Consider the following 144179-nt stretch of genomic DNA (forward strand, 5'->3'; position numbering starts at 1 on the left):
AGGAAAGTTTAAAAAATAATATTTGACAAGGTAAGGAAACTGTTTCTGTACTTGTTTCATTTAAGATGGTTAAAAGCAGCATTTTTCTTCTGCATAGTAAAGTTTGCAATGTTCAGTTACAAACTTTTGAAAAAATAACCATAATGGTTTGTTCAGAGTTACGAACATTTCAGAGTTACAAATAACCTCCATTTCCAAAGTGTTTGTATCTGAGATTCTACTGTATTATGATGCAGCAAGAAGTGTAGTTTATCAATTCAGGCAAAATCCCTGTTCACTGGTATAAATCCAAAGTGACTCTGCTTAAGTTAGGGGACCATGGACCACAAATAGAAACATAAAAAGACTATCCACAATGTAGGTAACATAAATTAGCTTTTATTTACTAATGTTTACAAAAGATGTGTGGTACATACCACTGCTAAAGTTCATCTGGTGCTAAAATATCTTGTCTGTTGGGAGATATTGTCTTGAAATGTATTATAAAGGAAAGTATGAAGAAAAACTATATATTTTTTCACATCTTTGTCTCTTCCAGTGGTCGGTTCATGAAGTCTTGAATGGCCTGGTGTAGGGTTACCCATTTATTAACTGAGGTTTTCAAAGCAGTAATCCATCTGAAAGAGAGGAAAGACCAACAACTGCCACTGAATGGGTGTCATATGTGCACTTGGAAGATAAAATTCTCTTGAAATTGTTTTTTATAAATCTGTTGTACTGTCTTGTCACTAAAAATGCTAATAAGTGGACTGGAGACAGTGGGAAGGGAAGAACTGGCTGTAAGAGCAACATATCTGGGCACAAGTTTCCAAATTATTTAATAGCTTCTCATTATAAGTCAAATCCTACAACTTTTAGTCTTAGGGATATCAGTGGGAGTTTTTTCTGCACTAAGACTACAGAATGTAGCTTTTAGAAAATGACTTCATAGGCAATTTTTTTAATTATGATGATCAGTGTTGGAAGTAATTCGTCTGTGAGAACTAGAAGTACCTACTTTTCACTTAGTCTGACCTATCATGAAAGGCACTTAGGTGCTTCCATTTAGTATGACTACTCACACATCCTTATGAGAGCTACCATCACAAGGTTCCCCCTTGAACTGCCGCAATTCAGCCTTGCTATAACTCCAGTGATGACAATAACAGAACTCATGACTCACATGTGCCAGCATATTTTGCTGCAGTGTGACTAAAACTAATGTTACGGAGAGATGAAAGCAAGCAGGTGAAAACAAAAGGGAAAGATTTTAGCAAACATTCTTGAACCACAGTGCTCTTACTTGCTCTAAGAGTTTGGCAAAGAGAAGTGAAACAAAGATCTCCATTTACCGTTTGTTTTCATTTACATTCTCTGCACATAAGTAGAAGGTTTGAAACTCTTCAGATGGGGGTTTCATTTCAATTACAGATCTCCTGGAGCCAAGTGTCTGTTCGCTTACAGTGTAACCTTGCAGGTAAATCCCACCTAGAGAAAGGGAAACAGCACAAATAGAGAGTGGTATGAACCACTTGTTGGTGTAAACTGCATATGTGCCAAGTTCTTTCCTTCTACTTAGCAACGGAAAGGTTTTTACATTCTCTTTTCAGAGACCTAGGCAGTGATGCTTCCAAAAATAATGTAACAGAGAATTAAAATACATATACATAAAAATATTTAGTGAAAAAACATTAATGTCCATTTTTACTTTGAAAAGTGACTGGAGAAATGGCAGTTCCTCAGTTACAATGATTTCCAGATCAAATGTATTCAGTTTACAAGTAAAACAAATATTTGTTTTTCTTACCTGCCAGCCCTGCAATTCTACCTGAGATATAAAAGTCAAACTGAGTTCTTTTAATTTTGCACATCATCACCATCAATGAAGGTTCTACAAATCTTTGGATGAAAAACACTATACAACTGCTAAATATTTTTATTACTACAGTCCAAATTTTGCCCTTGGTTACACCTGTGCTCTCCATGGTGTTGCAAAGATGAAACTGATCTGTCCCTTACTGGAACTTAGTAAATAAATTTGTTGCTACATGAAAAGTATTGAAATCCAGCTCAGTCCCTTTTGGCTGCATTGACTCTACAGGGATAATGGAAATAGAAAGCATTAGAAAGGTACTTATGTCACTTATGTCAGCAGATATGAATATGAATACACAGATAGCAGTTCCTTTGAGTAAGAAAATGCCATTTTTACATAGCACTTTTCAAAACGAAACAGGGCACTAGGGCTCTGACTTGAAGTGTCAATAGCAGAGATATAAAATTAAGACTTAAAATGATTATGGGTCCAAATACTCACAATAGCCTTAACCCATGTTCTACATTCATACACAGAAAATCATGCAGCCAGCTTTTTGAACACACAGTTTTGGGGGCAAACCTCAAAATGTGGGTGTGTAATTTTGGTCATGAGAATTTAGAAGTTGCTTTTGCAAATGTGGCTCATTTTGTCAAGTATTTTAGACACATCGTTTTACCCGCTTTCAAATAATTATTACCTGGTGATGGATCCTGCTTCCACTGAAATCAATGAAAGCGTTACCAGCAGCTTTGATGGGAACAAGATCAGCTGTAAGTAAGGAGTGGATTCCATATAGTTTCTTTCAGTGTGTTTACTACTGAGCTGTTAATGTGTGCAATTCCAACACAGTGCCAGTAATTTTCTCTGAAATTCCAATTCCAATTCCAACACAGTGCCAGTTGGGTTTTCTCTGAAATATATGGACTGTGTCTAACTCAAAGTTGGGGCCAGGGCGAGAAAAGACCCAAACAGAGCATGCAGTGAAGTTGTAGCCAAGTTGCTCCCAGGATATTAGAAAGACAATGTGGGAGAGGTAATATCTTCTATTGGACCAACTTCTATTGGTGAAAGAGAGAAGCTCAAAATACCATTTTGAGGCATTTTGACTGAGTTCAACTTTTCATTTGTAGTTGTTCATGCTGGCTGGCACACAGGTTGGCAGTACCGATGTAAGGATTTCTTAGAAAGAATTTAGCTTGTTATTAAATATGAATGGACAAAAATATATAATTTTGATAGCTTTTGATTTTTATTGTCCCTTTAAATTCAGAAGGAGAGGCAAATTTCAAAATTCCAAGCTCCTGCTGGTGGTAGTAGTTCCCTTTCTTTGAAGTGTTGCCAAAAGCAGCCAAGGCAGTTAACTCTGAAGAGTGGGCGTTACATACATAACAGCTACGTACTTTTCATGACCTATTCATCTATGCCTCAGTGTCAGTGACTACACTTCCCTAAGAAATCATAACTGTTCAGTTTATGGTTACATGGTGGATAATGGGCTTGAAAGTAATTCTGGGTGACATTTTTCAGACTTTTTAAAATGAAAAATGCAGGCTTGAGTTGTCTGAAACATTTTGCAAATTCATGTTGAATTCACCAAATTGTTTCTCCAACTGAAATACTAAACCCAAACATTCCTTCCCAAAACCTTTCCTTTTCATTTTTTAAAACTAACAATTTCAATTTGTTGATTTAAAAGGACTTTTCCTTTCAAATTTTACTTTAATTTTATTTTAAAAGATTTTTAAAAATCCTCAAAAATGAAATGTTTTGTTCAACCCAAAAGGAAATTTTGAGATTTTCAATTTGCTGGAAAATTTGAAAAGTTTTTGTTTCAGGTCAACCTGAACTGTTCAGCCACTGAACTGAAACATAAGTTATTTACACAACTCTACTTAAATGTCCCAGGAAGCTGATTCGAAGTTTATCAAAGTTTGTCTTCCAAATTGTGAGTCCTACATTAATAGTCCTACTGACATCATATCAGGTACCAAGGAGATACCAGTTAACACAGTGTCAGTGGAAACTGTGTTTGTAAGGTACAATCTGCAATAAGATTGGAACAGTTCAGAAAAGGAGTTAGGGTAGCAAGAGAAGATCCACTACAATGTCAAAGAAAGCTGGTTTGGTTTATTTTAAACAATAGTGTATTTAAAGACCAGAAGGGCATGAGGCTGAGAAGTTAGAGCACAAAACTAACCTCCCAAAATACCTGATCACTAATTCTAGTTCTGCTACTGATTCACTGTATGACTTTGGGCAAGTTTCTGTCTCAGTTTTCAACCCCAGAGAGATATTGTAAGCACTAGTTATTTCATTGTTGTACAACCCTTTGAAGCTAAAGAGTGCTATATTATTATTATTTATTATTAAAGAGTGCTAAAGATTATTATTAAATTATAATACAAAACCTCTTTGTTGACTGAATTGTAACAAATAGTAAAATACTGTCCAATACAACAGCTAAATGTATTTCCCCAGTAGGCAGAGGAATGAGAAAAGAGTAGCCAATCAGGCAGGAACATACAAGGTGAGAGAAATCTGAAGTGTATAAGAAAATCACACAGAGTTAACAAGTTTTCTAATGTGTGCAGCTAATGACAGTATATATGCTATCATGTTGGGGGCTTGGCCTCATCCCCTAGCAAGCTTACCATTAGGACCATACATCCAGTTAGTGTTGCTACATATGCTGAAGGGCAGCCTGGTCCCTCAACATGTGTAACAGGCAGAGCTCCACCCTCCTCCTCTCTGCAGTGTACCTGAAGCCCTAGTGAAGTGGTCTGTCCTTTGATCTGAGAGCAACCCTCTTTAGTACCTCCTACCTCCAACTCCTCAGGACTGGGAGCAGCAAATTTCCTGGCCCTGAGCCTCATCCCCCTTTCTAGGTGACTGCTGCCCCCCTCCCTGCTGCTCCATCTTCTTGAAACACCCCTTCTCCCCAGTGCTGTGCTGGTCCCAAGTGCCAGTACTAGTTCCTGGGACCCAGCTTCCACCTTACCTTGGAAGTCTTCTGTAGGGGACCCCTGATGGCCTTGCTGTCTTGCTGTCTTCAAACGGTGGCTGAGTGCCCCCCACTCCCCCAATCTTGGAGGAGCTGCCAAGGGGAGTCACTACCTTCCCAACTTACAGAGCACCACGAGTAGGGTCTGGCCCCACCAGCAGACTGAGCTCAGCTGGCTCTGGCCCTGTTGGCCCAGTGGAAGTTCCACTCCCCCAGTGGATAGAGGAGTTTACCTGCCTACATAATGGAGAAATACCATAATCACATGGAAACCTGCTCCAAGCAATAACTCAGGGCAGTTTGCAGCAGAGTGTGCTGTCAGTGGGATGAAGCTAAGGAGCTTGAGCAATTTTTGACCCGCTCTGGCAGGGTGGCTCTTGTCACTAACATTCAGCCAATACTTCACTCTCTAACCTGCCAACCCCAATATGATTTCTGCCAGGAAGGGCACTATTTCACCTGTAGAATAATAAAACACTTGCATTAAAATAGTGTACACTCTTTCATGTTAATATGAATCATTTAAAAACAAAGAGTATCACCTACCTAGGGCATGTGTGGAGCGAATGCCAGCATAAAAATACAAACAGCCATCCTTCAGAATGCAGTAGTGCTGAATCCACACATCCCTGGTTTTGTCCAGTTGGTGGAGGAGACCCAGACACTCTGGGTTTTTGATAGCGAGGGGTGGAAGGCTGGTGTTGTGCAGGGTGACATCTACCCATACGTGATTCTGTAGAGTTAATACAAAATAGTTTCATGAGGAGCATGCTTTTATTCTGCAAAGGCATTAGCCCCAAATCCCCTGTTCTAAAAATAGCTTTTATTGCTACTGTGATTTGGAACATCAAGGGTTCTGGAAACGCAATTAACAGGCATATATTTTATAGCAACTACTCATCGTCTTCTCATTCCTTCTTAAAGGAATTCTTTGTCTTTTTCTGCACATATTCTACACTTCAATTTTTGTTAGTACCAAAACTGTACTAAGAGGACTATCATGCTAGCTGTTTTGGAAGTTGCCTGACTTCATTTCTCCTTATTTATTACTTCAGTACTCACTGTTGCCAAAGATAGAACTAACGATCATGTTCTGGCCTCAGATACTTTCACATCAACAGGAGTTGCGCAGAAGTATCTGAGAACAGAATATGGCAATGAGACTTGGATGAATGCATGACCATGTGCTAGATGTCTGTGGTTGGCCTTCCAATTCCATTCTAGAAGGTGGAATCTTTTTGGCTAGTCAGGGATTTCTTTAGAGCCATTTCTAGAAGATGTAAATGTCCAGGTGCTAATATTATAGATGTAAATGTCCAGGTGCTAATATATATAGTGTACACAGAAAGATAGCAGAGCTAGTAAAAATCAGGAGGAAATACACAAAAGGTCATTTAATACAGCTGACCTGCCTACAATGAGTTTAAACAGGAACCATGTAATTTCCCTCCCTCTTTTTTTACTTCTAAAGGACATCTGGATCCAAACTTCTACATCTAAACCTAACATGCTTTGTTTATCTGCAATTTTTAATGTTGCGTCAACCTATGTCATTGTCATCTGAAGTCCTTGGGGAGAGTGTCTGTAATATTGGTAGCATCCTGCTCTGTTTCTGTAGGGGTTTTCTTTTTCATTCAATTATTTCTTCCTCATCCTTGACAAGGCAGAGAGAGAGAGAAAAGAGTTGATCCTATATAGCTAGCTATATTCTTTACTGTGAAATGGAAACCTCCTGGGGCTTACTGCAGCAGAGTGCAATAGATAAATGTAGTGTTACACCGTGCATTAGTGGAATAGATATCCCCATCTAGGTTCATTAGGAGGACATAGTGTCAGTGTATTAGTGTGCTGAGCCACTGCATTTGAGATGAAGTATTACAGGCCTGTAATATGTTTTTGCTGGTGGTTCTAAAAATTCAGTTACAGCACCTTGAGTAGCATTTCAGACAATACAACAAAAAGCTTCTCTGCTAAACTGAAAAATGAATGCAAAGTTCATTTAAAAAAATGGGAGAAAGCAATTAGCTGAAAACAATACTTACTAATGAAACAAGTTGTGCAATGAAATCAGTATATAACCCTCTTACCCCAAAAGGGCTATTGTCTGCTCAGAGACAAAGCTAAAAAGTCAAATCAATCAAAATAAGCACCCAGTAACTTAGAAAACAGGTCCAATAAATGGCTAATTATGCTGTTAGTGGCTGAATCAAAGTAAGATCTTTCTATTGCAAGAGATAAGATGGACATTGATAGCTTAAAGCCTTTTTTTATTATGATGTTTCCTATCAAACTAAAGTAAGATTATTACTTTTTTTGCTTTTAAGTACTTTTTGGCTTGTTTTCTAAGCTATGTTTATTTTTTATTTCTTTGGTTTTGGGTGCATAATTATAATTTTTTGTATTTATTTCATTTACTTTGTTTTCAGGCCCAGTAGATTAATTTGCATTCACACTCTAAGGTCAGATTTATTTGGCCCCAAATGTAGGTTTTGTAATAATAAGCTCCTATAAAATCTGAAACCAATAGAAATGTTTCTATTATTGATTTTATTCTAATGGAAATAATTTAAAAAGAAACAACTAAACATTTCCCTTGAATGTTTGCAAAGCCATCCCTGTAGCACACTGATTGGAGAAATGACTCTTACGGAGAAATGGACTATAATCTAAAGCCTAACTAACTAATTTAAACTGCAAAAAATAAACAGCATGAATATTGAAAAGTAAATTAGATTTTTATAAATTCTTCCCTTTTTACTGATCTAGGATGTAGTTTTTAATCTAAATAAGAAAATTGTTTTAAAATTTTGATTTATTTTCTTGACAGTGTCCTTTTAAAGACATTTAGATTTTTACCCCAGGCTTGACCCCCAACTTTGAATGATCTCAGCTAAGGCTCAAGACCAGAGAACAAACAGGCTCAAAATCTACCCTTATTTAAAGGGATACTATCAAGATAAATATAATTTTTTTAAAAGCTTGAATGTCCTGTAGTGGAAGAAGGTGGGAATTGGCAAAGGTGGCTTCAAGAAGTCTTTGCAGCTCCTGGATCTTGGGGGTGGTCAGGAACTGTTTGCTGTAAATTGTGTCAAGAATACATAGCTATATAAACAGATAGAAAAAGGAGTTGAGGCGTATCATATAATTTACCCTTCTTCATCTTTTTACACTTCTGAAAATAACAAACAAACAAAAAAACAACCAACCAAGCGCATGCGCACACACAACACCAACCAAGCAAACTTTGTTGTCAATGCATTTTGTCTGCTCTGACAGTGGATGCTAGAATGGCCTAAAATGAGTCAGATGGCTTATAGTTACATCAGATTTCTTTAATCAGTTTAAACCATTGGTGGCAGCAGATGGAACATTGAAATGACATCAACCACGCATCCTTTTCCTTGTCCAAGATCCTGACGCAGACACTTAGAGAGGTGGCAACGGTTTCTAATATGGCTCCATACCACGTAATGATTCCCACTACACTGAGGAAATCCTCAGGAAGCTGATGTGCTGAGACCACAGGCAATGGTGTTTCAATTGTTCTCCCCTGTCTATCTATATTGTACCATCTGTTGTCCTTTGCCTCATACTACATTGTAAATTCTCTGGGGCAGGGACTTTTTTTGTTCTGTGTTTGTACAGCACGTAACACAGTGGGGTCCTGGTCACATGACTGGGGCTCCTAGGTGCCACGGTAATACACATAACAAGAACAATATTTAATTAATTATATACCAGACATATGACCCTTTTGCAATTATTGACAGGTGGTATGATTCAAAGAGAGTAATGCGAGGGCAATTTTCACAATGAAAACCTGAGGATGACATTGCCAGTCTCACAATACATCTCCTGGCCCAACTTTGGGATAAATCAAAGCAAGCAGCAAGGAAGGTTATATGGCGAACATTTACAACCCCCTTCTCTGTTTCGCAAAAAAAGCCTGCTACATCTAAAGATTCTGCCCTTAATTATGTACCCACCGCTCCCATGGAAGTCAATGAGAGCTTTGTGCATAACTGAGGGCAGACTTTGGTCCTTAGCGTGTGTGGTGCTGTATATTTTAAGAGTTTTGTGCAAATGGCATAGAATCATAGAACTGGAAGGGACCTCGAGAAGTCATCTAGTCCAGTCCCCTGCACTCAAGGCAGCACTAAGTATTATCTAGACCAGTGCTTCTCAAGCTATCTGATGTGGGGGACCGGCAATTTTTTTTTCCGATGTGCACGCAGACCGGCAGCCCATGGCTCGCAGACTGGCACCGGTCCATGGACCACCACTTTGAGTAGCACTGATCTAGACCATCCCTGACAGGTGTTTGTCTAACCTGTTCTGAAAAATCTCCAATGATGGAGATTCCATAACTTCTGTAGGCAATTTATTCCAGTGCTTAACCACCCTGACAGTTAGGAAGTTTTTCCTAATATCCAACTGAAATCTCCCTTGCTGCAATCTAAGTCCATTGCTTCTTATCCTATCCTCAGAGTTTAAGAAAAACAATTTTTCTTCCTTCTCCTTGTAACAACCTTTTACATACTTGAAAACTGTTATCATGTCTCCTCTCAGTCTTCTCTTTTCCAGAATGAACAAACCCAATTTTTTCAATCTTCCTTCATAGGTCATGTTTTCTAGACCCTTAATCATCTTTGTTGCTCTTCTCTGGACTCTCTCCAATTTGTCCACATCCTTCCTGAAATGTGGTGCCCAGAACTGGACACAATACTCCAGTTGAGGCCTAATCAGCATGAAGTAGAACGGAAGAATTTCTCCTAGTGTCTTGCTTACAACACACCCGCGAATACATCCCAGAATGATGTTCGCTTCTTTCTGCAACAGTGTTACACTGTTGACTCATATTTAGCTTGTGGTCCACTGTGACCCCCAGATCCCTTTCCGCAGTACTCCTTCCTAGGCAGTCATTTCACATTTTGTATGTGTGTAACTGATTGTTCCTTCCTAAATGGAGTACTTTACATTTGTCCTTATTGAATTTCATCCTATTTACTTCAGACCATTTGTCCAGTTTGTCCAGATCATTTTGAATTTTAATCCTATCTTCCAAAGCACTTGCAACCCCTCCCAGCTTGGTATCATCTGAAAACTTTATAAGTGTACTCTGTATGCCATTATCTAAATTATTGATGAAGTGAACAGAATTAGACCCAGAACTGATCCCTGCGGGACCCCACTCATTATGCCCTTCCAGCATGACTCTGAACCACTGATAACTACTCTCTGGGAATGGTTTTCCAAGGACCATGCTAAGGACCAAAGTCTGCCCTCAGTTTTGCACCCACCTTATAGTAGCTCCGTCTAGGTTGCATTTCCCTAGTTTATTTATGAGAAGGTCATGCAGGACAGTATCAAAAGCTTTACCAAAAATCAAGATGTACCACGTCTACCGCTTCCCCCCTAACCACAAGGTTTGTTACCCTGTCAAAGAAATGTATCAGGTTGGTTTGACATGATTTGTTTTTGACAAATCCATGCTAATAGCTCAGAAATGTCCTCAGTCAGCTCCTTGAGTATTCTAGGATGCATTTCATCAGGCCCTGGTGACCTGAAAACATCTAATTTGTCCAAGTAATTTTTAACTTGTTCTTTCCCTATTTTAGCCTCTTCTGATCCTACCTCATTTTCACTGGCATTCACTACACCCAATTTTATACAACTCTGAGGCAAAGAAGTGTAACAGACACCATTCCACAGATGGGGAACCTGACACCCAGAGAGATTGAGTTGCTTGCAGCCCCCATTGTGTCAGAGAGAGGAGTATCACTCAGGAGGTCCTGTTTCCTAATCTTGTGCTCAATTCACTAGAGTAGTTTGCCACCCAAATAATAAAGCATTACCTGATGGACAGGATGCACAGCTTTATCCATAGCCTCCAGCCACCTACAAAATGCCAAAAGAAAAAAGAAAAAAAAGAATAACTTGGCTTGGTACAATGGAACAAATATCCTTCACAGAGTCTTTTCGTTTGCTGATATGGACATCTTTCAAAGACACGTGCAACATTGAGGACCATCCTAAGGCTTGAAAATATATAACTATATATACAAACACACACATAGGCTTAGAGCGTTATTCACAAGATGACACTTCTAACTAGCAGCAGAAATAATTTGCCAGCAACAGACTAGGCTTATTATAAGTGCAGCAATGTTACAGAAAATGGATTCTTTTTAATACAGTTTATCTGTAGACAAATTAACAATTCTTTCTGTTTCTTTTGTTACTAGGCTGAGTAAGAGTTGAAGGTAAACTTAAAATACTACAACAAACTGGGTATTTTAAAACAAAGGAGACTGATTTCCTGACCAGGTTGTGCAACTGTTTGGTATGACCACTCCACCACAACTACACTATGCACACCGCATGTTGTTGTTATTTCTAGATTTAATTACTTGGGAGGTGCTCAGATACTATGATAATAGCAGCTGTGTAAGTACAGAGCTATAGATGGATGGATAGATGAGGTTGGGTGTATCAAATAATTCATCCTTCATCTCTTTACATTTCTGGAAATACAGAAGAAAGCAAAAAGCAAGGAAAATTGGTTTCAAACACATCCTAACTGCTCTGACAATGGATGCTAGATTGTCCTAAAATGCGTCAGGCTGTCTGAAAGTGTTGCTTAAAAGAAACATTACCTACATGCAGTTTTTTTTTAAAACAGTTTAAAACCCTGGGTGGCAGCTGAAAGAAAGCAGTAGATTTCAAAAGCTCCCTAAGATTATTTCTATGCTGCAGCTGGGAGTGTGCTTCCAAGCTCCAGCAGACAGACACATGCTAGCTCTGTTTGAGCTAGTGCACTGAAAACAGCAATGTGGCCGGGGCAGCATGGACCGTACATCCCCAGGGGAGACTGGGTGGGCTAGCCTGAGCCGCTGTTCTTGCTACCCCCAGCCACACTGCTCCTTGAAGCGGGAAGCACTCTCCCAGTTACCGTGTAGATAATATTCCCTAATTGCGACACAAAACCAATGCTAAGGGCAGTGAGACCAACAGACTCTTGTAAGTGGGTTAAAAGTTTTAAAATGGGGTAAAAAAACAAATGTGACAGGGCAAGCAGAGGGGAGGGTAAGGAAGGGACTGTGCTCTTTTTCAGTGCTCTGCTGGCCAAAACATTGAGTGACATTATACTTGGGTGTGACATTATGTATAAACAAGTAAAAATCCATGAGAGGATTTACTATTCCATTTAAGTAGTGGGATGAGGATATGGAGGTAAGAGTGTGTGTGGGGGGTGGGGGGCAGTGGGGTGGGGGTGGTGATTCTCTCTTAAGGTCACAAAAATCAGGCATGTTTTCACCCAGGGAAATCCTGAGTGGCATGAGGACATTATTTGTTCTGAAAACCTGTAGAAAGCTGAAAAATAATTTTTGGGACCTTTCAAAATCAAACCCTCACTCCTATAGGTGAGTGACAGGTGTCTTTTAGAGAAATTTTTGCACAAAACACCCCCACAAGCTCTAGAAAAAACAGTAATATAAATAATGGTTTACCTTTTCATCTCTTGGTTTGAAGTTGCACAATAGTAGAAAATCTTGTTTCCAGTCTGAGGCATGCATTTAAACACAAATGGTTTACCCAGGCTGCTGTCAACACCAATTTCCGCACCTTCTAACTTTGTTACATCTAGAGGTTTGCACTTTCCTTCATCCTGTAATTGATGAGATAAAGGTGAAGGAAGCTTTGCCATGTCTTCAGAGCACAATCATGGGGAATTTAACTGTTTCCTGAAATATGAAAACTATCACTTTCCCAAGGCCTGGGATAAACTAACGAAGACATTTCCAAAGGCACAAATAGGAGTTTGGTGCCAAACTGACATTTGTGCCTCTGAAAATACTCCCCTAATTTTCATTTATTGTGGCAGCTGGAGGCTCCAGAAAACCTCCCCTCCCTGTAGATTCACTCAAGACAAAATTTTCAAACATGGCCTCTAAATTTGCCCCTGCAATTTTGCTCTCGCAACCATTTTTGCTTCAGCAAAATGTGTTCACACATCTTCCAACTTTTGGGGGCACAACAGCAATTTTCAAAAGCATCTTCATGGGTGATTTAGAAGCACAAGCCTCTTTGAAAGCCAGTGTGGCTTGTCCCTTACCTTATTTCTGCATCTTTGAAACTCTAACTGTGCAGATCTGAGGTACCAAATTCTTGCACTCTCAAAATTGTGTGCATAAATTAAAAGGCTAGATTGCAGTGCTTTTGAAAATATGGCCGTTAATGTCAATCTCTAAGTCAGTTGTTTTCCCCATTAGCATCAGACAACTTTCAAGAGAGCCCATTTCAAAGTCTTTTGGAAAGTGTTTTAAACTGCTTTGCTTTTTAACTATTACTGGAGCACTGGCAATCGCATCAGATTTGCCAGCGGCAAAATGGAAGCTGACAGTTACTTTTGGGAAACAGGGGCAGCATTAGTGCTATTAGCATAATGCTCAAATAATGGGATTTTATAAACTAAAAATGCATGAATTATTATGAAATTGCATGACCTTTATCAATAAGGGACAATTTTTCAAAAACCACAGGAAGTGCTTATGTTGCATCTGAAAAATATACACTCAAACAAATTCTGGCATGCACAAAGTATCCAGCTGTGTGTGTAAAATGAATATTTGCGCATGTAATAACCTCTGGGCATATGTGATTACTCATTTGCACCTGTGCATGCCTTTTTCTGCAGAAGTAAAATAACCACCTAATTTTGAAAAGTAGAATCTAAAAGCACACCCGTAAGCACATTTCCTAAATCCTTGTGCTTTTTTCCCTCTCTTTCATAGCATCCAAAGTCAAAGCCAGTACAATATCTGAAAGGCATTCCCAACAGTCAGTGCTGTGTGACCTACTTTATAAATAATACTTTCAATCACAAAAACCACAATGAAATATCAGCATAACTGAATGATATGTTCAGGCTCCAAACCTTGCCCCTGAATAAGCAGTCTTTGAACAAGGAGTTCTGCAGGACTCAAGGTGATGGCATTCTAACTTCAGCTCATGGTTTGTGTCCCCTGCTCCAGCCCACAGGCTAATGGCCTGGACAACTGCTGTGGTAGTGAGGGATAGGCCATAGAACCCATACAATGGCAGATTCATACCATCCCTCCTCCAACTCCTTTTCTGTGCTCTCATAGTGAGCCCATGCAGAACTCCTTCTGCTTTCAGGTGTATGTCCCCTTTTATGGACCCTCGATGGCTGACTCCCAAGCAATCATTTTCACTCCCTTTCAACCTTATGTGCCCATAAAATGGGTGGGTCAGATCTGGGGTTTACATTTCAAAGTAAGATCAAATGTCCTTTATTTGTTACCTCCTAGTTCTGTTTTTGATTAGCCTGAGTTTCGAGGGAACTGTTTCTCCAAAAAAAGGAAAGCATTTAGCAAAGTGTATCAGTCAGTAAAAGCAAAAGCTTATTTGAGTCTTAGAAAGAGACCAGTGAAAAAGATGGACGTGTGTATCTAACACTTCATTGAATTAATTGGTCAGTAATGTAGAGTGCACAGCTACTTGTTCTCGAACCAGCCCTATTTTATTTGGTGTAAACACATCCAGTGAGTAAATGACATGCAGAGCATTTTCAACGTGATTTCCTATGATCAAAGGATTTTGTTTGAATAGAGTCAAATTGACTATTCTAGTTAAGCTGCTTTGTGTAAGAAGAGGAAAGAACTGGAGAGCTATATGAGCACATTTCATTCCATCTGCAGCAAGTGAGCTCAAAATCAAGAAAAGGGATAAAAAATAAAAGATTAAAAATAAGCTATTCAAGAGAAGGCAAATCCTGAGGAGATGGTGCAAAAATAACTTTACCAAGAAAGAAATTGAGTCCTAGAAAAGAAATTATGAAAGGGAATCTGAAATGCAGCCAAAAAATTAAACAGCATTAGAAAAAGTGAAAGTGAGGGATTGGGTGGCTCAGGAGACTAGCAATGGGAAACGTAGGCAGCCATCTCCAGATCACTGGATCAGCTTTGGCTTAGTGGCAATTGGAAAGTACCTTTGCCTGTTATCTCCTCCTATGTGTCCTCCCATTTTCTGAAACGCAACACATCAGAAACTGAACTCTTCTTTCCTCCTAAACCATCACCCTTCCCCTCTTTCCCATTGTAGCTGACAACTCCCTGTCACTCAAGTTCTCCACCTTGGGGTCAGCTTTGACTTCTCCCTATTTTTCTCTAACTTTCGGAGTCTCTCGCTGACTCCTGTTGCTGCTCCCTGTATAAGATCTCTAAAAGCAGCCCCTTCTTCTTTGCCTTTGCTGCCTAAAATTCGGATTTGAATCTCAATAATTTCTTGGCTGTAGCCTTCTCCTTTCTAGCCTCCTTTTATCTCTCCTCTATAGGGTGGGGCACACTTACTGGCAGAGCATGAGACTTACTTTTCCTGTCAGTAAATAGAAGACTTTAGTCTCCAGAGCTGTATGCATGGCACCTTTCACAGATATTAATTTAATGTAAAAATACTTAATCTTTGAAAACAGTAGACATCTAAAAAGAGGAATAAATCTTAGTGAGAGGAAAAATACCTGAGACAGGCCAAGAAAAAAGAAAAGAGTGTGACTAGGTCTTTGGGTAACAGCATGCAACCTACTGGTCTGCCAAATGCAACTTATGCATCACATCAGTGAACAGTATTTTTTTATTTATCAATGAGAGAAATTCAGAGGAAATGGAGGAGACTCAGGAGTCAGTAGCTTTTTAAATGTAAATTGAGAAATATGTCCTGTAGCAGTGGGAGGCATGAAAGGTGCACAGAAGAAATCAGATTTTATGCTGTCTGTAAATAATGTGGCAGCTCCCTGACTGTGATGATAAAGCTCTGAGCAAGAATGAAGAACAAACACAAGTGGTATCTCTACAAGCAATGGCTCAGTCCTAAATCTATTTATAGCTAAGCCTTTTATATGAAGAGCTTAGGCTTAGCAATGAATACCCAGGCCTGTATAAGAGAACAAAGGATTGGATCTTTGTCAGACTGAAAGGCTGTGAAAGGTCCACACACAGTAGGCAGATGATTTCTTTCTTGTTACAGTAATTGGAATCTGAATATACCAAAAGAAATTAGGATAATTTAAAAGGACTCTCTCTCTCATTGTGATGCTGTATTGAGCGTGTGTGCAATCAACAGAGAGCATGTACCATATTGTCTGATTTTCAGATTTCTACAATTGTACTAAGCTGTCATCTCTGTAGTGCACAGTCCCAAAATGTAGAGGTGAAGTGGAGGCTGATTTGGCATTTTGGAAAGTAGAGGGCTACCTACGTTAAATTGCTCTGTCCAATTAGGAAGTGTTTTCACTTTATTATTCCTAATTTTCCCCTGTTCTCTACAGCATGGGAGTGAAGTGATGTGTCAGATATGAACAAAGAAGAAAGGAGACCTGCATCCATCTGGTCAGAGGCATGTGTCTGTCTGTGTGTAAATGTTGCTAATATTAAGCATTGTTTGGTCCAAAAAGAAACAGAAATTTGATGCTTTCATGGTATTCTGAACAAGAAAGATGTTGGGCAAATCTACTAACACAGGCATCTCCTAATAAAGGCAGTTGCACACTGGCTAGCAACAACCATCCAAGAAACAAAGCAAAACCATTCCACTGAAGAAACCACCATGAATGAGGGAGAGACCTAGATTAGGGTCCTCTCGTTTGGAAGTGGTGCTCCATAACTATCTATATGGCATCTAGCTACCACAGAGTTCAATGCATTAAATATATCTTATGTAGAGAAGAGAAGATCGATTGAACTATTCAGATGGATTGGCACAGGCTTTGTAATAGAGACAGACATGATACAACATCTCTCATTCAGGCGAGATGATGTAATACTTGTTTATTAGACTGGGCTCTAATCATCTTTATTGGCTGGGAGGAGATTCTGTTGTTGTGAAATGCACAATCCACTCTTTCCTCACTCCCCTCAGTACTCAAGCTGTCATGCAGTCACCCTGTGCCTCAGGGCTTCCTACAGGCACTGAACCTGGGAGCCTACAAAATGCAATTTTTTTTAAACTGTGCTATATATAACCACGGTGACTGATACAAAGTGTATTGTCTTCTCCTTCACTGAGATACTGGGAGTACAGAGAGACTCCTTAGTGAAGGCAGCAGTGTACCTACTGCAGGTTTCTCTGTGGCATGTTTCAGAGCATTATAACTGTGAAAGAAATATATGGAAGGCCAGAATTGTGAGACTTGGGCTGCATGTGCCGGAGGATCTAAATGGAAGAGTGGTATCAGTTTTTATTCCTCTGTTTCCATCTTCACTCATGTCCAGGCCCTTTCCCTAGATCACAGAATTATAGAAATGTAGGGCTCAAGAAGTCATCTAGTCCAACCCTCCACGCCGAGGCAGGATTAAATATACTTAGATCATCCCTATCAGCCTGGGTGCTGGGGGTGCTGCAGCATCCCCTGGCTTGAAGTGGTTTCCATCAGATACAGGGTTTACAATTTGGTTCAGTGGCTCTCAGCACCTCCAATATAAAAACTGTTCCAGCACCCCGGTCTAACAGGTGTCTGTCCAACCTGTTCTTAAATATCTCCAGCCACAGAAATTCCACAACCTCTGTAGGTAACCTGTTCCACAGCTGAACTATCCTTATAGTTACATTTTTTCCAAATATCAAATCTAAATCTCCCTTGCTGCAAACTAAGCCAATTACCTCTTTTCCTACCCATGCCACTTCTGTCTTTACATCATCTCCAAAATTTGTTCCATTCCCAACCAAGTCATTAATCCATATTTTGGTAATTTCCTAGCCTAATTACAGAAGCCTCCTTCTCTCTACCATCTATTCTGTCAATTTTCCCACCTCCAGGCCATCCAAAATGTTGCCATCAAGATCATCTTCCTTATTTTAAAAAGTATGATTACAGAGTTCCACACCATTCTGAACTGGTGGAACTGAGAAAGCAGATGGAATAAATGAAAAGGTAATAAAGTCTGAGCAACTGAAGGGCACTAACTCAATCTAGACTATAATTCAAGTGGTCTGTAATGTCTGGAAATGCCAGTTAGTTTCTTCTGGAGATATACATAAATGCCATACTTTCACATTTGAGGATGGTCACCTTTGTAGCTCCCCATATACTACAGTCTGAATTACTTTTAGTTCAGTCTCCATTTCAACTACCTGCCTGTGTCTCTCTTGCTCTCCTCTTGTCCTATATGTGCTGATGCTAAAACTCTAGGCAGTAAGTATTAAGGACATATCAAGACAGTAGAAATTAGTGTTTTAAGGTTTCCTTTTTTTTAAATACGCGTTTTCCGTTGGTTTCTCAAAACCCTATGAAGTCTGCGCTTTTTCTTTCTAGCGTCATGGCGCCACATGCTGTATTTTCTTTTAATCTTTTTTATTGGGTGACAAATTGATTATAAACCCAAATGGCTGAAGTCTTGAATTTGGAAGTTATGATCCTCCAGCACCATTTTGTTTGTATTTAACTCCAGTGTGTTGAGCTTCTTGTATAATAAATAACTGGAATGACTTCTTCAAATCTGTGAGATCTGTACTCTATTGTTGGTAGAAACCAAATACATTTCCATGATGGGGAAGAAGAATTGTGTCCCATCACTTCCCCAGTGAATCAAAAATACTGTGTACGTAGTTCATTAACAAAAACATACCAGCTATAAATAGAGGAATACAGATTCCACAGACTTAACAGTCTTTGGGATATCTGTGGGTTAATTTGTGTCTAGTACAGTGGGGGATTCAAAGGTGGGGGAAGAGAGAGTTTAAGGGCCAGATTTGTAAAGGTATTTAGGTGTCTAAAGATACCGATAGGAGACCAGAGAGATTTTAAAAAGCACCCAGGTGCCTAACTTCCCAGGGGAAGGACCTGGAAGCAATGGATCAGATTCTCAGCATAAATAATCGTAGCTCCATTGAAGCCAATGGACCTGCAGCAATTTATGCTGAGCATCTGGCTCAGTGTTCCCACTCTGACCCTGATACTGCAGACATGCCCATGAGTAGTCCCTGCTGAATCCAATGAGATGATCACTTGTATAAAGCTACTCATATACATAATTGCTTGCAGAATGTAGGCCGGTGACATCATTTCTCTGAAGGGAAGACAAAATGGCCTTGCAGACAATGTGACTAAAATCTATTGCAATAGATATCATTTCACAAATGTGTGAAGGGCGAGAATAAGTCTTCAACAACCACCATATGGGCAAATTATTATATAAACAACTGCAAGAACATCAGGGCAATTAGTTTAACTTTTTTTAAAAATAATTTTTCTGTGGTACGGAAAAGCAAATTTCAGGTTGGATAACTTCAGTTTTTGACCCACATGTCTGGAAAATAGAGCTGAAGGAGGACATCCCTTCACCTCTCAGTGTTTGCTGATATGAACTAAAACAAGAGCTGAGCTCAAAATCTCAATCTGTACCCTATCTGTTGTAAACAGAGGATCCAATTCTCTTCTCACTTACCCTGCTGTAAATCTGGAGTAAATTAGTTGAGGTCAGAGGAATTACACCAATGTAAAACTTATATTTTTGTGATCAGAATCTGGCCCTGGCTATACTTAGAAATTGGTAAATCCAACTAATTTGTTGGAAGGAGATATGCAAATGGGCCCCCAGAAAGTACTTTTGTCCTCTGTGTATTGTTTTAAAGAATGTCTTACATCCACTAAGTGGAAGAATCTGTCTTCATCAGTGAGCTGAGGCTGGGGACATAATGTTTCACGCTTTATCTTATAGTTGACATGGACGTATAACTCTTGAGTAAAAATAAGAGCATAATTTGTAATTCTCTTGGAAAAGAGAGAGGGATGTGCCAGATCTATCTACTGTTCTTCTCTTCTACTGGCAGAAATTATACCCAGAAGAAATGACAGTGCCAAAAGGCCTTATTCAGATCCCATTGACTTCATTTAGAAACTGGATCTATCAAAAAGTGAAGAAGTACATTATTAGGAAGACCAGACTGAAAAGGTACCTATGTAAAGAGCTCTTCAAAAGACCATCAGACCGCAAGAAGCAGTTGAGAGGGCTTCATGTTTTTTAGGTGTTTAAAAATAGTTTAAATAAATAAGTATTGCAACATTGTACTTTAACGTATTCTTTGGAGTAAAGAAAAAGAGGGAGAGCTGATGGTTGACAAGAACTGTCTGAACTGATGCAGCATGTGTCCCTATTGTACAAAGACTGCTAAGGCAAGAAGATGAATAATAATTATTAGTACAAAACATTTATGCCGTGCTCTAGATTTACATACCCTTTACTAGCACAGATAAAAGCATATTTCCTGTCCCAAAGAGCCTACAATCTAAACATAGGCAGGGAGGGTTGTGAAAAAAACAACATTCTTTAAAATAAATCAGGTGGTTAGAGGAAAAATATGGCGTCTTTATGAGGTCAAATACAAATCCCAGTAACAATGAGGAACACTTTCTTGTCACTAGCTCATGTTAGTTAGAACTCTACCTGATGGAGCTCCCAAGGAGTACTGGGTAGCTGGTTGAGTGAGAAAAGAAGATTGTGCAGAAGGCATGACTACAGTTTCTTTAGTTCCAAAGGGTAGAGATGGGTGAACTGGTTTGGATGAAATAAGAAACGCTCCACATACAAAAACCCTGTAACCCAATAATAGTACTTAACCCAGTTCAACCCTTTTGAGAGTTTTGATATGGTTTGATACTTTGTTTGAGGCCAAAAGAAATGATTGGAGGAAGGCTGAGATATTTCTGGATTCCTCTCAACTGGACTAAAGTGGAGTCAGTCTACAAGCCCATCCCAGAAGAGGCAAAAGGGGCCTACTAGCCACTCCTGAAAGGTGGGGGGAGGTTCTATACTGGGAATCAGTGACTCTGAAAAAGATTTGGTAGGTGTCATAATGGATATTAGCTGAACATGAACTCCCAATGTAATTCTGTGGCCAAAAGAACTAATGCGATCCTGGGATGCATAAACAGGGGAATCTCAGGTAGGAGTAGAGAGGTTATTTTACTGCTGTATTTGGCACTGCTGTGACCACTGATGGAATATTATTCAAGAGTTCAAGAGACACAGTTCAAAAAGGATGTTGATAAATTGGAGAGGGTTCAGAGAAGAGCCTCTAGAATGATTAAAGGATTAGAAAACCTGCCTTATACTGATAGACTCAAGGAACTCAATTGATTTATTTTAACAAAGAGCAGGTTAAGGGATGACTTGATTACAGTCTCTAAATAGTTACATGGGAAGCAAATATTTAATAATGAACTCTTCAGTCTAGCATAGTATAACATGAGCTAATGGTTGTAAATTGAAGCTAGACAAATTCAGACTGAAAATAAGGCATCAATTTTTGACTGTGAGGGTAATTAACCATTCGAACAATTTACCAAGGGTTGTGGTGGATTCTCCATCACTGACAATTTTTAAATCAAGATTGGATGTTTTCCTAAAAAATATGCTCTAGAGATTATTTTTGGGGAGTTCTATGGGTTGTGTTAAACAGGGGGTCTGATTAGATGATCACAATTGTCCCTTCTGGCCTATAGGTCATTGACTGACGGGGCAAGGGGGAGGGAAGACATCCTCCCTCCCCCAAGAGGTAGAGAGGGCCTGCTATGCTTCTGCCCTCCTCTGCTAGATTATTATTATTATTTGTATTGTGGTGGCTTCTGGAGACCCCAGTCAGGAGAGAGGCCCCATTGTGCTAGTAGTTGCACAAACACATAGCTTGACACTGTTCCCCCAAGCGGTACGAATCTATTATGCAACAAGCAAGGATAACAAAAGAACAGGGGCTCATGAGAGGATTAACGAAATAAGATCATGTAGTTACATAGGTGACTATGTGCACAGTTTGATGGGTCTGAATCATTTAGAAGTTTTTTGTTTTATTAATAATTAAATAAAGTCTGCTAGCTCCTATTGCCCTCTATTGTAACCATTACTAGTTGGCTAGTGTTTGATAGGAATCTCAGTGGAGGTGGAGAGAAAGGCCTATCAGGTTGCCTACTGACAATGCTAGATGGAGAAAAAAGGTAGAGCAGGCTCTCCTGGCAATTGTCAGAGGGGGTAGCAGGCTGCTATAGCTCACCAAGAAAGCAGGATCACATAGGAGGAGCCACTGCCTCTTGGGGAAAGGAGTTTTGTGGGGTGGAGGGCTGCAGGACCTTCCAAGGCTGGGATTGTTCAAATGATTATCTGAGCTACAAAAATAAATCTGGTCTCAGAACTTTTTTGAAGTTTTCCCCCTCACTGTCTGTGAGGGTTGTTCAACTTTCTACACTGAGAATCCTACTTTATATGCAAACGCCATAAGGATGGTGACTGAAGGTTGTTGCTCCCTTAGTGTAACTACCGAAAGCTAATCAGTCCTGAATGGAGAAATGAGTCCTTTCTAGAGTGGTTGCAGCAAAGAGTGGGTGGTTGACTCTGAATCTGATCAGCTTCATATATGAATTTTCAGTGAAAATAAAAATAAACTCTGTCCCAAGATATTTCAGGAAGCCCATCCTTTCCCCTTAGAATCATAGAAGAGTATGGTTGGAAGAGACCTCAGGAGGTCATCTAGTCCAATCCCCGGCTCAAAGCAGGACCAACCCCAGGTAAATCATCCCATCATCTTATACTTGTGTTTTGAATGTGAGCTCTTGTATCTGTGGTGAGCTTCTAAGGATCACTTAGAATCCCTGAAAAGAATAAATTAAAAGTTTTTCACAGTGAAGTCTTTCTGAAGTGCACTCACCACTCTTCTTCATACTTCAGGAATATTTAATATAAAGTAACAAATATGGTGCAGTTTAGTGCCTACAAATTTACATTATATCATTTTTTTGAATTTGTGAATTACCGCTATATATTAGTTGGGGCTGGTAGAACATTCTTGGTTCAAACTGTTTTTTGGCAGAAAACTGAGTTTTCAACTAAATGAATTTTTTTTTTTTTGCAAAAAGTGCCTGCTTTCCATGGACATTTTTTATTTTTTGTCCAAAAAAAGAGTACCTGAATGCCAAAATATTTCAGTTTGAATATGCTACCATGGTACCTCATGGGAGTTGTAGTATGGTTTCCTCATGTCTCCATTCTCCTCTATGGGCTGTGCTCCTCAGCTAAACTATATATTCCATTATGCACCATAGCCAGGGACTCAGATTATATATTGCCTCCGCTCAACAAGAGGAGAGACTGTGGTGCATTATGGGAGATGTAGTCCAACCCTGAAGCCTAACCTATACAAATGGAAGCAGGAGGTACCACAGTAGCATTTCTGAATCAAAATATTTTGATTTCCCGCCCCCCCAAAAGGAGAAATTTCCACAGAAATCACTTCCATTTTCTGTCTAGCCCTAATATTAATGTAAAAAATGGCTAAACAGTATAGTAGACATGCAACATCTCCTGCCCCTAGAGAGTCAACACTGTGAAGACAGGTATCAAGTTACTATCGTAGCTAGGGTGACCAGGTGTCTGGTTTTTGACCAGAACACCCGGTCAGAAAGGGATCTTTGTGGCTCTGGTCAGTACTGCTGACTGGGCTGAGGACTGTCCAGTTGGCAGTGTTGTGCAGCAGGGCTAGCAGGCTCCCTGCTACCATCCACACTGTGCGGCTCCCAAGAAGCAGCCGGCATGTCCCCACTCTGGCTCCTAGGCGTAGGGTCAGCCAGGGGGCTCTGCCTACTGCCCACACCCCAAGTGCTGCCCCCAGAGCTCACATTGGCTGGGAACCACAGCCAATGGGAGCTGCACCTGTGGATGGGGCAATGCGCAGAGCCACCTGGCCCTGCCTCCATGTAGGAGCCAGGGGGTGACATGTCGCTGCTTCCAGGAGCTGCTTGAGGAAAGTGCCACCCAGAGCCTACACCCCTGAGTCCCCCCACACCCCAACCCCCTGCCTCAGCCCTGATCCTCCTCCTGCCCTCTGAACCCCTGGGTCCCAGCCCAGAATACCCTTCTTTACCCCAAACCCCTCATCCCCAGCCGGAGTCCTCCCCTCCCCTCCCACACCCCAATGCCCTGCCCCATCCCAGAGCCACCTTCTGCATCCTGAACCACTCATTTCTGGCCCCACCCCAGAACCCGCACCCCCAGCCCACAGACCATACCTCCTCCCACACCCCAACCTCCTGCCTCAACCTGGAGCCCCCTCCCATACTCCGAACCCCTTGGCTCCACCCCAGAGCCCCCTCCTGCACCCCAAATCCCTCATCCCTGGCCCCATCCCAGAGCCCGCACCTCCAGCCGGAGCCCTCACCCCCTCTTGCATCCCAACCCACTGCCTCAGCCTGGAGCGCACTCCTGCACTCTGAACTCCTCATTTTCTGGCCCCACCCCACAGCCCGCACCCCCACCCAGAGCCCTCACCCCCTCCTGCAATCCCAACCCTGTGAGCCAGCCCAGTGAAAATGAGCGGCTGAGTGAGGGTGGGGGGAGAGAGCAATGGAGGGAGGGGGGATGGAGTGAGCGGGGCCTCAGAGGAGGGGGTGGGGCAGGGGGCAGGGCAAGGATGATCAGTTTTGTTTGAGTAGAAAGTTGGCAACCCTAATTGTAGCTGTGGCTATGCAAATAAGATAACAGAGTTAATATGCTAATGCTTGTATTAAGCATGCCCAACAGAGGCCTGAGCAGAGTCAAGCTAAGCTGATAGCTCATGTAATTAATAGAAGTGATGTGCCCTTCTCTGACCAATCCGCCTCTTGAGTGCTAACTAAATGTTACAACTACTGTAAAGGGTCATTTTAGTCCAGTGCACAAACTTCGTTATAAGCCTAGATATACAGTACCAAAATCTGTTCTGAGTCACACCAGTTTACACTGGAGTAATTCAAGTTCTTTATGTAAAAGCATAATATCTGCTGCCAGATGTCACCACATGAAGGTGCAAACTGCACTGGGACCAGTGCCTACCAGGAGGATTCAATGTAGGTGGTATTTCTTCCACTAGGGGCTCTGTAGGCTAGTGGAGGCAGCTGAGGAGATGTGCTGATTCACAGCATCTCTCCATTCCCCATTGGTTTGGCAATACGCCTTCCCTGGCCTGCAATGTACATTTTTTGGCCGGTGGCTGAGTGGTTCTGGTGCTATGTGCTGCTGCATCCGTACTCCCATGGATTGACTTTCCATTACAGGGGCCTATGCCAGGACTATGCTGATGGAAGCTGGCACAAGCCTTAGCATAAGTTCCCAGAGAAGGCTGATGAAGCCTAAAGCATGAATTAGTACAAAATGGAGCTAGATTTGTTTCCATTGAAAAAGGGGATTAAGGGTTGCAATTATGCAAGAGAAAAAAACCACCTACACAAGAAGGTACAATTACGATAGACCAATTAAAAACATATATGTGTTTGGAGCAGTAGGCTTTTTCCTGTTCCTAAAAGTTCTATGCCATGGGCACACAGTTAGACTGCTGCAAAAGGGGCCTCAGTTTCTGGGCGATTGCTTATCTGTCTGAAGTTGACATGTTAGTCCTATGTAAAGGAGAACATTAGGAACAACCGAAAACATGAAGAGTTGAATTCATCCCTGCTTCATTCCAGTTTTATGTCAGTAGTACTCCAGTGATTTATCATTCAGGAGGTATGTAGCATACCTCTGAGAGAGGGTGCACTGGATGGGGGAGAAATGGTAATAATAGGAAAAGCAACTGAAAGGAGGATGTATGTTAGAGAGTGGGGCCTGCTGTATATTACATCTTCCTATTATTTTCTGCCTGCTATGCCTCTCATTGCACCCCTTACTGTATACATTACACTTACGTTGCACATCCATTGACTGCCAAGTCACTGCGAGTTACTCTAATTTATCCCTTGCATCTACTTACAAATATTTTCTGGCCAGCTGACACCACCATTTATGTTATTTGGCCTGGAGACCTCCCTGGAAGATGGGTTTACTCCAGAGTGAGGGATAGATAGATCCTCAGCTGGTGTAACTCAGCATAGCGCCACAGACCTAAGGCTCTAGCCTGAATTTGACCCTCATATCTTCCTGCATTTAATTTTGCTTTAAAACGGGGGGAACTAATGCTTGAGCTGGTTGATGTGGATCTTTTTATAAGCTATGAAGTGTTTTACTACAAAAGACCAAAAATAGACACACTGAGAAATCAGTATATTTAATTTTGGAGACATAACTTTCTGCTTGAGTAACTTTGTTGCAAAGTTACATAAGGGAAGGGACTGGCAACTTGTCATTATATCCAACACCTACTAAAGTGCCTTGCAAATTGTGCTATAATAGGATTGTGTAACAGATTAATTCAGCAGCTCTTCTGGCATAGCAGCTCTGAAAAATATCCATTATCAAAATGCTCCACCTGCTGGACACAGGTGGAAATGCAACCAATGGAACCTTTAGGAACTGTCCAGCAGTATTTAAAATATGAACTTCTATTACAGTGGTGCTCAGGGTAAGCAGATTTAAAGGAAAACTGTAATTTATGTTAAAGATTTTTGAATCTCTTCATATAATTACAAAGAAGAAGAAACTTAGAAGCACTCATATATTTATATTTGACACAAACAGTAATCCACCATCTTGCCAGTCTGCTGATTTAAACCTAGTTCGTGCCATTGTAAAGGTGCATACAGAGGTCCACACTACAGTGGAAGTCTTGGGAGAAATTTTGGTCAGTTCAGACATTATCCCTTATGGGGCACCAGCTGGCTTTCTTTTCGGGGAGCCTAGTGCTAGCTGTGGCATAAATCTTGTGCAGTACCTGTACATCCCAGCCTTGCTGTGGCTGGCCCCTCCACAAGTTTGCATATACATGCAGGAGTCCCATGCTTATGGCTAATTTTAAAAATATTTATCTCAGGAGGTGGGTCTAGAGCTTCTGCACTTCCAAAGTTACCACCTCACTTAATGTCTCTCTGAGCCTGTGTTCTGTCTTTGTTCATAACACACTGTAGAACCCTAACCACGGGATAGAATTAGAATTCACCAAAGCCTAACATTGCTATTCTTGAATTAATGTCTTCAAAGGAGTTGAATGGGCGTAAACGAAGGTAGAATTTGGCCATCAGCTTGAAGTGAGGGAGCCTCCTTTTAGCATCTATGCAGAAAATACCCATCCAGGTGATAGCAGTTCTAGGAGTTACATATCAATATATCTGAGCACACTTCCATTGCATGTCTGAGTACACTGCTGCACCTCTCCGTTGTAAACTATAGCACAGTTTGCTTTCTTACCATACCCTCTTCTCTTTACCTTCTTGTGTTTGTAGTAATGAAGGCAGCCATCATGTTTCAGCACAAACCATCTCTTCCTCCAGCCCTTCAGTATCCCTGAGTGAGTTCGCTTGTGCAAATATCCTCGACATGTTGGCCTGGGAGTGCTGGGACAGCGGCTGATGTCTGATCCAACCAAGAGGGTCAAGATATCAGGGCCTGGAATTTTTCATTACAAATATTTGAGAGTGAAGCAGAACTGGAAATAACAATTAAACTAAACTAAAAAGTGTATCCTCTTTCCTTGTAGAAATATAAAACAAGGAATGAACAGAAAAAAAATCTGAACTCATTTTGTACTGGAGACAGCACTGTACCTTCAGGACCCAGTTTCCAAAGAAGCCTCTGAAGTTAGGCCTGCACATTTTTCATGTGTACCTGTATGTGATTGCAAAGCTTACATTTGAGGGAAAAAGCTGGTAACTGCATATATACCTGAAGGGGACACTTGTAAGTCCAAATCCAGATTTGTGTGCAGAAATGTGAGTTCACACAGAAATGTTGTGGGTGCAGCTTAGGAGGCTCCTGTGAAACTTTAGCCCTTAATCTCTTAAATATGTTCCTTGGGAATTCTTTCTTTGCATGTAGGAGTCCTCCTGGATTGCCACAACTTCTGTATCAACCACCCTCCAGGCTATGGAGTACTGGATATGCGCCCCATGTGCACTGTCCCTGCCCTCCCCCCTGCTCCTTAGTTGGCTGATGGGAATTGCTCAAAAGTGATGTTAGACTGCTAGGCTAGCTGAAAATGTGTTTTCATGATCAGATTCTCCTATGAATGCTATGATACTATTTTACAATAATCATACAATACCTTGATGCTATCAGCACATGCATGTATTTATCCCCAAAGACCTGAAATCCTTATTACACAGATGGAACTTCTAAGCAGCACTGGGACAGACAGCAATCCCTAAAAAACCTTGAAAGCTATGACTATGACACATTTTTATTTGCAAAATGTTTGCTGTTAAGGCTGCATGTCTTTATGGTGACAGTTGATGTTGGGAATACTGCTGTTAAGCCAAGATTTAGACCATGGAGAGTTTCCTGCGTGAGTTAAATAGCCCCCACCCCAAGAACAGGAATTTCTCCAGGAAATGGCTGGCACACTCTTAAATTTAACAGTATGAATGGGCCCTCAATATTTAAAAAACTTGCTATGAGTCAAGATAATTTTGACACTGTTTTGTAAAAACATTTTAATTTACTGAATTTCCCTCGAGCCCCTATCAAAATCATATGTGGGAGAATTAAAAGGACTATAGCAGATTGACTCTCAACATGCAAACATGAATGTATTTTGGTTTTAGTCACTACTGCTACTGGAAAAATATGAATGATTATCATCACTGACAATTTGTTTCTGCAAAACGCTGTGCCCTGAAGTAACCTTTCTGCTGTCCATACTAGACCTGGGTCCCCAGTAACAAAGATATTGCTAATGGGCGCATAGAGCCAGACTGTGAATTTTCCCTTTGAGGAAACATCAGACATAAATAGCATATTGGTGTCTCAGAGGCCCCTGTCAGCAGACATCTCTCTTTGAGGCATGAGCCCCAAAAGCAGCATCACAGAATGTGCTCTCTATCACATGACATTTTAGCTCAGGTTTTAATGATAGTAGAAGTAGGTAATATTAGCACCTAGAGCAAGGAGAAAATTGGGGTCTTATCTAACCCAGACCTTTATCTTGTCATCTCACTGTGCCATCAGTTTTCAACTGCACTCATATCACACCCCTGATGTCAAACCATAGACAGACACCCATAGACAGTAGAGCTAGAATACAAAGTTCGTTTCGCTTTCTAAATATTAGGAGAATCAAGCTGTGTTTTCAAACGCCACAGGAGTGGAAATTTTAACACTTGTCTGGGCTCCTTTCTGTGATTTGCTGCCTCTCTCTCTCCTTTTAATTACAGAAAGCACTCACTAACAATGAGACATTTGCAAAACATTCTTCTGAAGGGCATAAACAAGGCAGACAAAGAACATAAGAATGACCATATTGGGTCAGACTAATGATCTATCTAGCCCAGTATCCTGTTTTATCCTGCCAGAGGCAACAAACAGAACTAAGGCAGTTACTGAGTGATCCATCCCCTGTCATCCATCCTCAGCTTCTGGCAGTCAGCTATTTACGAACCCCCAGAGCATAGGGTTGTGTCCCTGACCCTAACAGCCATTGATGGACCTAACCTTCATGAATTTATCTAATTCTTTTTTGAACCCAGTTATACTTTTGGCCTTCACAACATTCCCTGGCAACAAGTTCCACAGGTTGAGTGTGTGTTATGTGAAGAAATACTTCCTTTTGTTTGTTCTAAACCTGCTGCCTATTAATTTCATTGGGTGACACTTGGTTCTTGTATCATGGTGAAGGAGTAAATAACACTTCCTGATTCACTTTCTCCACACCAGTCACGATTTTATAGACCTCTTTCATATCTCCGCTCAGTCGTCTCTTTTCCAAGCTGAACAGCCCCAGTCTTTTTAATCTTTCCTTGTATGGAAGCTGTTCTATACCACCAATAATTTTTGTTGCCCTTCTTTGTACTTTTTCTAATACTAATATATCCTTTTTGAGATGGGGTGATCAGAACTGCACACAGTATTGAAGGTGTGGGTATACCATGGATTTATATAGTGACATTGCGATATTTTCTGTCTTATTATCTATCCCTTTCCTAATGGTTCCTAACATTCGGTTAGCTTTTTTGATTGCTGCTTCAAATTGAGTAGGTGTTTTTGGAGAACTATCCACAATCACTCCAAGTTCTCTTTCTTCAATGGTAACAGCTAATATAGACCCCATCATTTTGTGTATATAGCAGGGATTATGTTTTCCAATGTGCATTACTTTGCATTTATTAACTCTAAATTTCATCTGCCATTTTGTTGCTCAGTCACCCAGTTTTGTGAGATCCCTTTGCAGCATCCTACCTCCTCGGACAGACCCTTAACTTGTGCCATTTATCTTTTATCCCAAGATTTTGTTTGTTTAAGATATTAAACAAAATTATCTGTTTTCAAACAAATATTATAGTCTACTCCAGAAAAGTCCAAAATATGTCATAGCAGCAATATTTTGAAGCATATTTAAAAAATATTTTTTTTAAATCAGTTTCCCATTTCTCTCATTCTTTAACTGTGAAGAATTTGTTTGGTAAACTGAGTAAATGAGAATAATGTTGCCTGTTTGTCCATTTCCCCATATGTTTTGGCAAGGTCTAGATAAACAAGTGACTCTACATTCAATTTAGAGGGCTGACAGCTAAAATTGCTAATTAAGTTTTCTATGGTGTCTATTCACCATCATGTCCAATTGTTCTCTGCACTGTACAATGATCCTGTCTCATGGAATTAATGATGAGGTCAAGCTTACCCTTTCTTGCCAGATTTGCAGCTTGTGAATGTGGCATGCTGGTGACGTCAGTTCCATTGACAGCCAACACAATATCGCCCACCTGAAGCCCTGCTTCCTCAGCCGAACTGTCTAGAACCAAATAGGAACGAAGGATTTTATTTAGGGAAGGTACCACAATGTATATAATTCTGTTACATTAGAAATATTGTTTGTATTTTGAATTATAAACTTCTCTAATATTTAACAGAAATCTTGTTTCTCTTAAATATGAGGGGACTTGACAGTCACTCTTCAACACAATTCTTTTGTCATGTGTTCCCTGAGTTCATGAACATATAGAGTCAGATTTTTTAACTGAACTATACCTCGTCTGTAAGGTTTTTATTATGCAAAGGACTCTGTGAAGATGCAGGGATCTATCTGTGCTGTGTTCCGTGGAGAGCCTAACTTTGTACCCCTAAAGCCTGTCTCCCTGATATGTATGTATGAAAGCTATCTGCATATGCTAATCTGTATTTTTACATGTGGAAAACCTTGGGCATACAATATTGGGCACACAAATTTTAAGGCCCTTTTGACAACACGAGCGCGCGCGCGCGCGCACACACACACACACAGAGTAGATTTTACAGCATCTCTCCCTTTACAGGACAGTTTATAGGACAGTTTAGCAAACATTCAATAAAAAATAAACCTCAGAGCAAGCCCATGCTTAGCCTAAGACAATGCTGTCAGACATAGTGCATCTTCTCACAAAGAATTTTTCCTCCACCTTTTTAAAAATTTTAATTATTGTATCTTGTCCTGTGGGCATGAAACTATATGAAACACTTTGGAATCAAGAAGTGAAAGGGGGAATTTTTAATTCACTTTCAGATGAAAAATATCATGCTGCGCAAACACGTCCACTTGAGCAAGCCAAAAATGGTTTTAAAAATATTATTTTTAATACAGTAGAACTTCTTTTAGATAAAATCTTCATTGTCCAAAATAGGGTTATATCCCTTGCCATGAAACATTTACATAAACATTTGCACTCTTACCTGAAATCCAAATAATCAGAATAAAGTTCATCTCCCCTATTAGATTGGGATAAATAAGGTTCTGGGGTACTACGGATCTAACGAAGGGCTAAAGCAGAGGTGCTGGAACAATTTTTATAGTGGGGGTGTTGACAGCCATTGAACCAAACTATAAACCCTCTATGTAATGGAAACCACTTCAAGCCAGGCAGAGCAGCATCCCCAGCACCCCTATTTCCAGCACCAATGGGCTGAGTGTAGTCAGAGGACAGGCTCCCATTGACTGCAACGGGCATTGGATTAGTCTTCAAAATTGTACTCTCTGTGCCAACGGCTAAATCCTGCTTGCCTTATTTCTGTCATCACCCCATTGTTTGGGGACTACTGGTGTGAGGAAGGCTAACAGGATTTTGCTCTAAATATTTTTAACCTTTCTCCTTTAAGAGAAAAAGCAACGAACATAGGGACAGGAAAATTGTGCCTGCTTCAGAACTGCTCCGAGATCACTTTTTTGTTTATGCATTAGTTCCTGAAAACCACCCATACAAAAGACTCATGCAAATGCCAGCTAGGAATGTAGGGTAAGTTATATAAGCAGAAAATATGCTCCATTTAGGTACACTAATGCATGATCACTTAAATTCTACCTACTTGTGTCTCAGACTCATTTTTTCTTCTTTTCAGCACATAATTAAGCATTCCCAAAAGTACTATGCAAAAAGGTTCTTCAGAAAAATCACTCCGTGCCCTTATTGTTTAAAATCCATATAATTTTAAATTACCCAAGCACCATCATTTAGTAAATGTGAGCCTACAATATATTTCAGAGGCTGTGTATAAGCAGTGGGGAGCAAATTAGAAGGTTAATGGTAAGTAGTAGACACAGCAGTAGCATGAGTCTTTACCAATTTCAGAAAAATAAACTCAGATTATAGATCAGCTGTGTATAAAATGGAAACTCAAGCCATTTTGAGTTGTATCAGGCTAGAAGATGCCATACAGGGTTTTACCAGTTGAAAGGTAATTTAAGGTTCCCCGTCTCCATCAGTCTTCTATTTCAAAATGTTAAAAAAAAATTCATAAGGGTTTCACATGCTGTTCCTTAATACAATTAGCCACATTTTGAAGAACCAGAATTATAAAGCAATCTGGCCGTAAAGACTAGTCACTTTTTAATTTTTTTTCAAACAACAAAAGTGTTTAAAAAAAACCACTTAATAGCAGAGATAGATAATATACAGTAGCTACTTAATTTTTCAATTTCTTTTGTTATACACAGTATTAGTGTTACTTCTCTGTGTATTATCTATGACATATGTATTCTTCAGGCCAAAACTGTCCCCTCATCCTAGTCCCAGATACCTTACATAAACTCTTATTATGGGTTACATTCACTGACGGAAGAGGCCAGGAGGAATGTTTCTGCAGAGCAGAAGCAGGCTGAGCTATTTGGTACCAGCGAGAAGAAGCATCTCCTCTTTTTCTCCCCCTGCAAGGTAAGAGCAGAGGTGACTAACTTTGCATGGGTGGCGATGTTAATTCTTTGTTTCCCAGCCTAGTATCACAGCTGGTTTGTGGGTGGTCAGACCTAGCCATTAGAGCCAGAGTCTGCAGTCACAAAACAGGAGTCAGGAGGGTCAGGATGCCAGGGAAGCGGGAGCAGGAAGCACAGGGCACGCAGCCCAGAACAGGGTGGAGCACAGCTTCCTGTTCCTTCCTGCTGCTGTCTTAAATAGGGCCAGCAGACCAATCAGCTGCTCTGGGACTCCACCAATAGATCTGCAGGGGCAGAGCCTCATAGTGGGGCTGGGTTCATGGGGCCCAGGTAAGCAAGTACCTACAGGATGCCAGATGTAGTGTGGGACCATGGCTGCTCTTTTAAACCCTGCAGACCCAAGTTTGAGACCCACAGATCATGACACCTTGCAACCCTTTATGGCAACTAGCTGTTCCTAGATATGTCACCACATATTCACTACTTCTAGTAATGATAGGCGCACGTGGTAACTTGATATTTCTGCTAAAATTATCAGTAGTGAAATTATTAGCAATGCTGACATTTAGTTTTGTCATCATTCTGGTACAGAGTTAACACCCCATTGATAGAAGTGTAAGCAGCTTACAGTTCTCTCAAAATGACCGTTTCAAAATGACATCAGTGTCATTTTATACCTGATTCATACTGTAAAGGTAATCTTCACAACAATCACATCTAGAGATTTCCTTCTTAAAAAGAATGGAAGCTTAGCTCTGGAGCAAAATAACATGGCAATTTCTGGAAATAGGGCAATTATGGGGCCATTTGAACCACTGCATAATCATATTATAGATGGGGTCCTGTGTGTATGTGATTCAAAAGTCAAGTTTTCCTAGGCGTGCAATGTTGTCTAGCATTTGACCTCTTATAGGACATATTAATGGTACACATAACATATAGATAAACAAAGCTATAATTTTCTAGGAGGTGTACCAAAAAAGTCATGCTTATTTACTTGCATACTACATGTTAGGAGATCATGGGATAAATCCTAGATAATATAGCAAAGGAAATGTAATATAAATTATCCATTTCTAACGTATTACTTTTTTTTTCACTGGCTAATCCTGTCCATTGCATGGGAAGCTCTTCTACTCTGAAGGTTTTATTTTTAACATTTAATAAGCAGAACATTTGCTCTGAGGCAACAGGTTAGAATGACATTTAGAATGACTTTTAGAACTGAGCAGATGCTTCATGCACAAAGCCTGACTGATATACAAATCTAACCATGTTCAGACCTTAAGGCTTTGTCTGGGTTTCTGTTTGAACTCTTAAAGCTGGTAAGATTTTTGACTTTTTCTGCTATGTTTCTGTGCATCTCTATACTCCATTTCTTTCTATCAATCCTGATTTTTTCTCCAGTGGAGTTTTAGTATGATATTGTTTGGTAGCGCTACACAGATTGACCTGAAATTTACTTTTTAAGGGTTCTGGATGGTTGACAGATTTGCAGCCGTCTGAGGTTCAAACTCTAAAGCTCATATAAACTGGCTGCACGCTGGGCCATCATACATACTTACATGTTACAGTGCTCTAACTTGCTGGCTGAGGAGTGTGAAAAATCACCCCCCTGAGCGCAGCAAGTTTGAGCGCTTTAAAGCACTCGTGTGGACAGGCTCCGAGTGCTGGGAGTAGAGCTATTCCCCTCGTGGAGGTGGATTACCAGGAGCGCTGGGAGACCCCTCTCCCAGCGCTCGCACGTGACCACGCTCACACATCAAAGCGCTGCCGCAAGAGCGCTCCCATGGCACTGCTTTGAAGTTTCTAGTGTAGACGTAGGCTATGGCTACACTTGCAGATGTAGCGCGCTGGGAGTTAAACCAGCCCTCGGAGACAGCAGCAGGGAAAGCGCTGCCATGTGTTCACCACATTAGCAGCTCTTGCAACGCCACAGAAAGCAGTGCATTGTGGTAGCTATCCCAGTGTGCAAGTGGCTGCAGTGTGCAGCTAGAGGCTGCAGCATGCTTTTCATATGGGGGCTGTGGAGTGTGACAGGGAGTGTGTTTGTGTGTATGTGGGGGGAGAAACAGTGTGTTTTGGGGAGCAGAGAGTGTGTCAGCATGCTGTCTTTTAAGTTCAGACAGCAGCAGGGGGAAACCTTGACATCAGCCCCCACCCCCCGCCTCTCTCTCTCTCTCACACATACACCTGCCTCTGCAGCAGGAGCATTCCACAGTAATGATTTGCTTTGTGTCCCAGAGCAGATAAGCATGTCAGCTGTCAGAAACAGAGCTTTGAAAGGGGATATCTACATGCCTGGACCCGAGTTCAAAACAATGATGAGAGTGGCCACTTGACTTCAAGGGATTATGGAATGTTTCCAGAGGCCAATCACAGCGCAGTAAGGCAACACGTCATCCACACTATTAGGCCTTTTGAGGCTAGCCATCACCATTCCTTGTTTTTTTGTGCATCTCCTCTTCGGGATTCTTGCCTGAATGGAAGGCAATTGGGGAAGATCTGTCCCATGCTATAAATTGGGGGAATGTTCTTATTATGATCAGTGCATCTTCTATGTTATTCCCAAGGGCTTAGTTGCCATTTATGGCAGTCAGACTAGCAGAGTTTCAGACCCCATCTTTGGGAAGAGGGTTGATTCAGGCAGTTACATACAGCAGAAATAGGTTTTATGTGGCCACTTCTGAAGGGTAAGAATTCCTTCCAAATAAGGAATGTGATAGCATCTGTGGTTTCAGAGTAGCAGCTGTGTTAGTCTGTATCCGCAAAAAGAAAAGGAGTACTTGTGGCACCTTAGAGACTAACAAATGAGGCTTGTTGAGCTCCCAGCTGACTAGATCCCTTAGATAACTTGCCACAATCAATTCAGGGATATTGTTAGCTTGTTTTATTGAGTATTATGTAAGTCACTTTGGTATATTTTCAAAATAGAAATTAACCTGTACAGGCACCACTTACTAGTATCCACTTCAGTCACAAGGATGGGCTTTGAGAACTGGATTCGGAATCCCCAGGGGTAATCACCAGTTCCTTTTGTGATCCTCACTGTTCGTTCACGAACTGTAAAGAAAGGAAAGGATTGACCTCAAAGACTCCCTTTATCTTTGCAAATCAAACTCAGTTGAACAAATAGACACACACCTTTAAAGCTTGCCATCTAAGTTGCATCTGCAAAATATGGGCTGAATTCTTGAACAAGTATAACTCCATCTCTTCCCAGGGCTATCATTCTTTTTTCATGCTGAAAATCTATTTATCTTTACCTTCTTCCTCTTCATGGCCATCTTTTTTCATCCCTTCTCTTCCATAACCCCCAGCCTGACTCTCCACGACCTTGATCCTACGTTGGGAGCTGCCTGCGCAGACCCCTAAGCCCATATGGACTGTCTTTAAAGTCAGTGGAATTCAGCATTGATACAGGGATCAGCCTCAATGCGAGATCAGGGTCTAAGCTTCTATTCAAATCCAAACCCCAATAGTAATTGAAAAGGGATAGAGTTAAGTGGAACTTACACACCTCAGAAAGTCTGATTCATTAGGAAATGTTATACTGATGAGTGAGTTAAAAATATCCTAGAATGCACTCCTCAGAACTTCAGCTTTTCTCAGTTTGATTCTTCACCAGGTATTTGGTTAATGGGAACCCATATTAAATTATTTATCATAGCTGTGTTGTCTCTAAATTGTGTAACATTTGGAAGACAGAAAATGCTTCAAAGGTTACATTCAGGCAAATTGACTCTCTCTCTCTGTGTCTAAAAGAGGGTAGGCACTGAAATAAATATTTTAAGTGGTGTGCTGTGGGAGAAATTCCTTTGGGAGAAAAGGCAATCAAAATGCACAACATGCTCCTGATACATTTTAAAAGAGATTTTTACAGAGCTCGAGATTTATAGAGCACATTTCATTTGCTACAATCTTGGGAATAATCTATGAGCTCCAACACGGGACCAACTCCTGGAACGCTACAAAGGTATTGCACCTTCTTAGTTGTTTCAAGAAATTTAACACTGAAAAAATGGGTTCTTGATATTATGTTTGCATGACTGGGGTTACACATTGAAAACTGAGCAATGAGAACATTTTCATGCTCCCAGCAAACTGGCACTTTTCCCATTCATTCTACTTGGGGGAGAAAGTGTTCACATAATTTGGCTGCAGTGGAAAGCAGATACTGTGGCTGTTATGTGCTTTTTTCTGATTGTGAATAGTCCCTCCTAAGGTTGCCATACCTGCAAAATTAACCTTGCAACTCAAGGTTGCAATTAACCTTGCAACTCAACTTACAGACTTTGCCCATGCCAGTATCCCCACTGTTCAGCAAATGACTAGATTTTAGTTCTGACCTCTTACAAATAAGAATTTTGTCAAGAAATTAGAACATTCTATCAGAAGTTAGTTAAATAAAGAACTACTTTCTAAACGTTTATGCCTTTTTGAACTTATTGGATTCCTCCATTTTCTGCCCTCAGCATCAGTGTTTGGGGCCCTGCCCATAGCTGGAGTTCTCTCAGCATGACCATACATCCACAGAATACCTAGACACACTGTGAGGACACTTTGTAGTTGTAAGATTAGAATGCTTACCTGCTACTGGCCTAGGCCTTTTGCTGAGACATCTAGGGCTATTATCTGGACTGCTGTCATCCCCTCTGAAAACCCACGAAGCTGAATGAAAGTTCTCTGTGTAGAAACCTCTCTCCTCATTTTCACTACGGAGACTCAGATCCACTGAACGGGCTTCCTCTGAGTTTACTAGGAAGATACAAATGAGAATAATTTAGTTTCACTGCCAAAATAAAAAAATGCCATATGTGTAAAAGGAGTGACAGCAAAGGATGGAGAATAATTGACACACTTTATTATGAGAGAATGAGGCTGGAAAAGGGAAAATGATTTTAAAAAATAAGGTTGTGTTCTTTTTTGATTCTTTGTTTATGTATAAAGACAATCTGAAAGGGTTTACATTTTTCTTGTGTCAGGCAGGATGGGATTAGTTCATAGAAAAGAAAGTAAGGGACAGGGGACATTGAGGTGTGGGGGGGAGAATATATGAGAAAGAGGGTGAAGCTGACTATGAGTGGAAGGGTGTGGGAGAGGACAGCAAAGGAGAAAGAATGTCCAAATGTACTATAGCAGGGGTCGGCAACCTTCGGCATGCGGCCCATAAGGGTAATCTGCTGGCGGGCCGCAAGACATTTTGTTTATGTTGATTGTCCGCAGGCACAGCCGCCAACAGCTCTCAGTGGCTGTGGTTTGCCGTTCCCGGCCAATGGGAGCTGCGGGAAGCAGAGGCCAGCACATCTCTGCGGCCTGCTGCTTCCCGCAGCTCCCATTGGCCAGGAACGGTGAACCACTGCCTCTAGGAGCTGCAAGGGGGCTGTGCCTGCAGATGGTCAATGTAAACAAAATGTCTCACGGCCCACCAGCAGTACCCTGATGGGCTGCGTGCCGAAGGTTGCTGACCCTTATACTACAGTATTCCATATAGTTCCTAATAAAAGGTTCATAACCTCTTTAAATAGTTCTGTAACTTTGCTGCTGCTCAAAATGCATGCTCTAAAAGCCAAAAGATACAAGATAACACTACCTGAATGCAAAGGTGTAATGCAGTCTAACTCTTCTTCTAAAAGTGGAAATATTTCTTAAACGTGAACATGTCTTTCCTCCCCATTCTTGGCCAAGTTCAGTCTGGTGTAAATGGGCCCAACTCTATTGGCTTGTTTCAGTTTTCACCAAAAGGTTGACAGTGATTGGATGTCTAACATAGTGAATGCCAGTGAAAATGAGGTAGGATCAGAGGCTAAAATAGGGAAAGAACAAGTAAAAATGTTTTTTTAAGACAAGTTAGATGATTGAAGTCACCAGGGCCTGATGAAATGCATCCTAGAATACCAAGGGGATGACTGAGGAGATATCTGAGCCATTAGCGATTATCTTTGAAAAGTCATGGAAAACAGAAGAGATTCCAGAAGACTGGAAAAGGACAAATATGGTGCCAATCTATAAAAAGGGAAATAAGGACAACCTGGGGAATTACAGACCAGTCAGCTTAACTTCTGTACCCGGAAAGATAATGGAGCAAATAATTAAGCAATCAATTTGCAAACATCTAGAAGACAGTAAGGTTATAAGTAACAGTCAGCATGGATTTGTCAAGAACAAATCTTGTCAAGCCAACCTGATATCTTTCTTTGACAGGGTAACAGACCTTGTGGATGGGGGGAAGCAGTAGACGTGGTATATCTTGACTTTAGTAAATCTTTTGATACTGTCTTGCATGACCTTCTCATAAACAAACTAGGGAAATGCAACCTAGATGGAGCTACAATAAGGTGGGTGCATAACTGGTTGGAAAACCGTTCCCAGAGGGTAGTTATCAGTGATTCACAGTCATGCTTTAGAAGGGCATAATGAGTGGGGTCCCGCAGGGATCAGTTCTTTGTCTGGTTCTGTTCAATATCTTCATCTATGATATAGATAACGGCATAGAGAATACACTTATAAAGTTTGAGGACGATACCAAGCTCGGAGGGGTTGCAAGTACTTTGGAAGATAGGCTTATAATTCAAAATTATCTGGACAAACTGAAGAAATGGTCTGAAACTGAAGTAAATAGGATGAAATTCAATAAGGATAAATGCAAAGTACTCCACTTAGGAAGGAACGATCAATTGCATACATGCAAAATAGGAAATGACTGCCTAGGAAGGAGTACTGTGGAAAGAGATCTGGGGGTCATAGTGTACCACAAGCTATATATGAGTCAACAGTGTAACACTGTTGCAAAAAGAAGCGAACATCATTCTGGGATGTATTAGCAGGGCTGTTGTAAGCAAGACACGAGGAATAATTCTTCCTTTCTACTCCACGCTGATTAGGCCTCAACTGAAGTATTGTGTCCAGTTCTGGGTGCCACATTTCAGGAAAGTTGTAGACAAATTGGAGAAAGTCCAGAGAAGAGCAACAAAAATGATTAAAGGTCTAGAGAACATGACCTGTGAGAGAAGATTGAAAAAATTGGGTTTGTTTAGTCTGGAAAAGAGAAGATTGAGAGGGGACATGGTAACAGTTTTCAAGTACATAAAAGGTTGTTACAAGGAGGAGGGGAAAAATTGTTCTTCTTAACCTCTGAGGATAGGACAAGAAGCAGTAGGCTTAAATTGCAGCAAGGCAGGTTTAGGTTGGAGATTAGGAAAAACTTCCTATCAGGGTGGTTAAGCACTGGAATAAATTGCCTAGGGAGGATGTAGAATCTCCACCATTGGAGATTTTTCAGAGCAGGTTAGACAAACACCTGTCAGGGATGGTCTATATTATACTTGTGGTCCCTTCCAGTTCTATGATTCTAGGGTTCATTGCAATTGTGCTGGTTTACGGAACAGGTCTGAATTTGGCCTATTAAGTGTACATCTTTCTCTTAAATCTTATTAGTTAGCAAACTGAGTACAGTTTCCAGAAATTTGGAGTTATGATTCAGTACTGGAGGTGCTTGGAATCTGCCATACTGCAGAAACTGAAAAACAGCAGGAGTGCGTGGGAAGGAAAAATCAGGAGCTAAAATAAATGTCATCACTCAAACAATGATTGAAAGCTTTGACTGCCTGTTATATTTTTAGTGCTGTTGTAGCCATGTTGGTCCCAGAATATTAGAGAAACAAGGTGGGTGATGTAATATATTTTATTGAACCAACTTCTGATGGTGAGAGAGACAAGCTTTTTCCCTTACACAAACCTCTTCTTCGGGTCTGGAAAATGAGTGCACCCTGAGTACATTTCCCAGACCTGAACAAGAGAGGTCAGGAAATGTACTCAGGGTGCACTCATTTTCCAGACCTGAAGAAGAGGTTTGTGCAAGGCAAAAGCTTGTCTCTCTCACCATCAGAAGTTGGACCAGAAAAAGATATTTTAAAAAGATATCACCCACCTTGTCTCGCTATTATAATCTGGCTCTTTTACACAGATAAATTATATTTACTTGAAAAGTCCCACACATATAGGTTTATAATCTGCATATTTACTGACTGTTACACTTAAGTCCAAATTTGAATAAGTTTTGAATTGGACTCAGTGTTACATTTGTACTCATGCAGGTTTCATAAAAGTATAATTAAAGACACACACACATGGTATATCCCACTCCAAATCAATACGTTTCTATGATGACTTCTGCTGATCTTTCTTTATTAAAAACACAGATTTATAAATACGTATTGTAAGTGATGTATTACAGTATGCAGTATTTTTTATGTGACTGTCTTCTTGTGTCAGGTTTTTGTTGCCTTCTTTTAAGTAATACATAACAACATTACTTTGATTGTGGACTGCCAAAAGTAACAATACACATTGACTCACAAGCACACACCAACTTACCTTTGTGTTCTCCTCTTGACCACTGAGTGCCCATGTGTAATCAGTACATTATTTCTGTGAAAATCTTGAGATTCTGAGCCTTTAAAGCATAGTGATAATTGTTTATGTTCCACTGGATAATGTGTTAAAATAGGGAGTTTCTTAGGAACAGATCTGATTATGTGGATGAGTAATTCACTGTTCATTCAGTTACAAAGACAGCACTAATCAGCATATTGTTACATAAGCTGCAACATAAAATCTGTGTTGACGTCTTATGAACCAGCAAGACATTATTTATATACATGGCATAGCTGCATAAACAGGACTGTGCTTAACTTCTTCACCGCAGTAGAATATGAACTATTGATTGTGGTGTATTGAAAACAATGTTAAAATAATAAACTATCCCTTTAAATTCTCAGGGGGTTTCCTGGTCCTGCTTGTAGGCTAGGGGACTCTGTAGGGAAGTGTATGAGCCAGGGCTTCAGCAGTCAGTCTGCAAAGAGCCAGCCTAGAGCAAGGTGGGGTGAATTGTGCCTCTCTGCTTTACAGAATAGATTTGAGTATTGTGTGTTAGGGATCAGGATTCAAAAACGAATTCAGTTCTTGTGAAAGATGCTAGAAGGGGACAGCTCTGAAAACTGTAGTTTTTGTCCTGTAATTTCCCACAAAACAGGGAGAATGTGGGCAGCAGAGAGCAATCTTTACCAAACTGCTACATCAACATGGAGGAATCTTGAGTAGGGAAGTTATATTACCTGTGCATCTGGCTTGAGAATACTATGTCCAGTACTTATGTCCACACTTCCAGAAGGATGTTGAAAAATTGTAGAGGGTTCAGAGAAGAGCCACAAGAATGATTAAAGGATTTGAAAACATATCTTATTGTGAAGGAACTAAGGAGCTCAATCTGTTTAGTTCAACAAAAAGAAGGTTGAGGGGTGACTTGATCAAATCCTAGAAGTACCTACAAGGGGATCAGAAATTTGATAATAGAGGACTCTTCAATGTCTGGAAATTGAGGCTAGACAAATTAACCCTAGAAATAAGGTGCAATTTTTAACAGTGATGTTGATTAAACACTGGAACAATTTATCAAGGATTGGGATGGATTATGCATCACAGGAAATTTTAAAATCAATATTGGATGTTTTTCTAAAAGCCATGCTCTAGTTTACTGCAACTATTGGACTTGAAGCAGGCATTAATTCAGGGAAGTCTGATGGCCTGTGTTATATAGGAGGTTAGACTAAACAATCCCAATGGTCCCTTCTAGCCTTATAGTCTATACATCTGTGAAAATGCTAGCTATGACCTGGGTAGGGTATCCCCACAGGATGGAAGGATAATCTGCATGCTAATTCTATCTTTGGCTTCTCTGCTGACCATGCAAAGAAGTTTCCAATTAGTGTAAACTGTGATAGTGATTTTTGTAAAGTGGACATCTATCTACTAGGTAATGAGATCACTAACTCAGATCTCAGAGACAACCACTCAGCCATCAGATGAGATAGTAGAAATGTTGTACAAACTGACTATCCCCCAAATGTTCAATTGTCTATGGACTTCATTGGGAGGTTTTCACATAGGAGAGTCATGTGCAGAACACTCAACCTTTACTCTTTCAAATACCAGGCAGTTTGTCCACTGAACCCTTTTAACAAGTGGCAATATCCCATATCTTCACTAATATCACTGACATGCTAATATCCAATGCTTCTGTATGGAGAATTGTTTCATATTTCTTCAGTAAGATAACAAAGTGCCACAAAACTATTTACTTTCTAACTAACAGTATACAATGTTGGGCTGTATATTTAAAGATGTTATTATGGAATTGTCCCATCCAGCAGAAAACAGCTGAAGTAATTCAGGCAGATTTAAAGGATAAGGGCAGGCTTTGCCCTGTTTAGCATGTATTTGGGTGCAGAGTCACATGCACCTGTCATTTCGGAATTGAAAATACAAAAATTAGATTTTTCTTCCTCAGTTTGCGTTCAGCAAGTTATTTCCGGATGTATGTTACTCAGCATTTTCTTTAGCTCTGACAGATTAACTGTGTTTACAGATGTAAAAGCATCACATCTACCATCTTGTTATGCAGAAAATTTGAGATGAGTAAGACTAGCAGTTTGAAGAGCACCAAATGTAACTCTGCACTGTAAAGTTATCATTTTAAAGCACATATTAGGTTGATAGCATTTCCTGAGTCTAAAAATGAAGGATAACTTAGGCCACATACTAAACAACTGCCCTACCTGCTGGACTGGATATTTTAAGTGTTATGACCTTTGGCAATAGTTCATATTTCATCATTAAGACTGTAGTAGCATTCAAAGTGCATTAGAAACTTCCCAAACACAAGGCCATATTCTGTGTTCCATTCCTGCCCCCCTCACATTACCCTGATGGTGGTAAATGGGCTATATAGCTGAGGGGACCAGCCCTGGGAGAATACATAAAGAAATTCCACAAGTGGTGCAGAGCTGCAGAAATGGCTCTACACCCCTCTCCATCACAGCACTTAGCACAGGGGACATACCAAGATTGGGTTAAGGAAGGAGGAGGCTGATCCAAGAGCATGCTGCACTTTGGCTCTTAACTACTGGAACAGCCACTGGGGTACACCCCAGACAAGTACAAGTTAGAATTGTTCTGAGTGAGTGCATACACCAGAGAATAGGCTAAGAATACAGTGAAGTGCAATGATGGCTTAATGACACATTTCCCTCACCAAATCATTTCCCTCACCTGAACCAAGTAGAGCTTGGGATTAATAGACTCTAGTCCACAACAGACAGTCTAAAAATATGGAATACTATAATTCTTAATTAAGTGGGTCAGAGTCACTCATGGGTTCCACAGGCAACAGTCAGGGAGAACCAGGTTCAGGACACCTGATGGCAAAAAATTAGCCTGGAGGGAAGCATCAGTAAGTGCAAGGCCCCCTGATACCCCAGCTCCAGCAAGTTGCAGTTTTGGATTTTTGTTCCTCTTGAAATTGGAGTGTATTTGATCAATGGAACATTACAGTATACACATGATCAATTCCCACTGAAATCAATGAAAGTTCTGCAGGCAAATTTTGCCCTGCTATGTCTGCTTGTAGAATGTTGTGGTTCTTCTAACTCAGGAGATTTGTAATAGTTGCTTTCCATGTCTTCAAAGCTGGTTTGGATCTAGCCTAGGTTGGTAACAGCTTGCAGTTGCTACTATCTGTTAGGATATAGATATTCAGGCCTGTCTGTAAAGGCCTATAACTCTAAGAATTTAGGTGTATTCTTATCACTTAGCTAGTTCTAGAGGTATAAAAGAAAGAATCAAAATCACCATCTGCAAGTGTAAGGTCCTTCTCTTACTGTGACAGCCTGAGGCCCTGTTCTTAGGCTAAGGCCTTTGGCTAAGCAACAGAGGCAGCCATAAGCTGGGAAGTAGCCAGTTACATCCTCACATTCCAAACTAGTCACACTGAAATAAGGTGCTATTGGGCTGTTAGGAATACAATCCTGTCCTGATAATGCCTATCGCCTCCAGAGAAAGGGAAGTGCCTAGAAGATGTAAAAGGAAACTTAGTTTGATAGCATCCTGTCTGGCAAGAACTCACTTATCAATAACTCGGATGTGAAATCCTCATTTCTGTGTTTGTTCTATCACTGTAGTCCCCATTTCCCCATTGTTTGTCTGTATAATCTCTGTCTGGTTCTGTGATTGTTTCTGTCTGCTGTATAATTAATTTTTCTGGGTGTAAACTAATTAAGGTGGTGGGATATAATTGGTTAAATGATCATGTTACAATATGTTAGGATTGGTTAGTTAAATTTCAGTAAAATGATTGGTTAAGGTATAGCTAAGCAGAACTCAAGTTTTACTATATAGTCTGCAGTCAATCAGGAAGTGTGTGTGTGTGTGTGTGTGTGTGTGTGTGTGTGTGTGAAATGGGAACAGGGAATGGGGGTGGGGAAATTGGAATCATGTTTGGCTAAGGGCAGGAATGGGAACAGGGACACAGGTGTAAGGCTCTGTGGTGTCAGAGCTGGGAAGGGGGACACTAAGGAAGGAAACTGGAATCATGCTTGCTGGAAGTTCACCCCAATAAACATTGAATTGTTTGCACCTTTGGACTTCGGGTATTGTTGCTCTCTGTTCATGCGAGAAGGACCAGGGAAGTAAGTGGGTGAAGGTACAAGCCCCCTAACACTATCTAACAGCTTTTAGTGGTCTATGTAAAATGAGTTAGTCACCTCAGTCCAGTTCTTAGTAGATATCTAAGACTCACTGACTTTTCACATCCAGCAATTATCCCTCCAGTACAGGATTTCTAGATACAACATAAACAGTGGCAGAGTGAATTGTAATCATTCTGTGAATAAACTGAAGACATCAGTCCAAGGGCTATCAATCTTTTATGAGTACTTCAGTAAGTTCATTTTAGTAAGCAAGCAACCAAAACAGCCTCAATGACAAGTATTTTTGCTGGAAGTGGAGCAGTATGTTCTGCATGTGGATACAATTTTCAGTTATTTAAAAGGATAAAAAGTTCATTTACCTGTTAAGACAGTTTGTTTAAATTAGCTAATATGACAAACAGAGGCAAAGCCAGTGTTGTGTGAGAAGTACAACATATGTTGTTTCCTAGTTGGGGAATCCATCTGCAAGAAGCATAAATTCATTAAACAGCTCAACTTGAAAATTCTGCCCAAAGAAAATTCTGAGACAAAGAGCCAGTGAGTTTGATATACTCTGAAACATGTGAAAAGGTGACAGATTTCTTAATGAGACAGTGTGATGGGAGACTGTCTTCCTAGACCGTGTCTCCTAATGGTCAGAGCACTGGCTAGTCATACCACTTTGTGGGTTCAAGTCCAGGATTGGCGGTAGGAGAACCCAGGCCTTCCTGTTCCTCCAGGTTCCTTCCCAGGGCCCTGTGGCACGCAATTCAGGTGTATGACCTGGACCAGGGTATCACCCAGCCTAATCTCTGGGTTACAGCCCACAACTTGTCCTCTGAGGAGGGGGTCAGGAGGTTCTCTTCCCACTCATCAGCAGATACTCTGCTGTCTCTTTTGCCATGCTTGTGGTTCTGAGTTGAGGTCTGCTTCTGGAGGTGTGGGTCTCCCACTGGATTCCTGCAGGAGCTACCAATGCAGGTCTGCTCCCTTGGACTGACTGCCCTGTGCTGCGCCCTTTTAAGCTCCACCTTCATTGGAAGCATGCCCTGGAGGCATGGGTGGGCGGAGTCTCCTGTGACCAGAACAACAGTGTAGGGTTGGTACACCCCACAGTTACAGGTATAGCTGTTCCAATAGCAGAGGGACAGTGAAGGGCAATTCAGGTAGCAGGTTTTAGGAAAAAGGGCTTGATGAATGAATATAAGGAATATAGTGATGGGAAGAGGACACAGAGGACAGCAAGAATTCTACATTATACATTTAGGACCAGACTCTGCCACCATGCCCCTTGCTGAGTAGTGTCTTATTCCCTGACAAGCTCCATTGACTTTTCAATAAGACTACTTACAGTTCAACTTAATGTGAGAAAGGGTGGAAAATCTGGCCCTTAAATAGGTTCTTTGTTCCTCTGTCATTCCTCTGAATGACAGAGGAACCTAGCTTATATGAGTGGGAAGAAGGAAACATAGCTCAGTTGAATCAGATATAATCACAAGAAGTTTGGGAAGGCATACTTGTATCTATGAATATGATTTAGGTTTGTAACCTCTGTCATAATCCTGGAGAAAACAGAACTAGAGAAAAGCCTCAGGATCAGGAAGTTATTTCTGGTTTACAGTGTGTACCCAATTAAGGACTAGATAGACATCCAAAATGAATGAAAAGAGGACAGTGTCAATACACTCAGCAGTGTATTCTTCAGCAGTGAACAACAGAATCTCTCATGGGATATGTGGGCTGTGCAACCTGAAGATGAAATCTCCTTGGCTGATAGTTCTGATGGCATTGTCAGTCACATAAGAGAAGAGGTACAATTGAAAGACCACTATGTACTCACTTGATATCTCAGTGATAGTGCTGTTTATGGAGCTCCCTCCAGTTGAACTGCACTTTTTACTGTCTTTGAATTGCTTCCGTTGCCTGGCCCATCGGTCTAGGGCTTCTTCCTGGGAGCTATCACTGGCTCTTGTATCTTTTAACACTGGTTCACCGGGTAGCTTTATGGTCTTATTCACTTCTGACTTCAAATCTAAATTAAGATCAGATTTTATCTGAGAGCTAGATATGTGAGATATAACAGTTCTTTCACAAAATGTTCCGTCAATTATACCTTTTTAAAATTGAGCTTTTCCTCATTATAAATGATGAAATAATATGTATAACAATAGTCTGTCTGCAAATATATGAGGGACAGAAAATCAAAATAGCAAATAGCATTTTAAATAGTCATGGGCCACATTTAAAAAAGATATCCAAGGCTTATATGAAAAAATGTGGGTGTGTGTAATTGCCATGCTTGTACACATAAAGCAGATTGTGCATGCAGATAGCTAGTTAAGCACCTACATAACCATCTGCCTGCATAATCCCTCCATCTGCAAACACAAGCATGTTAATTGCATGTGCAAAGGAATCTGTGCATTTATGTGTATGTGTAAAGCATGAGTCTCAGGTGCCCTTATTTAAAAATGTGGCCTTAAAAATATAACAAGGAGAAAAGGCAGTTAAGAAGATAGTACAGAACTCAAAGTAGAATACTTCCAATTTAATATATTTCTAAGCAAATTATAAATGTAGTAGTACTACTTTATTGCTATTTCAGACATTAAAAACAAATCTAGAAATAAAGACCCTGGGTAAATTCATTTCCATAAGTGCAAGCGGTGCTAGCTGCATCTATTTACACCTGGGAGGACAAAGATGTCTGAGCAGAGAGGGCAGGTAGGATGACAAGAGAGGGTAGCACTAGGGAGACCTAATCTATCTGGAATTCCATTGGGGATGAGCTGAATGAGTGCCTCTTCCAAGCACCATTGTCCCAACAGCCTCTTTACATGGTTCTCAATCCCTGGATGATCAAGGTTTATGCCACTGTGCCTCTATTCCAGACAGACAGACCTTCTGCTGAGTGGCAGGAAAGTAAATTCTATAAGGGTAACTTGTTTGGTGGCAAATGATGGGAATATTTTTGATATAATTTAATGTTTGAAAAAAAACTTTCCCCCCATATATTTTATATCCTTAAAATGATAATTTAGTTTCAATAACGTTTTGAAAACAATATTCAAATTAAGGAAGCTTTTTTCTGGGTGGCATACTTTAAAGATAACATGTTATCTGGAACGCTGACACTCAATATATTTATTAGAGCTATCATTTCATTTCAACATTTTAAATTGAAATGGGATGATTTGACATTCCTGAACTGAACGGGTTTGGTTTCATTTGTTCAACCAAATCAAAATGTTTAGTGTTGGATCGGTTCAATATTACACTACATCTGCCTGAGCCACCGTGGTACATCATGTCAGCTGTACTTCATGTGCTTCACATCCCCATTCTCTTCTGTGGGTTGGTCTCCCTCGCCAGACTATATGTTCCATGATGAATTGAAATCACTGATATCCCATGATGCATTGTTGCAGCTCAGTCAGAGGGAAGACTACATTGCATCATATGATCTCCAACCAGAGATCCCACCCCAGAAGGAGAATAGGGGCATGAGGTACCATGGCAATTGAGGCAGGCAGACAAAGATTAACGTTGAATTCACCCAAAATGAAATGTGTTGATATGGTTTCACAAAACAAAATGTTTCTATTTGAATCAATCTGATTTGAAACTAAATATTCTCTTTCAATTTTTCCAACAGAATTTTTTTTTGGAGGGGAAGGGCGAGAGGCACAAAATGTCATTTTCCTACAGAAAATTTTGATTTTGCAAAAACCATGATTTCCATTGAAAAAAATTTTTGATGGAAAATTCACAAGCAGCTTTAATATTTATGTTATAAAAATTGATACATCTTGCTTTTCATGTAGAGTATTGGATGCTGAATGATTAAATATTAATATTAAAGAAACATAAACAAGGATATTTCCCTATAACCGGACCTTGTTGAACCTAGCCATTGTTGCACATGCTACTCTTCATTAGTGCTTATTACAACACTGGATGGTGGTATCTTTTCTATGTCATGGTGGTACAACAACACTAGATTAAGGTGGTGGTGGGTTGTTTCCTTTCTTTTTTTAAACTCTGGAAGGCCACCATGGGCTTAAGAACAAATATAGTAATTCACTTATTCAAAGTTTTTCCAGGAAACATGGGAACTGCTACTTTGTTTCAATGATGATCTATAAATAAAATCCTGCTGCTACCAGGAAAAGTAAATAAAACTAGAGGGAACATATTACTGGAATTTTATTGGCCTGGACTTTTTTTTTTCCTCCTCCTTCTTTTCTCCCTTTTCTTTTTTCATTGAAACTGCTATATATGTCCCTTTCAAGTACATTCCATTGTTGGGTATGGCAAGCCACACACTGCCTCTCTATCTGCAGACTGTTCTATGAAACGGCTGCACTTGACCAGTTGCCTGATGGAGCAGGATGTTGCCATATCCTAAAATGATTAAAAGCCTGCTTCTGTGACCTTTACTTACGCTATATAGTATCTTATTCAAACAGCAAAATCAATGGATACCATTCCTCGCAAATGTATGTGGTAGAATCAGGATCTTAAGAATTATTTTGGATTCAAAGAAAGAAAAGATCATGCTTTTCAGGCCATTGGAAAGGACTTCTAAAGACTGAATGTGTGGCCCAGAGGCGCACTTGTCTGTGTGTTTCTGGTGCATTATTTCAAACAAATTCTGGGGAGGGCAAAGTTGTGTCAGACTATAGAACATTACATTGTATCCTGCAAAGTTGGGAGACTGGGTAGGAGCGTGGTGGAAGACATACTGGAACACATAAGCCTATGAAAAGTCAAGAGAGGGGCAACTGCCCTCTTCCCCATAGCAACTGATACTCATGATATGTTTACACAATACAAATGCAGTGTAATTCACTATCAAAAATCTTTGTTAAAAAAATTGTGGTTGAATGTATATTTCACTGGAGTCCCCCTCCCCTTGTTATACTTGCTTTACAAAAATCTAAACCTTAAAAATACCTCCCTAAACGTTAATAATGTCTGGAAATGAATGGTTAAGGGATCCAGTCAGTTGCCTCTTCTCATATAATACTTCACTACTATCAATTCCCTGATTTACCCTTCCCACCCAACCATCGCTTTGGCCCTCTCCCCTGTTTTGGTCTGTAATGGAACGTTAATTTTATATAGGGCACTATTTTCAACAGTGCATTGCACTGGCCTCACTCCGCTCCCATTGAAGTTAATGGTAAAACTCTCATTGGCCTTCCTCTGGTCCCATTAACATCAATGAGAGTTTTACCATTAACTTCAATAGGCGCAGAGTTAGGCCAATGCTGAGCATTTTGAAAATCTCATTTTAAGTGTGTAAAGTTATATATCTAAAAATTTTAAGAAAGATTTAAGGAGGGATCATGGTTACTACATTGGGAGATATAAAATTAAACAAAAAAAAAATGTCAGCTGAATTTCCGAAGGATGATCTATATACAGTTGGTAACAACTCAAAACTGTTAAGGAAAGGGTCTAGATAACTCAGTCTTTTACATTGCTATGATACAATTTTTTTAAATTGTTACCCAGGTATTCTGATGGGATGTATGGATGGTAGAAAGGAAGATAAATAGGAAATTTCAGAACTGATGCAGCATCTTACTTAAAAAAAAAAACCTCTCTGTACCCCATTTTCTCAGATAGGTAGAGAGAGGCAGAAGGAAAGTCAAATGATTTGATTAAGGTCATCTAATGTGCTGAAGGCTCAGCCAAGATTAGAAGCAGGATGTGCCTGGCTTTCAGTCTTTTGCTGAGGTCACTAGACCATATGCATCCTTAACCATACTTACATGGTTTCTAAATATAGTACAGAGCTCTGAGAACATGTCTCATGACACCTATATTAATCCTGATCTGGTATTTGCTTTACTCACTAGGAGGATACTTGGTAGTGCTTTGTTAGAATATGTCAAACTCTGTGTAGCAAAGCTGTTTTAAAGTGTTCTTTTGTTAATAAACTACTGGCCTGCCTGATTCTACAGAGAAGGGAGTGGTGAGCAGAGTACAATCAAATAGCTAAACGTATCACCAGGGAGATGACGGAATGGGATTAGGAAGCAGTATGACCCTTGTATATTAATAATTCACCTGTTTTTTCCAAGCTATAAGTCGCCAAAGCACGAAGGGCTAAGCCACTCCCCAAATGTGCAGCATATGCAAAAGGATTAATCATGCAGAGAATTCTGGAATGCCTACCTTTTTGACTAATCTGCTTTCTTGGTGACATTGGTGTGTCTGTGTTCTGGCAACAATCCTGTGTCTCACATTTTTTCTCAGTTTCTTCAGAGCTGGATTTAACTAACTGCTCTATCTGACATACTACAGGCTCTGTTCTTAAATGATCAGATATTTGGCTTGTTATCTCTTGTTCACTGCAAAGGTTCTCTTTTGTTTCTTTGGTAAATGTACCCTCAGTGCAAACTTGCTTATCTTCAGGAGGCATTGAGGAGCTGGACACTGAAGTAATATGTGTGGAATCATCATGGAAATTGGCTTCATCAGCAATATTCCTAGATGTGTCCTGGACCTCAGAAAAGCTCTGTAATTCATTATCTCTATCTGACTTCTCAGCATCCAACAAAAGGGACATAAATGATTTTTCTCGTATGCTGCAGGGTAGCTTAGGCTCATTTTTTATCCCAGAGCCAAAGGAATCAGCTATCCCCTTCTTGTCGCCTTGAATGATGAGCCTTTGCTCTCGCTCTCCAGTTTTTACAGTCATCACTGATCCTTTCCGTTTCTTTATCATTACCTCAGGCTCTGGGGTAGCTGGATGAACACACTTACTTGGTTGTAATGCTGAATGTTGGCTTTGGACGCAGTCTATGGCTACTGTATTAGCTATGCTTTTGTCACTAACATGGCCATTTGAAGGGCTTCTGGAAGGGGAAGGGACTTGAAATATCAGGGCTTTATTCTGTACTTCAGCATGGCCTTGTACATCAAAGTGATGATCACTCTCTAGTGTCTCCTCATCAAAACCACTTTCTGTAAACTCAATGTGTTCATCACATACAGCAAGGTTCTGGAGAGGCTCTGAGTATTTATGCTCTAGTTTCTGTTCTACATTTGAACTGATGCTGGAATGAGATATTTCCACTAATGTCGCTTCCATTTCTTTACAGTCCCCCATATAGTCTTCATAGTGAGTGAAGAAGAAAGCATCATCTATACTTCCTTCTGGCTCAGAATGGTAAATGGTCATGTCATGATTGTAGGAGGTGAAGGCATACTGATAAGACTTGAGAGCTCTTGGACTGCTGACTGATGTGAAGCTGAAACACTTACAAAGTTCTGTACAGCTGGTATGAGTCTGAGTATTCTTGCTGTAAACATCTACTTCTTTGGCCTGCTTGGGCAGTACTTTTAAGGATAAAGATGGCAATGAATAAAAGCCAGAATCCCTTCTGTGGTGAACTGGTGACAATACATCAATGGTGACACCTGGAAAAGACTTTCTTCTAGCTGCTTTTGGCTCTGGGTGTGAAGCTAATATAGTGTTCCTTATGTCAATGAGACTGTTTCTTATTTGTCCTGCTTCATGGGCCCCATCAGTAGGTTCTTTACCAAAGATTTTTTCACTTGAACCATTAGTAGCTAAAGGACAACCCCCATTATAACTAAATTCTGAGAAAATTATCTTGTCTTTACAGAAATCTTCCTTTTCACTGGCAAAGTCTTCAGTCCCAGGTTCTTTCTGTTTACAGATATGATTTCCTTCCTCCCAAGCTGATAAGACTGCAGGTAAGGTGTCAGGTTCTTTTTGATCACTGATTGGGAGTAAGGATGCAACCTCTGTAGTGGTATCTAAACATATTTCTTTGCTGTCAGCAAACTCTTCAGGTGGAGGAAGAAGTAGATACCAGTCTGGACATGTATAGTTTGTAAAAGACTCTTCCTTTTCATGAAGGCTAAAATCTGATTCATAATCAGTGCTGCAAGATACCTCTGTTACAGAATATTCTGTATCACTGGAATAAGTGTTTCCATATTTCCTGCTGCAAGTTTTGCCACTTGTCTGTGTGCATTCACCTGGTTCTATATGAATTATTGGATTCTGCTTTCTATTGTTGTATTTCACTTTAATTTCCTTTCCTACAATGCTAACTTTCAGTGAGGTGTTCTTGTTGCTGGCAATTTGTATTTTGTGTTTAGAGGATGCCTTGTAATTTTCATTGTCATCTATAGAATGGGCAGTTGATGGATCCTGACACTTATGGCACTTGGAATAGTGGCTTTTCTGATATTGCTTGTCACGATAGCACTTTCTGTTCTTTGGACATTTCTTTTTCTCAATTACAAGGCTTGTTCCAGAATCAAATAATAGGCCCTTCTTAATTTCTACTTTCATATTAAAACCACCACATTTTAATTCTGCAGTAAGTACTTCACTAGCCAAATCAAGGGGTTCTGCAGAGCTTGGGTTGTGCTTCAGTGTAATTTTTCCTGTTGATAAGGCTTCTGATTCATCAAAGGTTATCACTGCAAGGACCTCTTCCTGATGATGAGAGAATGCTGGTGGAGGGCAATCTTTTTCCTTCCCTCCTTCTTTTTCACTGTCATCTGTATTTTCTTGTTCTTTATCTTCACATGCACTTGAGTTATTCTGTTGCCCAATCATTGGTGTACAAGAGTGATCTTTCCTGTTTTCTTCAGATCTCTCCATGTCCACTGGCTCAGGGAAATTAGCTTCCACTGGGTCCTCATCTGCTTTATTTTTAAGGCCTTTTACATTTTGCTGGCATTTACAGATGGCTGGCAAATGTTCATCTAAATTGGAAAAAAGGAAGAAAGGCTTTTGCAGTGGTCTATGTAAGCAGCATCTTGAAATGTATTATAAGGCCTTACAGTGTTTTTCATATTCAGTGCTTATGTCACTGAGGAGCTATACTTTAGAAATACTGTGTATACCATAAGAACTGACCTATTTTTCTTCTTTTTAGTATCACTCGACTACACATTTTATTTAAATGCAATTTATTTGTTTTACAATATAAAGCCAAGTAAACAGTGTCTCTCACACTAAAAATCAGCCTACTCATATGAAATTAGTAAGAACCATACAATTTTGTCTTTAAAATGCTCACACATGAGATTTTACACAGTACAAATGTACTATGCTATAATGTGTTCATTTAGAAAGATCTACTTTTCTTTCTCTCTCCCATGGGATTTTTGTTCCTCTCCTCAGCACACAGTGGAACAATCAATATCCTATTGCGTGGTTGCAATTTTGGGTACATTACATGGGACTTGTACTTATTATAATCCTTTTACAGATGAGCAAACAAGGGAATTAATTAATTTAGCCAAGGTAACACAGCAAGTCAGTAGCAAAGTACCCAGGCATTATAATGTTCTAACTATTAGACAATACTGTTTCCCAATGGGAGTTGTTCTGTGCAAGATTTCTTCTGTAAATTACATGAAAATCTGTCTTGTTTGAGACCTTTTTGAATAGATTTTAAATAGCAAGGACAATAGATTATAGTAGCATCTACTTAACCAGGATTAGTTCTGCTATTATACTTTATTAATTTTCAGAAATATATTGTTCTCATTTTTGTCCGTACTATAATTTCTGCACACAAGAAGTCTGAAATAAATTTGGGACATTTAAACAATACTACCTCTGCCTGCACATGCCCAGAAAGAGACAGGAGAGCAACCCAACAATAAACCAAGTCTCAGGAAGAAACCACCTCTGTTTATAATTATTTAATATGGATGCCTTGGCATAAGCAGAAAACTGATAGCCCAAGCAGGAAATAACTTTAGGGAACTAAGATGCACTGATATCTGTCTTTAATCTTGCTTTAATTATGTTACTATAACTCAAGTATTTCTAGAAAATGTCTGGAAAATGACTAGAGATTGTGCTATACATTCAAACTAACCATTTCATGAACTTACATTCTCTGGGATCTGAGCTTTTTCTGCCCTTGCAGCTTTTTCTTCTCTTTCTGCTCATTTCTGAGACCTGAGGACATCCAGATTTTACTCTCCTGGGTGGGGAAAAAAAACCATTGAATCATAAAAATTATTCCCTATTCAACTGCAAGGTTGCTTTCTTTTCTCTAACTTGGCTTCTCTTTCTGAGTCCATAAGCCCACTGATCGGAATTCTGAATTGGAAATAGGAGCTTGAGCATCTAGTTGTTTCACTTGGTCAATCAGGGCCAGATTTTCAAATCTATTTAGACGCTAAGGATGCAGGTAGGGCCTAGTGAGATTTTCAGAGGCAAGGTCACAATCCAAAACCTGGTTCCTCCCTTGCTTTAGGATGTATGGTAGAAATAACTCTCACCAGCATCATACTTGGTGCAGCTTACTTCCTCATCTGTGCTGGGGGTACAGTGGAGATGTGAGACCTGAGCCAAAGCTCCATCCACTCCTTGTCCTTTTGTATTGGAGTGGGTGTAGCAACCCCAAGGAGGCTGCTACCCACAATGTGGGTAGTCCACGCAAGGGAACAAGAGAACAACTTACATCACCTTGTGCATACGTAGTGTAGTTGTAGCCCTTTTGGACTCACACAGGAAAATGATAAAAGACAAAAACACCCTATCACCTGCGGGTGAATACTTTTCACAATGCAATCATTCCATATCTGACCTATTAGTACTCATCCTTAAAGAAAAACTGCACAACGCTTTCAAAAGACGAGCCTGTGAGCTCTGCTAGTCACTAAAAAATCATAGACTGAACAGACACACTGGGATTTATGGCTTATTACAACAATCTGTAACCCCCCTAACCCCCTCTTTTTGTCCTATGACTACAGAGGTGTTAACGGGCCACTCTACCTTGAATGACCCTTTAGAATATGTTCTAACTACACCTTGCATTGTGCTGTGAAGCAATACCTTTCCCAGACCTGAAGAAGAGCTTTGTGTGGCTCCAAAGCTTGTCTCTCTTTCTCACTAACAGAAGTTAGTCCAATAAAAGCTATTACCTCACCCACCTTGTCTCTCTGACCACCTTGTATAGTCACATAAGACAGCAAACAACTGAGCCACCAACAAATTAAAAACCTCTGTGAGAAGCAGTGCCCATCTTCCCGTAGATACTTCTCCTGTATCCCTCAAAACATACTTTGTGTTTTGTAAAGTGTTGTGTACATCAACAGTGCCCTATAACATATAATAAATGCATTTATCAACAATTAAAATCCTATATAATTTAAGTATAGCCTTGTAAATTGCCAATGTGGCTGTTGGTGCTTATTGTCAGGACAAATATTGACGTTAGCACTGGAATACAATATTTTATGATGCAAGCTGAGTTTGAGAAAGCGGCTGTGTAGTGAATATATTGCTTTCTGATGGCGCATTTCAGCCACATCACTTGTTTGATGTGCTACTTAACGAGTGCTCTTTTTTTTAAATGAACATTTTACCAGGCAAGGAAATGATGCTCTGTAGTTCAAACAAACAAAAAGGTTGAATATAAGCTGTGCGCACACATATAGAGGCACCTCCTCTCCAGATATAAAACTTGCTAAACGGAAGAGTAGATTTCAAGTTAAGGCTAGTCTGGTGTGTCAAACCAAAAAGAGTGCTGCTCACAATTCATCAGGGTGCAGCTCCATGACAAAGTAGAAGTTTCATTTGCGAGGTCCTTTCAGGGTTGGTGGGTTTTTTTTGGAAGAATTTTCCAAATCTTTCCCTACAGGAAGTGTCACTGTCTGGGTGTATTCAAGCTTAATTCAACAAATATCAGTTCTGGGGAGGAAGTGTGGCCAAGTGGATAGTGCACTAGACAGGCACTCTGGTGACTGGGTTCTATTAAGAGTTATTTTTCAAGCTTCATCATGACTAGTGGTATCAACCAGCAGAGACTGCCAGGGTTTGGCCTAATGGCAACTCTAATTTCTTCTTGATGAAGCTAGAGATTTTGGCTTGTAGTCTAAGGCTAGGGTCCTGGTCTGGGTGGCTCAGGTGGTTAAAACTGGTTGGTGGCTTCTTTCCCTCACAAGGAAAGCTGGATCATGTGTGATTCAGTCAGGGTGATTGGCTACAGTTACCCCTTTGTGATAAAGACTATGCTTGTTTATCAATTTACATTTGTGCGTTGTTATTATTAAAGTTGTGGACTCTGTGAGGTGTCTCTGTTCGATCCCCAGGGTCAGAAAACAATTGGCAAGTAAATCCTAAAAAGCACATAAATGAGCAACAATAATGTTGCTATTTCTACTACTTCTCCTGATATTATTTATGCTTCTTTTTTTCTCCTGTCAGGTTCATTGATTCAGGTAAGAGAATATGGAAAAGTCTTATGGCTGAGGTGACTGCTGGGTGTCTTTTTCTTCACAGCTTTTTTCACTGTGCTTCTTCTCACATGTTATTTTTTCCTTTCACTGTACCAGTGTACCTACTTGTTTTTGGTTGGTTCCACACCTTAGATTTGTAAATTTTGATGAAAATTAGGAATCTTATCACCTGTAATCCTTAGTCACATGAGCAGTCCCATTGATTGCAGTAAAGATTACTTGAAGGGATAAGGATTGCAAGATCCTTAACTAGGACTCAGTTCTGTGCATTGCTGTGATCTTCTTGTGAGAAGCTGAGCATTGACAACTCTCATCAACTCAAATGGGAGTTAAGGGTGCTCAGCAGTTTGCAGGATTGAGCCCGAGATGTACTGGCATAGAGCTCTACGTGCTAAGGTTAGTCCTGATATAAGCAGCAGCATTCTGGCTGGCTCAGAATAAGTGACTCAAATTTATATCTCCTTAACTAACAGACATGCATGAAAGATTATCCACAACCATAAAGCTAATTAAAGCTTCTGTCCATATCTTTGTTGTGAACACCATTCTAGTTCCTGTTTATAATAAGGGGCAATGCATTTCATTACTTTTTACAAGCCTTGGTATTAACTCTCTTAGACCAAAGAAACAGTCTTAACAACATATATACTTGAGATCCTACTGTTCTCTGGTAGGTGTGAATTGCTGTAAGAGTTTTTTTTTTTTTGTTTAACTGGTAGTATGAATTAAAATTTTAGGCTGTGGAACACAGTTAAATCTATTTTATTATGTTTTAAAAACTTGACCTTCTTCAAGATAGCAATAAATATTAAAAACATGCAGGGAAGTGACATTACAATAATGGTCATTGGCTTGAAAGGGCAAAAAGATAGCAAATTAAAGAAAAATATGGAGGAACAAAGTATAGTGTAATAATATGTAACTAAAGAAGAAACAATAAATCAGTATTAATTTTTTTATAGCAGTGAAGAAAAATACCTTTGTAAAATGTTTTAAAATTCTTTCAGGATAAAAATTAGCTTCAAAGTAGTGTACATTTTTTTTTGTAATTAATTATAGTATGTTTTAGATGGCCTAGCTGTAGCCATAATACACACAGCAATGTTACATTGAACAGTCCTATTCAATCCTTTAGCTAAAATGTTTCACATTCCAGAAACATATAGTGCTGGTGATTGCACAATAGTTAGTTCTCCTAGCTAACCAAAATGTCATTGCTAAAATAACCTGCCTCTCGTCCTTCCTTCCCCTCCCATATGAATCTCTTACCAGGCCCTAAATCATTTCCTGTCTTCAAATTCAACATCCTTGCCTCCACATTCAATGCCCTACATAAACTTATCCCTACCTACTGTTCTGTTCTCATTGCCTTGCATTACCTCTCTCACTCCTTAAGCTCCTCAATATCCTCTCTCTCCTTACTGTTGTGTTCATCTCCTTCTCCAACTTGTCTTTGCTCCTTGTATCATGTTGCCAACTACGTTTGGAACAGTCTGTCACTGCTTGTTTCCCAAGTATCCTCTCTCCCTCCTTCTTCAAAGACATTCTTAAATCACACATTGTTCCTGAATACTTCCTGTGTTGCTCTCCCCACCCAAAAATCAGTTGATCTCTACACCCAGTTTTGTTTTGTTGAATCTTGTCTGTATTCAAATTTAAACTCTTTCTGTTAGAGAGCAGATCTTGTTCTTCATCTTGTAAAATGCCAAGTACATTGATTGTACTCTACTACTAAGAATAATAACCTTACAGTTAACTCTAATTAGGGTCCAATCATTCCATCAAGTTATGTAGGCAGAGAGATTCATATTCTTGATACCCTTCATATGTTCTCATATGCCTTGTTCCACACTGCCTCTTATTCTAGGAATGCCCTTCCAACATCAGGTTTCAGAGTAACAGCTGTGTTAGTCTGTATTCGCAAAAAGAAAAGGAGTACTTGTGGCACCTTAGAGACTAACCAATTTATTTGAGCATAAGCTTTCGTGAGCTACAGCTCACTTCATTGGATGCATCCGATGAAGTGAGCTGTAGCTCATGAAAGCTTATGTTCAAATAAATTGGTTAGTCTCTAAGGTGCCACAAGTACTCCTTTTCTTTCTTCCAACATCAGTTCACCAAACCAGCATTGTCATCTCATTTAAATCACTCCTAAATACCCATTTCTGCAGGATGGCCTGCAAAAAGAATTTTTTTTATGTTAAACGCACAAATTCACACACACAAGAAAAAACACATGCGCTGCCAAAGACATGTAGACCTCAATTAAGTAATTTTTTTCTTATCTCTTGCCTCTACTACTCTACACCTTATTCCCACTTGTCTAAGTTTTCATTTATACTGTATGCTCTCAAGAGAAGAGAAGAGACATGGCTTTCTTTAAAATATCTTCAGTGGAGTGCCTAGCACACTCACTGGTACTATAAACATCACCACAAAAGAAATGGGAGGTAAGGCAAATGGGTGAGTCCTCTGTTCAACAAGATTCTGAAACATTTCACAAAACATGAAAATAATTTGCCCACAGAAATGCAGCCTCCACTTAGGCAGAACTCTTCAACAATTTGAAGCATCCAACAACATTATGTGCTGGTTCAGAACAGGCAATAAACAAGAATAGCATATCCAAATGAAAGTGTAGGTATGGGAATTAGTCTCAAACTGAGGTCAGGCCAACACACCATGATTAACACTTCTATCCATATGAAATATGCCAGGGGATTTTTAATAGCCAAAGATATTGGGTCTTGGTTTTCCATCTCATCCAAAACAAGGTGCCTCCCAACACCAAACTGAATCGCAGGAAAGAATACTACTCACAGAATTAATAACATCACTTATGCAGCACATAGGGTTTGTCAAGAGGTTCCCCAAACAAATTACTAGAACTTAGCATGGCTAATGCTGTAACAAAATGAAAATGGAACAATCTAACATCAGACTGACAGTGTGAAACAGCTTTAGATTGGCAGCTTGGAAGCTGGTCGTGCCAAATTGACGGTAGCTTTCATGTAGTCCTTCACCCAGAGCCAAACCCCTTCATTGTATTAAGAGCTAAAAGCAGAAGTTATTTAAATGTGACAAAGAGGACTTTATTTTAACTGAGAACTAGAAGTAGTTTAAATACAGGCAAAATTATATTTAAAATTATACTTGGGCTGTCACTGAAGGGCGGTGAAAGGAAAGGGAAGACTTTTTTTCCCTTTCAAGAAAGGAAAAAAACTTACTTTCAGCTTTCATTTGTTCATCATGTGACCAAGTCACTTCTAACTGTCATTTGCTGTTGTGAAAGCTATATATACGCTCCTGAGTCCCCTTTACTACTAGGCCAAGCTGACTTGTAAATATACATCTCCCTGCATCGTACAAAAGAATGAAATCAATAAAGACCCTCCCCACTCACCCTTCAAACGTTCCATAAACAGGGCTCCTGTTGACTTAACGGGGAGGGGGCTTCTAATATTTTCCAATGACCAACATTAGTTCAGAAGAATGACACATGTTCATAGTACCATTACTATTTATATGCCTTGTAACCGACTTAAAGGGCTTCTGCACTCAGCTTAATTAAAAAAAAAAAAGGTTAAGTTCCTTGCCTTACACCCTCCAGTATATTGAATCAATTTTTTTTTTGTAAAAGTTCTGTCAGTTTAATAAATTCTTCGCTGCATTTCTTTTTTCCGTCTTTTGCCTTTTTTGTCTCAGAACTCTTGGCACTTTCCTGCTCCCAATGAAGTCAATAGAAAGACTCCTAATGGCTTAAATGGGAGCAGAATTAGCTCCTTTTGATGCAAATGACTTTGTCAAAGCTCATAGGATATTTGTGGTACTGCACATGTGTTTTATAGTAATTTTTATATTCATTTTTGCTTGACAGATAGTCCTTGATGATAAAGCATGATTCCAGAGAGCTGCCAGGTCAGGTGATCCTGCCTCAGCTACACATTTGGCAGGGCAGAAGGATGTGAAATTATTAGTAGTTGCAGGCTAAATCTTCATCAACTTCAATAAGGAGAATATGATTGCTGTAACACTGGCCTGGTCAGCCAGTCACAAATAGGGCACCCATAGCGTCAGCCAGCTCTGGCTTTGCACACCCCAAATGCTTCAACGACAGTGAGGCTGTTCTGCAAAATGGGCCACAGATCCAAAACACATTGTGGCCTCCTGAGTGTAGTTACTAATATTATGGGTAAAGGATTGTCGGGTTTGTTTTACATCTGGTTTATTTGGTTCAGTTGGTTACTCACTAAAAGCTGCTCTCTATTTGACTTCCAAACCATCGGAGTCTATTGTAACCTGGCACTTAGCAAGTGTCCATTTTATTTTTCCTTCAACCATAACATGCATATTGTTAATCTTAAATCTTTCCTGATTACACTTACACTTCACAAGTCCCACAGAAAAGACTGTGCAATGTTTGCACACTGTCAGTTACAATTTTCTTTGGATGAGAGTCAGGTTGTCATTTAGCAGAGATTACTGTGACAATTGAACACATAAAAATAACATTATGATGCTAAGTAAAAAAGAAAAAAAAGACCAAACAATTTTAGATGAAATACAACAGTTAAAACTCCATCCTGGTAGCTTGTGGCACCATAGCGCCCGCAACATCCTCCAGGCTCTCATTCCGTAAACCAGAGCAGCTCAGTTACATTGTACAGCACCTTCTGCCCATGGAGCAGCACTGAGGTAAACTTCTGGGGTCACTCTCTGTAGTGTGTCTGTATGTGACAGGATTCAAAGGTGAGTGAGGGGGGTGACGATGGTGATAGAATGGAGTGGTGTTTAATATTTAATAGGCCTGCCTGAATTGACTTTTAGTTCTGTCCAGATATGTTGAGAAAACACCTGTTTCTTGGCAAAATTGTTTTTATTAGGATTGATGGTAAAGTGCTTGTCTTCTTATACAGGAGTAGGGAAACACTTCCTCTGAAAAAAGAACAGGCACCTTAGAGACTAACAAATTTATTTGAGCATAAGCTTTCATGGGCTAAAACCCACTTCACTGGATGCATGCAGTGGAAAATACAGTAGGACGATACATATATAAACACACACAGAGAGCATGAAAAAATGAGTGTTGCCATACCCACTATAACGAGAGTGATCAGTTAAGGTGAGCTATTATCAGCAGGAGAAAAAAAAACTTTTGTAGAGAGAAGAGTTGACAAGAAAATATATAACCAGTTTTAGTTAACTTACTGTCCTATATTGCTGAGTTGGTAAACTAGTAATCAACTCTGCAGTGCAAGAGGCACTGCTGGTTAAGCATCACACCTCTTCATTCTCCCTGTATCAGTCCACACAGTCACTACCCCTTGCTCCTTGAATTCTATCCTCTACAGATATACTTCCTTCACAAAAATGCTCAGATAGTATTACAGGTGAGGGCAATATAAATAACTGGGCAGACAGACTTTAGCTTGTTATGCCTTCTGCTATGTAAAATATTTGTATATTAGTATATTGTATATAAGTCTCATATATAAAATATCAGATTTAACACGAGAAAAAAAATCTACTCAAAATATCTGATGCTATTTAGCAAACCTTCATTCACATTTAAATCACAATATTAAATTACACACTCAAATATAATTCAGATTCCCTAAATTGAACTTTTTTTCTTATTGTGTAGAATTACTATAGAATTTCTATATTCTATAAAAATACAGAAGATGTGACTATGAGTTACAATAATTATATAACTACAAAGTTCATTTCAGACATTTAGGCCAGTTATTTTAAAACAAAAAGATGTTTATAGAAGCATTTACTGTCATATGAGCCATTTTTCTTAGCTGTTCACATTCCCCATGTGTTAACACAGACGCTTCATGAGTAATTTTCTTTTCTAAGATAAAGGACATGCTGGGTATCTTGTTGGAGCTAAACAGGCTAACAAATTAAAACAATTTTTCCCTTTGCACTTATCCCTTTCTGTACTCTCAGTGCAGGTCAGCAATAATAGCATAACTATAGACATGTATCTTTCCAATTACTGAAGGAAAAGGACACCATAGGTGGCTAAAATAAAATAGGAAAAACAACAAACAACTCACCTGGGTAAATACTTTATCAACTGTCCATCTTTTCTGGAAAGTCTGGGTCAATACAATTAGTTACATTAAAAGTAAAGATAAGAGAAGAGACAGAATTGTTCAGTGTGTTGGCCTGCTCCACTTCTTTTGATTTCTATTTCTGTCCCTTAAGCACAGAATCTGATTAGTATATTTAATTCCATGCAGCATCAGGAATGGTCTACCTTTAATCAGCCTATTGGAATCCACCTTCTTTTTCCTTCACATATTTTACAGATTGAAAGATAAGAATTTGAGATGTTTTTGTCACTATTCAAACTTCTAAGATACTTATGAAATTTATCATACAAAATTCAATTTTTGATAGTTATTTACCATGTTAAAATGTGCAGCTCACCAAAATTTGCAAATTGAAACTACTGACATTTTATTTTTCACAAGTTTACATCTTCATTATAATATATTTTAGTTACAAGAAATATGCTTAAGGTAAGGGTTCTGGTACACATCAAATATTTAGTTTTTGTATACAAATGTCACTTCTGAAGCCTTAGATCATATATGCTATATTTTTAATGTGAGTTTATCCTGATTGCTCAGTGTTTCCTCATATATTTATATTCTGTTGTTTTGTCTCTTTTTGACTTTCATACATCAAGTACATACGTATTGCATGCATTATATTTTTATGTTTATAATTACAAGGTATTTTATATAGGATAAACATTAATAGTAATCAATGTAAAAGTGAATAGGAAAGAAAAAGTATTTATGTCCTCAGAAACAGCCCTTCTGCTCTCACATTTCCATACAATCACAAATGCTTTTCAGTTTGCTTTGGTATCAAAATGAAAGTGTTTTAAACAAGCACCACGGAATTTTCTTTCGTTTCATACATTGGGTCATGGAGATGCATCCTTATTGGGATTGAAGCAAAACCACTAAACAAACAGTATTAGTAGTTCAATAGACAGTATTTTTCTCTTTCCAACAGTACTGGTCCAATGCACTGTCATGGTTCTCAGGAATACTCTGCTGGTGTAAGTGCACTCTACTGAGTGAGACACAAAACATTAAAATTGGTCTAACCTTGGTCAAATTCCAATCTGAGTAATTATATTCTGTCTACTTTAATTCCCCATGCTAAATTTCAGTTGCATACATTCCTAATGTGCTGCAGTGCAGCATTTCATGCAAGAGGTGGCAACATTTCAGCTGATCCATGTATATAATATTTGCAAATAACTATCCTTAAGAAAATTACTATATATGTAGAGCAGATATTTTTCAAACTAAAATTCAAAATGAAGATTCCAACAACGACAAATTTCATTTTAACTAAGTGGCAGCAGAGTATAAAGAAAGCCGTGGCAAACAGCTAGCTAAAATATCCTTTATTTCCCATAACAACATATAAGTATTAATGTTTCATTACAACCATGTTTGATGTAATAGATAGAGGGGATGTAGGCTTTTTAACACATAAGCACCTTCTTGAAATGTACAACTTTTGGGAAAAGATGGGATGGTCATTTACATGCAGCAGAGAAGAGGGTTAAAAAGGCCTGTCAGTTTAACATGTATATAATGTAATATTAAAAAAAAAATTTCCTTATATGTTACAAATAAAACCAGAGAGGATTAAAACTGAAAGATTATTAAATCAATACTTTGTGTTTTTACCTTTCATTGTCTTTGGGGGAAGAAATACAAACATAGTATAAGTGACTAGAAAATAATGGGTCCTTTTACAGTAGTAGTACATGGGTTCTCAAATTTTTCATAGCGTGGTCTGCATCTTAAGAAAGAGATTGTCTTGTGGATGCCCGCCTATGAACTTCACTATTCATTCTATCCCTATGGCAACTAACATGAAAAAATATTATTAGGAAAGGGCTGTACATCCATATTTTTAGCTGCTTAATGTGATAAGTGATTTGTCTTTACAATGTCTACATTTGCTCTTCACTTCTTCTCCCCCTCCCATCTGGTCCAGTCTCTCCCCTTGCTTATCTTTCTCCACTCTTAGTCATCATCATCCCCCTGCCCATGCTTACCTACATCACTTAGTCCTCCTCCCTTCTTCACATGCTGCCTATTACTCTTCTGCTTCCCTGAACATGCTGCCACCTGATTCCCTTCTCTCCACCCTCCTCTGTCAATAGGAGCAGCAGTTCCATTGGTGACACCTGGTTCCAATCCTACTGGTGGCTCTGGCCCCTGAAAGCGTTTCCTATATCCTCTCCACCTGTGTAGCAGAAGCTCCTAGTGGAGGCAGATAGGCTAGCTCACCCTCCTCTCTTCCAGATGATTTAACAGACATCCAGGTTCTCCAACAGTAGATGCAGCTGGAACAAAGGGAAGGGGTCAGCAACTTATGACTTGTCAGCTCTCTGTGGGCTGCCTGGACCACAGTTTGAGAACCACTCTTAATAGTAAAATACTGCAGTGTTTGCACTGCAAACAATGCACAGGAAAACTTATTTCTACTGGGATTTGAAAAAGGCCATACAAATATTCCTGTTGGACTCAGACTCTGTAATCAATGAAAGAGTCACTTACGTCAAGTTTGGTCTCACATTTTCTACAAAGACATCTAATTTACTCTGACTAAGTGAATCCCATAAAGCAATACACTATTTCTGTTTGAGTCTTATATAATTACAATTTCTTCAGGTCATTTGCATTTCTCTTCAGGCCACTACATTCTCTGTGTAACCACAGTTTATTAAATAAAAAGCTTTCAGTATGATGCTCGCTAGTAGCCCTTTTGCTATGTTGCTCCTAAGTGGCTGTTGCTGTTACTGGGAGTGTCGTCTGACCAAAGGTGTATGAAATGTTAAGGATGTTTCAGAAGGGGTGGGGCAGCCATACTGTGTGTGTAGGGAGTTTGGGGGTGGGGGAACCCCAAGAATGGGGGAATGAAGTAGCTGAAGAGAGGATTACTCACCCTGTGCAGTAGCGGAGGTTCTTCAAGATGTGCATCCCTAGGAGTACACCACTGTAGGTGCGGCAGTGCCCCCTGCACTTGGGATGGGACATCTTTGGTAGCAGTGCCCATTGGCCCATAGATGCACTCCTCCCTGTCTTGCGCCGTGAGAGACAGGCATATATGGCGCTGTGTGGTCCAAAGCCCCCCTTCCCTGCATTACTTCTCTACTGCAGAGCTTATCTTTCAGTTCCGAAGCAGAGGGGAGGGCAGGCAGTGGAGCCCCAACAGGGACACACAGCTCGAAGAACCTCAGTTATGGCACAGGGTGAGTAACTCTCTCTTCTTCTTTGAGTGATTTCTCTATGGGTGCTCCACTGTAGGTGACTATATAGCAGTGCCCTTAGTTGGAAGACTGAGGCTTTGGAACAGCATTTAATGCAGATGATAGGACAGTGTATCCTAGTAGGGCATCTGATGTTGCGCCATGGGTATTTATAGAGTGTTGGCTAAAAGTATCTGTGGAGGCCCAGGAGGTCACTTTGCAAATGTTAGTAATTGGAAGATTGTTGAGAAAGGCAATCGAGGTGGATAGAGAGTGTGTTGAATGTGCTCAAGTTCCAGGAGGAGGTTGTCGATTGTGTAGTTGGTAGAAAAAGTGTATACATTGTGAGATCCACTTGGAAAGGTGTTGTTTGGAAATGATTGTGCCTTTTGATCTTTTGGCTGTTGAGAAGAATAAGTGTGGCAATTTCATAAAGATTTACAATTTCTGTCCAGGTAAAAGGCTAATGCTTGCCTGACGTCCAATATGTGTAACCGCTTTCTGCTGGTTGCTATGTGGTTTTTGGGAAGCAGCAGGGAAGGCAGATAGGTGCCTTCCCTGCTGGAAAGAAGACAGTACTTTGGCTAAGAATTTTGGATGTGGACATAATGTGACCTTGTCTTTATGAAAAACTGGGGAGGCGGGGGGTGGTGGTGGTGGTATGCCACGAGAGCACCAATTTCTCCTACCTATCAGGCAGAGGTGATGGTGAAAAGAAATGCTGTTTTCAGGGACAGATGAATATAAGAGTATGTTGCCATGGGCTCGAACAGTGATCTGGTGAGACAGCGCAAGGTGAGGCCAGGGTTCCAAGCTGGGGTGGGATCTCGTATGTGAGGGTGAAGGTTTTGGAGACTTTTTAGGAATCTCTTCATGAGTGGGTGGGTGAAAATGGAGTGGCAGGCTATATTGGAGTGGAATGTTGTGATGGTGGCCAAGTGTACACAGATGGAACTGGTGGATAACCCTGATCTTTTACGATGTAAAATATAGTCTAGGATGAGCGGTAAAGGAGCATTCATTACTGTGATGTGATTGGTGGTGCACCAGGATCGGAACCAGGTCCATTTTGGAGAGAAATGCAGCAAGTTGTATCACATCTGCTATTCAGGAGGATGTCTTTTACTGCCTCTGAACAGGTCACCTCTGAATCCCAAAAACATGGAAGATTCATGCTTTCAGATGGAGGAGCTGTGGATTGGGATGGAGGATTTGACCTGCACCTGTGAGAGGAGGACACACTGTCATGTGAAGGAGGTAAGTATGCCAAATCTGTTGTGGCCATGCTGGAGCTATGACGACGACTCAGGCTCAGTCCTCTTGCATCTTATGAAGCACTCTGAACAAGAGAGAAAAGGGTGGGGGAGGGGAGGCGTACAGTAGCAGAGCATCCCATGTGAGGAGAAACACATCTTCCAGGGATCTGAGACCTAGGCCTGCTCTTGAGCAGAACTGAAGACATTTGGCATTCTCTGGTGTGGCATAGATTTGTAGATAGCAATCCCCAGCAGCTGAATATGTGGTGTAGGGTTTGCGTATCTAGCTACCACTTGTGGTCTTGGGAGAATCTCCTGCTCGATAAATCTGCTGCAGTGTTCTGGTGTCCAGGTAGGTATGTGGCTGAAATGCTGATGTTGTGCTGGATACACCCGTTCCATAATTTCAGTGCTTCTGAGCATAGAAAGTGAATTCTCACTCCGTCTTGCCTATTGATGTAGAACATACTGGTGATATTATCTGTCATAACTCTTATAGTGCAATGTCTGATCAATGGTAGAAAATGCCAGCAGCCATTGCACACAGCTCATAACTCTAGTAGGCTGACGTGTAGGGTGGATTCTACTAAGGACTACCTGTCCTGCACGGTATGGATCTGAAGGTGTGCTCCCGAATCAGTTAGGGAGGTGTTGGTTGTTAGTATCAGAGACAATACTGGTTGAAGGAAAGGGTCCCCGGCACAGATATTTTTGGGTTGTGGCCATCAGAGTAGCGAGTCCTTTATTTTGATAGGCAAGGATAGGAGTTTGTGAAGGGTGTCTCTGTGAGATACATAGACTATGCCCTCAAATGGTAGGTCTTCAACAGTAGTTTGTGCTTCCTTAGGGAGTCTGAATAGGTGTAGCCATGATGCTCATCTCATCACTATGGCTGTCATGATGGAATGGGCAGGTATAGCAGCAGAGCCCAAGAATGCTTGTAAAGCCATACAAGCCAACAGCTGTCTTTGCTCTGGTCTACACTAGGACTTTAGGTCGAATTTAGCAGCATTAAATCGATGTAAACCTGCACCCGTCCACACGATGAAGCCCTTTATTTCGACTTAAAGGGCTCTTAAAATCGATTTCCTTACTCCACCCCTGACAAGTGGATTAGTGCTTAAATCGGCCTTGCCGGCTCGAATTTGGGGTACTGTGGACACAATTCGACGGTATTGGCCTCCGGGAGCTATCCCAGAGTGCTCATTTTGACCGCTCTGGACAGCACTCTCAACTCAGATGCACTGGCCAGGTAGACAGGAAAAGAACCGCGAACTTTTGAATCTCATTTCCTGTTTGGCCAGCGTGGCAAGTTGCAGGTGACCATGCAGAGCTCATCAGCAGAGGTGACCATGATGGAGTCCCAGAATCGCAAAAGAGCTCCAGCATGGACCGAACGGGAGGTACGGGATCTGATCGCTGTATGGGGAGAGGAATCCGTGCTATCAGAACTCCGTTCCAGTTTTCGAAATGCCAAAACCTTTGTCAAAATCTCCCAGGGCATGAAGGACAGAGGCCATAACAGGGACCCGAAGCAGTGCCGCGTGAAACTGAAGGAGCTGAGGCAAGCCTACCAGAAAACCAGAGAGGCGAACGGCCGCTCCGGGTCAGAGCCGCAAACATGCCGCTTCTATGATGAGCTGCATGCCATTTTAGGGGGTTCAGCCACCACTACCCCAGCCGTGTTGTTTGACTCCTTCAATGGAGATGGAGGCAATACGGAAGCAGGTTTTGGGGACGAAGAAGATGATGATGATGATGAGGTTGTAGATAGCTCACAGCAAGCAAGCGGAGAAACCGGTTTTCCCGACAGCCAGGAACTGTTTCTCACCCTGGACCTGGAGCCAGTACCCCCCAAACCCACCCAAGGCTGCCTCCTGGACCCAGCAGGCAGAGAAGGGACTTCCGGTGAGTGTACCTTTTAAAATACTATACATGGTTTAAAAGCAAGCAAGTGAAAGGATTACTTTGCCCTGGCATTCGCGGCTCTCCTGGATATACTCCCAAAGCCTTTGCAAAAGGTTTCTGGGGAGGGCAGCCTTATTGCGTCCTTCATGGTAGGACACTTTACCACTCCAGGCCAGTAACACGTACTCAGGAATCATTGTACAACAAAGCATTGCAGTGTATGTTTGCTGGCGTTCAAACAACATCCGTTCTTTATCTCTCTGTGTTATCCTCAGGAGAGTGAGATATAATTCATGGTCACCTGGTTGAAATAGAGTGCTTTTCTTCAGGGGACACTCAGAGGAGCCCATTCCTGCTGGGCTGTTTGCCTGTGGCTAAACAGAAATGTTCCCCGCTGTTAGCCACAGGGAGGGGGGAGGGTTGAGGGGGTAGCCACGCGGTGGGGGGAGGCAAAATGCGACCTCGTAACGAAAGCACATGTGCTATGTATGTAATGTTAACAGCAAGGTTTACCCTGAAAGAGTGTAGCCACTGTTTTATAAAATGTGTCTTTTTAAATACCGCTGTCCCTTTTTTTTTCTCCACCAGCTGCATGTGTTTCAATGATCACAGGATCTTCTCCTTCCCAGAGGCTAGTGAAGATTAGAAAGAAAAAAAAACGCACTCGAGATGAAATGTTCTCCGAGCTCATGCTGTCCTCCCACACTGACAGAGCACAGACGAATGCGTGGAGGCAAATAATGTCAGAGTGCAGGAAAGCACAAAATGACCGGGAGGAGAGGTGGCGGGCTGAAGAGAGTAAGTGGCAGGCTGAAGAGAGTAAGTGGCGGGCTGAAGACAGGGCTGAAGCTCAAATGTGGCGGCAGCGTGATGAGAGAAGGCAGGATTCAGTGCTGAGGCTGCTGGAGGATCAAACCAATATGCTCCAGTGTATGGTTGAGCTGCAGCAAAGGCAGCTGGAGCACAGACTGCCACTACAGCCCCTGTGTAACCAACCGCCCTCCTCCCCAAGTTCCATAGCCTCCACACCCAGACGCCCAAGAACGCGGTGAGGGGGCCACCGGCCAACCAGCCACTCCGCCACAGAGGATTGCCCCAAAAAAAGAAGGCTGGCATTCAATAAATTTTAAAGTTGTAAACTTTTAAAGTGCTGTGTGGCATTTTCCTTCCCTCCTCCACCACCCCTCCTGGGCTACCTTGGCAGTCATCCCCCTATTTGTGTGATGAATGAATAAAGAATGCATGAATGTGAAGCAACAATGACTTTATTGCCTCTGCAAGCGGTGATCGAAGGGAGGAGGAGAGGGTGGTTAGCTTACAGGGAAGTAGAGTGAACCAAGGGGCGGGGGGTTTCATCAAGGAGAAACAAACAGAACTTTCACACCGTAGCCTAGCCAGTCATAAAACTGGTTTTCTAAGCTTCTCTGATGCGTACCGCGCCCTCCTGTGCTCTTCTAACCACCCTGGTGTCTGGCTGCGCGTAACCAGCAGCCAGGTGATTTGCCTCAACCTCCCACCCCGCCATAAACGTCTCCCCCTTACTCTCACAGATATTGTGGAGCACACAGCAAGCAGTAATAACAGTGGGAATATTGGTTTCGCTGAGGTCTAAGCGAGTCAGTAAACTGCGCCAGCGTGCCTTTAAACGTCCAAATGCACATTCTACCACCATTCTGCACTTGCTCAGCCTGTAGTTGAACAGCTCCTGACTACTGTCCAGGCTGCCTGTGTACGGCTTCATGAGCCATGGCATTAAGGGGTAGGCTGGGTCCCCAAGGATACATATAGGCATTTCAACATCCCCAACAGTTATTTTCTGGTCTGGGAATAAAGTCCCTTCCTGCAGCTTTTGAAACAGACCAGAGTTCCTGAAGATGCGAGCGTCATGTACCTTTCCTGGCCATCCCACGTTGATGTTGGTGAAACGTCCCTTGTGATCCACCAGAGCTTGCAGCACTATTGAAAAGTACCCCTTGCGGTTTATGTACACGGCGGCTTGGTGCTCCGGTGCCAAGATAGGGATATGGGTTCCGTCTATGGCCCCACCACAGTTAGGGAATCCCATTGCAGCAAAGCCATCCACTATGACCTGCACATTTCCCAGGGTCACTACCCTTGATATCAGCAGATCTTTGATTGCGTGGGCTACTTGCATCACAGCAGCCCCAACAGTAGATTTGCCCACTCCAAATTGATTCCCAACTGACCGGTAGCTGTCTGGCATTGCAAGCTTCCACAGGGCTATCGCCACTCGCTTCTCAACTGTGAGGACTGCTCTCATCTTGGTATTCATGCGCTTCAGGGCAGGGGAAAGCAAGTCACAAAGTTCCATGAAAGTGCCCTTACGCATGTGAAAGTTTCGCAGCCACTGGGAATCGTCCCAGACCTGCAACACTATGCGGTCCCACCAGTCTGTGCTTGTTTCCCGAGCCCAGAATTGGCGTTCCACAACATGAACCTGCCCCATTAGCACCATGATGCATGCATTGGCAGGGCCCATGCTTTCAGAGAAATCTGTGTCCATGTCCTGATCACTCACGTGACCGCGCTGACGTCGCCTCCTTGCCCGGTATCGCTTTGCCAGGTTCTGGTGCTGCATATACTGCTGGATAACGCGTGTGGTGTTTAATGTGCTCCTAATTGCCAAAGTGAGCTGAGCGGCCTCCATGCTTGCCTTGGTATGGCGTCCGCACAGAAAAAAGGCGCGGAACGATTGTCTGCCGTTGCTCTGACGGAGGGAGGGGCGACTGACGACACGGCTTACAGGGTTGGCTTCAGGGAGCTAAAATCAACAAAGGGGGTGGCTTTACATCAAGGAGTATTTCAGTACTTCACGGAGGGTTCCAATAAGAAATGGTGCACCTAAGTTATTGTTCTTATTGGAACAAGGAGGTTAGCCTGGCCTCTGATTGATACATGGCTAGATTTACCTCGCTGCACCTTCTCTGTGAGTGACTGCAGTGTGACCTAGAGGAATGAGTCCCCTAGACGGGGGAGGAGGCAAATGAGTACAAAACAAATCTGGTCTATTTCTTGTTTTGATCCACTCCATCTATCTTTTACATCTTTGGCTGGCAGCAGACGGTGCAGAAGGACTGCATGCCATCCTCATCTCTTGCCTGCCCGGCAGAAGATGGTACAATACGACTGCTAGCCATCCTCATCTCTTGCCTGCCCGGCAGAAGATGGTACAGTACGACTGCTAGCAATCTGTATCGCCTGCCTGCTCACCATAAGACGGTTCAATAGGACTGACTGCAGGACTAAAGAGAATGACCTGGTCAAGTCACTCCAAATTTAGTCCCTGCGCTCATGTCTGCCCAGGCGCTCCCAGCCGACGTGGCCAGGAGCACCTCGGACACGACGAGGACAGCTACCAGTCGTATTGTACCATCTGCTGCCAGAAGGCAATGGGTTGCTGCTACTGTGTAGCAATGCCGTACCGCGTCTGCCAGCACCCAGGAGACATACGGTGATGGTTACCTGAGCGGGCTCCATGCTTGCCGTGGTATGGCTTCTGCACAGGTAACTCAGGAATAAAAACGCGAAACGATTGTCTGCCCTTGCTTTCACGGAGGGAGGGAGGGAAGGGGGGCCTGACGATATGTACCCAGAACCACCTGCGACAATGTTTTAGCCCCATCAGGCATTGGGATCTCAACCCAGAATTCCAATGGGCAGCGGAGACTGCGGGAACTGTGGGATAGCTATCCACAGTGCAACGCTCCAGAAGTCGACTCTAGCCTCGGTACTGTGGAAGCACTCCGCCGAGTTAATGCACTTAATGCACTTAGAGCATTTTCTGTGGGGACACACACACTCGAATATATAAAACCGATTTCTAAAAAACCGACTTCTATAAATTCGACCTTATTCCGTAGTGTAGACATACCCTTTCAGATATGAGTGCCTGGAGTTGCTCTTCCTTGTCGGGAAGATCCTGGCAGAATTCCGGTATCTTAGTATACATAGTTGTATTTGACCACGAGAGCCTCATAACTGGAGATTTGGAACTGAAGTGTGGCACAGGAATAAGCCTTGCAACTAAATAGGGCCAGTCACTTCCAGTCCCTGTCATAAGGGGTTGACCTTGAGTGCTATTGGTGTCCCTTCTCATGAACAGCATGGCAATCAGAGAGTTTGGAGTCGGGTGGGAAAAGAGAAATTCCATGTCCTCAGCAAGGATGTAATATTTCTTGTCCACCTGCTTGCAAGTTGACAGGATGGATCCTGGGGTCTACTGGAGAACCTTGGCCGGGTCCAGGAGGGCCTCATTGATAGGGAGGGCTACCTTTGTCAGTGTTGAGGCATGCAGGATATTGAGCAGCTTGTGCTGTTGCGCTCTCACTTCCTCCAGAGGGATCTGGAGGGAGTCTGAGATCCTGCCAAACAGCTTCTGGAAATGTTTGAAATTGTCTGCTGACATAGGGGGTGGAGGCATGCTAGTCTCACTGAGGGAAGAGGAAGAAAAAATGGAGTGGTGGTGTAATCTCCTACTCCTATTCTTCTTCATGGTCCTCTATTGGGAGTGGTTTGGCCTCTGGTGGTGAAGAGACTGATGAAGATGGCAAGCGTGGGTGTCTCCAGCTCTGTTCTATGGGAGGCTTTGGGAACTGTGCTCCGTACATGGCCCATGGACCCCAGTATGGCCAATGTGGAGGGATTGGCACATATGGTTGCATCCATGGAGGTCCATAACAGGGCCCTGGTTCGGTTCTGGTTTGTGAATAATGAGGATGCGTAGAGGATGCGTAGAGGATGCCCTGAATATGAGCGTGGGATGGAGTATTCCCCCTCCTCTTCCTCACTGGGGAAAGGTGGTGCTGTCCTCGGAGCGGAAAGGGAGCAGTGCTGTGACTCTGGAGAAAAGGCATGAGTGGAGGGAGCTTGTGTCTGAGTAGCGGTGAATCAGGCATATCAGATACCATCACATCTTTAGGGTATCTGAACTCCTGTGAAGGAGGGAGGAGCATCATCAATACTGATGGTTGTGTCGATGCTGAGGGAGGTATGCATTCTTTGAAATGGCCAGCAGATGGAGTAGAGGGCTTACCCAGTGCCAAGGGTCTTGTCAGTGCAGGAAGTCGTGTTGGTGCAGAGGGTTTACTCGGTACCACAGGTTTGGTTGGGGCCGATTGGGTCGGTGCTAATAAAGATGGTGGTGGTGATGGTTTTGTTGGTGCTGCAGTGCTCAAAGTTGATTTGGTGGGGCAGTCGATATCATTTTTTTAACGTCTCTCACTGCCTTGTGGTCACCTTGTCTCTACCTGTTTAGGGTCCTTAGACTCTCTTTAGCTCTGGTACCAGAGGTACTCAGATGGTCACGGGAGCTACATCTCACCCCTGAAGATATAGAGACTACTGACCTTGCAGAAGATGGTGTTCTGTCAGGCAGTTCCTCAGAGGGCGATGTGGTAGCCCGTTTCTTCCCGTAGGTGCGGGAAAGAGAGGATTTCCTCTTAGAAGGATACAGTAAGTGACAGTCACGCCAGGGGAAGTGCCTGGACTGAATGGATTCTGAGGCTGATCACGAGGCTCTCTCCATGAAAAGTCTCAGCCAGATGTCTCGGTCTTTTCGGGCCAGGGCAGCCAAGTTGTGTCAATGAGCGCACTTCTGTGCGATGTGTCCTTCCCCAAGGCAGCAGATACACTATGGGTGGCTGTTGCTCACAGGAAAGACTGCATGGCATGAAAGGCACCTCTTAAACCCAGGTGATCTGAGCATAAGTATGAGGGAAAGAGCTTCCTGATAGGGAAGGGCAGGAAAATGCAATCTAAAAAAATTTTTTTTTGCCGGAAGAGGACGGTTAAAGGAAATGATTAACTACTAACCTAACAAATAAGGGTGCTATCTAATGACTCAGAGGATAGAAGGGCTCTGCTCCGGATTCCGTCCCAGACCAAAGGCGGTTGAGAAGGTTGGACCGCACAGCACTATATAGAGATGCCGCTCACAGTGCGAGAAGGGGAGGAGCACAGGTTCAGTCCAATGGCCACTGCTACTGAAGATCTCCAATCTCAGGTGTAAGGGGTGCTGCCGCACCTACAGTGGAACACCCATAGGGACATCATTTGAAGAACCCTGGGTTTGGCAGGGACCCTTCAGTCAGCAACATGGCTGAGCGAGCCTGGCTGCTGGGGACAAGCTGAGGATGCTCCCGCTGGCTCCACCTTCGTGAGGGATGGATGGCTGGGGAGGGCACTGTGCACAGCCTGCAAAGGAGGGTGGTGGGCTCCTAGCATGAACAGCGGAGATGGGAAGGGGGCAGGTCAGTGTCCTGTAGTGTGGGGGGTCTCCCAACCTCTCAGTGCAAAACAGCACATCAACACCCCACTGTTGGCAACAGAGATGGTGGGGACAACTCAGTGTACAAGGGGAGTCCCCAATACTCCCCACCACAAAATAGCAACACTCCTCCCCACACCACCTGCAAGCCAGACACTGAGGGAGGAAACCTTCCAGCTGTGCCTCTACTGCTGCCCTGACCCCAGCTTCCCCCCCCAAAAAATCCCTCTTCCAGACCCTTCCTCCAAACTGCCCTCTACACACGCTCTCCATGCAGGCTCTGTCAGGCATGCAAGTGGATGGGGCTATGTGCCCTGGAGCTACGCTGAAGGGCCAGGATTGGGAAGAGAGGAAAGATGCACCCTATGAGTACTGGCCCCTGCTGACTCCAGTCCTTGAGTGCAACCCCATCTGCTTTTCCTGTGCATGCTTGATCAGACAGGTCGAGTGGATGGGGATGTGTACTCTGGAGCTGCAGTGAAAGGCCAGGGTTGGGAGTGGAAAGATGCAGTGCGGGGGAGGGGGAGGGGAGCAATGCTCATACATGCTCCCCTCACCCCCCAATCTCCCCTCATACATGCTCCCCTCACTCCTGGATGTGATGTCACAAATGTTGCTCTTATGCAGCAGCTATGTTGCTGTTACCGAGTGGAAAAATCGCAGTAAGGAAAGTGTTCCCAGGGGAAATGTTGCTCTTACAAGGTGTTGCTGCAAACAAGTGTATACTTTATAGCCTTCCGTTTTGAAAGAAAGTAATTTGAATTCTCGTCACTAATTTACAATTAAGGCACAAAATCTGAAAAAGTACTGTAAATTGCTAACTTTAACCATACATCAATAAATTAATATTTTATTTTTCAAAAATGTGTCTTCTCTTCATTACATTTAGATTTGGTATATTTAAGTTACCTAACATTTTTGATGATACATTACTTATATATGCAGCATTCCTTAATGCCTCCAATTTTAGAAAACACTATTTTGTATTTAGATGAAATGTCACTAATTCTTGTGTCTTTTTTGTTTAGTTTAATCTACTTGTCTTCTGAAGTCTCTACACAAATTTGCACTGACCAAAGAAGCCAATCAACTGCAATCTTGTTTGCTGTCTACCAGTCAACAAGTCTGTGACTGTTTATAACAGTATCTAATATTTAGGCTTATGGAGCACCCCCATTTGTTGCAAACACAATATTGCAAAAGGTCTTTAAAATAATTTTTGGACAATACATTAGTGAGTTGACAGGATCCACATAAGATTGCTGGCTCAAACTCTAGCATAAGCAACACTAATCATGTAAGATATAAAAAGCATTACACACCTAGCTTCTAATGAATGTACTACCAGCATGTGATGCCTGTTGCTAATAGAGCTTCTAGAATTAAATGCTAACATTGTTGCTAAAATTTAATGCTAAGTGTTCCTTGGGCTAGGGGGGAGTGACGAACGGCCAAAAGTGAGGGGGAGCGTGGAAAAGGGAAAGTGAGGAAGGTACAGAACAAGAAAGAGGAAACAGAAGAGAAAAAGGAAAAACAAACAACAAAACTGCAGGTAAAAAGAGGAAAAGAATCTCAGTCACAGCAGGCATAATCAGCGGAGTTGTCACAACTTACACCAGGGCTGATTTTAACCTAATGTCTCAAACAAAAATAGTAGATCCAGAAGAGCTCAGACAAGTGCTGGAAAATAAAAGGAGGGATAGCGAAGGGCAGAATAATAACCTGATCATAAAAAACCTTCAAAATGATACTTTAATGTTGACTTTTTTGTTTGGGGTAATCAGTGGGTCACTGTCCCACTCCAACAAATTTCTGAAAAGAATCACTGAGTACAAGTATATCTTAGGAGTCAAAGGACTAAGAAACTCAAAAATTACCGTAGTCACACACTTTACTAAATGACCAATTATTTTTAATTTATTTAAGTTAGCAGTCACTGGAAACAGTAATTTAACACAAAGAACTCAGTTCCTTGAATTTAAAGGTGAGCATTCATTCCAATCCAGTGTTTTATCAACTGGTATGCAATAGCTTGACGCGGTGGCACAAAGAAAGAACGCTGGTTTCCTTTAATGAGAACGTCCACGACCTGCAATACATACAGATTTTGTTTTGGTAAATTAATCTTATAAACACATGGAATCTATCATGAACGTAGGAATTTCCATACACGAGTGATCTAGTGGTCTTCTCCAAGTCCAGTATCATTTCTCTGAGTGAGGCCATTACCAGATGCATCAGAGGAAGGTGCAAGAAACAAGAGGAAAGGCTTTTTAACCCATCAGGTAGCAAGTGAATTATGTCCTAAAGCCTGCAAGCTTATTATTCTAAAGAAACTGTGTACATTCTCACTAACCATATAAATGTCTAATCTTTTTGTGTAGCTGATTGCTAGGGCAGGAATCACAAGATTCCTGGTGTTACACTATCTTACAAGTTCTTTTTCTTTGTGTGTGAACAAGCTTTTAGTTTGGGAAGAAAATGTTGTGTTGTTTATTTTTCTGATACATATTTTTGGGGAGCTGTGGTAAGCAGTAATGGAATTTACTAATTAAATTATTGAGGCAGAGTTGCTCCTGAAAAGCAGGTCTTGGTGTCTGCCTGAAATCCCTACAAAAAGGGATTACCCCACATGCTGTTTGTGACATCTGTGTTTAAAACCTGCACATATCGTTTAAAATAAACAAGTTGCTCTAAGAATATACCCAGACTCTACGCCACTGATTTCTTCTTTAATGGGAAACTGACTTTCAAAGCCCCAACATTTGCTACTGCTTTGAAAGATGGGTGACCCTATTAAGATCTTGGCCTAACGGTCCCTCGGGGCAATGAGCTGCAGAGATTATATGGTGTGTTTATTAAAAGCATTTCCTTTTATCAATTTTAAAATTGCTGTCTATTTTTATGAATGGCTCCCTTGGTTTTGTATTATGAAAAACAGTAAAGAGGCGCTCCTAATTTACTTTCTCTATATCATTCATTAATTTATACCTCTATCGTGACCTCTCTTATTTGTATTTTCCTTAAACTGAACAATCCTTTTCAATCTTTCCTCACATGGAAGTCTTTTTGTTCTTCTAACCACTTCCATTGCTTGTCTTAGGATCACTTTCTATTCTGTTGTATCTTTTTTCTGGTGGAATGGCAGAACTTGAACACAGTCCAGTTGAGGGTGCATCTTTGATATTTACCTATAGTGGCATTATAATATTTTTATTATTATTTTCTATATCATTTTTTCTCCTACCATTTGGAGTGTGGGGCATTGACCTCCGACGAGGACTGAGAAGATATTTACACTGAATTCTCTGCAACAATGCCTTGGTCTTTTACAACGTGGTCACATTTAATTTAAAACCCAGAAATGTGTACATTAGTTAAAATTACTCCTCCCAATGTGTATTACCTTGCAATTACAGAAAGACATTCACATAGGACCATCACCTTATAAAATTGTGATTTACATGCTATGAACATATTTACACTATTTTAAAACTAGTTTCTGGTAGACTCTTTATAATTAAGGATAAGCTATTGTCATGGAAGTCATGGATTCTGTGACTTTCAGAAACTTCCGTGACATTTTCTGCTTCAGCCCCGTGCCCTAGGGTGGTGGGGGCCCCGGAGCTGTCAGCCCTCCCCCCCACCCATTATTTTTAGTAACAGATCACTGTTTACTTTTACTAAAAATAATTGTGACCAAAATTTTAACTTTATTTATAATACACAAATCTCTTACAACATGTAAAGCCAAATTCAGAACTGGTGTAAGGCTGTGAAACTTCACTGAAAGTTTACATTTGCCCCATAATCTTTCAATCATCTTTTGAGAAATCTCTACTGTATTTAAAGTATCCAGTTCATCCTACTTTCTGCTTTATGAAAATAATTGGCAAACAGATACCTGAAGTTAGGCTTCTAAATAAAAGTGACCTAAATAAAAGATTTTCAAAGGTGCTGAGCACCTGCACCTCCCCTTGACTTTCATAAAATTTGTGGGAGCTCAGCACTTCTGGAAATCAGGCAACTCTTATTCAGTGCCTACATACAGGTTTAGGAACCTAATTTTAGACACTCCCTTTTGAAAAATCTGAAAATAAATTATTCTCCATTTCCATTACAAATTTAGACAGAGAAACAAAAAAAAAAGTAATGCACAGGTAGGCTAGGTTTAGGCCCTATGTATCATAGAATTCTAATTTACTGAACTCTGAAAACCCTAACTTGCCTATTCACTAAACTACAGCATGTTGCCTTGTAAAAATGGAGGTTCACATAGGATTTCAGTACATGGGGAGTGGAGCTGCATGCTTCACTCCTGCACAACTTACATCATACAGAAGACTGAAACCAGCAAGGAAATTTACAGTCTAAAGACAGGAGAATCCCAATATTCTAAACTTCTGATTATTCAAACTGAAATGCAGATGAGTAGGTGATTCAGATAACTGGGGTACTCCTGTATTACTCAGACTGACCTGGATGCATACATGTGTTTTTCAATAAACTTTATTTTAATTTCTATCATGACCATACAGGATACAGGCCAAAAAAAAAAAAGTCCTGTTTTAATATGCTAATAAAATGCACACCTGCATAGCATATAAATGCTGCGCTGATGCTACACACTAACTCCTCTTTCCTTCAGATAGTGAAGAATTCTGTAATAAAAACAGAGCAGGGATCTGTAGGAGATGGAAGTGAAAGCAATATGAAGGTGGAAAAGAATGCACATATCTTTCCCCATAACTTATTTCCATGCTTTTAAGGTTTTAGGTGGAAGGATATGGCCTGATGCCATCTTCACTGTTGCTGAATGTAGTTTTTGTTTGTTACTTATACAAAATGTATAGAGACACATTTGCTTCACTTATATAAGACATTAAGGACCCTACTGCAGTTTAAAGTATATAAAGTATATATAACAATGTAAATGTTAATCAACAGAAAAGGTGGGGGAAGGAATTGAGCAACAACAACAAAAAAGCCTTGTGTAATTTGTCTTATAGTTATGCTTAAAATTCCATCCATTGTGTTTTTTATTAGTTTTCTAGTTTTACCCATTTAGAATCTGATCCTGGAGTGTGCTGCACAGTACACAGGGCATGCCCATGCACAGTGAATTGGATGACTGGGGCCTAAAACTGTATGAAAAACATATGTCAAAAAATAACAAATCCTCTTTTTTAATCTCTTAAAAAATAGTACAAGTATTTCTAAAAAAAAAATTTTTTTTTTTTTTTTTTAGAAAAAGCTCAAAAATTAATGCTACTTAACAGTTCTCTGATCTAGATCCAAACAAAACTCAAGGAAGTAAATAGAAAGGTACTATAATAACTAACAATAAATACTGCCCCAAGAGAAGCACTGAATAGTTAAGAACGGCAAGAATGTCTTCAAATGGGCTTGCAGTGGGCACAGCATTCATCACGCAGTCTTTTATGAGTAGCTATCTTTCTCCGGCTATGTGTAATTTACAATTACAATGTAATCACTGTATGATGTGGTGCGTATAAACACCTATTCAACTTGCTGAAAAAGAGTGCATCCCTATTGTATACCAGAACCGATACAATCACAGAACAATCAACGAGAGAAAGAAATTAAATTGAACTTTACCTGTTCTCTAGTGAACCAACGGGCATCCTCTATTTCATTCTTGTCAACTCTAATTTCTGTAGACACTGCAACAGCTAAGCAACCAATCATTAGGGAGGAGGGCATTGGCCATGGTTGACAAGAGACATACTGAACATGGCCAATTTTGACTCCACTCTCCTCCTCTACTTCTCTTCGAACAGCATCTTCTATTGTTTCCCCTAATCAAACAGGGCAAAGAACAAGCATCTGATGAAAATTCTCTAAGCAAGGATGACATTCTGTGCTTTGAACTGACTCAAAAGATTTAAAATTGCCTTGAACAATTATCTACAGGCGTCCAGTTCCCAGGGTAGCACACAGATCTGAAGTATGAGAATCAGCAGTGTAATAAAAGAAAGGCAGGCACCAAAGCAACATTTTCAAAATGAATAAAAATAAAATAAAATAAATACTATAAAAATATCAGAATACCAGCATCATAATGTTTATTTCCTATGTAAAGCTATCATTAGTCCTTGAAATTGCTATGCGAAATGTACAGAAAATTTAACACACTTTACCTCAAATTAACTTTGAAACAAATAATCGTTTTCTCACTATAACAGGTAAATAATTTTGTTAACTTTAACTTAAGGTTTGTACTATGACTATAATAGTGTGGAATGTTACAGTTTAAAAATTAACAAAGCCTTTCGAAGTATGACAATCAACAGTAAAAAGATGGTAGATATTCAAATACACTCAAACACATGCCTACATTACCCACTCTGACACATTCTTCCTCTCTTCAAGGAGCCTCCTTTGCACCTCACAATATAAAGAAACACAAAACAGACACTAAATTCCTCTAACTCAAATTATAATGGAAAACTTTAACTCGACCCTCAGGAACATTCATATTTATATACTGTGGGCATACGTGCACTGGATAAGTTTATAATATATTATTTGTACATGGGAAATGGCCGAAGTCAGTTACATTTTTCCTTAATTTTCCTACCTTCTGGCTCTTATTTTTGAAAATCTTGGCCTACATTCTTTAGGATTCTAGTACCCTACATATTTCCCATAAAAGAAGCAGCTTTGTTCATCAAAGGATGAGCTGTCAGGTAAGACTAAAACATGAATAAATGTCACCTTTATCTTGGAAGATCTCTAGCATAAAGAAATACACCACTCTTCTGCCAAACTGAATGGTGACTAGTACCCCTTGGTACAGTAATATGAAACTCAGAATTCTAGCGCTATTATATCCTGGCAGTGCCTCTTGCTACTTTTCTTTTGTGGATAATATCCAAATTATTTTCTTCCATCTTTGCTTTAGATATGCAAGTGACATCTTCCCTGCCCGAATTAAATTACAACATAGGCATTACTGTTATATGAGAACTCCTAACCTGTTCCTTAAATTCTGTGGTCAAAGGCTCCTTAAAGTAGATAATCCATGCATCAACATAGTGCCTTATCTACAGATATTTCCAAAATTCCCTTCTCTGAAGTTTAAACTGGATCTGCAGTCATTGGAATTTCTCTCAGGCAGATCTTAATATACTGTGCATCTTTTATGTTTTCTATTCTGACTAGTAAGAGACTAGCCCATTAATGCAGAAGGTTGAGTTCAACCAACTAGGCGCTTAGCTGCCAGATAAGAGGCTGTTCTTTCATAATTTATGTTTGTTCTCCAACACTTGATTGTTACAAGGTTTCTCAAGTAAATAAATAGCTCACGGGTGAACCTGGAAGAGTTGGGAAGCTCATTGATTGTTTATCCAAACTAGCCAAGTCTCTTTGATAAGCAAAACTGGTATGAAGATAGCATGAAAATATGCTGGCTCATGAGATTTCCAATAATACAGTCTTTAATTCAGCCTGGAAATACTCTGATATTTCCTTGTATTTCAGAACAGATGTCCTTGTATTTCAGAACTTTATGTCCACTCAAAACCAAAAAGTGCAAAGAGATACGACAATGAAAAATACAAGGGAAGGTGGGACAAGTGAGGAAGTGAAAAAAAAAAAATCCAAACTTTTTCTACCTCTAAAATAATATTTGAGTCAATTCTTATTTTATCTGAACCAATTCATTCAACTACATAGCAGAAGTCAGTCACACAGATAATTTTTGGACCTAGCTATGCATTATGGTCTCTTTAATGAATAAGATGCATTAGAGTAAGTGTTTCGTGAAATAATTTTTACCCCTTTTTTCCAAAACAAAGAAAAGTCAATACAGAAAACTATGTTTTAATCATAGTTGTGGATAGTCACAAAAAACAAGTAATTCAATATTAAGCCTTAATCTCTGTCCTTAACATGCGCAGCCAAGTGCCCTCCTTCTCCCCTGCTGTTCATTTGTACCAAAACCTCATAGTAGTGAATGAGTACAGTTTATTTGTACTAAATTCTCTAGACAATAAAGGAAAAGAGATTTCAGCAGAAAGGCATGCCAACAAACTGAAAATCTCATTTCTGTCTGAAAATTTTGTACCCACTATAATTATGTTACTACCTGAGACTATTATTGCTGAAAACCGCTAGCAGAAAAAAGTATCTTCACTTTACCTTGTGCATTTTACAAAGCTTTTTGAACTTTCACTGTTCCTCTGCACAGTCATTTACGCCTTGATCCTGCAAAAACTTAAGCACATGCTAAATTTTAAGCATGAGTAGTCCTGCTGAGTTCAATTTCAGTTTCTTCCTGGCCAAAAGTATTCTCATAAATACCATGAGGGGGAATAGAAAAAAATCCTTATATAGATGCATAAAGAGTTTTTTTTTAACTTATGGCATGGGATGTTCTATCATAAAATGGAATTTTTTGAAATTAACCTTAAAAAATATTCAAGTTGACACATGTTCCTTAAAAAAACCCAACTGCCAATATGTAAGGTGTGTGGAATATTTATTATAAAACATACTTAATAGATAATATACACATTTAGTTGACCTAGTGTAGACCAAACTTCTGACATTCTTTTCAAAGTACAGTGCTATTTAAAATCAATTTGCAGGAAAATCCTTTTGAAAAGCTCCAGGCAATTTCAAGTGTAAGCTGGGATAGAAATATAAAATGAATTGACATTAAAGTCATGAAAAAAATCTCACCAGGCTCTACAAATCCAGCAAGGCAGGTAAACATGCCAGGAGGAAACCTCTTCTGCCTGCCTAAAAGGCACTGGTTCCCATCTGGATGAACGACTTGCATTATCACTGCAGGATCTGGAATGCACGTGAAAGAAATATATTTAAACTTTTTTGGGGCTCAAAATATAGTAACAAATTGCAGGCATGTATAATCCTTTGTTCAATATTCATGGTGTAAATACAGATTTAGTTTATTTAAGAGCTTGAAATTCCAATTCCGTAGATGCCTCAATGCAGGTATTATCAAGATGTGTTTTTTAACGAGATCTCTATTCACCTATTTTTGTAATACACGTGCCTAATAGGTGTACTTAACTAGCCCAGGCTTGAGAGCCAGGATATAAATTACCTGCAACTGCATGCAATTTCTTGAAGTACCCACAGCATTAACCTAGTTACACATCCAACAGAAAGCAACAATTTCAACAGCAAGGATGATAAGCCATCACCTCTTCCTCAGTCACAGATCTGTGGGATGTATTTCCAAATGAAAAGTACTATAAAAGAGCTAGATATTATTATTATAATGATCTAAATGTTGTCATGTTTTTTCATTTTTACCCTTTTATTTCCTTCTCTTGGTTTCTAGTTCTCATTTTCTCCTTTGGATTTTTATCCATTTCCCTCTCCTCTTCCTTTTTGTGTCTTTTTCTTTCTTTTAATTTTCTGTTTTATTTTCTCCACTTTCCATCAATCATATCTACATTGAGCCTCTCCCCTTTTTCTATACCAGTCTTCAGTCATCTATTTCCCTTCTTGGTTGCCTCTCCCTGATTTAACCATCCTAAAATCTATGTTTTCTTTTTGCCTTCCCTTTCTCTCTCTCTGCTTTGGTATTCATCCTACTTTCTTTATCTTCCCTGCCTCACTGATCCTCCTTCTTGTATTTTCCCCTCTGTTAGAATGACTGATTTATCAATCTCACTAGGCAAATGCTTCTCAAAGATTGGTGCCTTATTCAAAAAGTACCTGCCATGGAGCACATGGCAGAATTTCAAGTCCTGCTGGCTGCCAGCTTTATTAGAAAAAGGTATCACCAACAAATGCTGGCTCAGCAATCTTTCATTTTATCTTACTCCTTTTCTTAGTGTGTCCTGTTGAAGACTGTAAAGAAAAAATTACTAACGATTTTAGTAAGTTGCACAGTCCACAGAGCACAAGAGACGAGTGGAGCAGGTAGGAGTAACAAAAAGGTGAAGCAACAGACAAAAAGCAAGAGAGAAGGGCCAGACATAAAACATACTATGATTGCGAGGGACATACTACAGATTGAGGGGAAAGGAAAAGAGATCAAAAGGTGAAGATACAAGAAAAAAGATGGAGAGACAATGGAATGAGAGGAAAGATGCAGTAACTCAAGCTTTTGAAAGGCTAAGGAGAGGAAGGATGGTCCAGTGATTAAGACAGGAACTTAGGACTTAGGAGACTACAGTTCAAGTCCCTGCTCTACCACAGACTTCTTGTGTGATTTTGGGCAAGTCACTTAGCTTCAATGTGCCTTAGTTCTCTACCAGCAAAACAGGGATAATAGTACTTCCTTCCTTTAAGGGTGTTGTGAGGATTTAAAAACTCTGAGGTGCTTAGATACTAAGGTAATGAGGGCCATTTAACTAACCTAAATGGACTTAAAAAAAGCATAGATTTCAAGAAAATAAATGTGGAAAATATATTATCCATACAGTAAAGGGCCAAGGGGGATAGAGAGAGACTAAGAAGGAAAGACAGGAAAAATATGATGACAAGGCATAGGTAGAAAAGCTGTTTACTTGTTTAATTTATTCATGTTACTTCAAATGTTTTATATTTCCCTGGCAGAGAGTCCAGAACTCTGTAACTGGAGAGAAAGGATAGAATTCTCTCATTTGTTACCTATGGGCACATATCTTTTTACATGACAAGGGTTTCAGGAGCAGGCAATTTCCGCCCTGAATTTTACCTGTTTGTTACAAAAGCTTGCTACTTAAAATAGTTTTTTTTAGTCTTTGAAGTAAGTATCCTCTCTATTGCACAGCTGTCCCTATTCTAGTTCACAGTACAGATCTAAATATCTTTTTACAATTAAATGAAATAACTACCTTTTGTACAATATGTACAACATTCAGAATGCCAAGCAAAACAATTCTATAAATTAACCTTTACAGTAAAAAGATGCTAGATTATGGATTTTGGCACAAGCTTAAGACAACAAATTCTCAAACAACTTTCCAAATGCAGATGTTACATGGATAACAAAAGAAAAGATTCTAGTTCTATGAGATCTCTTGCCAGGGTCACCATTTATCATGGATTTTCTAGAACTGTTGCAGTTCTTCTGGGGCAGGCCTTTACACACTAATTGCAGAATCATTTTACTGTCTTAAAAATTATTTAAGACTGTAAGATGTAAGCACATTATGATGCCACACTGTAATATTTTCTGTATTAGAGTAGCACCTAGAGGCTGAGGCCTTTTGTATGAGGCACTGAACAAGTATATAATACAAAGACAGCCCCTGCCTTGAAGGGTTTTCAATCTAAGTACCAGACCACAGACAACAGGTGGATAAAACAAACAGATGGCACAAGGAAATAATAGCATGAAACAAAAGCATGAAAAAGAGTGTTGGCAGCAATAACAGTCGCCTAAGCACTGTAGAACTTTTTTTGTAAACAAAATAGCAGATGAGTTTTTAGAAAGATCTGAAGAAGGATGATGAGGTGGCTTTGTGGATATCTATGGCAAGCCTTTCTTATGATGAAAGACAGCATGAGAGAAAGCATGAAGGTGCTTGCTGGAAAATTTAAAAAAATGGGACAACCAAAACTGGCATCTTTTGCAGAATAAAGGCTTGAGTCAATGTCCCTATATCATCTAACAGAAGACAGGTTGAGCAGGGTTAGGTCATGAAGGCCCTTAAAAGTAAAGACAACTAGATTATGACTGATGCAGTGGAGAAAGGGGAGTCAGTGGAGGAACACAGAGAGATGCGTGACGTGGTCAAAACAATGTCCCAGAAAAACGATTATTGCACCATCATTTGGATTAGACATAAGTGGGGATAGATAGGATTTGTCAAAGCCAGAGGGAAGGAGGATGCAATAATCAAGACCTGAGAAGATGAGGGCTTGGATGCTTGTGGATGAAGAGGAGAATGTTAATAATGTTATGTTAATAATTTGCTTACATTGTTGTAACATAGGATTTCTAGTGCCTGCATTGAAACACAAGAGGCTGAAGTTGAATTAAAACTTTTTTTTTTGTCATGCACAACTCAAAGATAGAGAAGCTTGGACTACTTTATCTTGAATAAAACTGACAGAGTGAGGTCTGGCGAGATAGTTAAAAAAAAGACTTGGAGGGACTGAGTGAAGAGGATTGGAGAATTAAAAGGGATTAAGATACATGAATACAGTGACGTAAGTGGTGAATAATAATATAATGTGAATAAGATAATGGAGCAAACAAAAATCAAATAATCAATTTGTAAGCACCTAGAAGATAATCAGCTAAGTAACAGGCAACACGGATTTGTCAAGAACAAATCATGTTAAACCAACCTAACATTTTTCTTTGACAGGGTAACAAGCCTTGTGGATGGGGGCGTAGCAATAGATGTGATATATCTTGACTTTAGTAAGGCTTTTGATACCTTTCTGATGCTGTATGATTGAATATGATCATATATACCACTGTTATGCACTTGCAACAAATCTTGTACAAAGTATATCATTTAAGGTGTCAATGCAGAAGTTATGATTTGCTAAATAAGATTATCCTGTTTAAATCCATGTGAAGTTATGAATATTGGCTTTGCTTTTCTATCTCAGATGTGTTTGCTCCTGGAGTAACAACAACAAGGTAGCTTACATCCACTCTCGCCAGCCCATTGTGAGTGGACTAGTCAAGCTTGATGGCCCATTAAGGACACTTCACTCTAACAGTGGGCCACAGAAGAAACTCATTGCGCCCAATAAGCCTTCCTGAGGATACCTCAGCAAGTATATGGGTAATGGCTACCCATGTGAGTCATCAAAGCATGTAAGGATATGTGATATGCTCATGTGACTCTGGACTCCATTCTGAGCCAGTAACTTTCCAGGCATATGGCAAAGAGTGTAAAAGACCCCTGAGGTATCTCCATTTTTCCTTTCCTACCCTGATTCTCTGGAGTATGGACTTACAACAAAACAGAGCATTTTAAACTATGGACTGAGGACTTTCCAATCTTTTGGAAGTTACCAGGGAGACTTTACAAACTAGCAGTCTATTCCATTCACTGCTACAAACATAATAAAAGGACTGTGCAACTATTTGTATGTATATGATCTATTAACCATTTTTAACTCTCTTCTTTTTTTCTTTTATTAATAAACCCTTAGATTTTAGTTACTAAAGGATTGGCAGCAGCATGATTATTGGGACAGATCTGAGTTATATATTGACCTGGCTATGTGGCTGACCTCTTGGGATTAGAGGACTCTATATCTGATTAAACTGATTTTCAGTAACCATTCATCATAGAGGCCAGTGTCTGGGTGGTAAAACAATGGCTGGAATGCCTAAGGAGACTGCATCTTTGACTTCCTGTTAACAAACGTGGTGAGACAGAAGTTTACTTTTGTTACTGGCGTGGTATAAGAATAGAATAACCACCAGTTTGGGGTTAGTCTACCCTATTTCTCAGCAGTTTGTCCTGAACCTGGTATTCTCAGCTGTGACCCACTGAAGCATGCTGACAACTGTCTCATCTGACCTTCTCATTAACAAACTAGAGAAATACAGCTTACACAAACCTACTATAAGGTGGGCGCACAACTGACTGGAAAACTGTACTCAGAGAGTAGTTATCAGTGGTTCATAATCAAGCTGGAAGGAAATATTGTGTTGGGTCCGGCAGGGATCTGTCCTGGATCTGGTTTTAGTCAATTTTTTCAGAAATGATTTGGATAATGGCACAGAGAGTATACTTATAAAGTCTGTGGATGACACCAAGCTGGGAGGGGCTCGAGGACAGGACTGGAATAAGAAATGGTCTGAAATAAATAAGATGAAATTCAATAAGGACAAATGCAAAGTACTGCTGTTAGGAAAGAATACTCAGTTGCACAAATACCAAACGGGAAATGACTGGCTAAGGAGTACTGCAGAAAAGGATCTGGGGGCTATAGTGGATCACAAACTAAATGAGAGTCAAAAATGTAATACTGTTGAAAATAAAGCAAACATCATTCTGTGATGTATAGCAGGAGTGCTGTAAGAAACACATTAGAAGTAATTTTTTCCCCTCTGCTCAACACTGATAAGTCCTCAACAGGAGTAAGGTGTCTGGTTCTGAGCATGCTTTGGGAAAGATGTGGACAAACGGGAAAAAGTCCAGAGAAGAATACCAAAAATGATTAAAGGTGTAGAAACCACGACCTACGAGGCAAGATTGAAAAAGCTGGGTTTGTTTAATCCGGAGAAGAGAAGACTGAGGAGGGCACATAAGAAGTCTCAAATAGGTAAAAGAATGGTATAAAGAGAAAGGTGATAAATTGTTCTTCTAATCCATTAAGGGCAGGACAAGAAGTATGGGTTTAAATTGCAACACAGAAGATTTAAATGAGACATTAGGAAAAGTTTCCTAACTGTAAGGGCAGGTAAGCACTGGAACAAATTACGTAAGGAGCTTGTGGAATCTCTATCATTGGAGGTTTTAAAGAACAAGGTTAGACAAACAACTATAAGGGATAGTCTAGATCAGTGGTTCCCAAACTTGTTCCACCGCTTGTGCAGGGAAAGCCCCTCACGGGCCGCACCGGTTTATCTGCCGCGTCCGCAGGTTCGGCCGATCGCGGCTCCCAGAGGCCGCGGTTTGCTGCTCCAAGCCAATGGGAGCTGCTGGAAGTAGCGGCCAGTATGTCCCTTGGCTCGCGCTGCTTCCAGCAGCTCCCATTGGCCTGGAGCAGCAAACCGCAGCCACTGGGAGCCGCAATCGGCCAAACCTGAGGACGCGGCAGGTAAACAAACTAACGCGGCCTGCCAGGGGCTTTCCCTGCATGAGCGGTGGAATAAGTTTGGGAACCACTGGTCTAGATAATACTTAATCCTGCCTCAGTGCAAGGGATTGGACTAGATGGATTCTATGATATAAGCCAGTTTTCTTCAGCCAATTGTTTATTTTTATGATATTCTTACCAACTCTTGGGTACGATGTATTATGAACACCTTGAAGACTGGGACAGTCTTCATTTAAGCAGGTCGTCTTGTAGCCTCCTTCTTCAATCTTGGTTGCACTGCCACATGTTGGGCAGAATTGGTATCGGTTATGCCATGCTAGAAGAGATCTAGCCTGGGCTACTACTCCTTTAAAAGAATGCACCAAAATGATAGAATCACATAAAATCAATTTACAAGCCTTCTAATCTTTTAAAATATATAGCACAACAAGAAAATTCTCGTAATTCAACAGGAAAATCAAACTAAAACCACCGTTTAAAATGTCCTCTTGATAATCTCATATTGTTCAAAAAGAAAAGAAGTACTTGTGGCACCTTAGAGACTAACCAATTTATTTGAGCATAAGCTTTCGAAGTGAGCTGTAGCTCACGAAAGCTTATGCTCAAATAAATTGGTTAATCTCTAAGGTGCCACAAGTACTCCTTTTCTTTTTGCGAATACAGACTAACATGGCTGTTACTCTGAAACCTCTCATATTGTTCAAATTCCCTTATCTATTTTCCCTTTTAACTATGTTAATTTAAGAGCTGCATTGTCCTGAACTCTGTGCAGTCATTTACACTAGTGCAGGACATAATAATTTTGGGGTAACTGTACCTGTATTCCCTCTCCCATGGTCTCTAGATAGCACCCACTATAGGTTTCAGCTCCTAGCAAGCACCTCTTCTGGGGGGAGTCCTGTGTCTCTCTCCATCCTGACCAGGAGTTTTAAGACTGCACAGCGACCTGCCTTACACTGCAATATCCCAAGCAAGCCAGTCTGCCTAAAGGCCATTGCCTGTGCTTTGCTGTCTCTCCAAGTGCTATAAACAGTGTATTTATTGCTAGCAGCTACAAATTATAACAGAGATTTTTCTAGGCAAACACATTTATTCTTAAGGTAAAAGCATTACAGAGAAAACAAAGAAAACATTAAACATACTAGGGAGTCACCAATCAGTCTTATGGGGCCCTAGCAGGCCAGACTTTCTAATCCTTCTGAAAGGGTTGGGGCCCATCTTGGATAGAAGGTCCTGCCTGTTTGCTGGTTCAGAAAGATGGTCCTGAGCTAATTTAAACTCAGTCTTTTTACATTAAAAGCTCTTTCTTTGTCCGTTGGTCTCTGGAAAACCCAGTCTAAACCAGTATATGAAAGCCTTCCCAGGGGACAGTACTTCTTTGGGGGGGTATTTATCATTAAGTGATTCACCTTAATCACCCCCTATTGTTTTTAGTTCCTGGTGGAGCAGTAGGGAACCCTCCCCACTTAGAGGTAAATAAAATCCCTGGGCCAGTGTTACAAAAACCACTCATACACTTAACACAACATGTTCCCCACAGATATTGCATACAGTTACAATATTATTGCCTGGTTTTGCAGACATTAGTATCTTTCAACTGTGTATGCAAATATTTATAAGACCAGTTGTAGCTAGTGAAAAAATCAGGTCATACACTTTTAATTAAAACCCCTGGAAACAATGGAATTTGCCTGCACTAGTTGGCTCTCTTTTTTTAATTCAATCGTTCTATAAAAAACATTGTACCTTTTATGTGAGGATCTCAAGACATACTTCAAACAATTAAACAACAAAACTCTCCTATGTGGAAGATATATATTATTACAGCTTATTATGGGCATCACAGAGGCACACAAATTGGGTAAGGATTTGCTGAAGATCATGCAACTAATCAGTAGGAGAGAGGAAAATAGGAGCCAATACAGGAGCCCTTCCATGGCCTTGCTCCCACTTCCCATCCACTCTTTTCTGATTAGACAATTGCTAAAAGTTACATTTTGGACACCTTACCAGCTTCTTTTTCAGGCAACTGCAGCAGTGCAGGCATTGGAGGATGAAGAAAATAACAGTCTTCATGCTTCTGTTTAAACTGTTCAGCAAAGGTAGCATTTATGCTTAGGGCAAACCAAGCAACCAGTCCATCTTCTTCATCTTCCTTCAGAACTCCTCCACTCAGAGTAGCCAACTGAAGTTCTACTCCAAGAAAAATCAAGGTGACTTCTTCAGTCTGGCTCATGTATTCCTTTACATCCTTGTGGCACAGCCTGCAAAGCCTGACTTCAGGTTGCTGGGAACCATCTTCCCCTCCACCCAAAGTGACCAGTGGGTTTAAATTTGAGAAAAGGATGTATACGGTGGCTGGATGGTTTTGTTTTGTGTTTAACCATTTAGAATCTGTTCTTTTATCACTCCTTCTATCCAGAAGTGTCCTGCTAAAATAATTTTCATACTCGATTGCATCATTTGGCAGGAAAAAAGGCTTCTGTCCACCCTTAACATTTGCTAGTAAATTAGCTATATGCTTATACCCCCAAAATTTAGCAATGTCTAGTGCAGTCTGGCTTGATTTATTGACAATGGACCTGTCACACCTATAAACAGAAAAGAAAAATGATGGTTACCATAGTGACTGTGATTCTGTAAGAGTCTTGCTGGAGCATATTCTCACGGTGAGATACATCCACACTGCCATTGAGCTTTGGGGGCCTTTAGAAAAGTAGTGCCAATTGGGGCCATGTACGTACTCTTTCACAGCACTGAACATTTAGAAATGTGATCATAAAATGACCAAATGGTCCCAATACCTTCATTCTCTCCTGCTAAATCCAACTGTTGGAGTCTTTGATTCCAAGGCCAGAAGGGACCACTATGATCATTTAGTCTGACTTTCTGTATAACAGACAGAGAACTTCTTCAAAATAATTCCTATAGCATACCTTTTAGAAAAACATCCAAATATTATTTTTAAATTGCCAGGATGGAGAATCCACCATGATCCATGGTAAATTGTTCCAATAGCTAATTACCCTCATAGTTAAAAATGTACACCTTGTTTCCAGTTTGAGTTTGTCTAGCCACTGGATCGTGTTATAACTTTCTCTGGTAGACTGAAAAGCTCATTATCAAATATTTATTCCGCATGTAGGCACTCAGTCAGTAATCAAGTCACCTTGTCACTTTCTCTTTGTGAATCTAAACAGATTGAGCTGCCTGAGTCTATGAAGACAGGTTTTTCTAATCCTTTAATCACTCTTGTGGCTCTTCTCTGAACCCTCTCTAATTTATCAACAACCTTCTTGAATTGGACACAGATTTCCAGCAGTGATCACATCTATGCCCAATACAGAGGTAAAATAACTTCTCTACTCCTACTCGTGTCACAGGACAGTAGGACGCCGAAAAAATTCATAAATACCTAATTAACTTTAATGCAATACAAAACCAGAAATTAAGGAAGTCTTGGATCAAAACCCAGAAATTGCTCCATGCCTAGAGAGAACAGATTCCCCTGCAGAAGGGAAAGAACTAAGGCAGGTGGACCACATGGTCCTTTTTTTGCTTTGGCTCTGAATGTTCAGTGCTGCAAGAGGGAGCTCATGCAGCTGTAGTGGGCAAAGCATATAATCTGTTTCAGACTAGGAGGAAAAGATTACAGGTATAAATAATATGAAACCATTCCATCTTCCCATACAATTTGACTTGCGAATTTTCCTTTTCCGATTAGAATTACTTCTTCATTGACATGCAACACCAGTTCTCTCAACTGGGAGCTAAGCACATGCCCTCCGAATCATCTTGTATGGGGAAAATCTGACCCTCACTTTGTAAAATGCTTCAAGTTTAAAATATTTTCTTATAAAACAATTTTAAAATCACGGAGCAACAGCATGCTGTGAATTCTTATACTGAAAATAGCAATCTTGGTAAACAGAAGGTTCTGAAATTGAGAACTCAAGAAGTCAGGAAAAGAATGCACTTGTTTTTGTAAATACAAAGCCCGGTGGATTATGGACAACAGCATCACCATAAATTACAAAAAAAAATAGTTTTCAGAGTAACAGCCATGTTACTCTGTATTCGCAAAAAGAAAAGGAGTACTTGGGGCACCTTAGAGACTAACCAATTTATTTGAGCATAAGCTTTCGTGAGCTACAGCTCACTTCATCGGATGCATCCGATGAAGTGAGCTGTAGCTCACGAAAGCTTATGCTCAAATAAATTGGTTAGTCTCTAAGGTGCCACAAGTACTCCTTTTCTTTTTAAAAAAATAGTAGATATTGGGTCAGATTCACCTGTACGTTCCTACTGCTTTGTGTTTCTCCATGAGCTATTTTCTGTTGGTACTGATGCTTGCTTATAACAATTAGTGGAAAATTTATAGTAAAGATTGGATTGGGAAATATTTTTTTAAACAAATGTAAAAGAAAATGATTTCATCTTGTAATTCTACTTTCCTGAAGCTTTCACCTTTCAGGAATCTCAGTTCTGAGTTTTAGCTCCTTAGCAAGAGACTGACAAAACTTCCCTAACTCTTAAGGTTTTTTACCCTTGAGGGTAATGGGGCAGAGTGAGAGGTAAGCCCCCTACTTACCATGTTTAGCACAAATGCTGCCCCTCTGAATATTTCAATAAACTCCTTTGACTGCTTGGAAAGCAAAGCTCCAGAGAAAAATGTCAATTCAAGATGAAAATATGTGTCCCAGAAAAATGAAAATAAAAGTAGAAGAAAAAATACTTTTAGTAGACTTTAAGACCAGAAAGGGCCATTAAGATCATCCAGGCTAACGTACAGGCCAGAGTATTTCACCCCACGAGTCCTACCTTAAGTCCATTAACTTGTGGCTGAATTTAAGCATCTTTTAGAAAGACATCCAATCTCAATTCAGACTTCAAATGACTGAGAATATACATTCGGGATAGTCAATTATTTTTTGTTGAGGTCCAAATTTCTTGGTCAAGGTATAGTCAAGGTCCAAACTCCAGAGAAAATAATAAAAATGATAAGTAAATAAAAGGATTTTGGGGACCATTCAAAAGCTTCTGGCGGTCCAGATTTTGGCCCACGGTTCACCTACTGACAACCCTAAGCTACATCCTTTAGTAATCTGTTCCAGTGGTTAATTAGTCTCACTGTTATAAATTTGCCCCATATTTCCAGTTTTATTTTTTCTAGCTTCAACTTCCAACCATGGGATCTTGTTGTGTCTTTGTTAGATTAAAGAGCCCCATCTTCTGCCTGTGTAGGCATCTGTAGATTGCGATCAAGTTGCCTCTTACCCTTCTCTTCAATAAGATAAATAGATTGAACTCCCTTGAGGCTCAGTGTAAGGTGTTTTTGTTTGTGTATAATGTTTAAAATAATTCTTGTAGCCTTAAAACTCCCTTTAATTTTTCAGTATCTTTTTTGTGTGGAAACAAAACTGGATACAGAATTCCAGTAGTGGTCTCACCAATGTTTTATACAGATGTAATATCAACTCCTTACTCCTCATTTATACTCCAAGGATCATATTAGTCCAGGGGTGGGCAAACTACAGCCCGCGGGCCGAATCCGGCCCCTCAGAGCTTTGCATCCGGCCTGCAGAATTGCCAGCCCAGCCCCACTCCCGGAAGAGGCTGGCACCGCAGCCCCTGTGGGGGACAGGAGGGCAGAGGGCTCCGCGCGCTGCCCTCGCCTGCAGGTACTGCCCCCTGAAGCTCCCATTGGCTGCAGTTCCCCATTCCTGGCCAATGGGAGCTGCTGGCGGCGGTGCCTGCAGGGGAGGGCAGCGCATGCCCTCTGCCCTCCCCCTCCCCCAGGAGCCGCAGTGCCACCTGCTTCCGGGAGTGGCGCAGGGCCAGGGCAGGCAGGGAGCCTGCCTTCGCCACGCTGCCACCCTGGAGCTGCTTCAGGTAAGCAGCGCCGGGTTGGAGCCGACACCCCAAACCCCTCTTGCACCCCGCATTCCAACGCCCTGCTGCACCCCGCACCCCTCCTGCACCCTAAACCCCTGCCCTGCACCCCTTCCTGCACACCGCACCCCCTCCCGCACACTGCACCCCAACCCCTTGTCCCAGCCCTACTTTCATGGCCCTGCATGCAATTTTCCGCACCCAAATGTGGCCCTTGGGCCAAAAAGTTTGCCCACCCCTGTATTAGTACCTCTAGCCATAGCAATACACTAGGAGCTCATATTCAATTCATTATCTAACATAAGACTCTAAGTCCTTTTCAGAATCACTGCTTTCCAGAATACAGTCCCATATCCTGTAAATATGATTTGCATTCTTTGTGACTTGATGTGATCTTGCATTTGGCTACATTAAAACACATTGTTTGTCCCCAGCTTATCAATCAATCAATCCAGATCGCTCAGTATTCGTGATCTTGCCTGTCATTTTTTACCTCAAAGAAGGTATCCTCCAAACTCTAAGGCAGGTGTAAGGTTTCCCATCATAAAGCACACATAATCCCACCGCCTGAGGTAATCCAGTAGTAGGAGAGGGTCACAGTACTGGTTCATTTGACAGTCCATGATGGGCAAAGAGGGTGTAAGGAGTTAAAAGAAGATGTGGACAGACCACCAGTGAGTTTGGCCAATTTGTGGCTGCCAAAATGGTCCCTTGGGGCTGTGGATAGCTTTGTGCAAATTATAGAAGCCACCAGATGACTTATTTAGCCAGAGACTGGACCAGGTATGGCTGACTCCAGGAATGGGGGGAGCAAAAAGGTGACAAAGTCAACTTTGCTTCCCTCTGCTCTGACACAAAGCACAGCTCAATCACATTAGAAAAATTTATCCCTTACTCAGGCTTTAGTTTTGAGGGTTTTATACTTCATAACATTCCAGTCCAGCTTTGTGTTGGATTTGCCTGGGATGTCTAAACAATAGCTTTGAGGCAATCTTTACGTTCCTTCAAAGCTCACAATTTTATTAGCCATATCTAACAGTACTGTGGTTGACTTCAAGGCAGACAACACAACATACGTGGTCGTCAGTCTTTGACATTGGTTTGGTGTGCTGACATGGTATGAAGATACTATGTGGTCTTCCTCTCTCCTTAGAAGCCACACTTAGAAGTAAGGCAGTGGTGCACGGAGGTAAGAGTTGAACCAACTGAGAAATAAGTGCCAAGTGACAAAACAAAGAAATTCAGCATCAAGTAGTATTAAGATCCTCTAACAAAACGTGTGGCACAGTAGTGTCCTAACTCAGTTGCCAGTGAGAACAGTGCTAGCACTGGAGTACTAAGAAATACAAGTAAAAGAAAATACTGCAGAAGTACTGAGGTACTAGTCAACAACTGTGCCAAGAAAAGCACTGAAACAAAACTGTTTGCACTACAATACAAAGGGCAGTGCTGGATTAGAGTTAAGGCTTTGAGGAAAAAAATAAATTTAATAAATCTAAATATTCCAGTTAACATATTCAATTTATACATGCAAGAGGAGGTGTGCAATGGCCAGTTTAGGGCACGGCACATGCTCTACCCTGTTACCACTACTCTCAAGAATGAAAATAACCTTAAGAGATAGGAGAATTCCACCAGTCTGGCATGAGGAACTGACTGAGACCCAACACAGAATGTAACTTCAGAGAGGAAAGACGTTCATAAGGATCTGTATATAGTGGTCATTCACAGACATTAATCAAAGGGGCAGAAAGGGCCTGATTAGATCCTAAGTAAAGGATCCTTTAACTTTCTTACCCTTTTTCAAGAAGAATCTGCACAATCTCAAAGTGTCCATTTCTGGCAGCATACATCAAGGCTGTCCAACCATTCTCAGCAGCTTCATTGATAAGGGATGGAGAATGACTGCACAGCGCTGTCAACCTGATCTTGTCTCCAGTAGCAGCAAAACTGTGCAGCTGAGAAATCATTTGCTGCATGGGGTTCCTTTCAGTGGTTGTCATTGTCTCAGCTATGTTAAAAAAAAACAAACAAAACAGAAATATGTCTGAAATTTGGATTTTATATTATTTAAAAAAGAAAGGATAAAGAAAAAATATATAACTTGTAGAACAACAAAACTCACCCACAATGATCACCTTGAAAATGATACAATTGTAACAATGTCATGTGTAGTGTGAAATTTAAGAAAATCAATTATATTCAGTGTTGATTAATGTCAAGTAATGTATACTGGAAAATACATTCCAAACTAAACATACAAAATCATGGGGCCCAAATTAGCTGCTACAGCTGAAGAAAGAGATCTTGGAGTCATTGTGGATAATTCTCTGAAAACATCTGCTCAACATGCAGCAGCAAGTCAAAAAAGCTAACAGAATGTTAAGAACCATTAGGAAAGGGATAGATAATAGAGTAAATATCATAACGCCACTATATAAATCCATGGTACGCTCACACCTTGAATACTGCATAAGTTCTGGTTGCCTCATTTCAAAAAAGATATATTAGTATTGGAAAATATACACAGAAGAGCAACAAAAATGATCAGAGGGAATGCAACAGCTTCCCTTTGAGCCGAGATTAACGCGACTGGACCTGTTCATTTTAGAAGAGATGACTAAGTGGGGATATGATAGAGGTCTATAAAATTCTGAATGGTGTGGAGAAAATGAATATGGAAGTGTTATTTACCCTTTCACATAACACAAGAACTCAGGGTCACTCAATGAAATTAATAGGCAGCACATTTAAAAGAAACATAAGAAAGTATTTCTTCATACAACCCAGTCAACCTGTGGAGCTCACTGCCAGGGGAGGTTGTGAAGGCCAAAAGTATAACTGGTTCAAAAAAGAATTAGGTAAGGAGGAGGATAGATCCATCAGTGGCTATTATCCATGATGGTCAGGGATGCAACCTCATGCTCTGGGTGTCCTAAGCCTCTAAGTGCCAGAAGCTAGCACTGGATGACATGGGATGGATCACTTGATAAATTGCCCTGTTCTACTCATTTCCTCTGAAGCATCTGGCACCGGCCACTGTTACAAGACAGGATACTGATCTAGATGGACCACTGGTCTGACCAAGTATGGCCATTAATTTCAAATGAAATTGTCATCACCAAGCAAGTTTCTTTATATCAAAACTCACATGACAAAATATCTTTCCTCACACATTTTCCTCCAGGAAAGAAAACTGGCTTTAGGAGAGGCTTGAAGATACAGTAAATTGAAAGTAAACACTGGTGCTCAAATAACAGACACCATCAAATGCTTATTGACCGTCTTGGAAGCTGAGACAGAAGACACAGCACTGAAAGGCCCAGGCCAGGAGTGACACCCCTGCTGGCACCACAGCCCCAGCAGCTGAGGTGGGAGGTGGAGAGTTGGCTGTGGACTTGACTCCCCCCCTGCCCCCAATCAGGCTGTGAATGTCTGTTGTGGCCAAAGGGGCTGTCCCATGCAGCCAGGGCTGTGGACAGCTCTGCTGGCAGGGGGAGCAGGGCAGGTTGGAGTGCAGGGGGAATTCCAGGAGCCATGCAGCAGGCGGGGGGTGGGGGGGAAGGGGGAGCCTGGGGACCCACATATGCATGGATGGTCATGGAAATGGAACCATTTCTCTCAGAGGTGGTCCCCTTTATTTAGGTTGTCAGAAAGGCACACTGACAGGTCAGTTTGGAAGCTTGCGCAACCACTGCCTCCTTCTGAACATGCTGGACTTTCAGAGCACTAAATAGCTAATCTTGCAACTCTCACAAGCACTAAATTTATTATATATATAGTTTTACAGTCCCAAGAAAAAAAGTAAAGTTTCAGCCTCAGATTTACCAATAAAGAATCTAGATTCTCTACATGTTAAATAAAAATAATAAAGTTCAGAATTGTGTGTAATCTCTAGTATATACATATATTTTTTAAGAAATACGTTCATTGCCATTTTAAAAGGCTCAATTCAATGACAGCCCACAGAGGATGCTTTCTCCTGGATACCAATTGTGAAGTATAATGGAATAAAATAAACTGCCATGGACCAAGACTTAGAATCTTAGAACTGGAAGGAACCTCAAAAGGTCATCTAGTCCTGACCGCTTCACATAGTATGATTCTTACTAATTTCATTTTGCTAGTGTGCCACACAATATGAAGAGAGAAAAAAAGGAATACTCCCAGAAAAAATATACTTGAGATAAACTTTTTACTAAGTCTAAAAAACTTATTTCAAAAACATTAAAGATGGAAATATTGATACATGTACTTTTTCAGGCAAGAGCATAGAATCAAAATTGTGTATCATGATCAACCTCTGTGGATTATGAAAAATATTTCTGGGCACGTTTCTATGGCCTGGTCTGCACTGTGGGTGGGGTGACTAATCTAAGTTATGCAACTTCAGCTAGGTGAATAACTTAGCTGAAATTGACATACTTAGACCTACTCACCAAGGTGTCTTCACTGCGCTGAGTCAATTGCTGCCACTCCCCCCCTCAACTCTGCCTCCGCCTCTTGCAGCGCTGGAGTAGAGGAGTGGAGGGGAGAGCGCTCGGGGATCGATTTATCGTGTCGAGACTAGATGCGATAAATCCACCCCCGCTGGATCGATCGCTGGCCGCAGATCTGGCGGGTAGTATAGACATATCCTATAAAATCAGTTTTTCTTAAACTGTAGATTTCTCCCGCTTTCACACCTTTCCAGCCCCTTTGTACAGGCCAATGAAACGGGAATGGAAGGTGCTAACCCCCCCACCTTACTCTTACAGACGGAAGACAGGACTTGTGCTTCCTCCCACGAGGGAGGGGCTAGAGCAGGTTGAGAACCATGGGGACAGGGTCTGTTGCTGGGCCTGGGAAGGCTGCTCTGGAGAGGTGACAGCCGCACCTCACTGGCGGCAGCTGCCTAACAACTGCTTTTTCAACAGGGCAGGGGAAACCCACGTGCCCGCGCCGCAGCAGCAGCCGCCGCCGGGTTTCCCTTCGGCAGTTTCTGACAACCGCTGAGGTGTAACCGACCGGCTGCGAGCCCACAGGAGCCCGAGGAGGCGGCGCACCCGGCCTGCAGCGGCGCGAAGGGCCGCCCTGCTGAGCGGCGGCTCACAGGAAGGCGGGGCGGGGGCTGGGGGAGCCTCGCTCCCCCCAGCACGGCGGGGAGGGCACAGGAGCTGGTTGGGGGCGCTGGGGACCTGCCCGAGCTGGACAAGCCCCGGCGCGCTGCCGTTACCGTTTTGGAGGAGGCGGGCGCAGGCGGAAGAGAAACAAACATCAGCACCGTCCGCTTCCGGTCGGGCGGAACCGAAGCCCCCACACTTCCGGCGGCGCGCCGCTGCTCGCGCTCCGGCCGGAGGGGGGCGTTGGCGAGCCCCGCGCGCCTAGTTGCCCACGGGCGGCGGGCCCCGGGTCCGTTCAGTCGGAGCGCTGAGTGCAGGACCTGGGTGTGGAAGCCTGGCCGCCCCGAGCCTGGTTGGTGCCCCCCGGCCCGGCCCTCCCGTGCGCCCTGCCAGCTGGCGAGAACACGCCGGCCGAGTGTGGATAGCGCCTGGCTCAAGCCGGGCTCAGCTCTGTGCCTTGCCCCCCGCAAGCCGGTACCGGGCACTGAGGCCTGGGTCTGCACAGGGCTTTTGGGGTTGCAACGCCGAGCGTTAGGCTTAGAAAAACATCAGAGGAACAGTCCTGTTAGCGGCAAAGCTTCAGTTGGGAGCCTTGGCTCCCCCCATACAACGAATGGGGAGAGCTGGGACACCTAGTAAATAGGGTTGTCAAGTTTGTTTGGATGTATTTCTGGCGATTTAACCACATGACATAATCTTTAATTCCTGGAGACTCCCGCCCAATCCTGGAGGGTTGGCAACCGTACTAAGAATGGGATTAACAGAAACCAGCATGCTAGGTTGGGAGTTGCCTCAACTAGCCAAGGGGAGATGCTGGCAAGAGGGGCCCATGACAAGCCCTTCCTCTTGCACTGAGCTAGGCACCTAAGTTGCGGCTGGCAGGAGGTGCTTGTCTCTGCTAGCCATCCACAGACTGGGAACCCTTCTATTGAAGTCAGATGATTTAGGCACCTAAGCCATTTTTTGTGAGAATGAGTTACATGCCTGCCTTGCTCCACACAAAATGGCTAGAGGCATGAGGAGGTGATGCTGCTGCCCACCTTATAACTTACAGATTAGTAGTTAGAGCACTCACCTGGGAGACTTCAGGTCAGTTCTCCCTTGTGTCTTATGAGAAGAAAATAGGTGGGAATCCTAAAGGAGTGCTGTAAGCACTGAGCTATGGATTATTCTGATGAGGGCCCCTCATTCTCTCCTGTTAAAACTGTTCCACTATGTACAAATAATGAAAGAGTCACTGGTGCAGGAGGGCTGGACCCTGTATCTCACACCTTGCAAGTGGTCATGCTCACCCCAAATGTACAGATTCATATTCTCTCTCTAATGACTCTCTTTGGCCTAATGACTCTTAAGTATTTATTCAAGGAGCAACAGCTTCACCAGGAGAGAGTGAGAGTGCCCAACATTAGAACAGCCATAGCTCCATGGTTAGAATATTCACCTGAGAGGTTGGGAGACAGCTCTCCATCTGCCTATCAGTCAGAGAGAGAAATTGAACCCAAATTTTTTCCCTGCATGCCCGATGACTGCTTTAACCGCTGGGCTGAAAGTGGTAAGGTGGATACCGTCTTCTCCTCTGGTTAATTTTGAATGGGACCTGATCTGATATATGGTCTCTAAACGTGCCCACCGGATTGGGCCCCGTGGATGAGATAAGTACTTCTCTGCCTATCTTTCTTTGTTCCTGGATTACAGTGGGACTTAGTGGGGAGATAGGGATCTGGACACCTAGAGTGAGACAGCAGTGCACATGCTCAGGGGCAAATATGTAGGCACCTAGGGAATTTTTACAATGGAAATTTAGGTGCCAAGTGAGTTTAGGCACTTTCAGGATTAGGTGGCAGCTGAGCAGGGATTTTGTCAATTTCAGTGGTGTCTAAAACTGATTTAGGTACCTTGCTTCACATTAGAGAGAGCTAGATGTAAAAGCAAAGTTTATTCCGAAATAATAATTGAGTTAATTACAGAGCAGTATGTCCAGTTCTATGTGAATTATTTTAATAGTCAACATTAATCATAGAATCATAGAATATCAGGGTTGGAAGGGACCTCAGGAGGTCATCTAGGCTAACTCCCTGCTCAAAGCAGGACCAATCCCCAACTAAATCATCCCAGCCAGAGCTTTGTCAAGCCTGACCTTAAAAAACCTCTAAGGAAGGAGATTCCACCACCTCCCTAGGTAACCCTTTCCAGTGCTTCACCACCCTCCTAGTGAAAAAGTTTTTCCTTATATCCAACCTAAACCTCCCCCACTGCAACTTGAGACCATTACTCCTGGTTCTGTCGTCTGCTACCACTGAGAACAGTCTACATCCATCCTCTTTGGAACCCCCTTTCAGGTAGTTGAAAGCAGCTACCAAATCCCCCCTCATTCTTCTCTTCTGCAGGCTTAATAATCCCAGTTCTCTCAGCCTCTCCTCATAAATCATGTGCTCCAGTCCCCTAATCATTTTTGTTGCCCTCTGCTGGACTCTTTCCAATTTTTCCACAACTTTCTTGTAGTGTGGGGCCCAAAACTGGACACGCTACTCCAGATGAAGCCTCACCAATGCCGAATAGAGAGGAATGATCACGTCCCTCAGTCTGCTGGCAATGCTCCTACTTATACAGCCCAAAATGCTGTTAGCCTTCTTGGCAACAAGGGCACACTGTTGACTCATATCCAAATTCTCGTCCACTGTAACCCCTAGGTCCTTTTCTACAGAACTGCTGCCTAGCCACTCGGTCCGTATTCTGTAGCAGTGCATGGGATTCTTCCCTCGTAAAGTGCAGAACTCCACACTTGTCCTAGTTGAACCTCATCAGATTTCTTTTGGCCCCATCCTCTAATTGGTCTAGGTCCCTCCGTATCCTGTCCCTAACCTACAGCGTAATTACCACTCCTCCCAGTTTAGTGTCATCTGCAAACTTGCAGAGGGTGCAATCCATGCCATCCTCCAGATCATTAATGAAGATATTGAACAAAACCAGCCCCAGGATCGACCCTTGGGGCACTCCGCTTGATACCGGCTGCCAACTAGACATGGAGCCATTGATCACTACCTGTTGAGCCTGATGGTCTAGCCAGCTTTCTAGCCACTTTATAGTCAATTCATCCAGCCCATACTTCTTTAACTTGCTGGCAAGAACACTGTGGGAGACTGTATCAAAAGCTTTGCTAAAGTCAAGGAATAACACGTCCACTGCATTCCCCTCATCAACAGAGCCAGGTATCTCATCATAGAAGGTAACTAGGTTAGTCAGGCATGACTTGCCCTTGGTGAATCCATACAGACTGTTCCTGATCACTTTCCTCTCCTCTAAGTCAATCAGCTGGCTTGCGGCGTTCAGGAGGCAGGGCAGGGAGGGGGAGCCTGTGCGCTGTGTCCTCGCTCCTCCCCGCTCCCTCCTGAACACCGCAAGCCAGCTGATTGCCACGGGCAGGCCAGGAGGCAGGGGAGGAAGGGCTAAGGGAGGAGCAAGGACGCAGCGTGCAGAGTAAAGGGTGGGGGGGAGAAGAGGCGGGTTAAGGGTGGGTGAAGGGGTGGAGTGGGCGGGCCGAGGGTTGGGCCCCCAGCCTCTGGTGCTTGCAGAGTAGGGGAAGCTGCTGCTGTGCAATGTGCTTCTCCTAGCCTACAGCACCTTCAGCCTCCTTGCCTGCCTCATTGTTTCCAGTGCCAGTTTGCTGTGCCAGTATGGGGTAAGGCGGGGGCACCTCCCAACTATAGTACTGTACTATATGGCAAAAAAAAATTTCCCTGGAACCTAACACCCCCCCCCCCCATTTACATTCATTCTTATGGGGAAATTGGATTCGCTTAACATCGTTTCACTTAAAGTCGCATTTTTCAGGAACATAACTAAAACGTTAAGTAAGGAGTTACTGTATTTGGAAGTTGTACATTGTTCCGACTTGCCCATTAGGGATCTTTGACATATAAGCACCCAGGATGAAACTCCCTACAGAAAGAGCTGAAATGCCATGCAATAAGTGCACTCAGTCAATAAGGGAATTATATGGGTTAAAGCACTCTCCTTTATCAGGCATCTGAAGCTCTGAGGTTCCTTTGTGTTGAAAAGCAGCTGTGCAAAAGGAGGGTAAGCACTTGACTGGGCCATGTGGTCTTGATGAGCAGCCTTGAAATAGGGATTCTCCACGTGTAAAAGTCTCAGACTAAGGTAGAAAGAGAATATTGTGTATTAGGCGGAGATATGATTGATACCGCGGAGAGAAACAGGTGCAAGCCTTCTGGGCATATATGTTACCTGATGTTTCTACAAGATGGAGTTGCTGTGTGCTGTCTGTTACCGCCTCTGTTCAAGGGAACAGGACTTGTACATTTTATAAATAAAAGTACATTATGAAAATATCTGACTCTGCATCACTGATTTATGGTCCAACCCAGAAACTGATTTGCAAGGCACTGAATTCTGCTCCTCCTCTGCAGTTGGTAAAGTGGCAGCAATATCAAACAAATACTATAGCTTGGAATATTAGGCACAGTTTAATAGGCTTTGAGTTGTTAATGTTCCTTTTGGCTATACCTTTATTATCCCTTGCACATGGCAACTTGAAATAGCATTTGTGATGGGAGTATAGCTAAACGAATTCACCTCAACACCCAATAACCTGTGAGACTCTACATTTCTCTTGCTCTTAAAATAGCTGATTTATGTTCTCTTAGGGTACAAACAAACACACACACACAAATCACTCACTCATGTGAATGGTAATTTTATCTGAGTCTTGAATTTATTTTACTATGTGTTTTAGGATTTTTCTTCTTGCACGTGCATGCTAATATACCTATATATATTAAACTACCCCAGTATCAGTTTGTTTATTTCTAAATACTTATAATTTGTTACTTTGGCTACGTTTACACTATGCAGCTTTTAGTGACACAGCTGTGTCGCTATAGACGTGCCGCTGTCTGTTAGCAGGAGAGAGCTCTTCTCCTGACAAAAAACTTCCACCCCCAATGAGTGGCATTTCCATGTTTGCTTTGTTGGCAGGAGAGTGCTCCTGCTGAGAAAGCACTGTTCACACCAGCGCTTCTCATTGGCAAAACATTTGTCTTTTGGGTGTGTGTGTGTTTTTTTAACACTTCTGAAAGACAAAAGTTTTGTCATTCAGTTGACAGTTTAGACAAACCGCCTTAGTGCCATATTCTGGGCCCCTGGGTGAAACCTGAATAAATAGGCCTTGGGCTATAGATCTGTGTGGGACCTGCATCTATGAAATCCTTCCCCCCAAAGGGTATGGAATGCTTATCAGAATCTGCTAGGCCTCCTCCCTGATTTATAATTGCAGACTCACACCTTTGTATCTCCCATAGTCTACCTGAACTCCCCTATTCTGTCCTGCTGAAGAGAACTGCTGTGGAACAGTTTCCCTGAATGACCTCTCCATGGACAAATCTCCTCCCCCAATAGAAAGGAACTGTGGCAATTGTACAGTCATTAAGGGCCTTCCTTACTTATATAGGGGTAGTTAGCAGGATTTGGGTCTTAGATCATAAGCTTTTTCCGGGGGAGATTTTGCTGTTAGTTATGAGTAGTATCTTAGTTGTTGTAAGAATCTATGTACCGCAGTATTGCTATAGAGATAATGACATTTCATTTTATTGTGTATTTAATAAATTAGCCACCATGACACAGGAATGTGCCTGAAATGGAACAAAATTAACATTACTTGAAAGATTTTTGTGGGTATGGTGAGATTAATTGATACAATAAAGTCATCATTGAGTTGTTCACATTTTATGTCAGTTACTTGGCTTGATTTCTTCTTCTGAATATTTAGGCTAAATAGCTCTTTGGTGGCTTTATTGTATTTTAATCCACTTTGTGTAAAGTATTACAGAACTGACTGTAGCACTCAGTTACCATATTCAAATTGAGTCACTATATTTAGTCCAAATACTATACCATTTACCCATGTGAAGCTTTGATTCCCCACTTCTTTTTACATTAGACTCTCTTTGTTTATATGTGTATGAGTTTTAATGAGGGTTTAAAAATGTTATTTAATCATGTGTTTATGCTCCAAACACTGAGGCTTTAAAATAATTATTTTATTACTATTGTTAGATATGGACCTGAACAGGAAAATCAAAACTACCCTCTCACCCTAATGAAGTTTTAGGGGAGGTTAGATTAAATTCTCTGGCTACATACCGATCTCTATACTTTTGGTTCTGTATTGTATCCAAACCAGAAGGGGCCTGTTTCCTGGGTCTGATCAGACATGTCCTGTGCTGGTAGAAATATTGCAAAAATAGCTTGTTTGATTTCATATATTACAAATCCTATAGTCTACACTTAATCCAGATGCAAATTGCATCCTCCTATCTCCAGTTGTTAATATTTTCAGGCAGTTTTAAGTACTATACGGTATGTCTTTGAATGCACACAAAAGCAGAGTACATTTTCTCTCATTTTCTTAATATGTATTTTTTGATAGCCTATGCTTTTGCCTTTGATTTGAGTGTGATCACAACACCTAATCTTTCACCTGGAGAGACACAAAGCAGTTCCTTTCAAGAGCGGTGAGCGCTCAGTGTATTCTCTAAATTGGTTGGTAGGGAATGTTGCCCAGGCAATGCAGTCAGTGACCCTATACTGAGTGAGTATCTGCAACGCACATTAATTCCTTCAACACAGTGGTCGAGAGCTCTGAGTCTTCTACACTCTGCAATGGATGGAATCCATGCCTGCTGCACTGTAGGGACAGATAATATTTAAAACCATAGAGCTTTTGCCTTGCTGTGTATTTTCTAGTTTTGTGTACTGGTAAATTTATTATTAGAGAACAGTAATGTGTTTCTGAATCAGAGAACATTACAGAAGTAAATGTGGGAATGTATATCTGGAAATAACTTTTTAAAAAGAGATTTCTTCACGCTGATTGAAGGGTACCTGGCAGCCTGAGAGTTTCACTGTATTATCTTCCAGTACTCCAGAGTCAGACAAATTATGGAGAGAAAGCTTGTCCTCTGCTAGTGCAGTGAGGAAACAATACACACAAGTGGGTAGAACACATTTGTTTTATAAATAAGACAGTTTTTTCAACAAATTGTGTGATGTGTCTGATTACGTAGATTCAGAGTTTGTATTAGAAGAAGCGTGAAATGTGATATTTATTGTCTAACAAAAAAAAAAACAAAAGAGGAAAAGATGGATAAATCACATTCTAGCCTGAATAGAGTCTCAGAGTTGGAGTCCGATTACAGACAAAAATAATTTCTTTTGAAGTTATTCAGACTCATTCTGAAACAGCAGCAAAGTCATAGAAGTTCATCATTTGTGCCTGTATTGCATTCTTATTACCTCATTTTAACATGTTTTACAGCAACTCCATTTTTCCCAAGGGTTACCACTCTCAGAGAAGTCTAAAAGGCAGCTTTCATTATAAATTAAAAGGAGGACTTGTGGCACCTTAGAGACTAACCAATTTATTTGAGCATGAGCTTTCGTGAGCTACAGCTCACTTCATCAAATGCATACTGTGGAAATTGCAGAAGACATTATATACACAGACACCATGGAACAATACCTCCTCCCACCCCACTCTCCTGCTGGTAATAGCTTATCTAAAGTGATCATCAAGTTGGGCCATTTCCAGCACAAATCCAGGTTTTCTCACCCTCCGCCCCCCCACAGACAAACTCACTCTCTTGCTGGTAATAGCCCATCCAAAGTGACCACTCTCTTCACAATGTGTATGATAATCAAGGTGGGCCATTTCCTGCACAAATCCAGGTTCTCTCACCCCCTCACCCCCCTCCAAAAACCACACACACAAACTCACTCTCCTGCTGGTAATAGCCTATCCAAAGTGACCGCTCTCCTTACAACCTGCATGAAAATCAAGGTGGGCCATTTCCAGCACAAATACAGGTTTTCTCACTCCCCCACCCCCATACACACACAAACTCACTCTCCTGCTGGTAACAGCTCATCCAAAGTGACCACTCTCCCTACAATGTGCATGATAATCAAGGTGGGCCATTTCCAGCACAAAACCTGGATTTGTGCTGGAAATGGCCCAACTTGATGATCACTTTAGATAAGCTATTACCAGCAGGAGAGTGGGGTGGGAGGAGGTATTGTTCCATGGTGTCTGTGTATATAATGTCTTCTGCAATTTCCACAGTATGCATCCGATGAAGTGAGCTGTAGCTCACGAAAGCTCATGCTCAAATAAATTGGTTAGTCTCTAAGGTGCCACAAGTCCTCCTTTTCTTTTTGCGAATACAGACTAACACAGCTGTTACTCTGAAACCTTTCATTATAAATTGTTCATTGAAAGTGAAGAAAAATAATAACGATGGATCTGGGAAAGGAGTATGTTGCCAAACATTTTGGTTTTTGTACAGTGCATTATAATGGATTAATCTTACCACTTTTGCTTCAGCTCAGAACTGTAAGGCATACCTAGGGATTTAAGGGTGTATGAAGCAGGTGGAAATCAGTATGATCGGATGGGGATTCTTGAATAGCGATTGTAATGCCCCAGAATAATCCTCTCAGAATTTCTAACCATGACTGTGCTACAATCAAAGTAGACACAGTCCCCACAGACTCCATCCTAAGAACTGATGCTTGCTGGCATATGACATGTAGGGCCTAATCCAAAGCCCACTGAAGACAACAGGAATCTTTTTATTGAGTTCAGATTAGGTCCTTAGAGATTTTCAGTTAGTTCACTGGAAGATCTTTAGCAAAGTTGGATGTACTCAATAAAGCTTCTTATTCCCTCAGTCAACTAAGTGGTATTAATGGAAGGCTTTTTGTTAGCTTTGACACAACCATGACATTCTATTCTTGACAAGACAGAAGGAATCAAATATCATTTGAGTTGGTTATGTCTTTGTTTCCTTACATAAAAGGCATTGCTGTGTTGAAACCTTGGCCTTTTGACTGTTTTATCTATTTAATAATGATAAATATATTTGACTTCTATAGGTACTACAGTTTTAGAAGCTACAAGCCCTGCCTATCTTCCTAAAAAGATTGCGATTAATAGTTTGAATGGAGTGTAAAACAAAAATATTAACCCTAAAACTTGCATATATTTGATTGTATTCTTATTTTAAAGGAAATAGGTAAAAGTGCTGAACTTTAAATGTAATTAGAGGATCAGCATCTGGCATGAAAGTTGGTAAAAGGCAAACCTATTTGTGAACTATAGCCATTAGTCATAATGTTTGAGAAAAACTCAGCATTTTGAATGTCTATCTACTTCTGAAATATTCAGATTTAGAAAAACTGCAACACCAATGAAATATCTGTAATTTCTGCATGAGTATTGGCTACAAAGTTCCAATCATATGGGGGTATCCAGTATTGTAACATCAGCCAAAAATTAGAGAGAAGGTAGATACTAAAAATTCCTTGCCTTTCCTTAATGCCTGAACAAGCTCCCTTCCTAATACCCCCCTCACCCAAATACCATCTCTTTTCTCTGGGTACTTGTTGGGATACCATAGTCTACCTACTTCCCCAAAGTGGCACCTCTGTCATTACAGTATTCATCATATCAGCAACCTACATACATTAATAGAATACTCAATATTTGCAGTATCACACCCAAAACTACATTAAAAGGATTATTAAGGTTGCGAAGTCAAGCACTCAACCGTTAAGAAATGCCAGAATTAAAACTGCCTGTACAACCTTAACTTGGCCCTTCAGTTGTGTGTTCACATCATGATGCAGTCTTTAATGACGATGCAGTCTTTAATGACTTGACTATTTTTTCCAAAGGACCTCTGCATATGGACCCTGTTCTGGTGATGAGTCAGGACTGTGTTGTGAAAAAAGCTGTTGTCAGTAAGACTCCTGCCTCATCTATTGCAGAAGTTGTAGACTGCGTAGTATAATAGGCAGGGGTCTGCAGAGAGAGAGAGAGAGAGAAAGTAGTCTCATGGTTAAAGCAGCCAAATGCTGGCTTGGAGAAGTGGATTCTGTCCCTCTCTCTGACACAGATTTCCTTTGTGATGCGAGGCAAATCATTTAAAGCCTCCACAGCCTCCTCATGCAGTCATCCCCTCTCTAGCTCCTTTTCCAAGGCTCATCCCTCCCTGGTTTCTTGTCCTAGACTCTTTGCTCAGCCAGTCCCAGTCCCCACCCCAGCTCCTTGTCAGATCTATCTCACCTTTCCACTCCTGGTAGTGTTCTCCCCCTACTGGTTCCCAGTCCCCTTGCCCAGCCAGTCCCCAGACTCCCATCCGTGGTTCCCATTCTTAGAAGTATCCTTGTCCAGCCAGTCCCAGTCTCCCTTCATCCCCCTGTCCAGCTCCCAGTCTCCCCTGCAAACTCCCAGCCAGTTTCTCTCCTCCTGCCCCAGTTTCCCCAGCTTCTGTGTCCCAATCTTCTCCTTCACCCCCTCCCCATCCAGCTCTTGTCCCCCCTCTGCATTTGAGTCAGGTAGGTCCCTGCTGGTGTGTGGAGGAGGAAAGTGGGGGTACTGATAGCAGAGGAGGAACAGTCTTCCTGCTCTTAATTCCAGTGCCTGGCCCCATCCTGGTCTAAAGCAACTGGGAGCACCAATTACAGGAAAAGTCCAGCTTTGTCCCTGTAGCGATAGGTTAGCGTATACTCACTTTGTGGGGATGGCACGTGTAGTCTGGTTGCACATAGGAAGTGTTAGAGGCTGGAGGATGCTCGATATGCATGGATTCTTTGGAGAGTTTAGCTGCTAAACTCCGCAAAGTCTCTGAAAAAAATCTCACTATGCACACACACAAAGGCATAACTTGACCAAAACTGGGCAGATTTTCACAGAAACAGCAAGAGGCACATTCTTAACAGGAGATCCACCTCCTTCCATCCTTGCTCCAAAACATGGGGGCACTAAAGCTTCTTGAAGAAAAAAAGTCACAACATTACAAAACATTTTTCCTCAGCTTCATTCTTATAAATGGCTGAACTGTTTTGGCTGAAGCTTCCAAAAAATACTCAGCCTGAGGCAGACACCCAGGATGGAATTTTTTTTTAGCCCAAGCAGTTAACATTTAGGAAATCTATAAGCAACTGAAAACATGGAAAGTGCTAGGGCATATTAATAATAAACAAGGAAGTGCTAAAATTGTAGCTTGTAATTATACTAGATATAAATGAGTAATGTTATACATTGAAATAAGAGAAAAGAACAACTAGCAGCTCTCAAAAATGGAGTTATAGTGGACAATAAAAATAAGCCTTCAAAATTAAAAGAAATTTGACTAAAATGCAACAATTAGTCTTCAAAGCTAACAATGTAAAGGTTTACTTGTGAATGTTATGCCGTTTTATAATTTATCATCATATACTATTATTGCTCATTTAATATAGACTTTATTTACCTATATCTATCCACTTATATTGTGTTCATCATATCAGATTTTTGTTGTAACTTTGATTTACTGGCTGGCTGAATTAATGTGTTATTTGTATATCTTTTTTAAGCTGCTGATTGAGTTTACATGTTATTTGTATATCAGTATTGAATGCCAGAAGGTGGTCATAATTATGTTATCATACATTTAGGTAACTGTTAGTGCCTAGAACTTTTCGTATGGGTAACTTTTTTGTTAAATCTAAATACATACATAATAAATTATCAAATTCAGAGGGTTATCATACATTCTAGTGCTCCTTCACAATGTATGCACATTCGCCTCATGCAACCTCAAGTGTTAGGTGTTTTATGATGGAAATTAGCTGTCTTTTTATAGTGTTTTAAAGTAATTTTCATTATTTGAGTGTTGCCTATTATACTACTGTTGCCACAGGACTCCTATGAAATACTCCTAAGCATATTCAGTATGATGATTTAACCCGTGGTCCCTGTCACTTTCTAGAACACCATTCAAGGCTTCGCTGTGAGCTGCCTTATGTGCTTGTGCAGGGTAGTATGGTTACTTAATCCCCTGTATGGGATGTGTGTGTGTCAGTCCCCACAATACTTTCTGTACCAAAAGTGCTGAAACAATTTGTACAGTTTGGGTGCTGAGAGCCATTTAACCAAACTATAAACTTTTAGATGATGGAAACCACTTCAAACCATGGGGTGCGCCTGCATCCCCAGCACCTCTAGTTCCAGCAACTATGTTCTGTACCAGGGTTAGCTACCTTCTAGTCATACACTCATGGGAGGGGGTAACTTCACAGGCATCCTTCCCCTGTTAGGCCCCTCTTGCAGGTTCCTTACAAGCTCCACACAGTCTAATTTGAGGCTAACAGTGCCCCCACCTGGGATTAGTTTAATAACAGAAATGGTTCAGACAATCATCAGAGTCCCAACACAAACAGAACACAAAAGTTCACACTCAGACCTAGTTCTTCTGCCACATACAAAGCTCTTCTTCTGTACCAGTCTGCTTCACCCAAAATTGCCAGTCTCAGCCTTTCCTGGCGGAGTTCAGCTCTCTAGGCCCTAAATTACATCCACCCTGTTTCCAACCTGGAATGCAGACCCTGGACTAGGCTTAATAGGCTGCTGACTGGACCAGCCAGAGTGGTTGCAACAGTGCAGAAATTTGGCTTAGTCCAATCTTCACAGTGTGACTGTAGGGCAGCAATGTGGATGGTCAAGAATGTGGTGGAGGAGGGCACAATTAGATGGGAGGGTGGAACTTGTTATCCTTGATGATGCAGCAGTTAGATTGCTGAACAATCTATATATCAACTTTCAGAGTAGCAGCCGTGTTAGTCTGTATTCGCAAAAAGAAAAGGAGTACTTGTGGCACCTTAGAGATTAACAAATTTATTTGAGCATAAGCTTTCGTGAGCTACAGCTCACTTCATCGGATGCATTCAGTAGAAAATACAGTGGGGAGATTTATATACATAGAGAACATGAAACAATGGGTGTTACCATACACACTGTAACCAGAGTGATCACGTAAGGTGAGCTACTACCACCTTAGGGGAGGGGGGGAGGAAACTTTTGTAGTGATAATCAAGGTGGGCCATTTCCAGCAGTTAACAGGAACGTCTGAGGAACAGTGGGGGGTAGGGAGGGAGATAAACATGGGGAAATAGTTTTACTTTGTGTAATGACCCATCCATTTCCAGTCTCTATTCAAGCCTAAGTTAATTGTATCCAGTTTGCAAATTAATTCCAATTGAGCAGTCTCTCGTTGCAGTCTGTTTTTGAAGTTTTTTTGTTGAAGTATTGCCACTTTTAGGTCTGTAATCGAGTGACCAAAGAGATTGAAGTGTTCTCCAACTGGTTTTTGAATGTTATAATTCTTGACGTCTGATTTGTGTCCATTTATTCTTTTACGGAGAGACTGTCCAGTTTGGCTAATGTACATGGCAGGGGGGATTGCTGGCACATGATGGCATATATCACATTGGTAGATGTGCAGGTGAACGAGCCTCTGATGGTGTGGCTGATGTGATTAGGCCCTATGATGGTGTCCCCTGAATAGATATGTGGACACAAGTTGGCAACGGGGCTTTGTTGCAAGGATAGGTTCCTGGGTTAGTGGTTCTGTTGTGTGGTGTGTGGTTGCTGGTGAGTATTTGCTTCATGTTGGGGGGCTGTCTGTAAGCAAGGACTGGCCTATCTCCCAGGATCTGTGAGAGTGATGGGTCGTCCTTCAGGAGAGGTTGTAGATCCTTGATGATGCGTTGGAGAGGTTTTAGTTGGGGGCTGAAGGTGATGGCTAGTGGCGTTCTGTTATTTTCTTTGTTGGGCCCGTCCTGTAGTAGGTGACTTCTGGGTACTCTTCTGGCTCTGTCAATCTGTGACTTGTACTCATACAGAAGTGGTCTCTTATGCAGGGTTTATATTAACTCCGAAATCCTGCTGTAAAAGAGTAATAGAATATGATTACAATTACATTGTATTGTAATGCATGTGAACAAGGGAACATAATTATGCCAGTGACAATAGTCCTTGATGGTCGAACCAGGGCTCTCTGGATCTAAAAGTGTGGGCCTCTCCTGCTAGAGCTAAAGGACCAGCTCTGCTAGCTTGGAGACAGTAGCTGATTCATAACCTCTGTATGTGATCTAGCCACTAGAGGTGCACAAAAAACCCAAACAAACCCAGACTATTTGTATAGCACTCTTAGCTTTTGTATTTCTAGGCTTCTGATTGCTTAGCTGAGCAAATTTAATACTGCCCTAATACAGTTTATGCCTCTACTATGTGAACCTAAAACAGTATTTCATTGTTCTCTATATTGCCTTAATACATAACATATGCTAAATTTTCAAAAAGGGTACAGTGAGTGCAATTACAGATGTATGCTAGTATATATTATGCCTGCATTGGTGCATACAGGCTGACATTGGAGGTAAAAATGGGAAATTGTGCATGCAAATGAGTCGTTAGCTACGTAATTACCTGATTTGTTCATGCACGTATCAAGTTGTATGGGTGCGAAAGATGCAACAGCATTTTTTTAAAAATAATTTTCCTGAGAAGCTTATGGATGTGATATAATAGATATACAATGGAATCCACTATGGTGTCCTTTGGAAAAAAAAATGCCTCTATGATACAGTATGGTTAAGCCAGTGTTGCTGGGGAAATCAGAAGTTAATTTTCTGACTTCATCTGACAAAAATATCTTTAATGCTGCACAGATTTTAATAATTGTACTTAATTTCCTTGTTTCAGTTGAAGCCCCTTCTCCTCCCCACAAACCAATGATTTTGGTGGAGGATGGTGAATAGGCCATGGAGTCTCTGCTGCTTTCCATACTCCTGACTTCAAGAAGAGAAGATCTACTTTTGGGGGGGGGGGGGGGGGAGGTGTGTGTATATGTGCAAAATATATTTTCCTTTGTGATGACAATGAATGTGCCAAGTTTGAACTTTTAAAACAAAACTAATTCTTGATTTTAGCAGAATATTGCCTGTATAAGAAATCAGGACAGACAGTAGCAGGGGAAACTATTAATCTCAAACTCATTTTAGGTGGGTAAGAAGCATTTCAGCTTAAGTTTTAAATACAGTGCACTTCTTGCATGAATTGTTCAGTGTTACATTAGCATTAAAAAGTTTAACAATCCAAGGATATGGCCTGAGAAATAATAAAAATCCCACTATATCCTCCTAATACATTTGTTTACTTCTATCAGGGCTAGCTTTAGTCACATCTTATTTCTATAATTTAAGGGTTATTTATTACTTTAAAGCCTTACTTTACTCTTTAAAACTTTTAATGTATTTGTTATATATATATATATATATATATATATATTTACAAGAACCATGTAAAATTACAAATACCAGAAAATAGGGGCTTTTTAATATCGTTATTCTGTTTAATCATCTGCAAAAACAACAGGAGAGACAAAGATTGTCACATAGCTTCTGCCACTGGAATCTGAAACAATGAGTGATGTTTAAAAGGTTTGAAAAAAATCAATATAGATGATGCTTGTTCCTTATTGATTAGGCCAGTTTAACTATACAATATTGGTGTTCAAAAACTAGTCAGCTGGAAACCAAATTAATATCAACAGCAGGTGGCAGTGCTAGCAAAGCTTGTGTCTCTATGTGTAATCAGCCAGGACTGGGAATATGACAGCTCAAGCCAGATGTGAGTTAATTTATTTTGCATAGAGCCAAAGTCATGTGACATCTTTGTAAATGACTAACCAGACTCTAGTTACAGCAGTTGTTTCAAAAGTTATTCAATGCTGAAAATTTAAACTGATAAGGTTAGGTGCATATACTTTCAAGACTCTTATCCTGAGTTCTTCCAACAGGTTTTTCTTGATCAGCTGTATCTATAAAATACCAAGCTTGGTTTGTTGCTTGCTTTTAAAGTATAATTGATTTTTAACTCTAAAGGAAGTATCAAAAATAATCAGAGCTGGGGCTCTGAAATTTGGGTCTCAGAGCCCTGCGTCCAGCCTAAGCATGAATGTTTATACTGCTGTTTTTAACCCTGTAAGGGTATGCCTACACTACGAAATTAGGTCGAATTTATAGAAGTCGGTTTTTTAGAAATCGGTTTTATATATTCGAGTGTGTGTGTCCCCACAGAAAATGCTCTAAGTGCATTAAGTGCATTAACTCGGCGGAGTGCTTCCACAGTACCGAGGCTAGAGTTGACTTCCGGAGCGTTGCACTGTGGGTAGCTATCCCACAGTTCCCGCAGTCTCCGCTGCCCATTGGAATTCTGGGTTGAGATCCCAATGCCTGATGGGGCTAAAACATTGTCGCGGGTGGTTCTGGTTACATATCGTCAGGCCCACGTTCCCTCCCTCCCTCCCTCCGTGAAAGCAAGGGCAGACAATCGTTTCGCGCCTTTTTTCCTGAGTTACCTGTGCAGATGCCATACCACGGCAAGCATGGAGTCCGCTCAGCTCACTGTCACCGTATGTCTCCTGGGTGCTGGCAGACGCGGTACTGCATTGCTACACAGCAGCAGCAACCCATTGCCTTGTGGCAGCAGACGGTGCAATAGGACTGGTAGCCGTCATCATCATGTCCGAGGTGCTCCTGGTCACCTGTGTGAGGTCGATCAGGAGCACCTGGGCAGACATGGGCGCAGGGACTAAATTTGGAGTGACTTGATCAAGTCATTCTCTTTAGTCCTGCAGTCAGTCCCATTGAACCATCTTATGGTGGGCAGGCAGGTGATACGGATTGCTAGCAGTCCTATTGCATCATCTTCTGCCGGGCAGGCAAGAGATGAGGATGGCATGCAGTCCTTCTGCACCATCTGCTGCCAGCCAAAGATGTAAAAGATAGATGGAGTGTATCAAAACAGGAAATAGACCAGATTTGTTTTGTACTCATTTGCAAACCTGCCCCCCGCAGCCCCCCGGTCTAGGGGACTCATTCCTCTAGGTCACACTGCGGTCACTCACAGAGAAGGTGCAGCAAGGTAAATCTAGCCATGTATCAATCAGAGGCCAGACTAACCGCCTTGTTCCAATAAGAACAATAACTTAGGTGCACCATTTCTTATTGGAACCCTCCGTGAAGTCCTGCCTGAAATACTCCTTGATGTAAAGCCACCCCCTTTGTTGATTTTAGCTCCCTGTAAGCCAACCCTGTAAGCCGTGTCATCAGTTGCCCCTCCCTGCGTCAAAACAACGGCAAACAATCGTGCATCTGAGTTGAGAGTGCTGTCCAGAGCAGTCACAATGGAGCACTCTGTGATAGCTCCCGGAGGCCAATACCGTCGAATTGTGTCCACAGTACCCCAAATTCGACCCGGCAAGGCCGATTTAAGCGCTAATCCACTTGTCAGGGGTGGAATAAGGAAATCGATTTTAAGAGCCCTTTAAGTCGAAATAAAGGGCTTCATCGTGTGGACAGGTGCAGGTTTACATTGATTTAACGCTGCTAAATTCGACCTAAAGTCCTAGTGTAGACCAGGGCTGAGTGAGCCCCAGGAGCCTAAGTCAGTTAACCTGAGCTCTGAGACATGCTGCCCTGGGCTTTTTTTTTCTTCTTCTTGCGATGTACATGTACCCTCTGTGTCTACAGCCTTGGTTCATTATATCCATGGGAATTACTAATATATTTCTGTTTTAATTAAAATATGTATTTTTCTTGCTTCTCTATGCACACACAAGGAAAGTCACGGGCTTCTCACATTGGTGTAAACTAGGAATAATTCGATGGCATTACACCACTGTGAATAGAGTTAACACTCTCTGGCGAGCATGGGGAAGCTCATTCCTCTCAGACCTGATGTCTCATACTCTCTGCTGACACAGGCAGACATCGCTTTTATAAGTTACAACCAAATGGACTAATTCCTTTTTAAAAATTGAAAACTGATTCTCTAATGTGATCAACTAACTACAGAAGCCAGAGGCCCAGCAATGGACTAATAGAGCTAGATCAAGGCATAGAAACTATCTTAGTAATTGGTAATAGGGTATGGTAAGAAGTGTAACAACTGCATACTATATAAGAGGAAGAGTTTCTAAATTGAAAATCTTTCAAGGAGATTTTCAACAAGGTGTCAGCAGGTTTTTAAAGTTTTTTAATATTCATATTGAATTCAGTTTCACATAAGTTTTGTTAAAAATTATTATGAATGGTAAACAGTGTAATAGGCCCCTGATTGATTGTATGTGATTGTCATTTATAGAAGTAAAATGAAAAGCCAGGCAAGTCACCATTTTCTGTAGTATCTGGCTGATGAATCTTGCCCATATGCTCAGGGTTTAGCTGATCGCCATATTTGGGGTCAGGAAGGAATTTTCCTCCAGGGCAGATTGGCAGAGGCCCTGGAGGTTTTTCGCCTTCTTCTGCTGCATGGGGCACGGGTCTCTTGCTGGAGGATTCTCTGCTCCTTGAAGTCTTTAAACTACGATTTGAGGACTTCAATAGCACAGATATAGGTGTGAGGTTTTTTGCAGGAGTGGTGGGTGAAATCCTGTGGCCTGCGTTGTGCAGGAGGTCAGACTAGATGATCATAATGGTCTCTTCTGACCTAAATATCTATGAATCTATGAATCTATTTCATAAAGAGGCTCAGGTCATCTTCAAAACTAAGGTACCATGCCTCAAAAAGTCTGACTTTATCAAGTTCGGCCTGTGGTAATCTACGTTTTAAATTAAAGCACAGCTCATTCCAAATCAATATAATTAATTGATTTGTACACATTTCAAGTAGAACTGCTTTCTTTGGATTTTGAGTATTGAATGTGCACTGCAGTTAAAAGCATCTTTTCTGCATAATTAAATCTATATTTGTTGGCTTTTTCATTGAGTTGAAATGGAGTTTAAAAGGCAGAAATGTAAGGTAAAGCAAAAATTATGCATCCCCATTATTTAGTCTCTCTGTAAGGCATGGATGTAATATTTCTTTTTCTGTGAAAAATAAAAGATGGAAAAGGAGTATCCTGTGTTTTGATTTAATTTGCTAGAACTCTTTTAACTGTTTCAAGTCTGGATGCAATGGATCAGAGAGCCTCTTTCAATGGAATTGCCAGGGTGCCAAAATGGACATTTTGTTGTTCTGGTGCTCAGCATCTTTCAGGTCAGGCTCCTTTCGAGTAGTGATGCCTTTGCTTAGAAATGTAGCATTGTGTGGTAATGTGATGCAATTTTTACACAGTACTATGGGATAAACAATGTATGGTAAAGGGATGACTTCTCTTTTTGGGGTTACGGAAAGATTTAGGTGTTGGTCTTCTGTGGGGGTAAAAGGAATCATAGGATCTGATGATATGGGTGACCATGAATTGGTATGAACCAAAATCAATGGTCAGTATTATCAGAGCTTTGCTAAGGCAAAACCTGGATAAGTGTCTGATCTGTTGATAAACTTATGAATCTGACTCCTTCAGCGTTATTATTTGTGTTTAATAATGCCCAGAGGACCCAGTCAGAACTGGGTCCCCACTGTGTAACACACAGTAAAAAACACATTTTTAGAGATGCCCCCCTCCCCAAAGGGCTTATAATTTAAGAAAACAAAGAACAGGCAAAGGAAGGTGGACCAGGATACTACATGCAAACAAAAGGATGACTGGCACATATGTAGTTACTTGACTTTTATCAAGTTTGTTTTGCCTTTCCCCCAGAAGATAAGAAACATTAAAGTTGGGAAAAAGGGAAACAGTTAAAAAAACAATATACATATACACTGACTGTCACGGTGTGGGACTCACCCCTGCGGCGCCTCCTGCTGGTCTCTCAGGGAATTAGCTCTTCCAGCCTCCGGAGTGCCCTCTGCAGGCCCATGTCCCGCTTGCCGCTGGCCCCGTGTCCCTCCTGCACCCTGGTGCCCCTTTTACCCAGGGTGCTGCCCCCTGAGTCTCCCCTCCCTGGGGAATCCCCACCCACTATCCCCACCTCTCTTCAGTCTTTGGCTACTGCAGTCACCATTGAGCCCCCGCACACCGGGGCGGACTGCAGTGTATAAGCCAATCATCACAGGCAAGGGGGGTTTGGACCTGCTGCCTCTGCCTACCCGTGGGCTGCCCCCTGCAACCCCAGTACCCTTTTTGGCCTTCCACTAGGCCTGCAGCCTGGGGGATTTCCAGGCCAATGCTCCCCAGCTCCTCTGGCCTTCCCCCAGCCCTGTTCCACCTTAGGTACCCAGGTACGCTTCCCCAGCAGCCAGATCCTTCTCCCTCTGAAGGGGGGGGGGGGAGAGAGAGAGTGTCTGCTCCTGGCCCACTGTGCTCTTATAAGGGCCACTGAGCCCTGATTGGGGCATGGCCACAGCTGAGCCTGCTTCCCCCAGTCAGTCCAGGCTGCTTTTAGCCCCGTCACAGCCCTCTCCTGGGCTGTTTTAAGCCCTTTAAGGCTGGAGCGGGTGACCACCCCGCTTCACTGACCATCTGTTTCCGATCCTCTGTCCATTCACATATCTGGGCAGAGTTCCTCTGGGTGGCGTCCACTGGCTCCCTTGACGTCTTCGAGGAGCAGTGGGTGCTGTCCACGGTGTCCCCATCAGGCTCCCTTCTTTTGACCCTTTGACCGCACTCCTGTCACTGTTATTTCATTAGTTGTCCCCCGAAATCATTTGGTTTCCAGGTCCTGTACAGATCCGCCCCTTAGGCTGGAGGGTGGGGGGGGGGGTCCTTCAGCACTGGGCCCGCCCACTTCCCGGAACCCAATAGGTACACTGACCATCTGTAATTAGTATCACTATCTCGAACATACCTACTCACACACAATCTGATGTCTACACTGTCTGAGACTTTGTATTAGAATCTGTATTTCACAGGAAACACTATACTATATTCTGTTTTTAAAATGTCTGGTTTGTTTAGCTAAAAACAGACACAAAAGAGTACTTGCTATAGGAAAACTTTTTCTGCTTTAATAGTTACTATGAAGAGCCCTTTTAGAAGACAGTGAGAAAAAAAATCAGGGTAAAATAAGTTAATGTTCTCTGTGAATATCTCTAGCTGTGTTTAAAACAGGTAAGGATTTTTAAGTTATGCATTTACATTGATTGGAACAAGAATGTAAAAATGTTCTAAGGAAGCTGAGGTACTTGGTAAATAATATTTGTATAAACACTAATTACTAAATATTTGTTTTATGGACCATTACATTGTTATACAGCAGAGAAAAATGTCATCAGGTGCCTGATAGACGCTGGAAATAGAAAAGCTTCATATGGAAGGGGAAGAATTTTTCCTATAAGCAAAAAGAGATTAAATGCTAGATCCTCTACAATGTAGACACAGTGGTTTGAACACTTGCTTTGCTCAATTGCAAAACTGGCCTGCATTACTTTCAGGATTATAATAAGCACAGGAGAGAAACTTACCATTTTGTTGCATGTAAACCAGTATCTAGTTATATGCTAATACCAAAGCAGTAGTTTTTAGGATATTAGTATAAATAGATTTTGTTGAACCATTGCTCCCACATTATACTAGAAAAACCAACCATTTCCATTGCTGGTATTACATATGGATAAAGACTACCTCATTGTTTCTTAATACAATGCAAAGGGTTCAGTGGACATTAAGATTTATGTGCAGACTTGATCCTCAGTAGAAGTAAATTAGCATAACTCCACTGACTTCAATGGAGCTATAGCAATTTACACTATCTTAAAATCTGGCCCATTCTGTTCAAACGCCATGCATCTGGCAGTGTGGTAGCTTACCTTTGAAACCAAGCACACATTAACTACAATATAGTACAGGAACCTGATCAGTTAGTTATTTGGGGAAGACAGATTTACTCAAAACAGAGGCTTTCCTCGCTGTGGACACAGTTGAGCTGTCGGTTCAAGAACAAAATATGTAGTGAAGGATGAAATGATTACTGATGTAGAAGGGAACCAGACTGCACAGAATTCATGGTATGAATCTTTTGAAGGATTGCTAATCTTTGCATAAAGAATTACCCTGGCCATGCCAAAGTCTGTTTATTTGGAACCCTGTATTCAGACCTGATATCTTCATTTACTGTCATTCTGGGTACTTAGCACTGCTGAAAATAAGGCATCTGTGGCATAAGCCTCAGTAGTTTAATTTAAAGGTGCAACATGGCCATTTAATGTGATTATTCATTGTTAACTAAAAATTACTGGGAGGCATTCTTCCCTTTGTTATGATAGCTGTACATCACAGGGACTGTTTCTCCAGAGGCTTTAAAAGCTCCTCCGCCAGTGAGGGAGAATTTCTCTGGCTCAGGCTCAGGCTCAACATAGGACAACTTTAAGCTGTTCTACACAGTCCTCCTTGCTTTAGGGGAATACCTGTGGTCAGTGATATCATAACACATTCTGATGTGGCCATTCTGGGCAGCTTTGGGTTGCAGGACTGCTGTAACTTATAGCAGCTCTCTGGGCTGCCTCCGCTAATGGCCCCTGATCAGTTTGAGGCTGTAAAGGTGGCTTGTAGCCACCTTTTCTTCACCACCACCTGGGCTCTGTCTGTTTGCGCTGCCCCTCTGAGGCACCACACACAATCTCACTAAATGAGTAGTTTTAGAATTAGTATTTCTTGTTTAGTAATTATAGTTTCTCTTTCGTTCCTTATTTTCTTTCTCTGAGATGGATTTATATGCTCCTATGATTAACTAGCTTTGTATTCCAGATGTGTCAGAAAATCCAAGCGAGCTGATTACCTGTTTCACCTATTAGGAGAGTCACATTCTACAATTCTACTTTGCAAGCTACAGAAAAATTCGGGCATATTGTAGCATGTCCTCAGTAAATGTTCTAGGCTTTGAGATGAAAAGTGACTAAGAAAGCTCTTCTTTGATTATAGATGAGCAAATATTATGTTAATGTGGAAACGGAGTCTGTGACCTCCATTACAGCAATCATTCTTACCAAAGCACACTATCTGCACATTAATACTATCATGACCAGCTACTTATATTAAAGTGTTGCTGCCTTAATTAAAAATTCCTCTTCTAAATGTGCTCAGCTGTTGTATGGCATGAACTATAGTAGAGCTATAACACATACGAAAAGACACAAATATGTTAACTAAAAGCTCAGCACTGCTATGTGCACTTTGCACAAGTCCTCTTGAAGACCTAGAAATATAAATTTACCACTAGAGGGTGCACACTGGCCAGGTATTGCAGAAAAGAACAAACATTGCTCCTTGGATTTTTGTAAGGAGCTGTGAGAACCATGTCTGAGGAACCCTAAATGTTTAACATTTCAAGGGGCATTCAAAGGTTTCTAGAAAATTTTTCTGAGCATCTGTCTGAGCCTACAGCAGAGTATACTCAGGGCAACTTTAATGTTAGCTTTCTTTCACAGTTTCTTCTGAAAAACAAGTTGTCATCGTGTTCATTCTTGCAAATCTAAAATATGTTTGGTTTCAGAGTAGCAGCCATTTTAGTCTGTATTCACAAAAAGAAAAGGAGTACTTGTGGCACCTTAGAGACTAACAAATATGTTTGAAACTCTTTAAGATTGTAGAGTCAATAAAGAGTTCAATTTACACTTTGATAGTTTCAGGTATTGCTCCTTCTTACAATCTGAACCTTGTAGGATTATTGGCTGAACTACAAGTAATCACAGAAAGTTCACCTACATTTCATATTATACCATTAACCTAAGAAAGCTTTAACGAGAAATTCACTTCCTCTGGGGAGTCGAGATTAAGTGCACCATAGAAGCAGGGAGCATTTGGTAGCATTGGGAATCAAAGAATATAATAATTGAGGCAGAAGATTATGTACCATGAAAATTTCTGCTTTGAAATTTGCAAGTACTGAGAAGATTGGATTGTTCAGTCTAGTTTTTAATCTATTGGGTGAAATCCTTATCCTTGCTCCAGATCCTGCGTGCTGCGCAAAAGTCAGGAGATCTTTCAAAAGGCCCTAAAAGCCCCATGTCCAGCTGTAGAGCAGGGATTCCCCCGGTGCAGAAATTGTGGGGGGATAGCCATTAGGCTGTCTTCTGAAAACATTCTTGCAAGCCCTAGCAATGGGAGCCTGCCAGGGGTGGAGCTGGATACAGAAAGCATGTGTCGGGGGTGAGGCTGCAGCGCACAGCACTGCTGTGATTCCAAGTAGTGCTGTGGTCCATAGGGCAGCCGGAGGAGGTTTCTGTAACTTAAACAAGCCCTAAAGGCTGTCTCCATCCCCCAGAGCAGCCCAGGATCATGTCTTAAAGCTACCTTAGCCCTGTCTTCCCTCATGCTGCACGTTCAGTGCTGCATCTCATAGGGTGTGTCTGCATTGCAGCTGGGAGCATGTTTGTACTCAGGTGGCTAGCTGAAGCTGCCACTTGAGCTACTCCCAGCTACACTGCTATTTTTCATGCACTAAATTAAGCAGAGCTAGCATGTGGCTAGCATGCTCTGTGAGGCATACTCATAACAGCAGTGTAGACACTCTTAGAAGGGCACCATAGAATCTCACCATTAGCTCTAGGCTTTAATTATATCTATTTTTCAAAATAGATGCATTAAAAAATAACCCACCTTTCATTCTTCTGACATACTGGTCTGGATTCAGAGGAGTAGTAACAAATAGATGTTAATTTTGCCAACAATTCCAGCTTACCAAGTATAGTGCTTACTACCATGAATATTTCAAGTGACTTCAGTGGGACTTCATCTGATAGTAAATGTTCAGAGGATTGTGCCCTTAATGATGAAGAATCAGATTTTCAAAAGAGCTCAGACCCCAAAAACTCCCATTAAGGATGCTTTTGGCCAGTCTTTTAATTACAGTTGCCAGGTGTCTGGTTTTTGACCAGAACACCCAGTTGAAAAGGGAGGCTGATGGTTCTGGTGTGCTGACCGGGCTGTTAAAAGTCCAGTTAGTGCAGGACTGTCAGGCTCCTTACCCAGCTCCGCATGGATCCCAGAAGTGGCGCCATGTCCCTCGGCTCCTAGGCGGAGGGACAGCTGGGGGACTCTGCCCCTGCCCTGAGCACCGGCTCTGCAGCTCCCATTGGTCAGGAACTGTAGCACAGAGAGTCCCCGTTTCCCCTGCGCCTAGGAGCTGAGGGACATTTTGCTGCTTCTACCTGAGTCAGGTAAGCACCGTTCAGAGACTGCAGCCCTTCCCACATCCCACCCCCCTGTCCCAGGGGTTAGTAGAACTTGAGTTAGCAGGCTCTGGCTTTGTTAATCAGGGGCTTGAGCCCCCTCCCACTCCAAACTCCTTCCTGGAGCCCGCACTCTGACCCCCCGCCTGTGCTCCAACCCCCCGCTGCAGCTCAGAACCCCATCCTGCACTCCAAACCCCTCACCCCAGAGCCCATACCCCCTCCCAAACCCCAACCCTCTGTCTCAGCCCGGAGCCCCCCTCCCACACTCTGAACCCCTTGGTCCCAGCCCAGAGCCCCCTTCTGTACCCCAAACCCCTCATCTCCAGCCCCACCCTGGAGCCCACACCCCCAATCAGAGCCCTCACCCCCTCTCACACCCCAACCACCTGCCCCAGACCACAGCCCCCTCTCACACCCTGAACCCCTCATTTCTGGCCCTACCCTGGAGCCCACACCCCCTGCTGGAGCCCTCACCCTTTCCTGCAACCCAACTTCCTTCCCCAGCCTGGTGAAAATGAGCAAGTGAGGATGGGGGAGAGCAAGCAACAGAGAGGGGGGGATGCAGTGAGTGGGGGTTGGGGCCTTGGCGAAGGGCAGGGCAGTGACAGGGCCTCAGGGCACGGGGTTTGGTTTTGTGCAATTAAAAAGTTGGCAGCCCTACTTTTAAAGTATAAGGTTGTCTAAGCAGGGAAGTCTATGGTACAGATTTGACCAATAGCAACACACGAGCTTAGGTGCTGTGATCCTTTTAAATATTTATCTGAACATAATTTGTGTTCCAGAAACATCTCTCTGTTTTATTAAAAAAAACACAGTAAAAAGGTAATCACCAAATTATCTGCTTTCAACCTTTAATGAATAAGAATGTTGCTAATTGATTAAAATGTAAACAATAAAAATCCTTTTGTTAAGTATTTGATAAATCGGGCCCTAAATGTCATGTTGCATTACGGTGGTTTTGATCACGTTGGCTTATGGAATGCATTTCCCTTCTTAATTTTTTTTATTTTTGTTACAGATCACTGCAGATGTCAGTTTTGTGTCTTCTTTATCTTTTGATTACTGAAATTCTTGTTTGTAGAAATAAAGTAGGTACCCCAAGCCAGCCCTACGATGTGTGAATTCTGTGGTTTCTTGTAGTACCCTGTTGTGGGGCAAGTACACCCCATCCGCCTTTGGGGCGGAGGGAAAGGTGTTGTAGCCCCATGGCTGAGGCCATAGTCAATATGGCTGCCCTCTCTTGTAGGGTCACATAGCCTAGTGCACAGAGTCAATATGGCTGCCCTCTTAGTCAGGGCTGTGTGGCCAAACAATCACTGGGGAAGTGGACCACCATCCAGGGGTGGGTGGAGGCCAGGGTAAGGAGACCCACGCCCTCTCTGCTCCACCAGATTGCAACCCAGAGCCCTGATAGCAGCAAACAGATTCACTACTAGGACAGTGGGGATCCATCTGAAACACACTGCCTTTGTCTCAGTCCCACAACTGAAACTACGTCTAGTTCCCCTGGGTTACTTCCTACCCTGTTTTCCAACATTGATGTCCACAAGCCTTCTGGGCCTCTGGGGTCATTGGCTTGCAAACCTCCTGATGACTCCATCCCCTTTTGGGCTTCTGCAAGCAGCCAGGTATCCACCTGGGTCTCAGCATGCTTGGCCTCTGCAATCTGGGGCTCCAGGAGGGAGCCTGCAATGTGTATCCTCTCTCCCCAGCAGTCCACCCCAACGGAGCTGGGCTGCTCCCTTTTATACTGAGGCTCCAGTTTGAGGATGCACAGGAGTGGCGAGCAGGTGTGGCTTCCTCTGCCCACAAGGTAGGGTTAACCCCTTCTTCTCCAGTGTGGGGCAAGTACATCCCGTCACATAGCCATTTTCTATGGTACTCATAAGTGTCTAAAATAGCAGGACTGGGTGCATCAGCTGTAAAATTTTCCTCTTAGAGTATGCCTATAGTGCAATGCAAGCCATGGGTTGGTAGAACTTGGGTTAGCAGACCCTGGGTTTGTTAACCTAGGGCTTGAGTGTCTATACTCATTTGTAACCCTAGGTCAGGGATCGGCAACCCTTGGCATGCGGCCCACCAGGGTAAGCCCCCTGGTGGGCCAGGCTGGTTTGTTTACCTGCCACATCCACAGGTTTGGCCGATCGCAGCTCCCACTGGCCATAGTTCGCCACTCCAGGCAAATGGGGGCTGCAGGAAGTGGCGTGGGCCGAGGGATGTGCTGGCTGCAGCTTCCCTGCCCTAGGTTATGAATTGTTGAACCCTGTGTCTCAACCTTGGAGTCCAGCCCCTACATGGCATTATGCAGGCCTGAGTCCGACTACCCATATCCCAGATTTCCTAGTGACCTCTCAAAATGTGGCTGCTCTAGCCCTTTGTTAGTGGTGCAATGTGGGAAAACTTGATTGTCCTTCAAACCTGAGGACAAAGAAAGTCATCTCATGGGATCGTGGAATACTTTTGGCATTCTCCCAGAACATGAGTCCAGAGGGGTTGTGTCTACACTGCAAAGCAATATGGCTTGAACCCTGGTCCCTGCTTGACTTAGGCTTGGACCCTCCATGCCTGTGGGATCCTGGGACCCTGGGTCCAAGCCTTGAGTTAGTGCAGTTTGTGTGTAGGTGGAAGGAGGATTAGACTTGAGCCTGAGTTCAAACCACTGCATTGTAGGCATACTCTGAGCCTAGAAGGCTGAAATGAGGGAGAGAAGCAGGAACCAAACTGGGGCCCTGATCATCCTTTCCCACAGAGAAACCTACAAGAGGGGATGATTTAAGGGAGAAAATATCTATGGAAAAACACCCCCGCAACTTTGTCCTGTCAGGGAGGGGTGGTTACCACAGAGCCTACCCCCTAAATCCATCAGGCCCCTGGGGATCAGTGGGAGTTACTGATGCCCTTTCCTATTCACTGGCTCTGACCCATGACTGGCCTCCTTCGTCTCCAGTTCCTAGGCAGATTGGGAGCTATGATACCAGGCCTTCTCTGGAAGTGGCTAACCCCAGGAGGAGGGGGTGCTGTAAACAACTTTAAGAGACCAGCAGACTTTATTATCTTTTTTGACTAGTTTCTTTGGGGCCCCTCCTCTTCTTTGCACTCCAACCTCTGGCCAGCTCAGTTCACACTGACTTCCCCTGTGTGAACCCCACACTGCACAGAGATCTTGCCAGAGTCTAAGAAAGAGGGGGTGATACTGTGGAGTTGGCCATCTTCTCCTTCCATGCTGAAAGGGTTCACTATCTGGCTCTGGGGAATGGATGGAGGAATGAGGGTGGGAGCCTTCTAACAGGGATAAATAGAACAGGATTAAAGTCAAACTGCAGGAGCTTGGTGGATCAGCAGTTGTTATTGGGGTTATAAAATATCTGCTTATCTCTAGCTTAGAGGCAGACTCTGTTTAGTTCTTCTTCTTCAGATATAGCATGGTGCCTATTGCTTTGCTGCAGAAGTAAATGCTGCCCATTTGACTTCCAAAGCCAAAGTGCATTGAAAGGACCAGAGAAGAAACTGAGAATTTAGAATAGGAGAGGTGATATTTGGGGGGAAGGGAGGGGGAATCATGCTGAGAACTCAGTTGGGGAAGAGGCAGTGTTACACCGCCATGTGTGGTAGACATAAAGTCATGATTCAGCTGCAGTTACACTTAAAAATAAATTATTAGGGACTCAATTCAAGATGCTTGAACACTCTGACAGATAGAAATGACTTACACTGCTCAGAAAAAACAACAAAAATTATAACAATTTGATTTCACATTTTTAATTCTTAAAAAGTTCATACAATAGGAATATTCTTGTGATAATCAATTAATTACATTTGTAAGTTACCTTTAAATATCCCATGTGAGAATTTAGTGGTATAAAAGATGCTATAACATCCTTGAAGAAGGAAACCCTCTATTCACCCACAGAAAGGAGGGCCATAGTGAAAGCTTCCCCTTACTGCTCAAGCACTGTGCCTAAACTCTAAGCTGAAGGCACCAGCTCCAGGGCTGAGCGAGTGATTCATTTCCCAAGTGCATTAATTATTTGTCCATTCTACCGAGACTGCCAGCAATTGTAACTCACACCAGTCATGGTGGATTTCTTGATATGGAATGGACACCTGGGTCACCAAATTCATTTAATATAAAACCCCAACCATACACTAGATGGTAATGACATTTAGTCATTATCACTCTCACGTGGATTTGAACTTGTCACCTAGAGGAGAAAGGCAGTAGATATAATTATTCAGCTTCCTGAGCTCTTCAGTTCCCCCTCTTTTGTAACCTGCTCCAGTTTCAAACTACAGGCTTTTATTAAACAGTCAGTTAAGGACTATTAATAATACACACCATTTTATCAAGAGTACAGAGCAAACAGTTTTGGGGAGGGGGAGAGGGAAGATCAAAGCAGGACACACATTTTCAACATAAAAAAAATGATTGAAGTAGAATCAAGAAAATTCCTGTTCGCTGTGACATCGTTTATTTCCTGATAATTGATTTGGGAGGTCAGAGGGAGAAAATATTTCTTATTCTCTTCTGAAAAGAATCAGTGGCTGTCCTCTTACAGTCTTTCTTTCTTTCTTTCTTTTTAAAGTCATGATTTGAGTTGAACTGCTTTAGAGAATGAGGAATAACAGAAAATGGAGAACAGCTGTCAGGCAAATTATTTAGGGAAAATAAGAGGTGGGAGGAACACCTGAATACTCTTCTGCTCCCTGGCTTTTATTCATAGCCCCCTTTCTGCCTTTCATCTGGTCACATCTGTTTCTCACCATTGGTGTTTCTCTCACTCTGCCATGATGAGTCATCGAATCTTTGTGCAGAGCTTTCAGTGGCAGGCAGTAGATGATTTTTCCATTAACGCTGATTGAGAGTGGGGAAAGACTGGCACAGAAGCTAAAAAGGCCTGGAAAACTGAAGGGCCGTCTGCTGTGACCCCTATACTCTGCACTGGTGTGTAGGGACTGTCTGAGAACAGTAAGTGGTAGAATTCCATTGGTGCAGGAGCAATGTAGAGATTATATAATGGGCCCTAAGATGCTTCTCCTTTCAAGCCTTGCTGTAGGAGGTGTGGAGGACAGACTGGGGTCAGGACTAGCAGGAGGACCAGTGTCTAATTACTATGGGGATTTGGACTGCTGCACAGCTCATAGGCAAACCTAGGAGGTTGCCATAAGTTAAAGTAGCTCAGAATCTAGACTGAGTAAAGGTGATCTAAACCCATCCTTTCCTACTTACCCTTGGGCAGCCTCTCTCAAGAGGCTAGAATAGAGTCTAGACCAAAGGGGTCAGTCCCCATGGGGGCAAAATATGAGAAGGGTGAGGAGTTTGCACAAAATCTATGACTCCATTCTTACATAAATACTATCAGATCTGCACCTAGCAGGAAAGTGTGCCACTCAGCAGGACATGTGGCTGCTTTGCAAAATGGCTGAACAACCTGAGGCTGGACTCTATGTGTCTGGCTTAGAAGAAACTCTAAGACAGAAAACTCTTTTTGTTATATTTCCAGTGTTTAGTTAAGAGTAGTTCTTTTCCTGGTACCTTAAAATTCTCCCTGAGAAAGGGGCATGACTCTGACAGTGTGGGACTTCTTTGGCTGAGTTGCTGTGCTATTACAAAGTAGGATGGTTTGAGAACACTGTCTGTTGCATTATTGTACTTCATGCAGAAAATCCCATTTACAATAGCTGTGCTGCATGTCTGCATAATGACAACACATTTTGTTTTTAATGCACTTGTTAGAAACGTGATTCATCACACCACACCATTTGTAAACCAATAGATATCACCATGTGCTAACAAGTCAAGTTAGCATTTGCAAGATGGTGTAACAGATAAATTACTAGTGTGAAAATTGCATTGGAATAGAATGGAATATAGCAGTGACAACCACTACAGCAAAAGTCATTTCAGTAACAAGTAAGGGCCATCTGGCCTACATACCTGCCCTTTTATAGCCTATTTTAATTCCACCTTTCTACTTTTTCAATCTCTGCCTTCTACAGAAATCCATACATGTCTCTTGACCTCATTTACACTAATTTATTTACTCTCCAAAAGCACTAACAGCCTTACTCTGCAAGACACTGAACAGCCCATAACCAATAAGTTGAGGGTGCTTAGCACCTGCCAGGATCAAACCTCAAGTATTGTTCTGCTGAGAGCTGGTAAGCAGCTGCTGTGTTGCACTGCAGAGGAAGATGTATTTCACCGATGGGTGAAGCGATCCCTAAATATCCTTTTCCAACCTCACAGGGGTTTTGTCAGGATGAATTAGCAAACTATTCTGAAATGTTTTGAGATCTTTGGGTGTAATGTGTTATATAAGTGCAAAGTATTATTATGATTGCTATTAATAAGAATTATTAATGCTAATAAGTAGGGAAAAGATTTTGGTGAATGAGTTTGATATAATTTCACTGTGTTAAAAGCTATTAAGATGTGGTGCCATAGCTCCTTGAAAGAGTAACACAATTTACAAGACTATGTGTAAAAAAATAGGTCATAACATTTTTACTAAATACATTTAATATCCATTTTATTTTTAAAATGTACATATTACCCATGATTTGCCTAAAACTACAGGGTCATTCACTGATTGCTCATAATTTTTATTAACCATGCATATGGTGAAAATATTTAAAGTGCATTATGATTAATGAGGAGAAGCAGGTGAACAACTTTTGACCTTCACCCCCCCCTTCACTAAACCTGCTAATACCAACAGCTTTAACATTTTTGTATTAAAACTACCCATTGAAAACTTGTTACAGCACAATTTAAATGTAATGCTATTATAAATGAACTCGACATCAAGAGACTGGAATGGAGCCAACCTTTCCTCCCAGATCCTGAGTGTCAAGGTTTCAGACGGAACCTGCACTCTCCAGTGCTAGGCTGCCAGTCATCTCACGTAAAGCAGTAGTTACACTTTCTTTGGTGGGAGTGAGAACTCACCTTTCTGTGTAGGCTTGCTCCCTGAAAACATGGGTGTTCTTTGCCGTTGTAACTGTTCATTGTTTCTCCTGTCTGTAAGAATAAAATAAAGCAGAATAGAACATCTCAAGGAGAATAAACAAAGGGGGAACAGGAAGGAGCTTTTAAGTGGTTTTTATTTTACAGAAGCACAGGTGCACAAAAGACAAAATTTGCTGCTGGCACAGGTAGTCAATCACATTGAGTTCAGCGGAGTTAGACCAACAATACATTTTACCTGAAGTGTTAGTATGAATAGTAGATACAAAGTTTTTTCTCATAATTAAAACCTAGGCAACCCTAGGGGTATGAGGGTGTATTATGGTTATCATTGCAGTTATATTTCATTATACACACTGATGTAGATGGGAGTTCTGCATGTGCAGGGAAAACTGGTTTGGGCCTATATTGCGAATTAACAAATACCTAATAGCACAAAAGAGAGCATTACTAAACTGGATTACATGAGGTCAGCCAAAGAGTTGCAGTAGCTTTTTACCTTCCAAACAGGTAATTACTAGATTCCAGACTATGAAATATAGCCAGTCTTTGAACTAGGGTTGCCAACTTTCTAATCACACAAAACCTAAACACCCTTGCCCTGCCCCACCCTTCGCCGAGGCCCCTCCCCCGCTCACTCCATCTCTTCTCCTTCTGTCACTCGCTCTCGTGCACCCTCACTCAGGGATTGGTTTGGAGTTCAGGAGGAGGCTCAGGGCTGAGGTATGGGGTTGGGGCATGGGAAGGGATACGGGGTGCGGGCTCTGGGAGGGAGTTACGGTACGGGAGGGGGTTCTGACCTGGTGCAGGGGGTTGGGGTGCAGGTGGGGGTGTGGGGTGCTGGCTCTGAGATGCAGTTTGGGTGCGGTAGGGGGCTCAGAAATGGGGCAGGTGGCTCGGGGTGTGTGTTCCAGTGAGGCGGTGCTTACCTCAGGTGGCTCTCAGAAGTGGCTGGCATGTCTGACTCCTAGGCGGAGGGGCCAGAGAGCTCTGTGCACTGCCCACACCTGCAGATGCCGCCCGCGCAGATCCCATTGGCCGCAGTTCCCAGCCAATGGGAGCTGTGGAGCTGGCGCTCAGGGCAGGGGCAGTGTGTGGAGCCCCTGTGGCTGCCCCTGTGCCTAGGAGCTGGACATGCCTGCCGCTTCCAGGAGCCATGCGGAGCCAGGGCAGGCAGGGAGACTGCCTTAGCCCCACTACACTGCCGACTGGACTTTTAGCGGCCTGGTCAGCAGTGCTGATCAGAGCCGCTAGGGTCCCTTTTTGACCAGGCATGCCTGGCAACCCTACTTTGAACATTCTGAAAGTTTTAAAGTGCTTTCATAAAGGGCCACATATTTACACAGCTTGAAGGCAAGAATAACTCAAAGCATGCAAGATGGGAAGACTTATATGATATATTCCCTCTATCATCATGTTCCTTCAGTTCTCTCCCCATCCCCCTTAGGAGAAGATAATTTTGACTTCAGTAGAACTATTCTGACTTTTCCTATCCTCTAAGTTTATACTTCTTGTCCATTAGGAGGAAATCCCAGATCACAGTGCAACCAGAATGGTATATGGAACGGAAGGAGGAAGGGCAGGTTTCAGAAAGGTATTATTGCACCCTTTGTGCATAATGGAGTACAGCATGACAGGGCCTTCTTTATTCCACTGTGAAGCAGCATTTAGGGGTTTTGGAAGTGGCCATTCCATCTCTGGAGGGGCTCATGTCGCTGAAGGGAGAGGAAGGAATGTTATGGGATTTGAGCACCTAACTCCTTTATGTCCTTTTGAAAATCCTAGCCTAAGTCTTTTAAATCAAGTAGTCAAACACTTGAGCACTATACAGAGGTACTGGTGATGTTTAATTGACTAGTGATCAGGGGTGGTTCTTGGGGTAGGCGAGCAGGGGGTTCCAGACTGCTGTGCTACTCATCTTTATTTTATTTTGTGTGTGTGCGTTTTCTGCTCTGATGGTCTGGCTGTTTTCTGTTTTGCTGATGATTGGTTGGATTTTTTTGTTTGCCCCCACAGAAGAGGGCACCAATTTTCCACCTTGGCCAGCAAAATGGATAGAGTAGTTCTTGCCTATGATATACAGACTAGGTGAGCCAATGATCTCTACTGACCTTAAACTCTAGGCTCATCCTTTCAGGCTTGAAGGTCCCAGATGGGCTTGGTTACACTTTGAACCCATGTTCCTAAATAATAGATGAGAGAAGAAACAGACACAACAATTCATTCATCGATATTGCTAGAGCACTTTGGGTCATTCAAGGAGATCCTGCTTTTAATTCTTGACAAATGTACTGTGGTTTGTTGTCTCTTTCATGTCATCAATTCAATTTCTTTTGAGTTCCAGTCGTACCACACTTCTGTCCCAATTCTACAACCCATAAGTACCTGAACTGTACTTTATGAGTAGTCCTTTGACGTCTCTTGCATAGGTAAGTATTGCTCAGTGGGAATTAGGGTTGGAGAATCTGTCCCTTTATCTACACTATGACACAAAACTATCGCTGCTACTGAAGCAGCTTTTAAAATATAGTTGTTTCCATATAAACATAAGTTCTTAAGGAGATTTGTTTTCTGAATATCTTCAGAAAATGCAATAGTTTACTAAACTTTCAGATTCTCCATCACATCCTCATTCTTTTCTAAGATGGAGCTAACAGGGGCTTTTTTTTTTGTTCTGACCTCGAACTCACTGATACACCTTCTCCTCATAGCAATTTAAAGCACTGCGAACAAAAGATGCTTTTCCATGTGTTGAATCTGTCAAGCCTTTAACTAGTTTCTCCTCAGGTGTCCACTGAAGATGAAGCAGGTTTTGAACAAATGTGTCTCGAGGACTATTTGTTAGCTAATTTTTCATCTGAGTTTCCAGCTGCACCAGCAAACTGAGTAAGGAAAAAAGAAGGTTATTTTCAAGACAAATCCGTTCTCAAATGGAATCAGCAATACAGTGCTTGCTATAGATGGTTTGTGATAAATTATTTTCACCAATTATTATCTTTTGCTTTGTTACCTATACATTTATTTAAGATAGTCAGCAACAAAATATAACTAAAGATACAGGCACAGCTCTTTAAAAGCAGATTTTTCTGTCATCTCTCTCATCTCCTGGAGACTTAATTCTGAGGCTGCTGCTGTTTCTGCCATTGGAAGACTCAGTGATTTTGAAACACTCTCTGGTAACAAAGGACATTCAGCAAGAATTGGGAGTATCTATCTCTACTGAAGTTGCAGAACGTAGTAAAATCAGCAAAAAGTCTTTGTTTCAGAGGACCATGTTAAGAGCTACAAAATTCGGGACACCTTTGCTAATGCCTTTAAAAGTGGTCAAAATAGTTTAGCGAAAGTAGCATTTTTTACTCTCCTACTGGGACTGGCTTGAGAGCACCTGCATATCAGCCACACAGGAATATAAATAACTCCAGGGGGAGGCACAACCCAGGGAATCAGAGGGCTATGTGCTAAAATGTGCATACCATGCTGTTTGGCCCCTGGGGCTGCTTATGGTGCCCTAACTGTGAGTTTTGCTACAGAGGTCCTGAAGAGTGTGAGTTCCACAGGTTTCTTTGGAGGACTGAGTGTGAGGTGTGACTGTTGTAAGCTGTGGTTCCCTGCTTGGCCATATATTGTAGAGTGTGCACCTACAAACAGTCCAAGCAGTGAATTTGGCTCTCCCTTTCTTTCACTCTCTGCTGAGGTTATCGATGAGGGTGTCAAATGTGAAGGCTGTTTTTTTCATAACATGGACATCTGTAGGCTAGGAACTGGACGAAGACCACCAGACAGCCAACACATAGTAACAATATTTGGTTGCTACTGAAAATTGTCCAATGGATTCTATGTTCTATTTTGTCCTTTAAGACTAAATTATCATTTCTGACATGATATCAAGATCTCCATGGACGAGTTCCCACACTTTCCTTAGTCTCCTATCCAGATTAAGTCAATCCAGGGTTTTAGGCTGACCATTTTAGGTTTTTGAATAGTGCTCTATATCCAGCATAAGAAAGGAGAATTTAAGATTGCTCTAAGTTTAATAAACTGACCCAATTCTACCTGTCTTAGTTAGTTTTATATGGTCTGCTGTCATATGTTCTCATTTTTTCCAGCAAATCCAATGTGCAATGAAGCATCAAGACCCATCATTTCTAGTGATGGTTCCTCAAGGACAAAGTTGGGATGTGTGTGGAAATTTGCACTTCTGTTGCTCCTGTTGTACCTGTTTTGTGGATGACTCATCTCCAGGGCTGTCAGCCCAGCACCTTTCACAAACTCTAAAATACACTTATTTATTTAGCTATATTTCAGAAGCTTTAACAAGCGACTTAACTCCGTGTTTTGACTTTAATAAACTGGTTGCCCCTCTTTCTCTTGGGTTTTCTTAACTCCATCAGTGAAGATACAAGTGAGATTTGAGCTTTTCATGTCACAGGTCCCCTTGCACATTGAAACTAAGTTACTGAGGCAGAAGCAGTCATATTTCAGGGATGCGGTGTCACAGTGCTATTATGAAATCTTTCTCATTACAGACCTGTGACTATGAACCAACAGTCTTACTTCTTGAAATCAGATGATTTTAAGGCAGAGATTATATAGGCCTAGCTCGTCAGTGAAATGGGAAGCAACATCAGACTGTTGCAGCTTCAAATCAGACACTGAATTACAAGGCACGGCCTTGAAACCACATTGAATTTTAAATAAAGAATAAAAATTAGTGAAAACAAATACAAATTTGGGCCCTGATTGAGGAAAGCACTTAAGCACATACTTAAAGCTAAAAAGGTATTTAAGTGTTTTCCTGAAGTGGGGACTAAACTGAGAAAACTTGCCAAATAAACTTTTTTCATAGTCTTCTAACTGACTTCATATATTGTTCAGAACACTCTGAGTTAATAAAAAAAGTTGTCTTATGAGAACACCTCCCTGTAGTCATTTCTGTGATGTACTATTGCCAAGTTTAAATTATTTAGAATAGAAATCCTTTACAGAGGTAATAAAACTACCTGTAATAAATTCAGGGACAATATAAAACATTTTATGGTCAGTTCAGGAAGATAGTATTTCTGATAATTTTTCTGAGAAAATGAGAAAAGAATAAGATGAATGGCAGAATGTGAAGGGTTTGTACTTTGGAACAACAAAATTTCCATTGGACTGGCTGGAGTCTGATTCAAAGTTCCTTCAGTGTACAAGTTTGTTTTAATATTGTATATTTCCATTTTTGCTTATGAATTTATAAAGAGCTTTATAGTTTGTACTTCTTATTTTGCTAACATGTAGCAATTAATATCTACCATATAATAAATATTTGGGGAAGGCTAACCTAACCGGTTGTTTTACCAATCCTGACATATCTCTGGATATGTATTGGGTGGTAGGTCTTTTAGAGAAAATGATGGTGTTACAATTCCAATACACATTACCATTTTGTAAAGAACGCAGGTTGAAATGAATGCACTTCTTGAGACAAAAACTTGTCATCTTGAGGCTAGTGAAACTGATATGTGTTGTGCATCCTATGTGAAGTAGCAGCTTAATATGCTACAAGTATTTCTTGAACAATGGGAGTTTCATTTTTTCAATCTAATGGATAAAATGCTTACTATTATAGGTTTTTTTGCCAACTTTTTCAATCTAAATATGTTATCTACCTTCATAAACAGGAGATTTTGAGAGAAGAAAGTGCAGAGCCCAACTGATGCTCATGCTTTATGGATTGCAAAGATGAAGGAGGAGATATAAAAAGATTAAAGTTAAAATGGAGGTAAATTCCTGAAAGCAAACAAAGGCATAAAAAAAATGCAAAAAGCTTTCAAGGTTAAACTCAGTGGTAATTCCTAAAGCTAAATGGACTTAAAGCCCCTTTTGTTTTGAATCACCACCACTTGTAAAGACTGTCATACAGACAGGCTTTGGTTAATTGTGAATGTTGATGCAGGTATTCTCACAAGGAAAGAGTGATTAAATAAAAAAGCCAACAGCGTATTAATATTTTACTTTTTGTTTAGTGTTATATCAAAATGATTTTTCCTTGAATTTTTGCAGTGTTCAGTAGTAACCCAGCCTTTTAAAAAATATTCTGGGTTTTGAATAACTGGCTTTAATTTACTGCCTTACCAGTTATGTCCAGATACCATAACAATTTATGAAGGACTATGCTGCTAGTTTTCAGAGATTTTATTTGGTATTAAAAATATTGATACCCTTTAAAGATAAGAATTGTAATCAGAATAGACTAAGAATGCCATACCATTCTAGACAGGCTCGGACTTAGGGAAGCAAGGAGCAGAAGGTTAGAACAAAGGTTGTCAAGCTAAAGTGTGTGATTTACAGAAACAATCACTGCCTTGTTCACTGGAGCTGAATTTTAGTATCATCAGAGCTCATCTTTTCTGAACATCCATAATTCAAAAAATTAAATAATCTATTGAATTATATGCAATACTTCACAAAGAGCTGAAAAATATCCAATTGTAAATATGTCAGCATAAAAATCAGCATAAGTATTAGCATGCATAGTGCATTATTGATAAAACACAAATAGCTTTAGAACAGTTCTGAAAAATTCCCAGTTTGTATTTGGCATTCATAACAGTGAATTGTTACACAAAGGAATAGATTTCAGTTGTGAATTCCTTGCACACCCCAATGGGAGTTTTGGGTGTGCAAAGAATACAAGATCAGGGTGACATTTTTATCATCGTATAATCAATGTATCTTCTACCCTGCACTATTATGAATCATAACATGTATTATTTGCTATAGAAATGGACACAGGCTACAAACATTTATTCAGAGAGTTGTCTCATAATATTTGTTTGGTTTGTACTGATTAACCAGAAACAATAATTGCTGGATTAACTTTCTTCATTGTGGAACTTGTAGTAATTGACAGTGAATTCAAATTAAGCATCTTGTCTGTTGGCCAATGTTGAACCCATTATTCTATGTATATATGTATTAACTATAAGTGTCTGTTTAATCCCTGTCTAACGTCTCCTGTATCTAGTGTATTTATAATAATAACTTGTATTGCAGTGGCACTATTCACACAACTATAAATTAAAATCTGTGGATATTTCATTGGTAAATATTTATTTTCATAGGTTTATAATTTAGCTGTAAAAATGTCTCTGGAAAGAAATTTGGCATTGAAGACATAGGCTTGGGAACAATGTTTTTTCAGAAATGCGTCAGCTCATCCATTAAGGATTTTGAAGTCCTTTGTTTGAAATGGATTGGCTTCAGATGCTAAAACAATCTGCCATTTTATGACAGTAAAACAGGAGGGAAAAGGTATGTTTTCTACGTTAAGGTGTCTTCTTAGTTTGCATTTCTAAAAGTAAAATACACATGCACATAGAGAGAAGAATAAACTTTGAAGGGACATAGTCTTCCCTCTGATGTACATGATAGTTCCCTTATCTATAGGTAAACATGGGGCAGATCCTCAGTTGGAATAAACTGTCAGAGCTCCATTGAAGTCAATGGAACTACAACAATTTATACAAGCTGAAGATCTGTCTGCTGTTGTTCATTTCCCATACAGTCTGCAGAGGTTCCCTGATGTATATCATAAGATCGGGGAAGTCTGAGGAGGCAAGGACCTATCAGGTCATCCACTCCATTTCTACACCAATGGACCATTGCTTCCTATGAGATACTTTTTAGTGTTTTATCTAGTTTTGAGTGTCTTACATAATGTGGTTTCCACAACTTCCTTTGGTGAGCCAGCAACGGAATCAGGCAGGCTGGAACTGGGACAAGTAGCCTAGAAGACAGCCTGAAAGTCAGGACAAAGAGGCCAAGTGAGAAGCAGTGAGGTGATTAGGAAGTGGTAGAACTAGCAGGATTTTATTCTGAACGGAACCTATGGGGAAGTAGCAGAGACAGGGCGCAGGAGGCCTGAGAGGACAGAGAGTCCTGAGAAAGCAGCTCTCCATGGAGTAATCTGAAATAAACTGTTGCAGCTAAGCTGCCTCAGACACAGGGGAATTAACAAGGGGGAGGGGGTTGGTGTGATCTAATGGTTCATTAGGCCCAAAGGAGAGATACTGAAGGGTTGTTAAAGGAGTAGTTATAAATACACCGGGATGGTAAGGAGGTATTGTAACCTAATTGTCACCCAAGGGATGCAGCCAGAAAGTAGGAAGTGTGAGGCAACTGCTACAGCTAGATGACAACATCAAGACTCCCCCAGTAACACAACAGAAAATGGGATTGAAACTAGGCAGAGGACATACAGGCAAAAAAGTAATTGCATCCTAATACAGGTGCTTGGCCTGAGGAGCCCCTGGAGGTGAGGTTACCCTTATTGTCATCTATATAACTGCCACCTGGAGCCTAAATTAGAAACTATGGTGTTCATCTATTGTAACTGACTAAGCCATTGTAGCTAGAGTACTTGCACCCTTTTCTTTCTATTATCCCTAATAAACAGTCTTTTAATTGGAGCTGAGCTTATAAGATCTGATACACCAGAGCACTTCAGCGACCCCTCAGGCAAGCCCAATTACATACTTATTCACTGTGAAGGATGAACAGCTCCATGAGACTTCTGAGTTCCGAATGTGCAGAAAAGATCCACACAGTGGAAGAATAGGAGAATTTCTTATTAGGACAATGTTATGGTACACAGTAACCACTTGAGTACCCCTTGGTAACAGGGCAGGATGCTGGAGGAAATTCATTTTCCATACCTCCTGCTTGTCATCTGCCTTTGTGTATGCAACACTGTTGACGCTGTGTGGGTCTACAGGATATTAGAAAGGAAAGGTGGGTGAGGTAATGTGACGAAGTGGAATGTTCTTAATGTTTTCTCTGAATACTGTGTGGGTGCCTCAGTTTCCCCTCTGTATTTCTTAAGTATCTAGGTGGTGGAATAAGGGTGTGTGATCGTTGCAGAGCCCGAGAGGGCCAGTGTGATGCTGTCTGCACAGAGAATGGCTGGCACCCTCTCTCCTGGCCTGGGAAAGAGACAAAGGTCAGAGGAGGGGCTGGAGGGAGTTTCAGTTTGGAGCTGGCTGGTGAAATGGAGGGAGGCCTAGCACCAGGGTCTGGGCTCCCGACCCCCCAAGATGGACCTGACTGATTGAGATAGTTAGAGGATGATTGCGTTTGCCAATGCAATAACTTGCTACCTGCCCATCACTCTTTTATACCAGACATTTAATTGGTTCCAATGTGGGGGTTACAAGGCTCCTTACCATATAACCCATAATGCGAGGTAGGCTCTCCTCAGCCTACCCCTCAGGATTCAGCTCTGAGTCCTAGCATGGGAGGAGAGAAGAAGGGGCAGAGGGTGCAGCAGGGTGGGGACCTCGGCCCACAAAGGCCACAAGATCTCACTCTATCATATGAGCTCAGGCCCATCAACAAAATCCCAGGTCTTTTACCTCTGGGAACCATTCATTTTATTCTCTTCACTGTACTGGAAACTGACCATAAGTCAGTTGTGATGAATAAACAACAGTACCTCAGGTATTAAGCACATTCCTACTTAATACACTGTGGCTTGAAGATGCTGTGAGGAAGGCAAAAAATTGCCTGGCCATCTGCCAATTGGCCCATGGGAGAAAAAATTCCTTCCTGGCCCCCTAAACAGGTGATTGGTTAGACTCACAGCATTTGTCAGGCTGGGTTCCCACTCCTAGTTCAGGTGGGTAGAGTGGGCTTCTGGAATGGAGATGAAAGAGGCTCCACATGACCCCTGCATTGGGCTAAATCCTGGGAGCTGGTGAATGCTGGCCAATCAGCATCCCTGTCCCCCAGCTGGCCAATGGGTGCCGGAGACTCCTGGGGCAGCAGGTACCTATTGTCCCTCGGCGAGTGTCTCCCTCCCTTGCTACTGGGATTGACCCCCTTTCATCGCCAGCCCCATCAATTTCCTCACCCTTTGATGTAGGTGGGTGGCATTTATCAGCTCTTTTCTCTTCTCTGAATTGTGGCCAATATCCAGCATAAGAAAGGAGCATTTAGGATTGCAGTAGTCTAATAAAACAACACAATTTTATCTGATTTATATGGTTTTATAGAGTGTGTTGTCACATATCTTCATGTCAGTTTTTTCATTGAAATATACGGTTCACTTAAGCTGTCTTTTTTGTGGAAGGTTTTGAGTTCTACCATTCATATGAATGAGGATCTACACTTATCCTTTATCCTAGATAAAGAATACAATTACA

The 144179-nt window shown here is 41.4% G+C and overlaps 2 protein-coding genes across 7 annotated transcripts; both read right to left on the bottom strand.

Moving 5' to 3' along the window:
• Window positions 1–438: 438 nt before the first annotated feature.
• LOC141988184 (uncharacterized) lies at window positions 439–66154 on the bottom strand. The gene is made up of 13 exons (XM_074954017.1): window positions 65769–66154; window positions 55307–55398; window positions 51590–54163; window positions 47244–47435; window positions 37470–37637; window positions 35841–35942; window positions 30381–30491; window positions 26976–27154; window positions 12311–12468; window positions 10655–10697; window positions 5346–5532; window positions 1332–1467; window positions 439–617 (listed from the first exon to the last, which is right to left on the bottom strand). The coding sequence occupies exons 2-13, from the start codon at window positions 55362–55364 to the stop codon at window positions 518–520; spliced, it is 4008 nt and encodes a 1335-aa protein (XP_074810118.1). The 5' UTR covers window positions 55365–55398; window positions 65769–66154; the 3' UTR covers window positions 439–517.
• Window positions 66155–78347: 12193 nt separating this feature from the next.
• Window positions 78348–102333, bottom strand: NUDT12 (nudix hydrolase 12). Of its 6 annotated transcripts, XM_074952918.1 has the most exons (9): window positions 102247–102333; window positions 98829–99042; window positions 93150–93730; window positions 91318–91485; window positions 85122–85235; window positions 82783–82827; window positions 82035–82234; window positions 81008–81076; window positions 78397–78504 (listed from the first exon to the last, which is right to left on the bottom strand). In XM_074952918.1, the coding sequence occupies exons 2-8, from the start codon at window positions 99032–99034 to the stop codon at window positions 81044–81046; spliced, it is 1347 nt and encodes a 448-aa protein (XP_074809019.1). In that variant the 5' UTR covers window positions 99035–99042; window positions 102247–102333; the 3' UTR covers window positions 78397–78504; window positions 81008–81043. The 6 variants fall into 6 exon arrangements, with proteins under 6 accessions (XP_074809016.1, XP_074809017.1, XP_074809020.1 ...); XM_074952915.1 differs by lacking the exon at window positions 81008–81076 and having other exon boundaries at window positions 78348–78504; XM_074952916.1 differs by lacking the exons at window positions 81008–81076; window positions 102247–102333 and adding an exon at window positions 101471–101700 and having other exon boundaries at window positions 78348–78504.
• Between the last annotated feature and the right edge of the window lie 41846 nt (window positions 102334–144179).

Source organism: Natator depressus, chromosome 5 (genome assembly GCF_965152275.1).
Source record: "Natator depressus isolate rNatDep1 chromosome 5, rNatDep2.hap1, whole genome shotgun sequence".
NCBI classification, from domain to species: Eukaryota; Metazoa; Chordata; order Testudines; family Cheloniidae; genus Natator; species Natator depressus.

Bases quoted from the DNA above. Each gene is read 5' to 3' on its own strand.
- LOC141988184 (XM_074954017.1), bottom strand. From the start codon at position 55,364: ATGAGCAGAAAGAGAAGAAAAAGCTGCAAGGGCAGAAAAAGCTCAGAT. The intron at 27,155-30,380 runs GTAAGCTTGACC...GAAAAATTCCAG, and splicing joins TGCAAATCTGGCAAGAAAGG to GCCCTGATATCTTGACCCTC. The intron at 12,469-26,975 runs GTAAAGAGAAGA...CATCAATTACAG, and splicing joins ATTACTACAAACACAAGAAG to GATGAAGGAAAGTGCAAACC.
- NUDT12 (XM_074952915.1), bottom strand. From the start codon at position 99,034: ATGACAACCACTGAAAGGAACCCCATGCAGCAAATGATTTCTCAGCTG. The intron at 85,236-91,317 runs GTAAGAATATCA...CGTGCATTCCAG, and splicing joins TACATCGTACCCAAGAGTTG to ATCCTGCAGTGATAATGCAA. The intron at 82,235-82,782 runs GTGGGTAATGTA...CTGTTTGATTAG, and splicing joins GAGAGGAAGAATGTGTCAGA to GGGAAACAATAGAAGATGCT.